Below are 121896 nucleotides of genomic sequence, written 5' to 3'. Positions count from 1 at the left end.
TGGAATATTATCGACTTCCAAAAGTTATTAAAAACCAGGGAGAGGAATGCCAGAAGTAGCTCAACCAGGATCTACGAGGGAAAAATCTGTCTTGTTCGGTCTTTGAAATGAAAAAACAAAACAAGTGATTCACTTGGCTACACCTTGAGTATCGCAATGATCTCATACAGTTAAGGTTAGGTTGATTAAAGACGTTATTGCATTACTTACTCAGGCCTTCACAACATAACGGTCGTTAATGACTTGGTACTGCGTCTCCCTCACCCATCACACACCATCTGGTTATAAGCCTCCAAACTTTTGTAGGATTTAAGGTCTTCCGCTGTCTATGGGCTCGACGAGAAAACCAGGTAGTTGACTATATCGGGATATGCAACTGAAGGAAGAATCACCAGGTCGCCATGGATCCAAGAAGAGGGAGCCAACTTGTAGGAATCTGCACCGCCAGTAAACTGTAATTTCTCAAAATATCACGCCTTTTTTTGTGGTCCAAGTCCTTCCCTATATGCCTTTGCATCTTGGACACGTTTTGATGAGCTTTTCTGTTGTTTAGGCATAAAGTATTAAAGTATCCAAAGTGCACAATACTCCATTACTCCATTCAGTTGTTTACACCGAGTGCCTCCAATATGGCTGCGCATCCAGTTTACCGCCCAGAACGTGACGTCGGTGAAAACCCTCTATATTCATACCGCATATTTTCACAGTATATGTAAATAGCCTGTGTTGAAAGGCTGTAACTTAGAGACGCTGTGGCCACTAGAGGTCAGTGTTTTTCTGGTGTTTTTCAAATCAGAGCCTTACATACAGAAGGACTTTACAGAGCAACAACATGTGTGTGTGGTTTGTGGGGACCAAGTTTTCCAATTTGACAGCTCAAGTAAATCCAAAAAATAGAAACAAAAACAAAAGATCAGTATTAAAAGGCATCTATTACTAACAACATATCAACATAATAAAAAACACGTTTAATTAAGAGATGTCAGTTTGTCCTTCTCCCAATAAAAGTCCTTTTGTCAAGGTTTTCTTGTATTTCCTTTGATCACTGCAGCAGAACGAGCTGTTAACAAAACGTCTGACAATATTCCTGCAGACACAGACCAATATAATAATCGTCCAATTTGGTTGGTATTTGTGTCCACCTGATGAATGAAAAAGTTCATTATTCACTCTCCTTTCAGGTCTCGTTTGGTCTCCGCTAACTCCTGTGAGATGTTCCGCTTTCTTCACCAGTTAGTGTGATGGTAGTCTCGTGTTGCCAGACCTTCCTCCACAGCGCTGCAGACGAGGGTCTGGTTAGTCCACACAGCATTCCAGGATGGGTGAAAAACGTGCTCTGGTTTATTGGCATTTCTTTAAACCAATCACAAACGTCTTGGGCGGCGCTAAGCGCCATACAGAGCAACGGTGCCTCTGCAAAATAGCCTCGGGAAGGAACTTGTTTTGGTGGAACATGTGTACGTTCAAAAGTTGTTTTAGTCGTGCAACAGAAAACTCAGATTGGACAGACAGTCTAGCTAGCTGTCTGGATTTACCCTGCAGAGATCTGAGGAGCAGTTAACCATAGTCCTCAGAAATCAGTTTAAAATTACAATGACGGACGGACAGGTGACGGACATCCGGCCGAAATGAGAAACATACACCGGAATTCCCGGCAGCACCTGAACAATCCCGGAAATGTAGCGTCGTCGATATAGACTAGTTGGATGGAAACACGGACACTCAACCATACAGGAAATGTGCCGCAAAACCAAACACTAGGAGCTAAAAGAGGCTAAAAATCTCTGTAGAACTGCAGAGATGGTGATAATTGTCTGTGGATTCATTACCACAAGTGACAACATTCACATTGTATGTAATCATTTGACAGTAGAGAGCCTTCAGTTCAACTTTAACTTTCTCTGTGCCACCAGCCTCCTTGGAGGCCTTTAAACAACACATTCTCATGAACAGGTGTGTATGATATCCTACGAAATTACGGGTCACATGACGGTTAAGTTCAGCGGTCTTTATAGTTACATTTAGCCGACAAAAGACTGTGAGCCAGGTGAGCACTGTGAGGTTACCGTCGTTTCAGCGGCCGTTGCAGTTGAGTTTAGCTGACAAAAGGTTAACTGTCATGCGGTGACAATAGTTAAGTTTAGGCACCAAAACAACTAGTGAAGTTTAGGAAAACGATTGTGGTATGTAGGGCTGGGTCAAAATAATCGACTCTCCAAGTAATTCGATCTTTGTTCGAGTGATCTGTTATCGATTAACAAAATCCAGATATCTATCCTTTATTATATGCCTTTTCACTATGAATGTATATGTAAAAAGTCCTTTAAACAAACTATTTAGGGGTGAATTATTAATGTAAACATGAACCTGGTGCATTAAAAAAATATTTAAGGATTCCTTCTTACTTGTATAATTTACAGCAGAAGTTCTCTGAGAATCTCTTTTATAGCCAAGCAAAGCAAAATTGGTATTGTAAATTTCCCCAACCTAATTCATATGAAATCAAATCGGAAATGAAATCCAATCGGGACTTTGTGAATCGGAATCGAATCGATTCAGGAAATCATTTCCGATTACCAAGCCCTAGTGGTTTGGATTAAATCACTCCCGTTACACAAACGCACGTTTCCTGGGTGAGACTGAGTCTTGTGTTTTCCCAGGGACACAAACTGCACTCCCCTACCTGAAAGCGCTGTATTTTATGACCCACCCATCCGCCCCGACCTCCTCCCTAGGCGGACCAGAGCGTTCTTATACAGCGTAGTCAATGTGGGGCATACAGCAATAAATACGTGGTATACATATGAATCAAAGTGCAACCTACAACCTGCTTTAAAAAGTCCCTGAGCCTCACATTAAGATCCATGCCTAGGCACCCATCATCACGGTGCAGTGGAGTTGAACTCGGGGAGGAGTGGCGCCCAGTCAGGGTACGTATCCAGGGAGAATAACGGCACTCCCCATGTCGTCACGGCCAACAGGGTGGCAAGGACGCCGATCACATTGACGCCAAGCCCCGCCTTCACCTGCAGCAGCAATCAGACATGGAAGTTACAGCTTAACATTTGCGTAATTAAATTTCATACAGATTTTTTTGTGCATTGCAGCCAGTGTAGAATTCATGGAGTAAATTATATCTGCTTTTCGTTTCTGTGTTTGTACCATACCATGTCCATGATGGTGATGTGTCCGTAGCCGAACACGATGGCGTTGGGCGGGTTGGACACCGGCAGCAGGAAGGAGTAGGATGTGCAGAGGGTGGTGGGGATCAGGACGTACAGCGGGTTGACATGGATGGCCTCAGCCTAAAGAGAGACAGATGATACAAACACAAATATCAGTCTGAATATTGACTGCTGCTTCAATATTCAACAACGACAGTGATCGAATTGGGATTGTCATTCGTCCGCCTTGTTTGTTCTGTCTTTCAAACATAATAGTTTGAACACTGCTCATCGTTCATTCATTCTTTACACTTAATACAAACAAACAAAAATGCGAGTTATACGAGAAGATAGCTGACACAGGGTGATAGACTCAGGGTGGGCGCGCTAAGAAGTTTTGGTTTGGGTTGGTTGGGATTAATAACATATCAAACTTTGTTAGGAATAGACAGACTAACTTCAAATCACTCCTGCAACATAATGCTATTTACCTGTTTGTTCAATGTATTTCAAACACTCATAGTTCCTCTACAACAGAACAGCTAAATACAATTCAATTTTATTTATAGTGCCAAATCATAATAGACGCTATCTCACGACACTTTACAGATAGAGTAGGTCTAGACCCCTCTTTATAATTTACAGAGACCCAACAATTCCCCCCAAGATCAAGCATTTGGTGCAACAGCGGCAAGAAACAACTTCCTTTCAACAGGCAGAAACTTCAGACAGAACGTGACTATTGGTGGGCGGCCATCTGCCGCGATTGGTTTGTACAGAAATATGACTCGTAATAATTATAGCATTGGGTAAAATTGAATGACATGATGAACAGTGGCTGATATAGTAACAGTAACGATAGTAGAACTATGACTAATAATAATAGTAGTAGTAGCAGTGGGCGTGGAGCAGGACCACAGCAGCAGCTGCAACCACAATCCAGGTGCCACCACAATCCAAGAAAATCAGCATTACAACACTTGTTTGTCGTGCTATTGTCTCCTGATAGCTCAACTGGAAGTAGCTTGTTTAGCAATTCATTGGCAGAGTGATGATTTTTTAGACCACAGTGAACACTGACTGAAATGTTTTTTTATGGACGCATGGATATTTATTTTTTATTTGTGTCACCATTTTAAACCATTTCAGGCTATAACTGCTAGTACAGTTGCCGTCCTGCACAAAGGAGCAAGCTACAAACCTTTCAGAGCCGTCTGACATGCCCACGGGTTAATATTTGATACGAAGGAAAGTAGGGAGTGTTCCTTTGAACGCATGAATTTTAGGGACAAGGAGTTTAAGGGGCTGCAGCAGAATGTGGCATGTTGTTCTTGGCAGAGTAAATGTGTGAACCTGTGTGTGAACCCGAATGAATAACAAGATGTTCAGCCAACTAGCTGATGTATCAATGAGTTACTGCTACTGAAAAAAACAACTTAGAGCTGATCAACGTGAATATTATTGGCCAAACAGTGAGCTGAATTTTGAACTCATAGGACAATTGTTGGCACTTAAGGAACTGAAAAAGAAGTGCACCCAAAAAGATAAAGTATATGTTTTTACAACTCTTGTAGCTGTTTGTCTGAGCACCTTGCACTAATAAAGTAATTTTAATATATTAATGTAATAATAATATAATAACATAACCACACTTTGACTTTTGCTGTCAGAGTGTAGATACGTACATTATGTCTGCTGCCAGCTGTGTGCTATCTAAAGATCAGTGTCTGTGCTCCTTCGGACTGGATGTGTTCAGGGGCTTGATGGCCACTATGGCAGGTGGATTTTAAAATCCACTAGCCACACAGGCTTTTTACCAGCCAATTTTTTTTTTTGCCTCATAAAGATGAAATACAGGAAATGCACGAGCATTGCTTAGAATTGACTAATCGACCGCAGCCACTGTGTCCAGCAGAGTGTATGTGCAGTGTAAACCACAGTGAACCTACCAGAGGAGAGAGGATGGGGAGGAAGATGGTGATGGTGGCGGCGTTGCTGGCGAACTCTGTTACTGTGGTGACGATGATGCAGGCGATCGCGATCGTGGCCAAGACTGGCAGATCACCCAGAGGTGTCAGAAGCTCGGCCACCCACAAAGACAGGCCCGACTCCTGCACACGTACACACACACAAAATTATATTTTGAACCATGTTCATGTCTGGTTTCAGCTGATTAAAGGGTTATTTCACCCAAATTACAAGAAGCCATATCCCCTTTCTTCCCTCTTGTGGAATCTAATCTATTCATGCAGATAGTTTGTTTTTGGTTTTTCCAGGTTTTGATATAAGTGTCAATGAGATTTCTGCCACTAACCAAATACAATCAAGGTAACTGGAATTTAGTTTGTTCTGCTGCCAGCTTTAAAATCTAACACAAATATAACTTAATTTTCATTAATTTCTTTTCTGAATCGCCTTGCAGAAACATGTTGTCATGTGATTGTGACCAGAGACGACTGAAAACCGGTTTGGTGCGTTCAAGGAAGCAGGTACCGGTAAATTAAAGTTCCTTCTATTCCCAATGAGTCATATCAAGAGGCATATCTTTGCTTTGTGTTTCTTAGCCAAATACTAAAGGCCAGAACAGAATAGAACAGACCTACATAACAACTTCACTGGTATCTTTAAAGTATCTAGTGAAAACTCTTCTTACAGACTGGCATTGAAATAAACTGGTGCCCTTTAGTGTCTCTTCAGTCTGTAAACAGGGACATGTATGCAGGGCTGTAGCCAGGGTTTAGAAATTGGTGAGGTCAAGGGCTGCAACTAACATTTAATTGACACTTAGTTACTTTTTACATAAAAAACAACATATGCTTGAATACATTTTTGCAGTACTATATTACTAATCTGTGTTTGGTGTGTGTGTGTGTGTGTGTGTGTGTGTGTGCTTGCTGCAGCTTTGTGAAAGTGCTTTTGATCTCTTTATCTAACTCTCAAGAAGAAAGAAAAATAAGCCGAGAAGAAACTAAGCACATTTCCCAAGATGTTGAATTATTCATCATCAAGAGTAAACCCGTTTTAGTTTCTGAAGAACATCAGATGGAAGTATAAAGTTTATGTTACACAGACACACTTAGCGGCTTACCTTTGTGCCTTCAGCGAGTGCAAAGCCTCCGCCGACCAGCAGCGCCACTTTCCACGGCATTAAGGCCTGGAAATTATCCCAGGAGATCATGGCCTCTGGATGGAGAGAGATAGAAAAAAAAATATCCTGCTCACATCTTGGAATGGAACAAGATGGCGCCGCAGAATGACGACACGGTGTGTTGGAGCGTTCTGTTTTGTTTTGTTTTGTGTTTTAACTTTGTTTCTTGCGATGGTACCCGTATCTCATTCACAAGTGAAGAGCTCGTGAACTTCAGGGGAACAACACCATCAGACTTATTCCTCACTTTTCTTCTCCCTTCACTGGAAACTTTGAACATTCTGGTCAAAGGTGCGCTCACCTTTGCTCACGCAGCGAAACGCCGGAGGAGAGGGAAACGGGCCGGTGCGCTGGTGCGTCTCCGCCAGCGAGGATCACGCACACCGTTACCTGGAATATTCCTCTCTAACGTGCGCTCTCTGCCCAACAAAGTGGAGGAATTACAACTGCTGTTGGGGGGAAACAGGGACTTTTCTTCATCTGCTGTTTTGTGCTTCACGGAGACGTGGCTCTGTGGAATAATACCGGACTCTGCGCTGCAGCTGGCAGGCTTCCAGCTTTTCAGAGCGGACAGAGACACGGACCTCTCCGGCAAAACTAAAGGTGGAGGAATCTGTTTCTACATCAACAGCGGTTGGTGCAACGACGTGACAGTGATCCAGCAGCATTGTTCTCCTGACCTGGAGTATTTCATCATAAACTGTAAGCCTTTTTATTCACCCCGTGAGTTCCATTCATTCATTCTGGTCGGTGTTTACATCTCACCGCAGGCCAACGTGCAGGACGCGCAGCGCATGCTCGCCGACCAGATACTGTGTGTGGAGCGGACCAACCCGGACTCCCTAGTTATTGTCCTTGGTGACTTTAATAAAGGGAACCTCACTCACGTACTACTTAAATACAGACAGCATATTAAATGCCCGACCAGAGAGGAGAACATTCTGGATCACTGTTACACCACAGTCAGGGATGCTTATCACGCCGTCCCCCGTGCTGCACTGGGACACTCTGACCACGTCATGGTCCACCTGATCCCCGCCTACAGGCAGAAACTAAAGCTCTGCAAACCTGTAGTGAGGACATCAAGGAAGTGGACCAGTGAGGCTGTGGAGGATCTCCAGTCGTGTTTGGATTGTACTGACTGGGATGTGTTCAGGACTGCTACCAACAGTCTGGATGAGTACACAGAGGCTGTGACGTCATACATCAGCTTCTGTGAGGACTGCTGTGTTCCATCAAGCACCAGGGTGAGTTTCAACAATGACATGGAGACGAGTCCGCCTACAGGTGGGAGGCTGACCACCTGGTGACCTGGTGCAAGCTAAACAACCTAGAGCTCAACACTCTAAAGACAGTGGAGATGGTTGTGGACTTCAGAAAGAACCCAGCCTCACCTGCCCCCATCACCCTCTGTGGCTCCACAATCGACACTGTGGAGTCTTTCCGCTTCCTGGGAACTACCATCTCCCAGGACCTCAAGTGGGAGCTGAACATCAGCTCCCTAGTCAAGAAAGCACAACAGAGGATGTACTTCCTGCGGCAGCTGAAGAAATTCAACCTGCCAAAGACAATGATGGTGCACTTCTACACAGCCATCACTGAGTCCATCCTCACATCCTCCATCACCATCTGGTACGCTGCTGCCACTGCCAAGGACAAGGGCAGGATGCAGCGTGTCATTCGGTCAGCTGAGAAGGTGATTGGCTGCAATCTGCCGCCGCTCCAGGACCTATACGCCACCAGGACTCTGAAGCGTGCTGGAAAGATTGTGGCTGACCCCTCCCACCCCGGACACAAGCTCTTTGAGCCACTCCCCTCTGGCAGGAGGCTGAGGTCCATCAGGACCAAAACCTCACGCCACATAAACAGTTTTTTCCCCTCCGCCACTAGCCTTCTAAACAAGGCCCGGAACCCCCCGACTCTCTCCACACCCCACCTCTGGCTCCTCATGCCACTGTACCTACTCTGCTGTAGCGTCCCTTTTCACTACTGTTTAACTTATTTTACTATTTATTTAAATTTATTTTATCGTTATTAATACGTACTGTGTGTATATGTTTATACTCATATTGTTTATATCTTTTTATCCTTCTTATATTTGTATGTGTGACATGTTCCAACAACACCATGACAAATTCCTCGTATGTGCAACGTACTTGGCAATAAAGCCCTTTCTGATTCTGATTCTGATCTTTACAGACAGACAGAAGCTCTCTTTCTACAGATTACCAGCCTTGAAAAACAGATAACATGTTCAGAATATTCTCTATGATATGTTTTTATTAAGTGAAGGTAGTACTTGAGTAAATGTACTTAGTTACATTCCACATCTGGTTACCGTCTGTGGATGTTGTAGTTGACTAACCTACCAATCACAGCTAAATTGTAACATTGTGTGTGTATTCACCATATTTTCTGGAAGGTCCGTAGGCGGGTATGATGAAGAGGAGGAGGCCCAGCAGCAGAGCCACAGTCGCGTCAGTGATGTAACCCATGTGACTGCTCAAGACAAGGACAGAAAAACATGAATTCAATGAAAAGACCAAAACCAATAATGTGTTAGTCCATGTACTTTCTAGTACTGGCTCACACGCTCTCTGTGTGTTGCCATTCTAAAAAATCCCTTCGCTACAGGAAACAACAACAACAACAACAACCTTGGAGCTAGTCAGCTACACTGAAAATAGCACGTTTTGAAGAACATTTGGATCGTGCAACAAGGCAGGCCTGCTTGGTTCTTCCGGGGAATGATTGTAAAGAGTTACAATGAATATGTTTACGGCATTTACTCTTTAAGGGACGACTGTTCATTATTTAATTAAGGGGCCACCGGAGGAGTTTTGTGGCCTCTAAACTATAAAGACTTGACCCTCCCCTCATCAGTAATTATATTCGTATGACCCTCCACCATGATATGAAAAAGAGGAATGACCCTCCCTTCGCGTACAAGTTTCCACTTAGCAAAGAAGTACAGATACCTTTTGATTTTTACAGCCATGACATACATGAGTTAACCTCTGCATTCTCATCTTACACATCCCACTCCTCTGTTATGGTGTGGTGGCCATGTCAGTAGATTTACTCACTAACATTGTTGTGGAAACACAATAAGCATGGAAACTAAATGCACACTTCATGCATTACTGCATTACTTCAAATACTAAGTTACTCCTCTAGTAAACTAGTATTCATATGAAATAAAACAATAAAATATTGAGACCATTCAGCAAAGGACACTGGGAAATAACAAATTCAACACTGGTTGCTATGGACTCGTCACTAGGCTTCGTCATTGTATATTTTAGCACATAGGTAAAGCTACTGAAGCTGAACATTATATTCCAAAACACATATGTTTATTTTTAAAGCAGATTTTAAGTTACATTGTAACAATTTAACAATTCGCCCTTATGAAAACCAATCGCGGCACGGCTGTTTTGGAACGCAATAGACAGACGCTTAAATTCAACTAAAATGTAACAGTGAAGAATCAGTGTTGGACCTCCAGTCTGTTGAGATGCCTCTCCAAACTCACCATAAAACGTTAAGACACGTTAAGGAAAAAGATCCGTATTTTGCCGTAATCCAATGACACGGAAAAAAAGTAATCCACAGCGATCAGTAGATCCACAAACAGAGTCACGGTGTATCCAGCAAGGCCGATACGAGCGTCACATTCACCAGCCAGCTCCAAACAGGTGAACGAGTTCTCTCCACTTCGCCGTTTAAACAAAGTGGAATAAAAGTCCAAATCTACACAAAACCCGCAATCAATTAGTAAGCTGACATCACATGTATATACATGGCATTTAGGAAACCTTTATTGCAAGGTTGGCACAGCAAGATGTCCAGACTAGTGCAACAGTAACTTTCGTTTTTTGCGTCCTGCTGCTCCCATAGTCAGCCAGGTAATATTTTTTTTACTAAAGCAGTATATGAAATCAGATGTATTACCTACCACCATTTAGTTGTTTGTGTTATTTAAAATATTTATAAAATATCTGGTCGTAATTATTCCACTCATTTTTTAAACAATGCAATTACCCGTTTGATCCACCAGGGGGGCAGACTCCTCCTGCCCCCCCAGCAAACTCCTCGTATGCGGTCAGACCATCTGCTAGGGGGCCGAGACTGAGAGCTACATGGATAAATATGCACCAAACAAGCCACTTTGAAATTTTACTCTTTTCATGAATAAAAAAGTTGGGTGACCCCCCCCCGTCCAGACAAAAAAATGTTGGATGACCCTCCCCACAACAAAAAATAAAAAGACATGACTCTCCCCTATTTTTCTCCGGTGGTCCATTCCATAAATACCGAACGGTGCCTAACTGGGACGTTTTGGGACTGATTGGCGGAGATTGCTGTGAACGAGGTACACACGGCGATACACTGGTAAGAGCAAATTACTTTTAACCATGTATCCAGCTTATTTAAATAACTCACATTACAGTATTACAGTTTGCCATTTTGCAGAGCCACCATCGCTGCGTCCAAAGCTTAGCGACAACTGTGATTGGTTTAAAGAAATGCAAACAACCCAGAGAGTTTTTTTCTCCTATCCCAGGATGTATCTGTGGTGTAGCCGCAGCGCTGTGGAGACATAGGTCTGGCAATGCGAGACTTTATACTTTCTGACTTCCCTACCCAAGCCCATTGCTTCCTACTGAAGATGTAAATATTTAAAAAAAAAAAACCAAATATATAATTTCATCTTTAAAAAACGTCTCAGTGATTTCCTAAAACAGCTGCTCACTGTAGTTTTTTATATAACAAACAGGAGGAAATAGTGCATTTGTTGGGGACTATTTTCAGCGGCGGATTAGTCCACAATTGGTGCTGTAGTGAGTATTTGTGGCAGCAGCAGGACGTTGTGTGTGGAATTGGGTCAGTAAAAAAAAGAAAAGAAGTAATGTGACTCACTGAGGGAAGAGAGAAGCCCAACCTGGCATGAAACCTGGAGCTCTGGTCAACCACAACAACACCATGGTCACGAAAACCACCGCAGTGACGATCTCCTGAGAGCTGGAGGGAGGGATTAAAAAGGAGCAATGAATGAATGAGTAATGAAAGGGTGGATGGAAAAATGTTGGGTGCGTGGATTGATAACGAGAGATTAGAGAATCAATGTGAATGATGATTGAACAGATAACTAAATGAATGTAGAACTATATGCTATAACTAAATGAATGGATGGGTGGGTGAATGCATGACTGGACATATAGCCCAACTAAAAGAATGAAGGAATGAATGAATGGATGCATGGATGAATGAAGGTATAATTACAAAAATGAATCAATGAACGTATGACAGATTGAGTTAAAGAATAAATAAACACAAACTTAACTGACTGACAGAATGAATGAATAAGTAAATAAACAAATTAATGACTGAATTAATTAAAATATTAACTGAATGTATAAATGAATGAATGGACATATAACTGACAGATTGTAGGAATGATCCATGGAAGTATGAGTGAAGAAAACTGTCACTGAATGAACATATGAAAGTTGAATGAACTTTTAACTGACTTCTAACTAAATGAGCGAATTAATTAATAACGGTAGGATTGAATGAATTAAAAAGCATATGTATGACGGAATGAATAAATAAATGATTGAACATATAACTGAATAAATAAGGAATGACTAAATAATTGAACATATAACTGATAGGTTGTATGAATAAATCCATTAATTTAATCCTCCACAGATTAAAGAACACATGTATTCACATGCTCTGGTTTATTGGCATTTCTTTAAACCAATCACAGTGGTCTTGGTCGGTGCTAAACGCCGAGCGGAGCCACGGTGCCTCTGCTAAATAGCCTCAGGAAGGAACTTGTTTTGGTGGAACGTGTACATTCAAAAGTTGTTTTAGTCGTGCAACAGAAAACTCAGATTGGACAGATAGTCTAGTTAGCTGTCTGGATTTACCCTGCAGAGATCTGAGGAGCAGTTAACAGCTGTTAGTCCTCAGAAATCCACCGGAGTTTAGAATGCCAACACGCCGGAATTTCCGGCGGCACCAGAGCAATCCTAGAAGTGGAACGTCGTGTATATAGACTACTACGGACAAAGGTCCGCAGTTTTGGTGTTTTAAGCCCCCAAAGCCCCCAACATCGTCTTCCAGGCAGCGCTGCATGGAAGGCATTAGGGTTAGGCAAGGGTTAGGGTTAGGGTTAGGTGCCTTGAAGTCGACGGTCGCAGTACTGCCTTGAAATCGATGGTGGGGGCTTAAAACACCATCGAGCCAGTTTCACTTATCAAAACTCATCAACCGCGGCAGTGGCAACTTTTGCTGAGTTTTCTCCATTCTGCATTAGACTTGCAGTAACTCTGGCAGCGCCAATGACGCGCATTGAGCTCAGGCTCGTACACGGGAGGGGTAGAGTACGCGCAGCGGGGAAAGGAGGCATTTCATTGGCTCTTTCCAAGCAGACCGCGAGGCAGTGATTAGTGGCCATTTTAACAGGATTTACAGCAGCTACACATGTTGGATCTTTTTTAGCCCAGAAGTTACTTATTGCTGTCAGGATGTAAAGAACATTTCAAACAATATATAAAAAAGTCTATATTGTAAATAGTTACCAACCCTGCCGTTAAAACGTGAATGTAAATGAATAAATGAATGAACATATGAATGATTGAATGTATGAAGGTATGAATTAAGTAATATATACATGAACTAATAAATTATGGAACATATAACTGAATAAATGAATAAATGAATGAATGAATGATCACCTCATGGGTCCCAGCGACCTGTACTCTTCTTCAATCACTTTTCTTGCTGCTGCCTCTTTCTGAGACTGCTCTCCTCCACGTTGACACAGGAACCTGAAGCTGTGTGTGTGTGTGTGTGTGTGTGTGTGCACAGACAGATTATATTATTGATAGGCGACAGACAAATGCTCACAGTGAACGAAATGATTGACTGTGATTGGTTGAAAGCCCACAGAGAGCACACGGCGCCGACTGGCTAATGAAGAGATTGCTGAGCAAGTGTGGAGTTTAGCGGCGCTCACAATTAACCTGTCCAACACCTTCACACTGCTAATGCTAACATTAGCATTGCACTCATGCCTCAGCCTCAGGTTGGGTCGATATAAAATCACGGACTTCTGGGCTGATATCTTAAACATTTATCAAATGTAAACTGAATTATTTACATATTCAGTTTCTTTGAAAGGATCCCTTCAGAGATAGACCTTTTTGTTAAAGAGTAAAGTCATTTTTGTTAAACAGAGGACTTAACCAGAGTTTACAAATTAAACCTGTTTATTTTAATATTTGTGGTATAAAGTTTGGGAGCAATTCAGCCACGTGTGTGTGTGTTATGCTATCTCTATTTATGACATTCCTCAATAAGATAAACATAAGATAAATAAAAGATAAATGATTAATAGTTCATTAAAGTGGCCTAGGACACACTGTATTTGCACAACGATAAAACAGAAGCGATAAAAATGTGATGAATGTCTATGGCTGTTGGTATGAAAACACATTTAGGAGTTGATTAGCTGAACAGATGGTGTGTTGACACTCACTCTGAGCCAAAGAAGAGCCAGTAAAGCCATATCCATGTCAGCAGCAGCATGATGACACTGATGGGCAGGCACAACACCAGCCAGTTCGCAAAGTTAATGCAGTTGCAGTTCGGGTAAACCCTGAAAAACACAGTGTTTGAGGATGGATTTAATTACTTTTTTTTTTTTTTTTTTTTTAATCCACACAGAAGCTTTGAATCCTTTTGTTTTTTCTTCTTCTTTAATTTATTGCTAACCAGCAGACTGAATTAAGCAAAACATTATTCACAGGGGAATTTTAAATTGCAGTTTTATATTTAGCAAATACCAACCCTGACACAGATTGAGTTTTATTTATTTTATGTGTTGCTTCAAATGCCTTTCACAGGATTTCCTTCTTCTTTTTTTTAATCATTATTTCACGTCCCCTTTTCTCACTCAGCATGTCTGGTGCACCACTCACTGGTTGAGGTACTCGGAGAAGATGAGGTTGGGCGAGGTGCCGGGCAGTGTGGAGATGCCTCCGATGTTGGAGGAGTAGGCGATGCCGAGGCACATGGCTTTACACATCATCAGGTCCCGTTTACACCTGCTGAGAGCTCCCGGCTGAGGCACAGCAACATGCAAAACAACACTGGTGTAAAACATTACCCAGCACAGGAACTAGTAGAAGAACTAATCACATAAGTTGTAATAGTAGTAGTGTAGTAGCAGTGGCATTAGACGGGAATAAGAAAATAGGATTAGTTAGCAGTAGCTTTAGTAGAATAAATAAGTTGACAATCTGCTGTACTGTCAGGTTAATATTACATCCTTGACTTCCAGCTTGCTTGTACTTGTAACATTCAATCTTGCATTCTCGCCGCTTCAATTCAATTTGATTGTCATTGACACGGTTTCCAATAAACAGTGCACATACACAGTAGATTAAAAAAGACACATTATTAACATGATCAACATTATTTACAGGCTCAGAATTATTGTGAATTATATCATAAGCTTCAGCTACTACTGCTACATTATTTCTTCTAATACTGCTTAGATCTGATACTACTAGTGTACTACCAGGGCCTGAATGTTAACTTTTTTAGCCACCAGCAACGCAGGCTTTTTATCAGCCAATTTTTGATGACTCGTGGTCCTTAAATGCTTCTGATTTTAAGTTTTTAGTCCCTATTGCAAAAGGATTTCACTTTGCTTTCCCTGAGCAGTGTTCAACGTTAAAGGCTATTTTGTATTTTTACTGGCCCCTATACAAATTATTTTGTACTGCCTTGGGCTCGAACTTGCGGCAAACTATGCAATTTGCGTGATCATTATTATCATTTTGGTGCTGGAGATTTTCCTTTGGGGCTGGTTAAAATCTCTTTGTCGGGGCGGCAAAAAATCCTCTATGCAGGAAAAACCCTGAATTCTTGCCAAAGTGGCAGGTAGATTCATCCACATTTGGCGCGTGGTATGGTGTTAATTTCAGGCCCTGAGTAGTAGTAATAGTAGTAGTAACAGCAGCTGCAGAATCAGAAGTATCAGCCGTAATAACAGTAATATTATAGAAACAAACTGTATTGTTTTATCTACCCGGTAGTTTTTGTACCTGCGCTGCAACAGACTGCGACGGCGTCTGTATCTGAACACGAGTGTCTTCAGGAACATCTGGATGCTTCTGGTCACTGAGAGACAGAGACATATAATTATATTAATTGTATATGGGATGAACTGCAATGACAAGAACCTAGAACGCTGCATACACCAGAGGGACAGTGAAGGCAACAGATACGTGATCAATGAGCCACAGTGAACAGTAAAAAAACACAATCCTTCACATACCTCGCAGCTTCTTTCATCTTTTCAAAATGGCCATCAGTTTCTGCAAAAACAACAGACTGTGGTGTTAGGGTGTTCCTTCTTATTGTTCTGTGTTGCTGGTATTCTAAGAGGTTATTTTTATGGCAATTAACAGAAAATGTGCTCCCGTGATGCTTCTCTCTCAAACATTCAAGATTAGACGGAGAATTCTTTACTTTTCTCTCACTCTTCATGACTTTATGTGACTTTGACTGAATGTTGGCTCGTGTTAATTGGGGGAGGGGGGGCGTGAAAGTGGTTCAGAACACAAGACAAAACAAGAGTTTTCTTGCAAAATAAATGTTTTTCTCAATGACATTGTTTTTGTTTTGTGGGGAGCCGAAATCTAAATTGCGATCAAAATTAGATTCATTTTACAGCCCTAGTTTGTTATGAACTTTATGTCTCTCTGCCTGTTGCTTTTTTGGCCAGGCCTCTCTTAATTATCTTAACTGCAATCTACTTTCCTTTGAAATGTTCTTTTAAGGCATTTCTTTCTCTGTCTTGCTTATTTAAAGCACTCTGAACTGCTTTTGTGTTTAAATGGAAATAAACCAGCCCAGTATCCTGGATTATATTCATATTGGATGAATCTGCAGCGCACACGTGCATCTTCACTTTTTTAAGTACTGTATGTATAACCACGTGTTTAATCTTATACTTATATAATAGATATTATAGTTGCCCAAACCTAACCATAGTTTACTTGCCATCAGTGTTGGACAAGCTGAAAAACGTTATGTATGTTACTCATTAAAAAGGTAATTGTATAACTAATTACTCAACAGCAAACGTACTACAGTGTATATAGTTGACATTTTACCTGTTGTATGTTCTAGAACTTCTTGTTGGAGTAGCAGGGTGTTTCAGTACTGATACCGTGTGTTTATAAATGGTTAATAAATAATTTGCCCATGCTTTTTAGATCAGTTTCAAGCCATAGATAAGAACACATTTCAGGTTGCCAGGTTATGAGATGTCTCCATGGGCCATTGTTTATCTTTTCTATTTGATAAAAAAGCAGTTTTAAATGTTACTAATGTATGTTCACAAGGTAAGCGGTAATACCGTAGAAAAAAAAACAAATAGTGGTTGTACAAATAATCTCAGAGAGTGTGTCTATAAAGACATTCCTCTGTGTAAAAAAACAGAATAAAATGTAAGTCCAGGTACCGTCCAGCTGCAGGCCGGGGTTGTCTTCGCCGACACATCCCTCCTCCTTGGCCTTCAGGATCTGCTGGAGAACAGCCTCCACGATGGGCATCACCATGGCAACAGCCGAGGTGTTTTGGACCCACATGGAGATGAATGCGCAGCCGGACATGAAGCCCAACATCAACCTGAAGAGAAGACAGCATGGCAGGTCAGAGCAGGAGCGTTGACAAACACCTCAATCTGCACGTCTACTTCTACTTTCTAACTAGAGCTGCACGATACGAGGAAAATATACGATATGCAATAATGTTGTTGAATATTGCGATAAAGATATTAAAGTGCCCATATTATGAAAAAATCACTTTTTCTGGGATTTGGGGTGTTATGTTGTGTCTCTGGTGCTTCCACACACATACAAACTTTGAAAAAAATCCACCCATGCTGTTTAGAGTGAGATACAGTTTCTGAATGTGTCCTGCCTTCAGTCTCTGGGTGAGCTGTTCAAAATCGGCATGGCTTGTGACGTCACAAGCCGAAACGAGCAGGCTAACCGCAACCATTAGCTCGTAGCGTTAGCATGCTAACGCTAGCATGCTAACGCTAGCATGCTACCTCGTTCTCAGTAGCAAAGCACTGCTACAACACACACAAGTTCACCATAATCTACAAAAGAACTACTTACATGTGCGCCCTCATTTAGAAGTCTCCCAGCTAATCCTGCCTTGTAACTGACCGAAGTTGTAGAAACAGCCTTTCTTTTACTGTCTATGGAGCTAGCTAGCTGACATGATCTACATCTGAGCTACTGGGCATGTGCAGTACAATCAAAGATAGTACAGAAGAAGAAGAAGAAAAGAGGTCTCACTCTGTAGCTAAAACAGAGACCAGCTGAAAAGAGGATCTGCAGCAGTGAGAGAGAGCACTGCAGTACAACAAAAATATGGTGTTTTTTGAAAATTAAACCATGTAAACCTATTCTGGTACAACCTTAAAATACAATTATGAACCTGAAAATGAGCATAATATGGCTGCTTTAAAGTGTACTCAGTTCTGCATTTCTGCTGCTAAATACAATACATTGCTTGTTAAATTTAACAGAAAGGAAATTATTATTAATATAACATTCTTGTATTGAGTTGAATATAAAATGCACCACAAAAAAAGAATGACAGTAACATTTTAAAGTGCAGTTTCTGCTGATATTTTCTTTCAATTAACACAAAAAATCTCGGAGTATCTTTCGTGATGTGATAGCAGCCTTTCGCGAAATGTTTATTGCGCCAGTTGATATCGCGATGACGATAAAAAAACGATATATTGTGCAGCTCTATTTCTAACCCACAGTTACCATCTGGTCGACTGCATCTCATCCATTCATTCATTCATTCATTCAACCTTTATTTATACTCCAGAGATCATTGAGGGACGGCCCTCATTTACAATGACACCGAGTCAATTACAAAGACACAGAAAGGAAAAACAAAAACGAGGAAAACAGACAAAAAAGCTACTTAAACTTTCTGAATTGGAAAAATCAATTGAGAAATGAATTTGGATAATTAGGATGTAAAAGAAAATACAATTACGTAAAGCAAATACAAGTAAAGGTTTGGAGGTTTAAAATCTGATTCCTGAAATGTCTAAAAAGGCACAAGTGAGTTGATGTGCTGTATTTTGTTCCAGGAGTCAGGTGCACCAAATTAAAAGCCAACAAGTCCTACAAACCATACGACGATATGGCTTGTTTGTTCCTACCCTATTTGAGAAAGTAGCGCCCCTAGCAGTGGCGGAAATAAAACCTAATTTCTAAACCAGAGAATGTCGGTCTCGGTTTTAAACGTATAGGATGCAATTTAAACACACCTTTAACGTTGTGAAATAGTTGTAGTTTGGTTGTGTTTAGGCACCAAAACTACTTTGTCAAGTTTAGAAAAAGATTGTGGTTTGCGTTCAAATCAGATGCTACATTACTTCCTGAAGGTTACGCATGTGACGCTGAACGTGACGTTCGTTGGGTTAAAAAGAACTCGCTGTTTACTTGTATTTTGAAACAGGACTCAAACCCTGCACTAACCCATTGACCCATCCACCATCCCCATCCTCGCTCCTTTCACTGAAATTTGGCATTCTTGCATTTCGTCACCTTACTTTCTGCTTTGCTCTTGTCGTAATTATTACAGCCACTAGAGGGCGCCGTCACTAGAAACTAAAATATAGGTCGTAATTGCGGCTTGCACAACTTCCTCTGGGAGGGGAGGACAGTCTCTTGAAAGCAGTTCAATCACTAACGCACACTAAAATGCCTCTAAAATGTATCCTCTGTGGAAAATGTTTGAGAGAAGGGAGGCGCTCACCATGCAGGGTTGACTCCCACCATGGTGACGAGCCTCAGGGCGATTCGGCGGTGGAGACCCCATTTCTCGATGGACGTGGCGAGGCAGATGACGCCCACCAGCAAGAAGTGGAAGTCTTTAAAGTACTCCTTCGCCACCTGGAGGAGAAACACAGGGAGAGAAATAAGAGAGTAACACTGAACAAGTAATAAAGGGAGAACAATAGTTTCAATCGTAGCAGGTTGAGGTAGCTATAGCACCTCAACCTGCTTTATAATAAAAAAAGACATGGAATATCACTTTTTACAATATGGGACCTTTAAAGGAACACATTTATCTATATATTTGTCAAGATAACGTGAAGAAAAATAGGTGCGCTGGGACAGAAGTGGGATATTCACAGTACCAGACATTTCAGCTAACGTAGTTGCCAAATGTTAGTGAGCATGTTGTTTCTTTCGTTAGTCTCCTTTAGTTAAATCAGTCAAAAGGAGGTTTAGAGATTTTAAACAGCATCGTTTTTTTAATATAGTAATAGCTTGGCCTGCTAAAAGACAGTTTGACTCACATGTGAGGACTTAATGATTCCAAAGGCGGGGAAGAGGATGGCGGGAAGCATGGCGGTCATGGGCAGAGGAATCACCTCTGTCATCCAGTATGTCGCCATCAGCAGCAACACAAAGGCACATTCTGCCTCCTGCAGGGACAGAACACACACACACACACACACACACACGAAAACATCAGATTTGTGCAGAGTGATTGTATCTTCCTCTGGTTTAATGGAACCCGACTGAGGGATTAACACCACCAACCGTTTATCTCGATAAACCAACTCCTATGGATGGAAACGTGCATTCATTCTCATTTTCTTTTACAGGTTTTCTGAAAATTCTGTTAACATTTTCGCTACAGTTGGATGGAAACCTGGTTACTGTGTGCTATTTAAAGTTTGTTTTGCTGAAACACTGAGACTGAGCCACAAAGTAAATGTGCTGTAAAAAAAAAAGCCAAGAGAGAAGGTTCTAGAAGCCAAAAACCTCCTCTCAGACTTCTCTGTGGGTTCGTCACTATGAGCGACACCTTTCATATTACTCCTTTGATTCTGGAAATATTTTTTTTTAATTCATAGTTAATCATTTTAAAACATTTATTAGTGCAGCTTTACTGTTACCAGAGAAATTACAACATTGATTTATTCATGGTAATAATTTAAAAAAACATTGATTGGTGCAGCTTTACTGTTACCAAAGAAATGACAACATATTTCATTGTATTACAGAACAGAGCAGTTTACTTTGAATCATTCATTTCAGAGGAAATGCTTTTTCAATCATAATCATTGCTGATCTTTGCACTAGTCTGGTTGCCGACGTGTAAAGGAGACTCACCTTCGTCCCGATGACTAGAGGGAGAGGAAGCAGCAGCAGCGGTGCAAGGACAATCAGGGCGATGCTGCGATAGTTCCACAGTCCCCTTCTCAACCCCATTAGCATTTTCATTTTCTTATTGTGTTTTCTTCTCTTCTGTTCTGCAGGTTTTCTCTTGGTACCCTGTTGCCGTTAAGCTCAAAGCGGCTCACAATGTCGTTGAGCTATCAGGAACACTGTGTTGGGGTTGGCCTGAAAGTGTCGGCGGTCGCAGGTTATGTGTCCATATCTGCTGGGAATTTTATGAGTAAGATTCCAAAGCTGCTTAGCGATCGCCGGTTATCTCTGTACCAACACAAAGGTGAGACAATAATGTGACACACAGACAGAGCCTTTTGTTTATGACACTTTAAAGGAGCTATATTAGTGGATATTGCACTTTAATCTACAGTCTAGCCATCTCTGGAAGCATAAATGTGTTATTATTTGAGTGGGAGTTTCAGATGAACTCCAGGAAGCAACATCACAGCTGAAAACTTAGATTTTGAGTTGTTGGGAGGAAGAATTTCTTTACTGGAGCTATGCTAGCAGTTCCTCCCCTGCTTCCAGTCTTTGTGTTAAGCTAGGCTACGTTAAAACATGTCCCGGACCCTGATATGTAACTGATATTCATGTTCTCATCTGACTGGACAGTATGGCTAAAAAGAGTATTTCACTACATTTTGGAGGTCCCTTTAAAGTTATAAAAAATATGTCAAAATGTTTTTAAATAGATGTAAATTTGTATTACTTTTGATACCGTATTGACCAGAAGACACTCATATTAAGAACAAGTTGTAGACAGTTTGTGATGATGTGATGTTTGCACATAAGCAATAACAAATCTGCCCAATTTGTAAAGAGTTTTGTAAGTGAATACTGAGAAATGCTGCTTCAGAGGCTTATGTTTAAGGAAACTGGTTTTTCATTTACATTCATTTTTGACCTTAGTTCTCTGTGTTGAAAACAAGCAAATCAGGGGTTGCTGTTCAATGGAGGTGGATGGTTACATGTTAACACAAATAACTAATGTCTGTGATGGTTTATAAAAAAACCTATTTTATATTTACGCAAAGCAAGGGCAAGGTTAAAACTGACAGTGTTTTTGAACAGAGTTGTGTTACTGTCTCCCTGTATGAAAGTGTACATACGTTTGTAAAGGGAGAAATATATAGTATATATACTTTTTGTGTGAAGAAAGTAACAAATCCAAAATCCATATTAATGATTACAGTATGAGCTGTAAAAACAATGACAGACGCCTGTCAAATGCCAGAAGACATTAAGAATTAAGAATAGGTTGTTCTCAATTTATCACAATGATATGATATGATATTTGCCAAAAGCCAGAACAAATATGAAACTGACTGTTTTTAAAAGACGTTTTGTGACTTTTACCCTGTACGAGAAAGAAGGAAATCAGACTTTAATTTTTGCTGGATATGACAACTTTACAAGTTGTAAAGGCATAAATTAATCAAATATACAGCCTGGTTTGCCTTCTTCAATATATATATATTTAAATGTATATCCATAACCTTACATTAGCTTGAACATTTAAAAACATTTCGCTTAAAAGTCAGCTTTACATATTTGCAGATATATACAGTCATGTGAATAAATTAGGACACCCATGCTAAAGTTGACTAAAAAGAGGAATAAAAAAATCATCTTTAAGAAATTGATCTTAATGCCTTCATTAAAAAAATGAGGAAAAATCCAATCTTTAAGGACACCAATTTTCTTTGTGAATGAATAATGTATCGTAAATAAATAAATGTTCTTCCTTAAAATACAGGGGGCATAACTAAGTACACCCCTATGTTAAATTCCCATAGAGGCAGGCAGATTTTTATTTTTAAAGGCCAGTTATTTCATGGATCCAGGATACTATGCATCCTGATAAAGTTCCCTTGGCCTTTGGAATTAAAATAGCCCCACATCATCACATACCCTTCACCATACCTAGAGACTGGCATGGTTTTATGTCAGTTAGCCTAATAGCTGGTTTGATTTGCATTGAGAGATGATTTTATGGAAAGTACCCCATGCCAATCTCTAGATATGGTGAAGGGTATGTGATGATGTGGGGATATTTTAATTCCAAAGGCCAAGGGAACTTTATCAGGATGCATAGTATCCTGGATCCATGAAATAACTGGCCTTTAAAAATAAAAATCTGCCTGCCTCTATGGGAATTTAACATAGGGGTGTACTGACTTATGCCCCCTGTATTTTAAGGAAGAACATTTATTTATTTACGATACATTATTCATTCACAAAGAAAATTGGTGTCCTTAAAGATTGGATTTTTCCTCATTTTTTAAATTAAGGCATTAAGATCAATTTCCTAAAGATGATCTTTTTATTCCTCTTTTTAGTCAACTTTAGCATGGGTGTCCAAATTTTTTCACGATATATATATATATATATATTTTCTTTTTTTTTTTTACAGTTTTCAGCATTGATCCAGAATGAAAATCTGCGGAATATGCATGTGTTAACATTCGGAGTTTTATTTTACTTAAAGTTTCAATTTTGCAGAAAATTCTGCTGAAGAGTCTGCGAAATTCTACATCCACAGATTCCGTGTGGCCCTGCATATTTGGGATGTTCACTGGAATTTAAAAAGTGGGTTCAGTGGGTTGAGATAAATAAGACCTGGGAGCATTACTTTACTTAATTACTGACAGGTATTCAGACACCCTTTGACCGTGACAAAAACAAAGAACAGAGTGAGGAAACACAACACATTAGTCCTTAAAGCCAAATAACAATCTTAATCCTGCATCAATGAGACCAAATCTAAATGATTTGCCCAGAACATGCATGAGCATGCCATGAGGACAATGTCAACAGAGAGAAAAATGAAAATGACCCTGATAATGAGAGTGACCTTACCTCACTGTCCCCTCAGGCTCTCTGTGGGTGTGAAAGCATCTGCATACATCACTGCTGTTGAAACCTCTTTTAACGAGCCTCTCGTTGAACCTGAGCCTAACTCCACACTAGTTTGTTTAAATAGAGCAGAGATTTTGCTACGTTTATGCCACGCATCTGTCCACACGACTCTGGGAGAGATACAAAGCACAGAGTGATCGGGTGTATCTAGACTCCTTATCTTAAAGCCCTGAGAGGTGTCATCAAACAGTTGCTAACTCTAATCATGACCATTGACCCTTGGCTAATGAATACATGTTCACTGAAACTTACCAGAAGGGGTCAGACGGTCAAGGTTCCTACAAGAAGACGAATGTACTCAGGCTTCAGAGAATTGTAGGTGTTTGTAGCTTTTCATTTTAATCAATTACCAATACCACGAGATGGAGTTAATGGTCTATGGTTGCCAACCATAACACACAATCAGTGTCTTATCTTGTCTGTAGTGTGCGTTCCAGGATATTTGTTTTATCCCTGCTCTGATTTGCTCCTCTACAAATGGAGGGGAGGAGGGGGGAGGGGGGTTATCAAGTTCATTCTTAATGTCAGGCCTTTACTGTGTAGGCTGCCGTCTGTTGAGTTGTCTGGGGAAGTCCATGAGATATTACAAATGAATGTGCAGACCATTACATTAAAGTGTTTTCAATCTATTGCCTTGTTTTCCATTACAACAGTTTCTCACACACACACACACACACACACACACACACACACACACACACACACACACACACACACACACACACACACACACACACACAACCCCACTTGTCAGACTGACTGCTAGTTTCTGTGTTGTCATTACCCCCTGCGATTTCCATGTGTGCAGGCCTTCTGGTTCACACCTGTCAGCTATACAGAATCCCTTTAATTCCTACCCAGGTCTTTTCCTAGAATCTACATAATTATTGACTCAAGGAATCCAAATGTTAAGGATCACAGCCAAATATTTCTGAATTCCTGCCCTGGTCTCTTCCCAGAAAAGCAGGAACATTCATATTCCAGAATTTGTCTTACCCAGAAGAAGACATTTCTGAAATGAAGTTCCCCAGTTCGTATTCTTCTCAGGAAGGGTGCAGTGTAGTTGACAACGCCCTCAGGTTCCTGCTTCTCTACCCTTTTTGTAGAGGAGGCTTCAGGAGTAGCAGAGATGGTTACTCTGTCTTCCCAATGGCACTGAGGCCACTGTCACCCCACGTTGACCATCCTGCCGACGACGCCAAATTGCACTGGAAGTTTTCTGTCAAATAACTGCTCACAAACAAGAGAATGCCTTTAAAGTTTTATTGTCACACTTGCAAGCGGGCAACAGTCAACCTTCAGTCAAGTCTCAGGCTGATTGTGCAAAGAACTTTTGGTTATTTAAGCCCGATGAGTTATAAAACAGCAATGACAAATTTTTATTTCTATGTTCTTGCCCATTTAAGAGCTACAATGCTGTTGGAAAACATCCCCAAAAGATAGAAAAGTTTGTAAAATGTATTTTAGTACTTTCTTATTCTAATTATTTCTGGAAGCTGGGTCCTGAGCAAAGGTAACTACTGTACATCCACTTTCAAAATAAAAGCACTTGAACTGAAATGAATTTACATAACCAGGAGGAAAAACCATCATGAACTTTATTTTAGATTTCAGACAATGTTTTTTTGAAAGTGACAGATAATATGAACGTGAAAGGAAACGGTGACAGAAGAAAGAAAACCACAGGGTGTTTTTTTAATGAGCTGAGGCCGGTGGAGTGTCGATGGTGCGCTTGCCTGTCGCCATGGTGACAGGCTTGGAGACAAGATGGTTGCCCAGGGCAGCGGAAAGCTGAGGGTCCAGGTACTCGGCCATGACGGCCATCTGGCTGAAGTGGCGGCGAGCCAGCGTGTGTTTGTGTTCGATCCTGCGGATGAAGGTGGCGTCATACGCCTGAACAACACACAGGAGGGAAGACTCAGTTTGTGCAACAGCTGGAGTCAAAACTTTAACTGCTGCTTTTTTTTACTGTTTGACTAACAAATAGAAAGAGGATCAAAGTGCCAGAGTGACATGGGAAGTTCACATGGTATCTTTTAAAGGTTAACTATATGATCTGCCTTTTTGAAGACCAACAGAATCTTTACTTGAAGGTATCTACATAAGAGTGACATGACACTGTCATGACACATGAACCCTAACTCTAACCCTTTTATGTATGAACACATGACACAGTCATGACACATGAACCCTAACCCTAACCCTAACCCTAACTTGTCACGACAAAAACCGAATGACACTTACTAAAAGAAGCGTTATGTCATAAACTTTTATGACTTGTTTATAGTGTTTATGACACGTTCATGACAGTGTCATGTCACTCTGATAGGAAAGCTGAGATATGAAAGGGGAGAGAGAGGGGGGAAGACATGCAGGAAAACCGTCACAGGTCAGATTCGAACCCTGGACCTTCTGCGTAGAGTAATAAACCTTTGCACATGTGTGCCTGCTCTACCAACTGAGCTAACCGGCCACGATCCTTTCCTTTTTTAACCTGAAAATGCCCCTTTGCACAAACCTTTATAGACCCTGGCATAAAGGAATCAACACTTGACTGCTCATGTTTCTAAAATGTAGGGATGTCAAAGAAGTGTGATCAGATCTCAGCATTTAACAGCGAAATAGAGGAGAAAACTACCAGTAAAACCCAACCTGTACTAAACCAAAAAGCCTGATTAGGAAGAAAAGTGGGTAGAAAATGTTGTTTCTGTTCCGCTGATGAACAAAGTGAAGTTATTCTTACTTTAATAAAGCTTTGAATGTTTAAAATAGTTCATACGTTAACAGGAGCTGGGAGGAAATTATTTATTATAACGCAGGATTTTTTTCCATGGGAACCATTTCAGAAACTTTACCTTTGTTTCAACCAGAGGAACCAGGGACTAATGGCCCTTTTCCACCAAATATTAGCTAAACCCAGGAAATATTTAAGGAACTATTGATATACTGTTGAGTACGAGTTGTTGCAGCCTGAGGTTTGTTTGTCATTCCATCACGATAGCGCCTAACACCTGCTCTGGGGGTAGAACTTTCTGGACTGTGGCCTAGGAACTACATCTGATACAGGTAGAACTTCCCGAGTTCCTTAAAAGGTTCCTGGGTTCTTGGAAAAGCTCCGCATGTAGTAAAGTGCTAGTTCTTTTAGATGTTGGGAGGTACAACTAAATCTGGGAGCGTATCTTTAAAGGGCTTTTCACACGGGGAGCGACACTTTACCTGCGTAGTTGTGTGAATCCGCGGGATCTCCGGCGCTCCTCGTGTGAATAGACAGGCGGACAGCGCTCCGTGAGTAAACGCCAGGCGATCAATGTGTGGTAACCATGGGGATTCTCTGCACTACTGTATCCCCGCCGTGAACTGAATGAATGAGATTAGCTGACTGTGGTATCATATATCCCTAATCACAGGTTGATTTATAATAAATAGTGGCAATTCTAAAAAAAAAGTCTATCCTAACCACAGACTGATATTGTTGATTGCTAAATCAGCATAGTCACAATTACGGTAAATTCGTAAACTCAGAAACAGCAATAATCAGTCTCTTGTTTTTTGATTTGCACGGCGCGTCACTCTGGGTGTAGGGAAATGTTCAAGACGATTCAACTCTTGCAGCGGATGTGTGTGTGACGAGCATGAACGCGACAGTTTCACGGGATTGCGCCCGCTTGTCGCGTCGCCTGTCCGATTGCCCGCACCCCCCCTACCTGCCCACTCACCTCATATTGAAAATGAATGACAAGGCGCGACAATTGCTCCCCGTGTGAAAAGACCTTAAGGTGACAATGCCTAATTTGCCGATAGTTTAAAAGTGACTGCGACACTTTTCATCCCATCAATGCTGTCAGAATGGAGCTAACGAGAACATCTATTAACACCAGGCGGAAATGTGTAGACTTGAAAGCAAATGTCTAGATGTCCAGATATAGACTGCATTTTCAAAATCAGGTGGAGATGAGGTCCACGTGCAGTGTTCAAAATTTACATTTTCGTCCGCCAGCCAAAAGGCTAGTGAATGTTCAAATTCTACCAGCCACTTAATAGATTACCAGTTTTATTTGGCTGGTGAGTTAAGCAAATCTACCAGCCACTTGCATTTTTTTCCAGCATTTGGCTGGTGTATGGTGCTAATTTTGGACCCTGTCCAAATGTGTGCTGTGAGTGTAAATGTTGACATGGACAGACCTTGTGGACGTCTTCCACCTCCAGATGAGCTGAAGTCTCTTCTTTGGAAAGAAGGATGCAGTTCCAGGGGCTCCAGTCTTTCCGACGCTCCCAGCGGACAAACACCAGGTTGTAGAGGTCTCTGCTGGCGTGGAGGGCCGAGCGGGACGCCCAGACCACATCCACCAGGTACCGCAAATCCTCCACCTGAGAGGATACACATGTAGACGTCAGGGTCAGGGTAGACCTTCCTCCACAGTGCTGCGGAGGAAGGTCTGGCTAGTCCACACAACATTCCGGGATGGGAGTAAAACGTGCAATCAAACTGCAATCAAACTGACAGACACAGAAAGTGAAAAGCACCTGCAGCAGGAAGGGAATCTTGGCTTCCTGGTTGAGCCGCTGCTCGTCAGCTCTCAGCCTCCTCAGGATGTTTTTGTAGCAGGAGAAGTCATCTCGGGATCTGGCTATGTTGTCGAGTCTGGTGCAGTCTCGGCACCGAGAATGGCGTTCAGCGCTGGCAGACGGCTTGAAGTCGGCAGAGTGTAGGTAGCGGTGACAGCCGCGGCAGAGGAACATGTTGTTCTTCAGCTGAGAGGGATTCTGGGGAACCTGGGATAGATTTTGGATTATTTGGAGGTAGTTATTTCCATTTCATCTTTCAAAAACACCATCTCATCCTGGTTCAATGACATATGCATTTGCTTTTCTACATCCTAATTTCCCAGTTAAACATTTGTATGGGTTCCCCCTTTCTTATTGACCCATGTACCTGTGCACTTCTCTCGTCATACGTGTTGACTGCTGTCTGTGTTGTACTGTATTTTAAATTGTATTTTATGTCATTTTAAACTGTATGCATGTCTAATGTATTTTATTTCCCAGCCCTTCTTCCCTTCGCCCAAGTGGCTTTGTCACTTGTAAGGCCGCCACTGTACATAAGAAACCTGTCCTTAATGACTAGCCTGTAAAATAAAGGTTGAAAAAAAAATGCAATTTCTATCTGAGAGAGTCCAAAGTTTATGATCTCAGCAGGGCTCTTTGCTCACCTTCAGCAGCTTGGCCACCTCCGGGTTAAACGCTGGTGTTTTGATGTACTGGAGGAACAGAGTGGATATCCTCTTCCTCAGCCCCTCCAGACTGGCTGCCTTAACCCCCCGAGTCATCAGGTCCACCTCCCTGTCAATCAAGTCCACCATGTCCCGGGTCAGCTGACACTTGTGCTCCTGTCCAATAAGGATACAAACAATCATGCTACCAACAAAAACAGATAGAACACACAAACAGATGTGAAAAAAAACGAGGGGTGTTTTTTGATCATGCACAACAAAACAAAACATCCAAAAAAAATCCCCCTTTCAATACCATGGGTAGTGCCACTCGGCAAGGCATGCCAAAACACTTATGAGTGGAGTTCACTTCCCAGCGAAAACAAATTACCCAGGAAACACTATTTTGTGTCTCTGGAATGTTTTAATCCAAACCACGATCTTTTTCCTAAACTTAACCATCGTTTTTGTGCCTAAACTTAACTGTCGTCACCGCATGGATCACTTTTTCTGGCTAAACTCCACCACCACGGCCCCTGAAAGATCTGTCATCTGGCGGTGCCTGTAGCCGGCTCATAGTCACCTATTGGCAGCTAAACAACTGCTGCTGGTAGCCGGCATTCTGTAGCAGCTAAACAAAACTAGCAACTGCAGATCGGATTTTATCGTTCTATCGATATGTGTTTATGTTACAGCGCTTAACTTAGTTTAAAATACTTCTATTTTAGGTATATATGTTCTATTGGTGAAGTAGCATTGATCCCTTTGAGGGGGGGATACATTTTGACCCCACCGGGGATACAAATAATTCAGCAGAGGCAGGGATATGTAGACCAGAAAGGGGGAAATCCCACGCATCCGCCATATACAGTCATGTGAAAAAATTAGGACACCCGTGCTAAAGTTGACTAAAAAAAGGAATAAAAAAATCATCTTTAGGAAATTGATCTTAATGCCTTAATTAAAAAAATGAGGAAAAACCCAATCTTTAAGGACACCAATTTTCATCATTTATCGTAAATAAATAAATGTTCTTCCTTAAAATACAGGGGGCATAATTAAGTACACCCCTATGTTAAATTCCCATAGAGGCAGGCAGATTTTTATTTTTAAAGGCCAGTTATTTCATGGATCCAGGATACTATGCATCCTGATAAAGATCCCTTGGCCTTTGGAATTAAAATATCCCCACATCATCACATACCCTTCACCATACCTAGAGATTGGCATGGGGTACTTTCCATAAGATCATCTCTCAATGCAAATCAAACCAGCTATTAGGCTAACTGACATAAAACCATGCCAGTCTCTAGGTATGGTGAAGGGTATGTGATGATGTGGGTCTATTTTATCATTATTCATTCACAAAGAAAATTGGTGTCCTTAAAGATTGGATTTTTCCTCATTTTTTTAATTAAGGCATTAAGATCAATTTCCTAAAAATTATTTTTTTATTCCTCTTTTTAGTCAACTTTAGCATGGGTGCCCTAATTTGTTCACATGACTGTATATATATATATATATATATATATATATATATATATATATATATATATATATGCATACTACTAACCCTGTATTGATGTGATATGATTGCTATCATTGTTGTATGGCCTGCCTCCGGTTAAACCCTTTGTAAAACATTAACAAATACCGAGAATTATTGCCATAAAACTTTCTTTATTATCTAGTTTGCTAGTCAGTCATAAAGAAAGAAACATGAATAAACTACTTCAAAGTAGATTTCTTTCGGGGCTAAATTACGTGGTATTGGATCGGTGTATACGCTCGCGTACTCGCCCATATACTGGTATCGATATCGGAACAACTCTGCAAACAGGACATTATAAATTTCAGTAAAAACCAATGTGTACAAAGCAGAAGCTTTTATTTTGAAGGGTACTGTCAACACTATTGGTGTTATATTTCCTACTTTTGCTTTGTTTTCTGAAATGTTGTTAATAAAATATGTCTTCATGTAGAATTTGTTCACTTTAATTTTTTTAAGATAAGTTTTGGGCTTTATTTTATTAGATAGGCAGAGGAAGGGGGGGGGCACTTTACCAGGTGAGCTAGAGGTCGCCCCAAATTTGTACACTTTACTATAAAAGGGAATATTTTGTGCTTTAACAGGAAGTTCAGCGATTATTTCATTTTACAAACTGTACACGTTTTACTCTTACTAGCTTCAAATCCCCTTTCCCCTTCTCGTTCAGGACTTTTCTCTCAGAAGGCATTTTATGCAAAAGCCAGTAAAGGTCGCTGTGAAATCTTTGTGTCTCTTAAACTGTAGGGAGGTTATGATGGTGGCTAACTGGTGCAATAAAGGGCTGAAAGACAGTCCAGGTAAGTGCCGTCCTACTTCACAATACAACACAGAGTTAGACCTAATACATAAAACACGGAACCTGTGAGTGTGTGTATTTTTCTCTTAGTGAGTGAGTGTGTGTGTGTGTGTGTGTGGTACCTTGACAGTGTGTTTGAGCGTCATGAGGACGTGGAGTCTCTGCTCCTGGCTGACAGTGGACAGGCTGTTGTACAGATCCCGCAGCTCTCTGGCTCTGATGGTGTGTGGACTGTCCATCTCGATCAGTCGACCGTCTGCTGCTCGCCACTGATGAGGAGCGGCAGACTGAAACACACCACTGCACTGTTAGTACTACTGCCGATGGTACTACCAACACTGCGGCTAATAATACTGCTGTTGTTCAAAATCAGAATCAAAAGATAATTCTGATTAAGGTGGTCTGCTAACTCCAGTGTTTCCCCCAGTGTATTGCACCACCGGGCCTAAGTTGCCCCCCACCAGGCCTATGCCGCTGGGCCATTTTAAGACGTTTTTTAAACTAGTTACAGTGGGGTGGCTCGGTTGGAAACTTAGATGTAGTCATATTTTCAAATCTCCAGTTAGCTTTTAGCTCTGATTTAATGTATGGCCCTATGGAATCTGTCTTATAGCATTTTTAAATTCTCAATTTCTCGATTCTTTTAATGATTCTGTGATCACAGAAACTATTGGGCTCTACATTAAAGCTGCCATCAGTCTGTGACTGGCACCAGCTGGGCCATCGTTGAAAAAAAAGACACTTGCCACCGGGCTAAACAACGTTTTTAGGCGAAACCCTGAACTCTTCTTGTACTTACTTGAATGAATGAATAGTTTATTTCGAACAACATACAAAAGAATAAACAAAAAACTTAAGATACAAGACACAATAGTAGTTCACTATGAAAAAAGATAAAGCCAGAAAAATCTAAATAAAGAAATACTATGCTTTTCGGGTCTTACCCTTTTTGAAACGTCCATACCTTTACATCTTTAATTACAAAATAATCCTTATCAAAGTGTTTCCAATCTATCGTATTTCAATAAACAACCTAAACTTGACTTTGAATATACAAACTCACGTGCTACTCTTTTTTTCTGTCTTCGATTGACCATGAGTTTGTGAAAATATGTTTTTATTGTAACCCATCGAGATGATTTAAAAGTGGATATTTAACCGCACATTAGAACTGCTTTCTAACCGTTTTCTTTTATAACCGTTTCTCTGACCTTGTCCAGGAAGTTCCTGACAGTTTTGTCGTAGTTGTTGTCCTGGACGGCGATGCGATGGCGTCCAATGGCGGCGATGAGCTGTGTCTCCTGCTCCAGCAGCGAGCAGAGAGCTGCCTTCCTCTCAGCTCCTCTCAGGGAAGAGTTGATCTGCTCCTCCTCCTCACACCGCCACTCTGAAACACACACACACACACACACACACACACACACACACACACACACACACACACACACACACACACACACACAAATGTTACTTATCACCAGTGGTGGATTGTAACTAAGTACATTTACATAAGTACTGTACTTAAGTACAAATTTGAGGTACTGTACTTTAGTATTTTCTTTTCATGCCACTTTCTACTTCTACTAGGCTACATTTCAGAGAGAAATATTGTACTTTTTACTCCACTATGGTACATTAATCTGACAGCTTTAGTTACTAGTTACTTTACAAGTTAAGATTTTTGCAAACAAATCATGTAGTTTATAAAATATGATGTTTTATTTAAAACTAAACTACCCAACAATATAACGGCCTACAAGTCCAGCTGAAATGAGAGAAGGTTAAACCCTTAGTTGACTGACAGAACTGTTTGGATTGTTTCCAGTTTCTAAAATGTGAGGATTTTTCTGCATTGAGTACTTCTACTTTTAATACTTTAAGTAAATTTTCCTGATGATACTTACTTACTTTTACTTAAGTAACATTATCAATACAGGGCTTTTACATCTAACAGAGTATTTTCACGGTGTGGTATTAGTACTTTTACTTAAGTAAAGGATCTGAATACTTCTTCCACTACTGCTTATCACCACACTAGGCATGGGCCAGTTACCGATTTCAAGGTATACCTCGATTTAAAAAAAGTCACGGTTTCAAAACCACTCAAATTTTCCGTCATACCGTTCCGGTGGTATGAGCTGTTTTTTATGAGTCGTCAAGGGCAGAAAGTGCAGTTTAGAAATCCCTCTCCCTGCCAGTGTGCAGTGTGTTTAAAATATAAAATACATTGTGTTCATTGTGTTACCCAAACATTTCCAAATAATACATTTTAAAGCTGTAATAGCAATACCGTGAAACCGTGATATTTTTGCTGAAGGTTATCATACCGTCAGAATGTTATACTGGCCCAAGCCTAACACCACACAGCTTTACAACAGAGTGAGACCTCCTAAAAACACACAGCGCCTACTCTCTAATGCGTGGTACAGCAGGTTGAAGTCCTCCCTTCTCTGCGGGCTCATCCAGCGTTGGCGGCGGTCTCTCAGCTGCTCCTCCTTCTCCTCCCTCCTCCTGGTCTCCTGAAGCTCCAGCCAGGCCAGCCGCTGGTCCCGATCCCTCCTCAGCCGGTTCACCTCCTGCTGGGCCAGCCAGCGCCGGGCAAACGACTGCAGAAAGATCACCTGCGTGGGTGACAAGAGGTCGCAGAACTAGTTCACCACAGCAGAAGAGAGCAACAAAAAAAGGCTGCATATCAACCTTTGTTAAAGTAAACCTTGTCCTAGAGCTGCAAAGATTAATCAATTAATAGATCAGTTGTCAAATATTATATTAATTGCCAACTATTTTGATAATCTATTAATTGGTTTGGGTCATTTTTTTATGGAAAAAAGTCTAAATTCTCTGATTCTCCAGCTTCTTAAATGTGAATATGTTCTAGTTTCTAAACTAAACTGAATATCTTTGAGTTGTGGCCAAAAACAAGACATTTGAGGACGTCATCTTGGGATTTGGGAAACACTGATCCACATTTTTCACAATTTTTTGACATTTTATAAACAACTAATCGATTAATAAATAATCAACGGATTAATCGACAATGAAGATGATCGTTAGTTGCAGCCCTACTTTTTTAACTATTTTTTTTATACTTTATCACAATATTCTATTCAATTTCTATTTGTTTACATTGACTTTTTGTTTTTGCTTCAGTAGGCAAGGCTTTGTCCATTTCAACAAAACTTTGGTCTGGAGCAAAATATTTCAAATTTTCGGGCAAAATTAGTTGATGACCAACTGGCCTTTGCTCCAGTGCCACAATTAGGACACATGTTCCAACTTGTATGCAAGATGACATTGCCAACTTGATAATTTCTACATTAACTGGAATATAAAAGACCGGAAATTATTCATAAAAACAAATGCAATATAATCACATAAACTCAGTTTTCACCCACAGCGTTCAGCCTTGTGTTGTGATGCTTGTCAGCAGTGATGTAGCCGCTGGGGGAAACCAGCTTGTCGTTCATACAGGAGACGTAGCAGCCGATCCCGGTCATCTGGCTGGAAGCGTTGACTGGACACTGCTGGGCCTGAGACTTCAGCTTCACTGTCTGACAGAGACAGAGACACAGAAAAAAAAAGAATTTAAAGAAGCTAATTTGTTAAAACAGGGAAACTTTTCTATAACTATGAACACAATAATACATTAAAAGTTAAAAAAGAGAACTATAAAGACACATCTTCATGTATCTGATAAAATCCTTTAGACAGAGGGATCTGAGATGGCTAGGTTTTTCCCTGGTTCAGAAATCAGAATCAGAATAGGATGTATTGCCAAGTAATAGGGGTGGGAAAAATTATCGATTGTTAGATGCATCGCGATTCTCTCTAGAACGATTTGATTATCGATTCTGATAAGTGTAAATAGCTGTGTGCTACCAGCCGGTTAGCTAACATTACCCTGTGTCTTGCTGCATGCTACCAGCGGGTAAGCTAATGTTACCCTGTGTCTATAGAATAGAATAGAATAGAATCAAATCGAATAGAATAGAATAAATCTTTATTGTCCACCAGAGTGGAAATTTTTCTTTGGCTCACCAGACATACAAGACAGATAAACATACAGACAACATCTCAGACATAACAGTTGAGTATAAAAAATAATATGAAAATATATATATATATATATATATATATATATATATATATATATATATATATATATATATATATATCAGGATAAAACAGAATAAATATGCTTACCAGCATAGCTGCATGCTACCAGATGGTAAGCTAACGTTACCCTGTGTCTTTAGCTGCATACTACCAGCCAGTAAGCTAACGTTACCCTGTGTCTTTAGCTGCATACTACCAGCGGGTAAGCTAACGTTACCCTGTGTCTTTAGCTGCATGCTACCAGATGGTAAGCTAATGTTACCCTGTGTCTTTAGCTGCAAACTACCAGCCAGTAAGCTAACGTTCCCCTTTGTCTTGCTGCATGCTACCAGTGGGTAAGCTACGGTTGTTGTTTTTTCTTCGGATGTGTGCAAGTAGGCCGGTGGTGGAGAGAGAAAAAATACTGGGGGAATCGCAGATCCTGCTTCTGATTTCGATTGTCGAAACAGAAAGCTCATTTCGATCAATTATTTTATTTTAAATTGGGCAGCAGCCTGAAGCTATGAAGGTTTAACTACCTCACTGCCTTTCACATCACAGTGGAAAGCAACTTTGCTCAGCTACTTCTGAGCTCTTTCTCTGCAGTCCTGCAGAACTTCCCGCCCGGCTTCTGTTTCTGTCTTCAGAAGTGGATGTGGAGCTGCTGCTTCCTCAGAAACCTGTGGAGCCTTGAAGTTTTCTCCACATCATTTTGAGTGAAGGAGTGAAACATGTATGCTGTTACCGCTGTTGACCTTGTGGACTCACATAGCTCAGCAGCTTCTCGTGAATATTTCAATCTGTGCTGCAGCCTTGAGGCGTTTCTGATTTAAAATGTATTTAAATGTGTAATTTTGATAAAGTGGTCAGAGTCAAGTAGCAAATAATGGAAATGAGGGAATATTGATGCATTTATTTCTGTATTCATTTGTGCTTTTTAGGTGGGAAAAATAATCGATTCTTAGATGCATCACGATTTTCTCTAGAACGATTCGATTATCGATTCTGATAAGTTAATAATCGATTTTTGTGTTGATTTTTATTTAAAGGTCTCCAGACAAGTACAAATCAGAAAACAGACGGACTGAAAGAGGATGGGATAATGGACAACAACTTTGAGTTTAGGCAAGAGTGCAGAAAAAAAACACACAAAAAAGGCCAAAAGGAGAAAGAAAATTAAATTTTGTATATATACACATGATCTAATAAGACATACATAAAATAATTAGGCAAAACACATATAGGCTGTTCATCTACTTTATCACATTACATCTGACCACCTCATGTTTAATGTTCTAAGAAGCCAATGATCCACCTTTAAACATGACTGAGCCTCTGATATGGAAGATTACTGAGAGAGAAGGTGACTTCCACAAGCATGTTTAAGGCTTAAGCATGGAACGACTACCAAACAAAAACCTCAGTAGACAAAACATTTCATTAAAACTTGTGTGTGACAAATACTGTATATGTCACAATCTAAGCTTTGTCTAGCTGCTTTGTCTAGGAAGTGATCAGCAAACTCTGAGTAGCAAACTCTGATTTATATGTATATTTTTAAAAAACACGCATGGAAATGTACATAAAAAAATTGTTGCATCGAGATGCATCGATAATCGGTTTAGAATCGAATCGTTGGCCTCTGAATCTGAATCGAATCGAATCGTGAGGTGCCAAGAGATTCCCACCCCTACCAAGTAAGTAGCATTTACGAGGAATTTGCCTTGGTTGTTGGTGCATACACAAACATATTAAACATTAATATGAAATAAACAAACAATAAATACAGAAACAAATAACACATATGTACATATAACTACTGTATTCAACAATAAGAAAAAAAGAGGCTGCATGGATTAGTGCAGTATGTGCAAATGTCAAAGGGATGTGCAAAAGTTCAGGATATATAGAATAGGATCAAGAGTCAATGTCACTGGGGGTCTGGGGCCTTATTGATGAGGCTGACTTTTTTTTTGGCACGAGGTATGGTCCTGATGGACTGCAGTTGATCTCTGTAAGGAATGTGTTGACCTTACACCTACAGTAATACAGGTAACCAATTCAAATTGTTTTGGGCTAAAACTGGAAACAATTAGTACGTTTTGTGATTCTGCCTGAGGGGGGATCAGCTTCCTGCCTGCAGACAGACCCTGTCGGCTGATATGGATGAGCTGTGTAATGGAGGGAAGCAGGGCGGTTAGGAACACCTCAGGGCCACAGCTGAGGTCACAGGCTGTTAATTGAGGTTCACCGGAGGCAAGATGACCTGGTGAGTAACATTTTACATTTTTTTAACACTACTGACACAGATTGATGATGCTCAAGTACCCTAAATGTCTCAGTCAAACCTTTAATTATTGATGACCTTTTTTAAGTCTGGAACCATCTCAGAGTCCAAAGGGACAGTACACACAGTTTACATGCATGTAGCTGGTACACTTATTGTATAAGTGCAACTGTATAATATACTTCAGTTCCAAAGACGATAGACATGACGAGCAACCAAAAGATTAACATTAAAACCCTCTGCGGTCTGAGGGCATTTTCCAGATTTTTACATATCTTCTTTAATTTGTTCACCTTTTAGGGGAATTAAATATAACTAATTGTCATGTGTTTCATATCAAAATGTTCAGAACGAACACAGCTTTTGGTAGAGTGGGGCCCATATGTGTCCTGGAGCAATGTGTAAAGAGATAATTTGGCCCTGAAGCTGTAAAGTTGATGTTCGCTTTTTGGAATTCCTGAAAAAAAACCTTGTCGATTATTTGTTTTGGTGCATGTAATGAGTTTACCAAAGTCTTAGCTTAACAAAAGCAGTGTAACATATGAATAAAATAGAATTCTGTAATATCGCTTTTTAGTAGGAGCATTGTCTGTTATCTGTTGCCGACGCGTCCTTCGTCCTCAGAGGGTTAATTTCCCTGTAAAGAGTGTCAGCTGACCTATCATTTTCACACTGTGATGGGCATGAAGCGTTCCTGGTAAAATCAATGAGAAACTGAGATTAAAGAAATTAGTTTGACCTTTTGTATTAATGTCACCAGCTCTTTCTACCTGTGCTTTCCAAATTATTTGTGACCTTCTTCTTCTTCTTCTTCTTCTTTCTTTTTCATTTTTGTTACTACAGTAACAAGTTTGAGGAATATTTTAGTGGAATTGATTAGAGGGGAAAAAATGTGTCCTGATTTCCAAATAAATAAAGCATTTAAAAAGACTTCCTACTTCCAACCACAGATGATACATGAAGTGCTGTAAACAGTCTTAAGTGTGGGGCAGCAGGTCATCTTATCACTGTGCTGACGATAGAGATCACAGAGCATCACACACACCCACACACACACACACACACACACACACACACACACACACACACACACACACACACACACACACACACACACACACAGATCTTGATGTTCTCAAATCCACAAAGAACATTCCTTTCTGATTAAGGGTGAAGGATTTCCTGGTATTTTGAAATAATTACGTACTTCCCAGGAAAGTATCACACATCTACTGAGTGTACTGTATGTGGTAGCAGAATCTTTGAGGTGGAAAAAACAACACCATCATCTGATCTCCTGCAATATAAAAAATATTGACTGACAGCACCAATGGAGCTCAGGACTCATCATGAGGACAGTTACAAATATTACAATTTATTAACTTACTGAACATTATTTCTATAGTCGTATTAAAGTTCATTTTGTTTTGTAGTAAGGCAGCAAAACAAGTTGCAAACATGAATTTTAACTAACAAAATGTAAGAGATAAAGGTCGGTGAACATTGACTGTCATGGAATATCTCTCTGATGAAAGTTTCAAGCCTCTGCAAGTTGATTATCACAGAAATAGGGATGCATGGAAGTAAAGAAATCAATCTGAAGAATGATGTAAAAAACATGTATGTTTATTTTAAGTTAACAGGGTTAACCATGCAAAACCCCCAGTATGCAATTCCTAAGTGATTTCTGAACTAAATAGTGTGTATGTTTCTTTTATTTTATTGATATTCTCCTTTATATGGATACATTAATGCAGAACACAGACAGAATCAAAGTAATTTAATCCAACTCTGATCGGAGAGGTCTTACTGTGACCATTCGCCTTCTGTCTTCTGGTTCAAGAAGCTCATTTACATGTTCTCACCGTCTGTAATAAGATTGATTAATTTGCACATGAAAGCCATGTTCTGTCTCACGCCTGAACGAGAACGCTGTTTTGCAATAATGAGTGACCTTTTAATGCACCACACACATCCAGCTGTGTGGTTCCATGAGTTTAAATTAGCTTTAATCATAATTGCTTTTTTCCTGTAAATTCTGTTCGCAATTTTTTTTTTTATCTGTATCACCCCCTGAAAAACCAAAGTCCGTCACTGATATTTTGGTTTTGAAGCTCTGTTCTGTACCTGTGTGTTGCGGCTGAAGACCTCCACTCCTCTGTCAGGTCTCCTCTTGGGCAGGGTCTGGACTGCAGCGTGGTGGTACTGCACCCCAGTCAGCCGGTGTCTGTAGCCGCCCAGGTAGGCCTTCTGCTGGGGGGGACGCTCAATCTCCACCACCACCTCCTGGAACACGTCCTCATCTGGAAGTCAGAGAGTCATTTTGCAGTAAAGAGTGCTTTCTTTCTCAATCTCACCCACCCTAAAAGTGATTTTGGGTTTGTACAAAAACAACAACAAAAGCTGTACTATGTTCTGAAATGAAATGCTCACATCACCTTTGCAAATCATTTCAACCATTATTCACAACTTGAAATCATTTCAGCTACTCTGTATGAACGGAGAAAGGGTTTGGAGAAAAAAAGGGTCTGGAGTGCTCAGAAGTTCAAACTAATTATAAAGGCATGGGAGTTTACTTAAAGCTACATTGTGTAAGAATTTCTCCCATCTAGCGGTGAAATATATATGACAACCAACTGAATATTACTTTCTAGCCCTTCCCATCCCGAGCGCGTTTTAACTCCTACGGTAGCCGGACCCGAAATTAACTCTAAGTATCTCCATCGTTTACACGCAGCTGTTCTAGCCACTCCAATATTAACTTTGGTCTTGTTGCTTTGCCTGTCGCGTTGTCGTTTTAATTCTCTTTTTAACTTCCTTGGCGACTCCGTTACATGTCCTCGAGAATAGGTGTGATCCTCCATCTTCAACAGGCTTTCAAATCTGCCAACAGTCGCGAGTAATCTCCCTCCCTGGCATTCGTCACAGTGCCACTGAGTGTAAAAGCGTGAAAGCATAGGTATGTCCCTCTTTGGCTAATGTATTTTAAAGATGGAGGCGCTACATGGCGGCCGCCATTCGTTTAATGTAATTAAATGTAATGTAATGTAATGCCATCATTAGTTTAATGTATGTATTTGTACTTTCTTTTTCTCATTTACTTTTTGTGTAATTTTGTACAATGGAGTCTGAATTGACACCAGAATAATTACTGAATTTTACAGTGTTTATTTATTTTTTTAAATGTGGATTATTAAATATATTTGTATATTATAATTATGGGTTACAATTTATTTTAATTATTCCGGATTGCAGGGACCCAGGTTCCATTCAGCCCAAGATTATTTGTTCTGGGAGATGGATCAATCCTAAACGGGATGGATAAGCACATAAGAAGCTGGGTCCAGACTCGTTTAATGATCGCCAGACAGATTCTTTTAAGAGGATGGAAGAATGAAGGAGTGCCGTCAATCCAGGAGTGGGCTTGTAAAATGGCTAGGGTGGCGGTGTTAAAAATATGTCATATAAACGGTTTGCCAGATTGGATGTCGATACTAGAAAATGGGGAAAAGTACCTTTCTGGAGGGATCTTGAGAAGCGGGGGGAGAGACGTGTATGATGGGCTTATGGTGTTGTCATTTATACATATGTTTATTTGGTTTATTTTCTATTTTGTTACTATTTTGTTGAATGGTCTTGAATACTGTAGTGACGGTGTCATCTTTTCTTGATTTTGACTGGGTGGGTGGTGATGACGAAGTGAAGTGAAAGTAAAATGAATAACTGATTTAAAGCTGCATCGAGGATTCTGAGAGACAAACACTTACTGTATAAACCATCAGTTTAAGTTATTATGGCAAACAACTGCTTCCACATCCAGCAGTCACACACACAGTTTGTAGACAGAACAGAGAGCGCCATGATCACACCTGTTTGGACTCGGACAGTGATGACGTCCGGCATGTTGTCGTGCTCGGGGGGGCGAAGTGGGCGGAGTGGATGGGTGGTCGGGTCGGTGGAGCTCATCTCCATCCTGATGGAGCCGTGAGGCTGGACGCCGAGCTCCATCAGGCTCTGCTGCTCCTCCACCACTCTGCCTAAAATAAACAACAGACCGACCGCTCAGAGACCGCTGACCCTGAGAGCTGAACAAAAAATCTCACAGTCTACATGCTAGGGATATAACGATACATCGATCTGGATCGATATATCGATTCCATCCTCAACGATCCAATGTGAAAACATCAATGCATATCGTCATCTATTTTTTTTTTTGCCATTTAGGCCTTTATTGTGACAGCTCAGACATGAAAGGGAAGAGAGGGGGAATGACATGCAGGAAACTGCTGCAGGCCGGAATCAAAACCTGCTGCCTCTGCACTGGGGACTGAGCCTCTATATATTGGCGCACGCTCAACCGCTTCAAACACCCTCTTCAAACAGGGGCGATTCCAGGATTTTTCAAGTGGGTTGGCACAGGGGGGACCAATACTCAGTCAGAGGGGGGGCAATACACATTTTCTATAGGCTCAGTCAGCCACACAAAAATTATAGTGCTGGTTCCATGGTATCATGGATAGTCATTATGGAAACATTAATTGGTCATTTGACAAGGGCTGGGAAGATTGGCAGAACAGGCAGGCAAGTGACAGAACTCTGATCCAATGGAAATAACAATTGTCAGATTGACAGCACTCTAGCCCAATGGATTGTGGGGGAGGGGTGGGAGAGAAGAAACCAACATACCGTCCAGAGAGATCTGCAGCACCTCAGCAGGAACTCTGAGCTCGGCGGCGAGGTGAACCTTCAGCTCCTGAATGCTGAGACCGATGGCGAAGGCCGCAGTCATCACATGGCCCTCCGGCACCAGCACCACTTTCACTGCAACCACACACAGAGACGTTAACTCTCAAATCTGTCATTTTGTTAATGTTGTGGGATTTTTTTCATCATGACAGTGTTTTTTCACGACTGAAATTCTATTATATGAATGTGAATGAATGTTGTTGTTTGTCTTATGTTATACGTGGATGTGTGCAATATAGTTTTATTTTAAGCACAGCTGGGGGGGAAGGAGGGGGGGGGGGGGGGCACTCGTAATTTCGTTGCATTCATTGTAATATAATGACAATAAAGGCTTCCTAACTCTTAACTCTCAACAATTAGGCTTGCTCGATTATAGAAAAAAAATCATAATCATGATTATTTTTGGTCAATATTAAAATCACGATTATTTAACACGATTACTCACTGACTTTTGGAAAGATGTTGCATTTATTGAACAGTAAAAAAAAAGTTTCAACAGTGAAAACAACTTGAAATTTACCTTAATACTTTTCCCATTTGAATTGTTTTCTTCCATTCAGAACACAAGACAAAATAATAGTTACTTGCAATGTGTAATGTGCAAAATAATATATATTTTTTTGAGACACAGCCAGTAAAGTGATCCTGACTGGTCCTGGCTAACGTTGCCATGCTAACCCTGCTAACTGCTAGCTAACGTTAGCGGAGGACCAGGCAAGCGGGCCACGGCTGTTTACAACATGTAGCCTGTTCAGCGGCCGTAGCCGACAACGGTGAGTTATCTTAAGCCAAGAGAGGGGGGCTGTAAAACGGGAAGGGAGGACCGTGAGTTTGCAGTGTGTTTAGCGATTGTTGCCGTAATTCTAAGCCAATAAAGTGTGTTCAGTCGGGTGGAGAGGATGGCAAGGCAGTGTTATGTTTAGCGGTTCCTACCGTAATTCTAAGCCGAAAAAGGGTGTCTGTCAGTTGGGTACAGAGCTCCGTGTGAGCACAGGCTTCTATGACTGTCAATATAGCCAGCATCTAACGTTAGCTACGCTACTGTGCTGTGAAGTGATGATGTGAAGTGTCTGGCTATGTGAGACAAGCGTCTAGCAACATTGTTGTGGATGCTCCGGTCTCAGCCTGGCAACCTCCGTGAACTTCGAGTCTGGGAGGAGGGGGTGGGGGAGACGACTCTCTCCTGTATTTTGAATTTGTACTGCAGTAACTATTTTAAACACTAGCTGTCAGTATTACATATTGCACCTTTAAATTCTCAAAAAAACAAGTGACTTATCATTTATTTCACATCATAATTCTCCACAGTGTCCTTAGAATGGGGGGGTTTATTAAATGCCACTGCTCTTTTGGTCGCTGCTAATAGAACTTAATATTAATCCTCATGTTGTGTACTTCATGTGTCAGGTTACCTAGAAACAGCACAGCACGTCTTAGGTACTTCACTTCACTATCTACACTTCATCCTCAAATCTTTCCATTATTTACCAAATCAGAATACATGAATATATGATCTGCATTCATTTGTCATGGTTAAATATTCTCCCTCCTTTCTGGCATCAACCAAAGGTAACTCTCAGCAGCTCGGCTTCTCACTGGTTTTAACAGACGACATCACATCACCCCAGTCCTGGCTTTGCCCCATTGGCTCCCTGTTTTAGAAATAATTTTTAGATTTTACTGATCACTTTTAAAGCTTGTCTGGGTCTGGCTCCACGCTACATAGCAGAGATGTTGACCCCATATGAGTCAGTTTGTAGCCTTGGGCAGGGCCCTTCTGGCGGTTACAAAGTTGGAATTTGGGCCCCCTCAACTTTGGAATGGCCTGCCCGAGGAGATAAGGCTTTTCTTTATTGTCTTTTTTATTGTCTCTTTTGATCTTTTCGATCCTTTATTGCTCTTGATTTTTTGCTCTCTTAGATTTATTGTTTTACTTATATTTATATTGATATACTTATTTTGTCTTCTCACTACTATGTTTTGCGTCTTTTGTCTTCTTGTTTTTATTTACCCAATTTTGTCTTGCTAATGTTTGGCCCAACTGCTTAGCTGTCTGTGGTTTTACTGACCTCCGGATATCCTGCATTTGCCTCGCTGTGTCTGTCAAAGCACTTTGTAAACTCTGTTTTTAAAGGTGCTATGTTTATAAAGTTATTATAATTGTATTCTTATTATACTGTGCCTCTGTATTTATCATACTAACATCATATCATATCTAAAACTGAAATGAAAATAAAATGGAATGATCTGTGTCGAATGGATTTGGGAAATGTGTCACACTGTCAACAGATCAGTCTCAGTGAGCCAAACTCTGATAAACTATCATGGAGAAATCAACAGAATTTCACTTGAAATATAAACTAAATATCAAACACAATGAAAAAACATATGATATACAAGACAGTAAATGAAAAACTGACAGTCAAACATTTTAAAAATCTATTAAATCTATGTTCTTTGTTTGGAAAAGAAATGAGTCTTACCTGTTGCCGTAGAGTTTCCGACATTTTCTCTTCCCCGAGGCTCTCTCAGACGCTCGGCATCATCGGGCAGATCATCCTGAGTTTCAGCTTCTTCCACAGTCTCCAGCACATCTGTAGCGTCCAGAAAGTCAGGATTATCACATAAAACGAAATTGCTTTAAAAATGACACTAAGCAATCACTAGATTCAGAAAACCCTGGGGCTTTAACTAGTGATGCCAGATGCGGGGTCTTTGACGCTGTTTGCATGAGAGTCTCACCAGTTGCTATTGAGTTTCTAACATCACCTGTTTTTTTTTATCACAGGTCGGTGTCGAGGCATAAACCTCTAAGTATATGTGCGCCTGCTCTACCCACTGAGCCAACCCGGCCACATCTCCTGTTTTTTTAAGGTTCTCTGAGCTGCTCGGTGTCATCATGTAGATCAGAGTTTTAGCCATTGTAATACCTCGACAAATACTTAAATCAAACAATTAGGATGTCTACAACTGTAATGCCATTTTAAGAAACTGTAATCTGTTATCTCAGATTTAGAAGTCTTTAAAGGAAAGCCTTTTTTTGTGAATTTAATTTCCTTTTTTCAATTTAAATTTGAGATCAGATAAGATGAGATAGATAGATATTAGACTGCTGTGCAGCAGTTGCAATACAAAGTGGGAAGAGTGCTAGAGTGCAAAAAAAACAAAAAAACTATTATGTGCAAATAAGTTGTAAATCCAAAAAAATATAACCTATGATAACTGGAACATTTAAATCAGTCTGAAGAGGTCTAACTGCACTGTTCATACGCATTTTAACCAATACTTTTCCATGACTTTTTGGCAAATTTCCATGACTATGTATTCCTGAAAATGTCAGTCCACATTATACAATAAGAATAGAAATCCTTTTTCCCTTTTTCCCCTTAGAGGTTTAACAATAAAATGAATGACAATGTATGTTGTTCATGGTGGGATTGGTAATATCGCGCCCCAAATAGAACGTTGAGGTTAAGACGACGTGAAATACATTTATTAATCACATATTATTATGCTGTGTTAAAAAAAATCCATGACTTTTCCAAAACTTTCTGCAGGGGCGGATCTACCGGGGTGGCAAGAAAGAAAGCCTTGCCACCCCCAGTTGGCAGCAACGAATTAAAAGTTATGGCTGATTTGACAATTTATGAGCGTGAATCTCCAATGTCCGACTGCAGTGAATGCAGCACGAGATGACGCCAGAGCGGCAAGAGCCTGATTTGTTTGGAAAACTGAGCGGCGCGAAGCGAGGGAGCCAGGAGTCGTGAGGAAGGGAGACACAGGAGGAAAGAGGTCAAAACGGATTAACTATCTATCAAGAAATGAAATTATATCAAAAGCACAGTGCTAGCATAGTTGCGATGCTGATTTTGAGATGATAAAATCAGGTTGAAGAACGTTATTTTGCTACCCATAGCCTACATATAATGTTACTTAGGTCTGACGTTTGTTCTGTGTAAAGTAGGCTACAAAATGTATATATGAGTAATATGAGGTGGAAGGAGAGAGAAAAGAGGTGGAAGGAGAGAGAAAAGAGGTGGAAGGAGAGAGAGAAGAGGTGGAAGGAGAGAGAGAAGACGAAGACAAGGTGGAGACAAAAGGGCAACAGAAACGTGACAGAGATAGAATACAAGGCCAAGGAGACCAGGGACAGGAGGAGGTGGAGAACACCACAGCGGTGAAGATATGGAGGGAGAGCATCACCAAGATGAGGAGGGAGAAAGCGAGAGACAAGATAACGTGCTCAGACAGTGAAAGGGAAAGGAGAGTGCCTGGGGCATCACCAACGATCTCCAGTCCAGCTGGTCCACATGGTATGGAAACTGTTGCTGCATATATACTAAGTTACATATGAATAAGAACAACAAATGACAAAGACGGACATTTTTATAAAATTTAAGAGACATTGCTTAGACATTAAATAAATATAAAAATTCATGTTTGCTTAAATATGAATAATTAGGGAAAGTTGTCAGTGTGAAAGTGTGAGCTGGGGAGATGAGTTTTTATATTTTGTGTAGAATGTATTTTAGATCTATTGCTCAGATTAAATTAAACAAATTAAACAAATGAACCTAAAAATACTCTCCCAGGCTAAAATGTTAGTGTGTTAACACAGTCTGATGGTTATAACTAATCAATGACAATTCCTAATCTTGTACAAATGCTGCCTGCAGCGCTGCCTCTCTCACACAGTCCAAAACTGTTTGCTTCCCCTCTCACACATCTGCCACTCATCACCTGTGTCTTACCTTAATGCCTTTCCTGTGATAATGCCCCTTACTTCTATCATACATCTATCTCCTATTAAGTGAGATCACATTGTATGGTCACTTATTCCTAATATGAACTGTTCCACATGAAACCTCAAATGCAAGATATTGATTGGATGAGATTAAGTTTGTCTGTATGAGTTGGTAAATGGCAGCCTGTGCCCTTTTGTAGTGTGTACATACTATTTCTCATCAAACCGTGATAAAATTCAGTATATATACGTCTGCCATATGTTGCCACCCCTCAAAAATTCCTGCCCACCTCTCGCCACCCCATAAATATTTTTCTAGATCCGCCCCTGACTTTCTGGGTCTTTTTATGTTTTCAAAACCTTTCTAGGCCTGGAATTTGCATTTTCAAATTCCAAAACTTTTCTAGTTTTTTTCAAAACGTATGAACCCTGAAACTGGACTCACCTGGGGAACAAACTGGACTCACCTATGGTCGACCTGCCAGCCTGCAGCTCCTCTCCATTTCTCCCCGGCTCTCTGTCGTCCTCTGGCGGCTGTTCTTCAGCATCTCCACCTGGTTGTAGGTTTGTGTCCGTGTCTTCCTCTTCATCTTCTTTCACCTGCTGCTCTTCATTTTCTCTTTGCTCCTCCGACATAGCGGCTTTGGGTTAGCTAGTCAACTGAAAGACTAACGCTAGGCTAGGTTAGCTTGTTAGCTTTCTCACTTTAAGTCAACTGAAGTTAACAAACGCGCTCCATATCCGCCAAAACGCTGAGTCAGTGTGAACGAGGGGTGACACGGTGAGAAACTGACCCACTGTCACTCGTTTAAAGTTCTTCTTTAATCCCGTGTCTGTTTTAATGTCCTTTTTTTTCAAAACGAGAGTTTGAGTTAGCAAAGCGGAGCTAACGCTGTCTTTCTTAATGTTAGCTTGGTTCCCAGGCAACGCAAGACACGTTGCTATAGCAACCATAAACGTCACTCGCCCTTCATGCGTTCAAGACTTTTTAATTGCTTTTCTTTGTTGTTTTTTTTTAATACGTTTTTATGTGGAATCTTTCATACTAGGAAGGAAGATGACATACAATTTCATGTGATTATTTTTGTTCATCTGTAGTTTTTGAAATAACAAATAAAAACGTACGTTTTATTTTAGCTTTAGGAACGTTTACATGCCAAGAGACAAACACATTGGAATGTGTTGGCCTAAAAAATGCATTGTATTTAGCTTGACTGGTAATACCATAATAATAATAATAATAATAATAATAATAATAATAATAATAATAATAATGCTTCACAATGGGCAGTTGGAGCATTCAAATCCTTGTAGTTATTTTTCAAGGACTTGAATTAAAACATTTCCAACCTTTCCATAAAGACAAGATGTGCAAGGACTGACCTGTTGGTGGCAGGTTTAGCAGATTTAGGAGGATAAAGAAATATTCACTCCAAACTGTAAGCTATACATCAAAACTACAAGCTTCCACAGACAGATGAAGCTTTAGCTGCTTGGCCTCGTCAAAGTAAAAGACCTGAAATGTCACTGTCACAGCTAACTTATGTTTCTATTTATTCAAAAGCAAAGATATAGTTCAAACTGCAGTAGTAAAACTAGTCATGGTAGCAGAAGTAGAAAAAGTGGAGTCAAACCAACAGTTGAATCCCATTTGATGAGACAAGTAATACGCGTAAAACAAGCAATCGCAGTAGAAATTAGTAGCCTATTAAAAGTATATAGTTGTAATTTTGACTGTACTGAGGATGCAGAGACTAAGCCTATTCAGTCATACAGCGCACATTCCCTCAAACAGCTTCAAATGCATGCACCCTTTTAAGTTTGGACAGACGGAAACTTTAAAAGCTGGCTGTGTCAGTGTTAGGATGAGAACCAGTCTTATTTTAGTAGTTTTATAGCCTCCCTCTCTGTATAGTGACAGTATGGGGGCTTTATGTTGAGCTGTATACCGCTGCTATTTTAGTCTGTTAGCCATAGGAGGCGACATGGTGGCCCCTGTAAAGCTCCACTAATCTGCAGCTGGACATCAGCTGGCTCCCTGGAGAAAACAGAGCCAGCAGCAGAGCCGGAGGACTCGGCCCTGGTGTAAACCTGTCACACACACAGGTAGTCATTATCCAGGGGGAAGGGGGCTGCTCGTCCTGTTAGCACTTTTTCCCACTGAGACACTTAAACACACACTGGGGACATTACCAGCTAATAGATTCAGACAGTATTTTGATCCTTGAGTGAATGTGGTGCACACGAAAATATGATACAATATGATATGATAAATGATGCAAAATGCGGGGCACCTGGATAGCTCTCCTGGTTGAGCGTGCACCCCATGTATAAAGACTCAGTCCTTGCCGCAGCGGCCGCCGGTTCAATTCTGACCTGCGGCACCTTGCTGCATGTCATTTCCCCTCTCTCTCCCCTTTCACATCTTCAGCTGTCCTGTGTAATGGAGGCCTAAAATGCTCCCTCAAAATGATGCAAAATGATCAGTGTTAAAAAGTAATTAGTGGCAAATACTCAATGGTGAAATGCAACTAAGTACTACTTAAGTACAGTTTTAAGATACTGGTATTTTACTTGAATGACTTCACTTGAATATTTCCATTTTAAGGTACTTTATACTTCGACTTCACTACATTTCAGATACATACACAAATATTGTACTTTTTACTCCACTATTCATTTGCGAGCTTAAGTTACTTTGCAGACTACACATATATACAAAGATATAAATATAAAACCAACGAATAGATTTATTATTACAGGTCAAGCTAGCAGTAGGCTATTTAAAGTAATTAAAGGTAGCCACACTTATCAGCTGCAACAAGTCATGTACACATTATATATATATATATATATATATTAATATTATTAATGTATATTGTTCTAAAATGGGCAGTTCCGTGTAATGACTACTTTTACCACTTCTGTGATTTTGAATGCAGGACTTAACAGGAATAGGAAATATTTGAGTACTTTTTCACCATTGCACTCTATGTTTTACTCCACTGCATTTATTAAACAACTAATTCATTTTATTTTTAGCTGCTTTTTATGTGCCCCTTTTTTTTTAGATGCTAAACCGGCCATGAGGAACAACTTTGTCAAGTTTCGGGGCAATCGGAATACTTGTTGCCAAGATAACGCAACTATCAAAATTCTTTGGATAACTTTTCGTCATGAGGGTAAACAGATTTTACCTGCAAAAATTCAAGAAGTTTGAAATCACGGCATAGGACAAGTTCGAAAGAATGTAAAACACATGAAAAATGCATAAATTAAAAATGGCCACCATCCAGTTGGGCGGAGCTAATGAAGGTAAATGGGAAATATGTCCGCAATGATTAGCGCAATATGTGTATTAAATCTGGTGAAAATCGGAGCAACTATGTCCAAGTTAAGGCCTTCCACGCATTAGGGGGCGCTATGGAGCCCACTTACAGGTATGGGCCAAATCGCTGTACAGTCTCGCAAAGCTCCCAGGTGTTTATGTGGGCGCCAGAATGAGTTTTTGTATTGAGGCCGTCAAAAATGTGCCCAAGGGCTAAAACCAATAAGGGGGCGCTATAGAGCAACCATACCACTCCCAAGCCTAAATGTGAATTCAGATTAAAGAGTTTACTATTCTGCACATGGCTGCAACATTTAGAGAGTTTTCTTGCATCCTAAAGTCCTTAAACAAGTGTTCGTAAAATGAAGATTTTTGCACGAAAACCAAGATTTCGGAAATTTTTGAATTTTGTAATTTTTTCTAAAAATAGCTTCAATAGCTTGAAGATGAGACCTATGTTCCCTCAAAATTTGGTATATTAAGTTATTATTTTTTTCCGAATTAAGGCGCACGTTAGGGGGCGCTATGGAGACCCCTGGCAACGCCCCAGTCCAGTCACTACAGAACTTTGCAATTGACACCAGTTCTGACATGTGTGCAAATTTTTTTGAGTTTTCGTGCAGTCTAACTCGATCAAAAATGCGACAAAGGACTCGGAAAAATAATAATCCTTACAAAAACAATAGGTCCTTGCACTTTCAGTGCTCGGACCCTAACAATGATGGGTGTTGAAACAGAGAGATTCATCATTTCAGTGATGTTTCCCTCGTTAAATAAAGCTTGATAATGTCATCTTAACAAAAGGAAGACAGTAAAACAGAAGTGATACAATCTGAGAAAAGCAGAGATACGTCAAAAACAACTTAAATCAAGCCGATGAAAAGTCCTTAAAAGTCAATGAAACCAGAGTCACAAACAGCAGAAAACAAAACCAGAGCATTAAAAATCACAACAGGAAACATTTACACAACAGTTTCCTCATAAAAGGAAATTTAAAGCCTGGATTGAAGAGACAGTCAGAGCTCCACTGTTTCCCTGCAGCTCTTGCTTGAACACAGCCAACAGTTTTTACGAGACATCCATCAGCGGAGGAGAAAAAATAGACCCGATTGATTTTGCTTTCCAAGAAGAACAATAGACGGTGAAGTTGTTGGCTGCGGGAGTCCACAGTCTAAACCCCAGAGGCTTGTGGGATCTTGAATGTGGGATTCCCGCCAAACACGACAAAGACCCGGCTTAGCCCACACAATAGCACGCTGACCCGGCTATATTTAAGACCAGCAGGCCAGGTGCCGACCACACCAGCCCCTCACACTGCGTTTCTGCAGGCAGCATCAGTCTGGTGTCTCTGAAGCATCTGAACGCAGGTCATACCTAAATATAAAAACTATCTGTGCTGTTGGAGTGGAGAGGGACCGGTCAGCGTGAGCCGCCAACACAGCTCACAGGTGAGAATCTTCACTTGCAAGTGTCATCTGTGATGTTTTTTTTTATTTTGCATTGGCATTTGTTTTTTTGTCATGTTTTTAGTGAATGGGGATCCTTAAATACCCCAACAAAAGTTACATTTATAATTTACCTCTACTAGGTAATGCTTTATTTTACAAGTCGGTAATTTCAGTATAATTTCCTAGAAAGTTCCACGCAAAGAGCTATGTCATTTGGTAAATCTGTGAAAAATAGGAAACTCAAAGGCAAGAAAATATGCATTCTTTACTCATTTAAAATTGGAAACTTTATTCTTCATATATGTTGAATTGTTTGCTTGCCTATGGACAGATTTCAAATATTTGCATGCTCAGAAGACCTGCTGTACTCTGACTAAAAGGATCTCTAGGTTACACTGGCAACTACTTGAATTCATTATTTGGAAGTTCATCAAATTGACACCGTCGCTCTATTATTAGCAACAATTTCCAGGAAAGTTCCTGGCAAACGATTAGGAGGAAATTGCAGATGTGTAAAATGAAGCGTTACCTTTTGGGTTTTTTTGTTGACACTTTGCCAAAAGATGTGTTGCTTCAACTCCATTGTCATTTTTAAGACAATAATTTATCATTTAATAATTAAAATATCATTTAATATACATCATTTGTTGTTTTTTTTTGCCTTGGATTGTTGTGTTTCTGTTATTTTGTCCACCCTCTTGCATTTTCTGGTACTTCAACTGCATGCAGTTACATTACATTACATTACATGTCATTTAGCTGACTCTTTTATCCAAAGCGACTTACAATTGCTATATATCAGAGGTTGCACACTTCTGGAGCAAATAGGGGTTAAGTGTCTTGCTCAGGGACACATTGGTTGATGTATCGCAGTGGGAGTTCTAGAAAATCTGTGACAAAGACAGGGAATATTTTAATTTAAACTTGACATGGCACATAATCAACTTGTTTGAACATCTTCAACTTTTTTAAAAAGACGTTAAATAGAACATTGTGCGGTATCAGAGCTTTTGGACAGTAAAGTCAAAACCAACAAACAGACAGCTGAAGAAAATCAAGACTGAATCAATGTCGTTGCTTGGAGGGAAGTCAATCTAAACTGAGTAACTTTTTTGGAATCTTTTATAGCTCCTAGCTTATTAACGGCACATTTACTGTTCAATCTTAGTGTTTTAGGTTTTAAACATAGACTTTAAACAGCAGAAAGACACAGTTAGAGACTGGCTGGGGAAGAAAGCGGAGCATTTAGCAGCTAAAGAACCAGGTATTTTTCTCAGGAGTCTATTGGGACAAAATCAGAGCTAAAAGTAGAGTGAATACTCAAATTAATCATGTGGACACAAAACCTGACTCCAGTGGGATGATCATGTTGCCCTGTGTCTGCTGGATGTGGAATTTGGCAGCTGTTGTAAACATGTTAGCCACACCTACTTTATAAGTCTATAATATGTCAGATGTTTTGTTTTTAGCTTGTTCTGCTGCCCCCAGGTGGCCAAAATATCAATTAATGTAACTTTAAGTAGGTGATCTGTAATTTATGTGCTCCAAACCATGAGTTTGGTCCTTGAAACGCTGTTTATCAATCAATGTTTTATCGTCACTGCAGAGTGATGAACACTTATGAAGAATACGGTGAAGAGGAGCTCAGTGACTACATCATCCAGCTCGGTATTCAAGACTCTTGCCAAGATGCTTTTCTGAAATCTGCAGCAAGGTATACGGAAGCCACACCTAAACTTCACCCTCCCACCAAATCCTTTTTGTTGATAATTTGATGAAAGCCAGCTGACTGCCCTGTGCTTCCTCTGCTCCTGGCTGTTAGTTTAGAAACAGCGACGGATGAAAATTTGAGAGTCCTGGCCGCCATCGAGCAAGGTGGGTTGGACATACCTTTCAACATTACACAGCTTTGTCTTTTTTGTTCTATTCTGTGGCCGGCAGCCAGAGTCACAAGGCCGGCCGGCAGCTGTACGTGAGGACTGCCAGGGATCAGGAGGCTGGCCGACTGACAGGGAGAGGCAGATATATAAACAGAAGAGATACAGTATGAGAGGAAAAAAGTAGGAGAGGAAAGAAGCTTGATTTGCAGAAAAGGGGAAAAGTACCTCAGCTCCAGTGAGTCCTGGGCGTTTCTCATAGTTTTTAAAAGCCTTTCCTCTTTTCATTCTTGTAACCCGGGGCTGTTGCCTTGTTGCCTTGTCGACCAGGTGAGGTCTTGATGCTCAGGGGGATGCTGAGGCACACCTTCGCCTTCAGGGAGTCGGACAGCCGCGGCTGGCTTCCCATCCATCGAGCCGCATCCCAGCCAGTCCTGGAGGTTCTGCAGACTGTCTTGAGATGTAAGTACATTTGTTCAGTAGGTCGTTTTAATGGAACTATTAATAATGAAAACAATTAAAATAAATGGTGTGATCTTATGAAGGCGCTTATTATCTGGAGGTCCCTTCATAGCAACAACGTTTTAATGAATGCAGTAGCAAATACAAGGGAGGGAAGCAGAACGTGTACAGATACAGAGCAACATGATCATCCCACTGGAGTCGAGTTTGTGTTCACATTCGCATTCATTTAAGTCCAATATTCATTCTCTTTTTAGCTCTGACTTGGTCTCCACCGACTCCTGAGAAAAATACCTGGTTCTTTAGCTGCTAAATGCTCCAATTTCTCCACCAGCTAGTCTCTAACATGTCTGTCTGCTGAAACACTGAGGCTGAACTACATGGTAGACAGTAAATGTGCAGTAAAACCAAAACTGCAGGGCAGAAAAGAACACACACAAAAGAAAAACTGCTAAAAAGTTCTGTACAGCAGCAGAGTTGGTAAGATGTCTGTGGTTTCAGAAATACCTGGGACACTTTCACATCATCATTTCATCTACATAATTGATAATTGCAGCTTTAATTACCATTTTCTAATGTAAAGCATTACTGCCCGGCATTGATACGGAATGTAACTTCATCATACATCCGGTTTTGCTGCTGTTCAGCTGGTTAGATTTAGCACATGGATGCTGAAAGTTTGTGTTTAGCGGCTATTCAGATGCTAAGTGACACAACAACAGACTGTGGAAAAAATATAACCTCCAAAATATAACGGGTGGAGTTTACACCAATAAATAAATAAAGATGACAAGCGAAGATGAAGGTCACACATTAGGTTGAATGCATCGGAGCCAACATCATCACAATAACGGCTGCCTGAAATAATATTAATGCACAGAATACTCCACTGGGAAATGATGCTGCCTTCCAGCTTTATGACAGCATGATGTCTAGGTCTAAAATAACTTGTGATGGCTCCCCACACATTCAGCCTGGAGGTCAGCCAGCAGCGGCAGCGAGGTATCACCTGCAAGGTCACACAGCATAGCTGGCAATGCGATGTGAACTCTAGGAACGGACATTTTGACCTGTTTGTGTTTGTGTCAGTGGCAGCTCAGGGGCTCAGCCTGGAAGAGAGGACGGCCATGGGAGGAGAGACGCCGCTGACGCTGGCAGTGAAAGCCGGACTGGTGCAGAATGTGAAGAGCCTGCTGGAGTACGGAGCCTCGCCTCACAACACTAACAGCAAAAATGAGTCGCCGCTTCTGCTCGGTAACAATGTAGAGGGTGAAGTGATTACCAACACTAATGGTCCCATGGGGCAGTGATGATGAACATTAACAGAACAGATCTTTATCATATCATGAAGGAGGAAATTAGCTATAGAGACCAAAAGCGTTTTTTTGTACCTGGCTGTAAACATGTTTAATTCTGCTGTACGTTGGCGATTTTAACATGGGGGTCAATGGGGATTCGAATTTGCATTTCCTAGCATGGCAAAGGAATGTCCCGCCCTACTCTGCCTCTGGTTGCCCTACCCTGGTATTCTTACCCTAACCAATCTCACTCCTCATGCCTAAACCTAACCAACTAAAGGTAACCTGTACTAGCCAATCAGAGGCAGTAGGGCGGGACATTCCTTCGCCATCCTAGGCTGGCTAGTCCACACAGCATTCCGGGATGGGAGAAAAACAAGCTCTGATTATCGGCGGCTGCTCGGTAAAACTGTAGAGCAGTGGTTCTCAAACTTTTTTCAACAATATACCCTCTTCGAAAGCACAAACATTTTGGGTAGAAATAACAATGCCTAGCTTTATAAAGAGGCACAATACAGTTTTCATTTACACAACAATTTTGTAACTAAAAACACTCAAATGCTACATTTCAAATGTTCCGAATCACTAAGTTCATTCATTATAGTGTATAATTATTTTCGGAATTATGCTATGACTATTTTTTTAATTAACATTTTTTTTTCTTTTTTTTTTTTTTAAATCTAACGTACCCCCTGCAGTACTCCAAAGTACCCCTAAGGGTATGCATACCTGATCATTACACCTTAATGGATGGATAAAAAAATAGAGAGATATCTCCTGGGGTCAATTTGGAAAGTCTGTCCTTAAGGTATCGCCAGAGTAACAGCCATGTTCATGTAAAAAAATGTGCTGTAAAACCTCAGAAAAACTAGTAGCTAAAAGAGGCTGAAAAGCTCCACATCTGTGTGTGTTCACACCAGTGACACCTTTTACATTACACATCAGATTAATTAATTAAAAAAAATATTGTGCAGCTTAAAGACAGTCAGCAAAGCCTTGTTGTATAAATTGAAAAAGCCCATCCTAGGAAATGCAAATTTGCTATTGGGATTGACTCCCTTCTAGAGCCAGCCTCAAGTGGCCACTTGATGAACTGCAGTTTTTTTGGCACTTCTGCATTGGCAGATTGTTTCTTAGTTCAGCTTCACAGAACCACAGAACTGCTCTCAAGGCTGTTGTTTTTGTCCTTTCTTCCCTCCAGTAACATCCGCGTATACAGATCATTTTGGCATTATCTGCCCAAGTTTTAAATCTTGAGTCTTAAATCATATTTATTTGCTTATCGTATTTATGATATTATGATAGGTACCATTTAAACATTTTCTTTCATTAAAATAGCAATGAATAAACAGATATTCTGCATTACTAGACTCAGCTTTCAGTAATGTTGGGACATTTGGTGTGAAACATTTCCTGTGCCCATGTAAAAAGGCCAGGGCCAGGACAGGCTTTACACTTCCTGCCTCAAGGAGGAAAGCTACAGTACATAATGCTTTCTTTGTGTGGTTTGTTTTGCATCCATAATTCATTGCCGATTAAGACAGACTTTTTCCTCACCTCGCAGCGGTGAAGGCCGGCTCTTACGAGATGACGTACGCTCTGGTTGCTCACAACGCCTGGGTGGATCAAGTGTGCCGGAGGAAGTGGACGGCGATGCACGAGGCGGCCAAGGTTGGCAAAGTGGACATCCTGATGCTGCTGCTGAGGAACGGCGGCCGGGTAAACCAGAAGGACGTGACGGGGGTGACGCCGCTCGCAGTGGCTGCAGAGCATGGGCACTTCCACATTGCTGAGATTCTGCTGAACTGTGGTCAGTCTCGATATAAAAGTGCAGGTTTAGAGACCGTGTAGAGACAGTTACAACTTACAAGGGGAGAAACTATGTAAAGTCTGAGGAATTTGTCAGATATCACAACAGCATAAGGAAAAATATTACAATACTTTAAAATTAAATCATTTGCCCAGTTCTGACAGTATGAGGGATTTATTTGTCTAATTTGTATTTCCCCTCTATTTTAAAGCGTACAAGTCCAATCTCCACTTGTTTCTTCCCTCTCCTCCCTGCCCAGGTAGCAGCGTTAACTCTCAGGCCTGTAATGGTGAAAGTGTCCTGCTCGATGCGGTCGGATCAGGAAACACGGACTGCATTCAGCTGCTGCTGGACAATGGAGCCAACCCCAACCTGCCCAGCCTCACGGGACACCTGCCCATCCACAAGGCAGCGTATGCCGGACACTACGAGTGAGCTCCTTCTGTTCGACACTGTGGCAGCTTGTAGACGCCAGTCACCCCAGAAAGTGAAATTTGTCCACATGTCTTTGTAAAATAAAGGGTGCTAAGGGCTTGGAGACATTACCTGCTTGCAGGGCTGCAGGGCTGCAGGGCTAATGGTTAACAAACTAACAAACTAAGATAGCTTCCTCCATTTTGGACTCTCCAGCTCTCTTGTTCCCTCAAAGGTCAGCACTGTCAAGACAGCTTGCTATTGGTCAGAAGCGTAACTTTACATGTGATATACAAGTTCATCAATATTGAATAGAGAAATCAATCAACAATGAAAATAATCGTATTATTACTTTCATTGTTGATTTTTTTCTTGATTAATCGGTTAGTTGTTTGGTCGAAAAAATGTCAGAAATCAATCAATCAATCAAAATGTATTTATATAGCACTTTACAGCAACCAGCAGGTATCCAAAGTGCTTTACATCAGGAATCAAGTATACAACAACATATCATACAATAAAAAGAATGAAACATATAACACAGTAAAATCAGAAAAGGTTACAAAGAAACAGGAGAGTGAAATTGTCACACCACTTCTACGTATTAAAAGCCAGTCTAAACAAATAGGTTTTGAGTTTGGACCTAAAAAGAGCTACATCCGTAATAGTACGAATATCAGGGGGTAACTTGTTCCAGAGTCTCGGGGCAGCAACTGCAAAAGCCTGATCACCCCACCGTTTATACCTTGACCTTGGCACTTCTAAAACCAGCTGATTTGAAGACCGCAATGACCGGTTGTGCTCATGCAAAGTTAAAAAAAATGTTTCAGGCAATTTAAGGCCTTGAAAACAAACAATAATATCTTAAAATATATTCTAAAACACACACAGCCAATGTAGGGTGTAAAGAACAGGAGTGATGTGTGCACGTCTAGATGCATTTGTTAAAAAGTGAGCAGCAGCATTTTGAACAAGTTGAAGGCTTGAGATGGAGGTCTGATTCAGACCAACATAAAGAGCATTACAGTAATCCAACCTTGAACTAATAAAGGCATGAATAGCCTTTTCTAGGTCGTGCCTGCTCAGGAAAGGCTTAACTTTAGCCAGGAGACGAAGCTGGAAAAAGCTCATTGTAACAACATTACTGATCTGCTCCCAAACTCAAAGCTGGACCATTTTGCGTGCCTCAGTTTTATCTTCGTTCAAATTAAGAAAGTTTTGTGAAAGCCACAACTTAATATCATTAATACAACTAAGCAGGGAGTTTAGTCCGACACTGTCATTTGCTTTCATAGGCAAATAAATTTGCAAATCATCTGCATAACAATTAAAATGATGGTTGTGCTTGCCTATAATAGCCCCTAAAGGCAACATATATAAAGAAAACAGAATGGGGCCAAGAATGGAACCCTGGGGTACCCCACAAGAGAGAGGCGCAGCTGATGAGGAGAGGTCACCAATCATGACAGAAAAAAAATGGTGAAAAATGTGCATTAGCGTTTCCCAAAGCCCAAGATGACGTCCTCAAATGTCTTGTTTTTGTCAACAACTCAAAGATATTCATTTTACGGTCACAGAGGAGTGAAGAAACTATTGGATACTGTGGCAGCTTGTAGGCAATACCAGTCACACCAGAAAGTGAAATATGTCCACGTCTTTGTAAAATAAAGGGTGCTAAAGGCTCAGAGACATTACATGCTTGAAGGGCTAATGGCTAACAAATGTCTTGTTTTGTCCACAACTCAAAAATATTCAGTTTACTGTCACAGAGGAGTGAAGAAACCAGAACATATCCACATTTAAGAAGATGGAATCAGAGAATCTTAACTTTTTTTCATTAAAAATGGCTCAAACCGATTAATCAATTATACAAAATAGTTGGCGGTTAATTTAATAGTTGACAACTAATGGATTAATGAATTAATCTCTGCAGCTCCAAATGTCACCGTTGTAAATGCTGGTGTGCCCCGAAACGTTAGACTCAAAGGCTGTTTGAACTCTTGGTTCTTATTATTATTATCTTATTGGACCCTTGTTCTTTCCCCACAGTGCTCTGAAGATGCTGATACCTCTGTCCACCAAGAAGGCCATCAAAGAGGCGGGTCAGAGCCCGGTCCACTCTGCGGCGGAGGGCGGCCAGATCCGCTGCCTGAAGCTCCTGTTGGCCTGCGGCTATGACGTCAACTACCGCATGAACACCAGAAACTCCGAAAACTACCGGGATATGAGGAAAAGCGCCTTGTACTTTGCCGTCTCCAACGGGGACGTGCACTGCACCAAAATCCTGCTGGCGGCCGGGGCGAAGACGGACCTGGACCCGCTGTGCTGCCTCCTGGTGGCGGTCAGGTCGGGGTGCTACGACATCGTGAAGCTGCTGCTGGCGGCCAAAGCAGACGTGAACTGTTACTTCACGGTGGTGAACGACACGGTGTTCCCCACGGCGCTGCAGTACTGCCTGAAGGACGAGGTGATGATGAGGCTGCTGCTCAACAACGGCTACAAGGTGGAGAGGTGCTTCCAGTGTCAACACGACAACGCTTTTGAAGCTGCGAATGAGAGGACAATCCCAGTGAGTGACAGCTGTTACTTGTTTTCCTTAAAGCAATGGATTGACATTTTAGGAAATACACTCACATGCTTTCTGGCGGAGAGTTAAAGCTGTTTCATGCTTCTTGTGTTCAGCGTGGTCAGCGTGGTGCAGACGGTGATATGACAAACTGCGGCCTGGGCGACTGTGTGCCGAGGGTCTGTGGAGGGTCGCCGAGCAAGATTTTGTAACAATGCAGACGCGGTCGCATGGACCACGTTGCAATGATTGGCTACAGGAGAGAAGAAGTCCCTTCTTTGAGCCGCTCTGACCGCAATCAGTATGAAAGACTACACAGTTTGCGGCGACCATGCGCGCCGTCTGCAGCACGCCGTCTGCAGCACCCTGACCGCGCTGAACGCAAGAAGCATGCAACAGCTTCAAGATGAGAAGATTTGTATTACTCTGATATCTGTCGCTTAAATATAAGAAGTAGCTTAGCTTAGCACAAAGACTGTAACAGCTAGCCTGGCTCTTTCGGTTGTGGCTAGAAGGGATACAGCTAGGGCCAGAAGTTACACAAAATCTCGCAAAATTTAATATAATAATATTAATACTTTCACCAATGAATCCAAAGGAAACCAATCGTTTTGGTGCCTAAACTTAACTGTCATAGACAGTTTTTTTTTTCGGCTAAACGCTGTGGCTCTATGTATCCCTTCTAGCCACAACGGTCTCTTTCCAACGTTGACAAAATTTCATGTCATTCATTAGTTACCATTTGCACATTTATTTAGCCGTCATTATAAATGTGTTTACTTTTTATACGCGCATATAAAGAAAACATTGACGACCGTTTGAATGTCTGTCCTCTCTCTCCAGTTCTGTGAGATCATGAGCCTCAACTGCGTCATGCATCTGTCCGGGAGCGTGGTCCGGACGCTGCTGGACTACGTCAGCCACGTCCACATCTGCTCCAAACTCAGACTCCTCCTGGAGAAGCAGAGAGAGTGGCCCGAAATATGTGACATCCTCAGTGAGTTCATTTATCAACAGCCGCGACAGCGATCCTGGTGTGCTGTGTGAATGTGTGTTTATACTCACCCAAGTACTGGCGGTATACATTACAGTGGTATAATTATACTTATTCATACCAATAGTTTTTAAATCTGTTTGTGTATCTGTAAAACCTTCCTGACTACCATAACTATGGGTGCTGTCAGGTTGTCTCTGAGAATGTATGTGCATATCATATACTGTAAAAGAGAATTTCTAAATAAACACAGCGGTGCTGTTAGCTGAATGCACATCTTAGTTTTCTTTTCAAAATCACAAATGTGAACCTCATGGTGGCACTAGATGCCAGAAGAAGATCATCTAATGCTTCATTTCAACTAATATCAGCAAAAAAAAGGAAATGGGAATTGAGTTGAACCATACAGGGAAAATGAGGCATTGGTCATTCGCCGTTGGGGACCATGAACGTCTATACAAAATATCATGGCAAATCATACATGTCATCATACAGGTCGTGTCACTAAAACATCAAAATGTCGACCTTCTCGTGGCGCGAGAGGAAAAGTCAGTAAGTCACCAAAGTCTGTAGGATTTATCTACATATCTATTTTCTATATGTATGTGTGTGTGTGTCTGTGTGTGTGTGTCTGTCTGTCTGTCTGTCTGTCTGTCTGTCTGTCTGTGTGTGTGTGTGTGTGTGTGTGTGTGTGTGTGTGCGTGTGTCTCTGTGTGTGTGTGTGTGTCTGTAATGAAGCCTGTAAAACCAGGAAAAGACAACTCTTGTGCCATATTACAATATTACGATATTCAAAATCTAAGAAGATAGATAGATAGATAGATAGATAGATAGATAGATAGATAGATTTTAGGAAAAAAAAAGAGAAATTAAGGTGTTTTAACAGCTAGGTACCTTAAAAACAGTCACAACACAATACAATACTATTATAGCCCTAGCAGAAACTAATTATAAAGCTCCGTAAAGTTGAGCTATTCAGCTGATAAGATTTTAATGACTCCCTGATCTGTGCTCTAGTGCTAACCACAGGACAATTTGTTTTATTTAGCTAGTTTTTTTTGTCTTCTTCCTGCACAAAGTCTGCAGATTGTTTTTCCCTCTCACGTCTCTCCTTTATATCGTCTTTAGTCATCTCAGTTGTGTGTTTTATTACAGTTTGGATCAATAACATAATAACAGTTTTGTGGACCTTGCTCTCCAGACAGTCCTCGCTCCCTAAAGCACCTCTGCAGACTGAACATCAGGAGACGCCTGACCCTGAAGAAACTCAACAACCCTGAGGTCATGAACTCGCACGTTTTCCCTCCCAGACTGAAGAGCTACATACTGTACCAGGAGCTCGACCTTTACAGCCAGGACTCTGAATGCATCATGTGAACATCTCCTGCTCGTTCTGAAAGGATGCAACTATTTTTTAAATCTTTGTAACTTCTGGTTTTTATAAGCACAATACTGTATATTTTCTTCTCTCTCTCTCCACATTTTAGCCCATTTACTTTAAGCTAAATGTACTTTACATTTTTCCAGATCACATTCCTTTTTTTCTCACCACATTGTAGCACTTTTTGGCCCGTTACAGGCTTAAATGGGAGGTGTTGAAGATCAGTCCACCTGTCTGCAAAATATCTCAAACTGCTTAACCAACCCAATCTCACTCCCAACTCGTAAAATACTGACGTTTGGTCGTCAGATACCGACGCAAAAATCACCCTGCGTCTGTATGGCACGCATCGGGCAGAGCAGCAGCTGGACCCGCTGTAAAATGATGCAGTATTAGGAGTAGTCTATATACACGACGCTCCACTTCCGGGATTGCTCAGGTGCTGTCAGACATTCTGCGGAATGTCCCTCATTTCGGCCGCATGTCCGTTACCTTGGGCTTTCTTTGTGTTGTAATTTTAAACTCCGGTGGATTTATGAGGACTATGGTTAACTGCTCCTCAGATCTTTGCAGGGTAAATCCAGACAGCTAGCTAGATCTTTCCAATCAGAGTTTTCTATTGCATGACTAAAGGGAGAGTCGGGACTTTTCCTGGTGGGCCGGTAGTGTTTCGAGGCCGCGAGGGCCGGTCTGATAATAGTTATAAGTTGCAAGTTCTTAGCAACACCATCTGGCGGCCTGGTGTGGGCCGCTGCCCTGCCGCTGCCCTGCCGCTGCCCTGCCGCTGCCCGGCCGCTGGTCAAACTGTGCAGCCTCTGCTCAACCCGTACAGTGGGCCGCAGCAGCTTGTTATTTCAATACAAACACAGGCTATTCAGAAAGCACTAACGGTCACTACCATGTCTAGGTAGTCAAAAAGAAAAGGGAAAAAAGGGATCGTGTTGCTGTGCTGTGTGTTGTTCATTCATTCGCCCCTCGAGGGCCGGTGGTCTACGAAATTTCCCGGTAGATCTTTTGGTCCCACTCCGCCGCTGAACATACACATGTTCCACCAAAACAAGTTCCTTCCCGAGACTATTTTGCAGAGGCACCGTGGCACCGTATGGCCGCCCAAGACGATTGTGATTGGTTTATAGAAATGCCAATAAACCAGAGCACGTTTTTCTCCCATCCAGGAATGCTGTGTGAACTTGCCAGACCCTCCTTCGCAGCGCTGTGGAGGAAGGTCTGGCAAAGCGAGACTATATCCGAGTAAGGAGGTTGGTTGGGGGGGTGGATGGGTCAAACAACACAGGACTTTCACCCAGGAGACCGGGGTTCGTGTCCCATTCTTGTCCCACGTGTCACTGAAACGTACATTTTGTAACCCCACCCACGATCTATTCCTATACCTAACTGTCCCGTTCTTGTGCCGCATGTCAGTTTAACGTACGTCCAGACCCAAAGCATCAAAGTCCCGACCAAGTGCGTCTAAATATGAAGCCAAAGGGCTAGACGCGAGTCCCGAAAGCATCAAATAGTGAGGCTCAGAGACCAGACCAAGCGCGTCTGAATATGATGCTAAAGGAGACTTTTTGCGTCGATAACAAACGCCAAAGACACCTGACCAAGCGTCGCTTTTTGATGCGATGGGAGTGAGAATGTGACTTGACAGATTTGAAATATTATAAATCTAATGCAAGAACTTAAGAAATATTATAAATTTTTCTTTTCAGCCTCAAACCAACAATGGATTGATCTACTAGCATGTGTTGTGTGTGTATCAAACATCCAGTCTCTGTATTTGAAGTGTCAGCTGCATTCTTTAAATCGTCACAGTGATTGTTGATCACCTGTAATTCACAGCATATTGATGATGGAAGTTCAATTGCTTGTGCGATAACGTCATTTGCAATAATTTATGATTTTGAAAGAAAATTAAAGATTCAGTCACCGGTTCTGTAATGTTATTTCTCGCCAATAAAGAAGTATTACTTAGTAATCTGTGTTTTTTCCTGTAGCACTGTGATTATAAGTATCAAATTTACAGCATGTCCTTAATTTTGAACTAAATTGTTTTTACAATTCCTCCATATTAAAAGGTGGAGCCCGTGATTCTGGAGGAAGAACGCCCAAACAAATACACCCCTCCCATCAGAGCGTTAGCCAGATTTACCATCCCTCTCTCTCGCTCCCACTGCCTCTTTCTTCATACATCCATGGTTCCCCCCCCGTCCTGTCCTGTGCCCTAGCCCGAGCGGAATACTGTTATGTGACTCGGTCCGAGCAACTTTGTTTGTTTCCCATTAAGGTTTAGAGCTCAACAGTGACCGCCCACTTTTTTTAATTTATTTTTTAAAGATTACTTTTTGGGCATTTTAGGCCTTTACTTTTATAGGACAGCTGAAGACACGAAAAGGGAGAAAAAGGGGAAATGACATGGAGCAAAGGGCCGCAGGTCAGAGTCGAACCCGCTGCCGCCGCGCCGAGGAGTGAACCTCTACACATGAGCGCACTCCACCAGGTGAGCCACTCAGGCGCCCAACCGCCCACTTTTTTTAACGGCTCCAGTTACGGAGGTGATTTTCCCCCTTCAATATCTCCAATGATTAGGGGTGTCCCAGAATAGTCTAATATTCGATGCTTCAATCGGAAAAAGCCTGATTCGATATCCAGGCTCACAGTCGAATCCTCGCAGCGCTGTAAAGTCCAGTTCAGACCAAAGATTATGGATGAGGGAAGTGTAAACTTGCAGTTATTGCAACCCGCCGGTCTGCAACGTTGTGAAACTTGCCAGTTTACACCAATGCGACGAGATGAGACGGTGTATCATCTTCATAGTACAACTCTTTGTACTTCCATCCTAACTTCCGACTTTCAGGTTTCTTTGTACCTGGATGTCAGTTGTTGCGTCTAAATATGAATGTGGATAACGTTCATGACAGTGAGATACTTGCTACAGCGGTCACAACGCACCCCTCCACCCACATGATTTGATGATCAGCGACTATAGCCAAGACTTGACAATTCTGATTGGCTATGAAACTTCTTAGGCGGGGACACCCCTGCTAATGATGTTTCATTAAATGATTATGTAAAGAGTTTTAAGCCTGGAACCAATCCAACCAGCTACAAGATGATTTGTGACCATAAGACATTTAATTCAGCGCAAAAAAACATGGCAAAGGTACAAGCTTGTATACAGAAACATCTTAGACTTCAATGGAAGCAGTTCGCGGGTGCGGTAAACATTTCCATGGTAACAGCAAACTTTACCAATCAAAAGACGCCACTCTTATGCTTAGGATTGTTGGTAGTTTAGTACTTCTCCATGACATCGTGAATAAAACAGGTTTTTCTTAAAACTTTAACTTATGATGTGTTGTACGAATTGTTTCGGTGCTTGAAATGAGTTTACCAGAGTCTTAGGTTGTATATGATTAAAGGTGCAGTAGGTAAGCCTTATAAAACTAACTTTCTGTCATATTTGCTGAAACTGACCCTATGTTCCAGTAGAACTACATGAAGCAGGTCATTTTAAAAAAAATCCAGCTCCTCTGGCTCCACCTACAGCCTGTAGTGAGATTTGCAAAAATCCACAGCTCCCTGTTCAGATGCACCAATCAGGGCCAGGGGGGTTGTCTAACTGTTCAGATGCACCAATCAGGGCCAAGGGGGTGTCTAACTGTTCAGATGCACCAATCAGGGCCAGGGGGGGTGTCTAACTACGTGTCAATCACTGCTCAGGCACACTATTCATTCTCCCTTGTGGGGGGAGGGGCTTAGGAGACCGTTTTGGGCTTTAGCAGAAAGGGGGGAGGGACTGAGAAGTTGTTGATATTCAGATTTTTTGGCTAAGTCCTGGATCTTCCCAATCCTACCTACAGCACCTTTAAAATAGTAAATAAATGTCTAAATGAAATTTTGTAATATCACTTTTTGAGTAGGAGTTTTGTCAAACATCGCTTGGACCCGCCAATGCGTCTTTCGTCCTCAGAGGGTCAATAGTATGTTGTTGAGCATGAGCGTTTTGTCGTAAATAGACAAAAAACATGGCTGGGTTGGATCAGTGGGTAGAGCAGGCGCACATATACTGAGAGGTTCATGCCTCGATGCAGAGGTCCTAGCTGTCCTGTCAAATAAAGGCAGAAAAGCCCCAAAAAAATCTTTAAAAAAATAAAAATAAAGCTGTTCAGATTGAAGTACAAATTGTAATCTGACAGTAAAGTCTCATTTGAACCAGGGTTATTATAGTAAACAAACAAAAATAAGCATTGCAAAATATATTTAGTGAACTGAAACTAAATTAACTAAAAATAAAGGTTAAAAACCTAATAAAAATGAACATATATCATGTCAGTTTTAGTTTTTGAGCTATAATATTACACTACTGAAAAAAAGATGGCATGAATTTCTTTTAAAAATTAAACGGACTTCACATGAGATGGTGCTGTGCTGTAACTGCTTCACATCGGACACTAAAGTAGGACAACGATTAAACTTTAAACCTCATGGCTATTCTCCAACTATGTGTTTTGTATGTATAAGTAGCTACAGACTTCTGAGACATTATACCTGCAATCCACCCCAAAAACCTATTATTATTATAATTTCCTTTACATACATAAAGACATTTGCACCATAAATTGATGCAGAAAAGGCACAAATTGTTGCAGAAAATTCAGAAGAATGCAGAAAATGAAGTGTTTGACGCTCAAAATTTCAATTTTGCTCAAAAGTGGAGATCTCAACCCCCCCCCCTCCCTTTTTGAAAAACTAAAAACTTAAACTAGCAATCACACTCTGAAAACTATCTAAAACTAAATTTAAATAAAGCGGAGAAGTCAAAGCTAAAATAAAATGAAATCTACTTAAAAAATCATAACCATTATGACCTTGTTTTGAACATCAAAACGCTAATCAAAGAGCACCGAGGTCAAAGGTCAGCAGCAGATGGAGAAAAGGTTACTGTAAGAGTCATATCACTCTTGAAGCCTCTTCATTATTCCAGCAGGTCCTCATTGACTTGTCGCCTAACAGCGTTCGAGCGGACAGATCTCCTCTGTTGCCAAAACATCAGCGCTATCTGATGATTCATAATGACACAATAAATATTCATACAGCAGTCCAGTTCATTATTGTTTGTCATTAGCTGTGGAAAATGTGCACAGAGTGTCGTTACACTCCATTAGGGTGCTGTGGAATGGCCTGCATGTTAAATACACTGGAACAGGTGACACCTATAAATAGCGTGGTAGTGTGTGTGTGTGTGTGTGTGTGAGTGTGAGACGGCGAGCAGTTCAGCCGTGAAACAAACACTGTGCTGCATGCGGCTGCTTCGTCCTATGACTCCAACACGTATACATTTATCAGGTGAGAATGATACAAAACAGGTTTTTTTTTTTTTATCACGTTACAGGTGTGTTTTTCAAGTTCTCCTGCACAGAATGATGTACATTGATACGCTTGTGTACTCGCTGGGGGGGGGGGGGGCGTGGATCACCAACGTTATATCTGCTCGACAGAAAGGAGGTCAGGGGTCAAAGTGTCCTGAAAATAGAACTGACGGCAAAAACATTCAAGAGCTCAAGAAAAGAAAAGAATGTTAATTTAAATGTAAGTGTGGCAGGTTGCTCCAAACTAAAAGTTGGAATGCGCCTCTGTGATTAAACACCAGTCTACTCACTGAAGACTCGAGCGTCTGTCCCAATTCCATACCAATTGCTAAAGGTCCCGTCAGACCAGCATTTATAAACAGCAAAATGTTGGACTAAGATCAGCTCATTCCAGTGGAATCCCTCCTGCATGCAGAGGCAAAGTTAAATAATCGGTAACACTTTACTTGAAGGTATCTACATAAGAGTGACATGACAGTGTCATAAAAACATGACGCTGTCATGACACAGTCATGACACATGAACCCTAACCCTAACTCTAACCCTAACTCTAACCCTAACTCTAACCCTAACTTGTCACGGCAAAAACTGAATGACACTTTGTCATAAACGTTTATGACTAGTTTATAATGTTTCTGACACGTTCATGACACTGTCATGTCACTCTTATGTAGATACCTTCAAGTAAAGTGTAACCAAATCATCAAGCATCAAGTCTAAGAGACAAATATGCCTCTTGACTTAAATAAACTGTCTGAAGTAAGTTGGGTTAGCAATTAACAGATTATTACCCAGAGAGTTTAAGCAAGAGGATTTTTAGTTTAAGGTTTATTTTGGCAGGAACTAATGATTGACTGCTGAAAAGGAATGAACTGAAGTTGTGTGAAGTTGTGACTCTGTGTGTGTGTGTGTGTGTGTGTGTGTGTACCTGTGTGATGCCAGAAGGATGGATGCAGCCGACGACCTGGATGAAGACGAACTTCTGGACTACGACGTTCAGATGAGCATCCAGGAGTCGTGTCAGAGAGAACATCTAAAGGGAACAGGGAGGTACAGGGACATGAAACAACTTCACATTCATATCATTAAGTCTGACATGTCGCATTTATCTAAAAATGTACCTTTGTCTTCCCGTTTGTACGTTTAGGAGTGAAGCTCTGAAGCTTGTGGGGGCCATCAAACAAGGTAAAGAGACAAATCGTGGTGTAGTTAGTAACATAGTAACAAATAGTTAGGATTTGTCAGGACATCTTGAGTTCCTAGTTGAGTAATTTGTATACATATGTATAAGTGGACCCAGATACACTACACAGACTACACTACACAGGCTGGCACGCTGACACAAACAATACAAGATGAACTGGCACAGGACTGAGGAACGGGACAGGTATATGTACGCAGACACAGTGGAGACAATTGGACACAGGTTCAGCACATTAGGGGAGGGGCGGTAATCACACATGGTGGGAAGGCAGACAAAGACCAGGAAGTGAATTGACCTGAAATGACCCAAGACGGTGGGTATCGAAATAAAACAGAAAGTGGCAAAAACATACATAAAAACAGATGAATCAAACATGACCTTATGAGTGGGAGCTAGACATGACACATCTAAGGCCGGCGACAGACTGGCTGCGTGGCGTGAGCATGTCAGCTGCGTGGCGTGTCCGTTTTTATGTTGGCTCCCATGTTAACAGGTTAGAGCTTGCACACTGCCTGCGTGACACGCACGTCTCACGCGCCGAAAACGCGTGCCTGCTAGAAATAGAGCCGACGCCTATTTTTCACGCGACACGCAAACGTGTTGGAAGCGTTTCCAGGCAAAATAGAATAGGAAAATATGTTTAATATGTCATTTTGACACAAATACATATTAATAAATGACATTTTGATGTTTGAAAGTATCTAGGTTTTGATATAAATGCAGATATAAATGTCATTTAAAAAAAAAAAAAAAACGATTTTCTAATATTAACGAAAATATTCTGTAGCCTATTTTGCCGTCAATACTGCCGACGTTGTCTTTGCTGTAATCAAATCAGTATATATTTATCTTTAACATGGTATTTCATTTTATCAATGGGAAACATGTACAGACAAGGCTAGCAGCAGCAGCGGCGCCGCGTCAGACACGTTTCTGGTGTGTAAAGACATAGAAAACACCACACAGGCAGTCTGTTGCCAGCCTTATTGTTTTCTGTCCAGCAAAACACTAATTTCAAAATACCTAAAAGTAATAAATACGTATTTTAAATATATTTAATTGAAATACTGCCCATTCCTGCTAAGGCACTATGAGTTGGGCTGTATTGTACTATCAGCTAGTGATGGTCAAATGAAGTTTCGCGAACCACTGTCTTTATTTCCTGAGCTCACTAGATGGCGCTCTCTGTTCAAAGAAAAAGGTTAAAGGAATGGTAATTCAGAGTGTTTTCAACCCTTTGTTGAACAGAGAGCGCCATCTAGTGAGCTCAGAAAATAAAGACAGTGGTTCGCGAAGCGTCATTTGACCATCACTACTATCAGCGTTTGGTCCCATTTCAGGGAAATCTGCAGGATTGCTTCACTGAATTCTACTGAAACTGTCCCTCCAGGCGACATGTTGGCACTGCAGAAGCTCTGTGATTTCCCAGCAGCCTTCAGTCAGGTGGATGAGCACGGCTGGTATCCTCTGCACAGGGCGGCGGTCCAGCCTCTGGTTCTGGTCCTGGAGACGGTGCTGTACGGTGGGTAAGAGGTCCACACTTTCATTCCACTTGACAGTGTGGAGTTCTGAAAAAGGGATTCAGCACCATGTTTATCTCTGCACATGACTCAGTGGAGAAACATTAGGGCAATGGATGACAGACAAATCAATTCAATTCAATTTTATTTCTTTTTTTGTGTCAAATCATAACAGACGTTATCTCAGGACACTTTACAGATAGACTACACCACAACAATTCCCCCAAGAGCAAGCATTTGGTGCGACAGCGGCAAGGAAGAACTTCCTTTTAACATCCTAAATCCTAACCTGTAACAATAAATGTAAACATATTAGCATTTCTTAACAATTTAATTAAAGGGCCTGACTTAACTTTGGACTCAAACCAGAGACGATTCGGATTAAGTGCATCGTCTCCCTCAGTGTTCGACTTCTTTATCAGACTTCAAACAACTGTTGTTTTACTGACTATCTCATAAAAGTGGCAGGAGTGATGATGCTTTTTGACTGTCCTTTTACAGCCGAAATCATGTAGAACCTTTGTTGTGTGCTTCAGCATCTTTCAGTCTGACTCTGGAGGAAAAGACTTCGGAGGGGGAGACCTTCCTGACTTTAGCAGTGAAAGCTGGATTGGTGGAAAACGTGAAGATGCTGTTGAACCATGGAGCTTCTCCTCACACGACCAACAGCAAGAACGAATCCCCTCTGCTTTTAGGTCAGAACTCAGCCTCTCCAACATATTCCCATTTGATTTTATTCTTCAAAGCAGACATATAAAGAGAAACCCTTTGGAGAAGTTTTGTCTTTCCTCACCATCAGTTCCTCCCCCCCTGCAGCAGTCAGAGCCGGATCTTATCAGATGGTTTCCAGTCTAATAGCTGGAGGAGCTCGGGTGGAGCAGGTGTGTTTGAAGAAGTGGACGGCCATGCACGAGGCCTCCAGGGCCGGCTGCGTTGGTGTCATGGAGCTCCTGTTGCAGCACGGGGGTCAGGTGTCAGAGGCAGACCAGTATGGAGTGACTCCTCTGGGCATCGCTGCGGAGTACAGCCACTCTGAAGTCCTGGAGCTCCTTATCAAACACGGTGAACCCATGATGCCACACTGATTTAATTTATGTTTTAAAATCGTCTTTGTGTTACTGTTGATGATTTTGTTTGTGGTTTATACGTTAAAAAGGTGCCGATGTAAACGCCCAGGCGCCAAATGGCGACAGCGTCCTGTACGACGCTGCAGGGTCGGGGAATCCAGACTGCATCGACATCCTGCTGCAGCACGGAGCAAATCCCAACATCCACAACCTGAGCTCCCAGCTGCCCATCCACCACGCCGCGTACGAAGGACACTACCTGTGAGTGGGCCGATGTTGTACAACTGTTGACACTGTAATCAGCAAGGCTCGTTTGTTAAGATTAAAGAAAAGTTGGCCTGAGCCAAAAAAGTCTCTGAACATCTCTGATTGGTCAAAACACAGGCGCTGTGGAAACTACAACAGCTTCACTCAAAAAAGGAATTACTTGAGGTCACTAGTATAAACATTAGGAGTAAGGGTGGACATTTCTTGTTGCTATATTCACGTTAAAAACTACTTTTTATTGTCAGCTTTAGGTCAGTTTAAAATGTATGACCTAAAGAGAGAGGTGATTGAGTAAGCTAGGGAATAAACAAGAAAAATTTGCTGATAGTTTATTGAAGGAGGACAAAAGTAGACATACATAACCACGAGACACTAACAAGACAAACGGGTCAGGTTTGATCCATAACCTCCAAGTATCTCCTACCGAGTAGGCCTACTAGAAGTTAAAGAGACCTCAACAGTCCCGCCCACAGCCGACTCCGGAAGTAAAAATCCCACTGATTTTCTCCATAAGGATTTAGAATATCAGTCATAATGTCTAAACCATCCGAGGTAGACTGACCCCGAGCTACGTGGTTGTGAAACGAAGGTTTCTGCTCCTGTAGAAGCTAGAAGTCCGTATGAAATCAACCTTGTTTTAAGAATAACATGTTTTATCTGCGATCTTATGGAGAAAAACTACACTACCCACAATCCTAAGCGTAACAGCAACATCTCTGATTGGTCCAACTCGCTGTTACCATAGAAACATTTACCGTACTCGCGAAACCGCGAACGGCTAGAGAGAGCTTCTACCATTGGAGTCTATGATAGTTTCTGTACACGGTCTTGTACCGTTTCCTCTTTTGCCGTTTTCAAAATGTTTTTTTGCGCCGAATCAAATGCATTATGCTCACTATTCATCTCGTAGCTGGTTGGCTTGGTTCCAGACTTAAAATAAAATATATAAGCAATTTTCGAAACGTCACTAAAACAATTGAATGGGGAAAAACACTTCCGGAGTCAAAGCCGTAAAAAAGTGGGCAGTCACTGTTGAGCTCTATGTTCAGGCTTTCCAGCTTTGATGTAGGTTAGTTTCTGATGCTTTTAGACTGATCTACTCTTTTTCTCCATCAGAGCTTTGAGGATTTTGATCCCGATCACCACTAGACGGGCCCTGCGGCTGTCCGGCCACAGCCCCGTCCACTCGGCCGCTGACGGAGGCCACACTCACTGTCTGGAGCTCCTGCTGCAGAAAGGGTTCGACGTCAACGCGCTGTTAGCCCCTCACATCTCGGACAACTATGGAGACATGAGGAGAAGCCCGCTGTACTATGCCGTCTCCAACGGGGACGCCACCTGTACTGAGCTTCTGCTGAAGTTGGGAGCCAAACCCGACCTGGACCCGCTGCGCTGCCTCCTGGTGGCGGTCAGGTCGGGGCGCTACGAGATCGTGAGGCTGCTGCTGGAGGCCAAAGCAGACGTGAACTGTTACTTCACGGTGGTGAACGACACAGTGTTTCCCACCGCGCTGCAGTACTGCCTGAAGGACGAGGTGATGATGAGGCTGCTGCTCAACAACGGCTACGATGCCGAAAAGTGTTTCTGTTGTAGCCATGGCGATGACTGGGATGACCTGAGCGAGTCTGGTTACACAGAAGACCAGGAGGAAAAAGTTGCTGTGAGTTCTTTTCTTTGCCGTAGAAGTAAAACAACTTTACCTAGCGCAATGGGTTGTTAAGATCGATTTTTATTTTACTATTGACCATGAATAGTTGCAAAAAAGGACTTCACAATTGTATATATACAGTGAAAATACATTTTGTGAATGTACCAAATGTACAGTGCTGGGATGAAGCCTGACACCCAGTACGTCTCACACACGCTGGATGTCTCTCCCATCTCGCTACCTCAGTCATCTATCTTGCAAGGGCAATGTTGCTGCAACTGGGGCTGAGCAACGCTCAGGACAGTTATGATTGGTTTAAAGAAATACAAGCAAATTGGAGTGTTTTTTTTACATAGATAGGCCTATAGAACATGTACTGTAGTTCTGTATCTATGGTTTTTTACCCCTCCTTTTAACCCAGAATAAATAAGCGGTGTAGCCATGCAATACGCCAGCACTGAAAGAGCACCACGGAGATATACATAGACATAACTGATCATTTAAAAAAAATCGAAAAGACAAATAAAGTGTTACCTTCTCTCAAGTTGTGTCTAAACAGTGTAAGTACCTGTCTGAGTCAAATGGATGTCGTTTTGTCGTCCAGTTTTGTGATTTCATCAGGGTCTCCTGGCTGGTGAACCTGGCGGGCCGAGTGGTGTCGATCCTCCTCGAATACGTCGGTCAGGTTTCCCTCTGCGGCAAACTGACAAAGATCCTGGAGAACCACAGGGAGTGGCCTCACATTCACAGGACAACACGTGAGTTAACGATGTGGTGACAACCGAGCTCTAGCTAGGTTAGCCATTGTTCGCAGTACCAGTTGATTCCAACGCTGTATTTTGTGCATACAAACACTATAGCAACATGTCCACAGATAGAAGTTGGACAGGACTGTGTGTACGACAGAAGTATGAGACAGAAGTGCTAATAAACTGTATGATACTACAGTTTTCACAACTGTTGATGCACAGGGGAGCCTTGTTGGATTTTGAGCTCGGGGTACTGCGAGGTTGCTCCAGTTCTGAGCAAAAATCCGAGGTCTGGGGGCGTGTTTCTGACTTTGACCTCGGAAAATCGGACTTCCGAGTACAAATGGAACGCACTATGGGACAACTTCCGAGTACCCCGAGCTCAAAATCAAACATGGCTGCACCGTGTGTCAACAGTAGTGAAAGCTGTAGTAACATACAGTTTATTAGCTCTTCTGTAATTTTCGTGTCTCACTAAATCAGTCGTACACAGTCCTGTCCATCTTCTACCTATGGACATGTTGTTACGCTGTTTGTCTGTTCGAGTTCCGAGCTCAGAATACAAATGGAACGCATTCAACATGGGTGTGATGTCATTCCCTAGCCTAGAAATCTAGACGCACCCTAGCGGCAGCAAATGTAATTTTCAGCCAGGGTTGTTCTAGCAACTCTCCATTGGCTTGCAAGCTGGAAAAACCAAACTCTGGTCAGGCCAATCACAACGCGTATAGAGTCGGTGGGTGGACTTAACATAATGATGGCATAGTTCCGCGTGAATTCCCTGCTACTTGAAAACAAGAAGATGGCTGCTGCTGCTGGAGAACAGCGGTCTTTGGCTTCGGCTTTTCTTAAAAAAGGAAGATGTGTTCGGAGTTTTGCCGACCGGATACGGCAAAAGTTTAATCTATCAACTAGCGTTGCTCTGGTTGGTTGTAGCACTATCCTATTGCGTGCCAAGGGAATTTGAAAGACAACCGTTTATCCCGCCCCTCAGATTGAGCCCTGCCAACGGTGAGTTCCCAGACCCAACATCTTGATGTGGTTCTGGCTTGTCAGGCTAGTCATTCCCAGCTCCGGCTTCCGAGTTCCGAGGTAAATGGAAAGCACTATAATTAAAAAGCTGCCATTACACATGAGAACCAGGAGGCGTACATGCTCTTCCTGTAGGACACAACATGTTTCCTCTCACTTTTTGGTTCAAACTGCTGTTCTCTGTGTGATCTACAGGTAACCCTCGCTCTCTGTTTCACCTGAGCAGAGTGGTGATCAGGAAACACCTAAGCTGCAGCATGCTGATGTCCGCCCAGCTGCCCAACAGGCTGAAGGACTACCTGCTGTTCAAAGAGAACGATCTGTATTCCAAAATCATCTGCAAGGAGGACTGAGGGGAACGAGGATATCTGTCTTATATCTACGGAGTCTTAAATGTCAGTAATGAGGTGTGGTTTTTGTAACGAGGCCTGGATTTATCAAACATCTACATGAATACACTTAAGAATGCTGGAGTCAACTTAGGAGTAAAAAAGTGGGAGCAATAAGCTACATTACACATTGTTTCAAAGAGGCATTAACTAATATTGTTATTGTCTCAGGTGTTGCAAAAAATAACCATGAATCTTTTGTTATTGATCATTCATTTCATCACTGTGTGAGGTGACTCAGATTTCTGGGACTCAAGTGTTGGAGGAAGAAGCCTCTTAACTGTGACTTTTTTTGTGAACGTTTGTGGAAATTATGTTCAGACCATGACATAACCAAAAGCAGGTTGGGCTGTTAAAGAATTCTCAAATAATGTTAGAGGATCAAATACCAGCTCCTAGAGTTGCTTCTACTATGCTGTTTTTTGAGCGCTATTTAGTTACTGTCAGTAAAACTTATTTTTTCTGCAAAGATGTTTCACATTAAAAGCCTTCCAGTGGCTCAAAGGGAATACTCTTTCCCGTTTCTGGTTGACTTGCACTTCTTGGTTAAAGAGTACTCTACTAATTTAGCAATGTGCCCCTGTAAATTTCTAGTAGCCTAAGGACAGTTTTAAAAAAGAAAGAAATTGATTCGGCAGAGCAAAATTGTCTTTTTTATTCCATGCATTCTTCTTCCTGTCTTAACCTACAATATAGTCTATGTCGATGACATTCCATTTCCGGGATTGCTCCGGTGCTGCCGGGAATTCCGCCAGATGTCCCTCTTTTTGGCCGGATGTCCATTACGGTCAGTGTAATGCTTATCAGTTCAATTTTCTAAGCACAAATGGACATTTGGAAAAACAGAAAAATGGGTTCAAATATCCAATTTTTAATTTTTTTCCACCTTGACAAATTAAAAAGTTGGATCTTTAACCTGTTTTTCCAATTTTCTGTTTTTTATTCAGGGGATTCAGAAATTGAGAAAATTACAAAATTGCGTCTGAGCTCCAGTTAATCAATACTGCGATGGTATTCTCTCCCTCTACTTTGCGGAATATGCAGGTCATTAACTGCATATGGACCAAAATGAAAAACTGATAGACTTTGGGGTCAGAGGTACTTGCAGAGGGTTGTAGCTAGGCGGGATGAGGGAGAGAATACCATCGCAGTATTGAATAATTGGAGCCCAGATGCAATTTTGTAATTTTCTAAATTTCTGATCCTCTGAATAAAAACAGGAAATTGGAAAAACAGGTTAAAGATCCAATTTTTTAATTTGTCAAGGCAGAAAAAAAAGAAAAAAATTGGATATTGGAACCCATTTTTCTGTTTTTCCAAATGTCCGTTTGTGCTTAGAAAATTGAACTGATAAGCGTTACACTGACCCATTACCTTCCGTTTTCTTTGTGTTGGCGTTCTAACCTCCGGTGGATTTCTGAGGACTATGGTTAACTGCTCCTCAGATCTCTGCAGGGTAAATCCAGACAGCTAACTAGACTATCTGTCCAATCTGAGTTTTCTTTTGCACGAGTAAAACTTCTTTTGAACTAACACGTGTTCCACCAAAACAAGTATTATTTTACTAGTACTATTTTGCAGAGGCACCGTGGCTCCGTCCGACGTTAGCGCCGCCCAAGACGATTGTGATTGGTTTAAAGAAATGCCAATAAACCAGAGCACGTTTTTCTCCCATCCCGGGAATGCTATGTGGACTAGCCAGACCCTCCTCCACAGCACTGTGGAGGAAGGTCTGGCAATGCGAGACTACCTACAATTTAACTAAAGATGTGATAGAAGTTTCAGAAATTCGGCTGTGTTATGCGGCTAATGTCTCAATGTGAGGTAATGCCTCAAGTTGCTAGCCTGCAGCAGAGATGAGGACTGGGATGCAGAGGATTGGTAAGCCCACTTTCTCCAGTCTAACTCCACCTCCATTATACTGAAATGATCAAGATAAACACAGAGGAAGTGTTGCATTTGGAAATTAAAACAGAAGCATATCAGAAAGCCTTCCTACTAAAATGTAATCACGTATACCTATTTAACATTTGAATTTAAAAAAATAAAGGCCTGTCTCTAATATAAGCCTGTCTGTTTTAAAGGTGCAATATGTAACACTGACAGCTAGTGTTTAAAATAGTTACTGCAGTACAAATTAAAAATACAGGAGAGAGTCGTCTCCCCCACCCCCTCCTCCCAGACTCGAAGTTCACGGAGGTTGCCAGGCTGACACCGGAGCATCCACAACAATGTTGCTAGATGCTTGTCTCATATAACCAGACACTTCACATCATCACTTCACAGCACAGCGGAGTAGCTAATGTTAGATGCTGGCTATATTGACAGTCATAAAAGCCCGTGTTCACGTGGAGCTCTGTACCCAACTGACAGACACACTTCCTCGGGTTAGAATTACGATAGGAACCACTAAAAATAACGCTACCTTGCCGTCCTCTCCACCCGACTGAACGCACTTTATTGGCTTAGAATTACGGCAACAATCGCTAAACACACTGCAAACTCACGGTCCTCCCTTCCCGTTTTACAGCCCCCCTCTCTTGGCTTCAAATAACTCACCGTTGTCGGCTAGGGCCTCTGAACAGGCTACATGTTGTAAACAGCCGTGGCCCGCTTGCCTGGTCCTGGTAACGTTAGCAGTTAGCAGGGTTAGCATGGCGGCGTTAGCCAGGACCAGTCGGGATCACTTCACTGGCTGTGTCTCAGTTGTTTTTGCGAGTAACCAACTCGGGTACTCTAGCTATATAACTCAATGTGAGTAGCTACACAAATGTTGAAATGACATAAAATGCCTGTCCCTAGTAGCTGTGATAAATTAGCCTGAAGCTAATGCTTACCTGTTCAGGAGGAAATTAGCCAACTCTGCGTCCTTTTGGGCTCTAAGCTGTCTCCATCTTTCAAATACATCTCCAATATTTACCCAGACGGGTTTGTTACGTCTCTGGTCACACAACTATTAGAAACATGCCGTTTTTTTGTCGGGTAAAATCAATCTCCGTTGATCCTGTTCGTTTGTTTGCTGCTTTCATGGCTGTACTAACGTTACAGCTGTAGCGCGCTGGGTTTACGTTTTTACAGGTATATCTGACAACCCGGCCTGGCTGACAAACTGGGCAGTTGATAACAACAAACAGGCCAAAACACAAACAGAAATTCCGTCACGGAACGGAAATTTCAAAAGGAGAAAATACTGACATTAGCATTGTTGTCAGAAAAGATAGTATTTCAACTTAGCATGTTTCCTTAATATCTGATGACGCATTGGGGTCATTTTTGGATTTATTACAGTAACTATATTACATATTGGACCTTTAAATAAAGGTCCCGGCTACGATTTGAATTTTTTTTTGTATTGAGAAGTAAGTTTCTACTCACATTTCAAATTAATTGTGTTATTATGATACATTGCCTGGGAAGTATGAATGTCTGTACAAAGTTTTCGGCCAATCCATGTGTTACATGGTGAAAATGGTGGAGCTGGCGGAGCATCTGGCGGCGCCTGATATTCGGGCGATTACCTGGTAAATGAACTGTTGTTGATACAGACTAGAACAAGTGTGATAATTGAAAAGATAAATAAAAGTCACTGACCGCCAGATGTTCAGCCGGATGTCACTCGCCTTGCAAAACTCTGTTTGTGTTGGGAAACAACAACAAACTTCGAGCTAGCGAGCTACATGCTGAAAATGTTAAATTTTAAAGACAATTTGGATCGTGCAACAATGCAGGCTTGCTCGGTTATTCCGGGGAATGATTGTATGAATTTTCTTTCTGCAAGCTGATTTTATAGAAATGAAATGAAGCCACCTTATGAGATGTCAAAAAGCTTGTTTCATCTAAAATACAACTTAAAACAACCCTTTTTCACTTAACAAGATATTCAAGATGTATTGTCTAAAACAAGTCTCTATATCTTGCTGACATATTACTTGTTAGGTGATTGTGTCTTGTATTACGTGTTATGAGATATTTTGACTAGAAATTAGACAAATATACTTGGTAAGATTTTGCTTTGTTTGAAGTGCAACGGCTTCCTGGAAGGGAGGAAATGAATTGGTTACACTTTACTTGAAGGTATCTACATAAGAGTGACATGACATTGTCATGAACGTGTCATAAACATTATAAACAAGTCATAAACGTTTATGACATAATGCTTCTTTTAGTAAGTGTCATTCGGTTTTTGTCATGACAAGTTATGGTTAGGGTTAGGGTTAGGGTTGTGTTCATGTTCATGACAGTGTCATGTCACTCTTATGTAGATACCTTCAAGTGTTACCAATTAATCTACAGTTAGCCTGAAAGAATATCCAGTTTTGCATTTAATGGGATTAAAGATGCAGAAACCCCAAGCTTGGTCCTTTGTTTTGTAACTGAACGTGTTTCCATTCTCTGTCTGGACTGCACCGCTGGATGACTGAGGCTAATCAGCAATAATCCAGGTCAAAGGTCAGATTTACAGCAGATTTAGGATGAGAGTGGTGTTATGTCACTCAGAGTCTTTTCACTTCAGACATGTAATGTGAGACGACTTCCAATCAGCTTGTTAAACATGCTCAGCGATGAATGCATGTTGGCACTGTGCTCCGATTGTTGCCTTGGAAACAAAACAACTAATCATCATCCCTCTAAAAAAAACAACTCAAGACTGAAGGTCAGTCCTACACACCCACAACAGTGTTACTCAAGAGACAAAGCAGTAAATAAACATGAAGTTTAGCTTGTGTTTACGCTGTGATTCAACTGTAGTTTTTGCTGTTTTTCTATTAGACTGCAGTTGTTTTAATTGTGTCCAGCTCCTGTATTCATTCTGTATTCATTTGCAAAATAATCTGCAGATTTTTCAAATTCAAGATTTGGCCCTAGGTCCCAACAGCGATCTAAATTCAACTCACACAGACAGACCTCTGGCCCAAAACTGCTAAAGTGCTGCTAAATGGAGCCGATTATCAAAAGAACCAAAAGATTTTTGTAACCGTTAGTAACAATAGCATTGTTCTCATCAAGTTAATATCTTACTTAAGGTTGCCATAACTGCTTGGCCCAACAGCGATCTGAATTCAAGTCAGACCTCTGGGTGGTATTGCTAAATGGAGCTGATTATCAAAAGAAAATCATGGTTACAAAGAACTTAAGTCTTATTTTTGTAGTTTTTACCATTATTTTACCATCAGTAATAATAACATTGTTCTCACCAAGTTAATATCTGTGATCTGGTAACACAGTGACGTCACCGGACATCACTAAAACGCATCCAGATGGTTCTGCCGCCTTGAATGCTGTATCCAGATTTGTTTTAATATATCCATGGCTTGTGTCTGAAACTAATACAGCCATGGTCTGAACTACTAGCGAACCAAACTAATCAGCGTCTGGTGAGAAGATACTGGCGTGGTTCAGGTGTACGTGACGGCCGCGACTGTTCAAAACAACAATGGTGGACGTGATAGACAGATGGCTCACCCAATCACCTGCCAGGTATTTTTTTTTTGAACGTGCCTGCCCTTTTCCACACAGTTTTCAATGATGGTTCAGGTTAGGCTCCCTGTGCTGCTAAGCATCTGGACATTGCTATATTGTGAATAGATTATATTTGTCTATTGTGTCGTTGAGTTCATTCTTGACCTTGAAAACAGCAGGTTGATCATGACAGTGTCATGAACACATGACACTGTCATGACACATGAACCCTAACCCTAACCCTAACCCTAACTTGTCATGACAAAATCCGAATGACACTTACTAAAAGAAGCGTTATGTCATAAACGTTTATGACTTGTTTATAATGTTTATGACACGTTCATGACAGCGTCATGTCACTCTTATGTAGATACCTTCAAGTAAAGTGTAACCGTTTATTCTACATGAGCAGCGACTAAACAGATTTTGAGATGGAATCGCTTTCTTTCTTGTGCTTCGGATTTCATCAGAGTTGCACTGAGACAAATTATTTTACCCGTCGTTAACATTTCTTGATCGAAATAATACATTTAATACATCGGCAATACAGTTTGAACTTGATACGCAGATTGAGGAGATGAAAGCCAGTCACTGCTTTGTTTTTGGTCCACCATCGGTCCTCCTCAGTGCCAGCAGGAGCTGTACTGTACAGATCCCACCATCCTCGGGGAGAACAAGTGTTTCCCGGACAACACCACAACCATGGCGTGTTTCTGTGTGCTGACACGTTACGTAACTCCGCAGAGCTTCATCTCCAATGTCTCCCCACGGCGTTTTATGCCCTTCGTTTCTTTTCGAGGCACGAGTCGGCCACTCAGAGGGCTCACATTCCTGCAGTAAGCCTATCTTATTGACCCCCCAACCCAACACCCTAAAAAAAGACAGGACCATCAGCGGCATGGCGTCCCTCCCCTTTTCTCCCTGTCAGACTCCTCTGGCAGCTGGAACCAGTAGATGAACAAGGACTCTCGGAATCGCCAGCAGTCTTCTTCAGCATTTCTTATCTGAAGGAACCTGATGGAGGACAAGTCAACGAGGCGATCCAAGCAGGAAACTTAGCGAAGATACGGGACGATTCAATCAAGTACAGAAGGAGATTAAAGTGCATGAAGAAAAGTTAAGAGATTTAAGTGTTTGGAGAGTCGTAAAACAAGAGCAAAACTATGAGTACCTTTGGGTACCGCAGGGAGCTGAAGAAGTACGAGGAGGTGGACGAAGACGAGCTGCTGGCCACTCTGTCCTCCGAGGAGCTCCAGGAGCTGGAGAGGGAGCTGGCCGACCTCGACGACAACGTCCCCATCGGCCTGAGGCAGAAAGACCAGACCGCCAAAACCCCAACGGGGAGCTTCGACAGGGACGCTCTGCTGAAATACTGGGAGGATGAGAACAAGAAGCTGGTGGAGGACGAGAGGATGGAGTCCAACGGCGGACAGGTGAGAGGGGACATCAATACTCTGTCTCTAAATTTAACACATTAAAGGATCATAACTGTATGTTTTAACCACCAACAGAGTATTACACCTCACAACCCTGCTGATCATTTCCCAAATTATCTATCAGTTCTTTTTTTTAAAATAAGTGTGCCTAACTTTTTTTTTTATTAGTAATAGTTTTGTTAACGTCCTGATTTAATACAGTTGAGGGCAGCGAGTCTTTTCAAAACTCGACTTTGTGGAGTATTTTTATATTAGTGTATATATATATATATATATATTTTTTTTTGTATGCAGTCGGGACAATCATTTTAAACATTGTTCAATAGTAATATATACATATATACATATATGAGAATCAAATAAAGATTCCTTTTCCAGGCCCATACTGTCACCAATCCCATACCTCCCACCCCCCAAGATAGGTCTTACATGTCGCACATACATAAACGCACAATCCTACAAACAATAACTGAGAAACCAAATTAAGTGAACATAAAAAAATAAAGAAAATAATAAAGAAAGAAATATAAAAATAAAAAAATGATTATATAAACAACAAAGAAGGGGAAAACAAACAAACAATGGAGGCAAAAGTAGTTGTGGGTGAATGCACACCCTAATCGGGGAAGTGTTTGTAGCTCATTGAAATAAGTAATAAAAGAGTTCCAGCATTTGAAAAAGTTTTCAGTATTCCCTCTGAGAGTGAATTTCACCTTCTCTAGTTTTAGAAAGAAAATAAGGTCTTTCAGCCACAGGGACACAGAGGGGGACTGTGAGGATTTCCAAGAGAATAGGATCCTTTGCCTTGCCAGCAGAGTAGCAAAGGCAACAGCATCTGACTGTCTTCTATTAAGAAGCTGTGGGACCGGTGTAACACCAAAGATATGTGGAGTGTTAAAGGATGTTACAACATCAGAGACTCTAGAAACTACCGAATTCACATGATCCTTTTCACAACACTCATGTTTGTTTATTATCTTCTGGGTTTGATTTTGAAATACGAACCCTATCTGCAGCTGACGTTCAGTTCATGGAAGTAACAGCAAGGAGAGTTTCAAAAATGGCATCAGCTTGCACCTGCATCACCACACGATGATCTGTAACTTTGAAAGAAAAAATGTTGACTAAATGTTGAATTTGATGGATTATCTCTTTGCAGCAACTTTCAAGTCTCTGCAGGTTCATTTGAACATAAATGAACTGACGCTGCCTGGGAGGAAGGAAATGAATCTAAAAACTTTTAGAAACGTGTGGGAATACGTTATAATAATATAAGTAAAAATCCTGTGTTCAAAAGTTTACTTAAGTCAAAGCACAATAACATAAGCATTGAAAAGTACTAAGAGTACTTGTTGTGCAGAACGGCTCATTTCAGAATTGGATTATAATTACTGATGCATTAATGTGTAAAACAATTTGTTGTTCAATGTTGCAGCTGGTAAAGGGTGGAGCTCATTTGAATAACTTTATATACTGCTGGGTAGCTGTGACCGATTTGAGTGACGAGACTTAAACAATCTCAGCCTGACAAAATAAGACTCAGACATGACGACCAACACCCTGACAGCACTTCTGGAAGAAAAAACAACAACATAGATTCAGTTTCAGTTTGGGATTAAAGGAGCACTCCAACTATTTTTCACATGAAGATCAGCTTACTCCTATTCATCCTGTGAAAACAACAATGTCTTCTGTGGCTCTACAGGTGGAAATAACCCTGATTATCATAGTGCATAGTACATCATAGTGATGTCATAATATATATATATATATATATATATATATATATGTGTGTGTGTGTATTTGTGTGTACACATGTATATAATGATGTAGAAAGTGTCACATGTAGCCAGGTAAAGTGTTGTTCTAAAGTCTAACAGTCTAAAAATATAGGCTGTCAGAGAAATGCCAGCTTTAATGACTGTCTTGGAGACGGTTCTTAATTAAAAGTCAGAGGCTGGAGAATGTCAGGGTTCAACCTAATTTTCTGTCCTGTTATCGTGTGCAGGAGGGACGCCCAGATAAGAGCAGAGGGGAGCGAGTGACAGTGACCCCCAGTGACGCCAGCAAGACTCTGGAAAGCGACAGGAAGAAGATTTCACAAAAGGCCAAGAAAGTGCAGAGCAAAAATGATGCAAAGAAAGATCAGGCAGAAAAGAAAGACGAGTGTAAGAAGGAGGCTCTGATCAGGAGTAAATGCCCTCAGAAGAATGGTCTGTCAAAAGTCTCGAGGAGTGAATCTAGGAAGACTGAAACCACAGACCAAAACCTGAACGCCACCTCCGACAGAGCGAGCGGAAACCCGATCGTCATCGACGAAACTCTGGAGCAGATCCTGTGCGACGACCCCGCCATTAGCGAAGTCAACCTCAACAACATCGAAGACATTTCCCAGGAAACCTTGCTTCGTTTCGCCGAGGCCTTGTGTGCAAACACTCACGTCCACGTTTTCAGCCTCGCCAACACGCACGCCGACGACCGGGTTGCCTTCGCTGTCTCCAAGATGCTCCGCGAGAACCGCTTCATAAGAAACCTGAACATTGAGTCCAACTTCGTGTCTGGTCAGGGCATCCTGGCTCTTCTGGCGGCGCTGCAGCACAACAGCTCCCTAGTGGAGCTTCGCTTCCACAACCAGAGGCACATATGTGGGGGGAAGGTGGAGATGGAGATGGTCCAGCTGCTGAGGGAAAACACCACTCTGCTCAAGCTCGGTTACCAGTTCGACCTCCCGGGCCCAAGGATGACGGCGACCAGCATCCTGACGCGCAATCAGGACCAACAGCGACAGAGGAGGCTCCAACAGAAGAAAGAACAGAGTCCTCCAGAGGGGTCCGGACAAAGTCCTGCTTCACCTGCAGAAAACAGAGCACCAAAGAAGCCGTCACAATCTTCTAAGACTGTTGGAAATCAGAACAGAAATCCTCCTCCTCCTCCTCCTCCTCCTCCTCTTCCGTCTTTAGAGCCGCCAACGAGGAAGATCTCCGAAATGGTCAAACAACACGAAGGCTCGAACACCACGAAGGCTCAGTCAAACCAAAGGAAGCCAAAGTCAAAGAAGCTCAAGAACGGCGCCAATGAAAAGGAGAGCGCAGACATTCTCAAAGACCTAAAGAAGGCGTTAAAGCCATCCATGCAGAAGAGACAAGACGGACCGTCGCATCTGCCGACGCAGACATCAAGCCGCGACGACCTGATGGCGGCGATTCGTGGGAGCAGCATCGGGTCGTTAAAAAGGGTAAGACTTCTTGTGAGGCCGTCACTGACTCATCTATGTTTGAAGAAATTTTGTTCTGCTTGAGTGAAAGCATCACAGGCATAATTCAGCCTCCAAAAAGCTATTAGACCCCCCTCAGAGTGAACGCCTGCTGTCACCAGACGACAGCCTCTGTCATTCCTCGACTCTCTGTCGGTTTATAAATAGTTTGACTTCTTCACTGCTGTTTGATAAGAACGATGGCTGCTGGGAAGAGAGCAGATAGATTTCCAAAGGGGGTTTAGAGAACCCTAAACACAATGTAGTTGGTCCAAAGAGATTTAAAGGACCAAAGTGAGGGACAAACATGACAAATATGATATTGCTAACAAAAGGAGTTTCATGAGTAGCTTTCATGACGTTAATTTGGACACAACAAACAACAGGGTCATTGTGATGGTATGATCAGATGTTATTTGAATTCTGTTTACACTTGGTTTTAAAATGCGTCTTGGGCGATTGGATCACAAGTGGACAGAGCTAAATACAAGTGTAAACGACCACCAAGACGCATTGTGATCCGATCACTCAAACGACTTGTCGAGGTAGTCTGGGAAGCGTTCGACCACATATCTTTTGTCAACGCATTCTAATGAACGAGTTCGCATGACACTGAAGGAAAACTTAGGCGCAACAATTCGTATGACATTCTATCAAATTACGGCGACCGCCAACTGGTCCCGTAACCACCGGTCACATGACCATTAAGTTTAGCGGTCTTTACAGTCAAATTTAGCCGAGAAAAGGTGACTGTGAGCCGGGTACAGTGCACCGTGAGGGGATGGTTGTTTCAGTGGCTGTTACAGTTAGGTTTAGCCGACAAAAGGTGACCGTCATGCGCGATGACATTTAAGTTTTGACACAAAAAACGACTAGTTAAGATTAGAATAAAGATTGTGGTTTGAGGATAAAACACAGGTCCCCTTAAGTAGTACTCCCGGGACATGAACACCATTTTCCTGGGTGAATGTCTTGTGTTTTCCCCTTTACTTCTTTCAGGACACGAACTCCACTCCCCCGCTTGAAACACCTGTTTTGTGACCTATATATAATATGCTATAATAAGCTATAATATGGTAAAAAAAAATATATGTAGTACACACAAATTACAGTGCATTTCTTTTCTTAGCTACTTCTTAGGGAAAAATTATGATACATACTTTTTCTCTGATTATTATTAAAGCTGTTTGCATTATAACAAGACAAAACACTGTTGCTGCTGTTGCCATCTGGTATCTGGGAGCCACTGTCTTGTCCTTGTCTGGAGCACGGTGTGATGCTGAGGAAAGAACAGGCGCTCCCTGACTAGATAAGGGAGAAGTCATCGACTCTGACAAGATAATAATTGACGACATCAACTCTGTATCGTGATTTATTGCATTTCACTTGGTATTATAAAAAGCGGCTGTAGAAAGCTTATTCGTTAGGTCACTTCTGTACTCATGCTGTGAGTACTGTAACTGCCTCCTTGTTGGGTTCTCAAGTAAAATGAACTTTGATATAACTTCAGTGGTCCTGTCTATTATTTGATAATGAAAATTATTCTAATACTACTGTACAAATGGTTCATGAGAACAGCCTGAAACCGGGCCAGTATGATAACAGGAAGGTGCAAAAGTCAGGAAGGAAAACAATGCATAGATAGATCGATGCACAGATAATAAAGTCAGGCCATTCAAAAGCAACCAGATTAAGTGTTTTTTAAGACATCGGTAGAGACAGGAAGTCCCTATTTGATGTTTTCTTTGATCGAAAAACAGACAAAAGACAAAAGCCAGGTGTCCTCAGTCCAATCCAGTTTTAAAATGTATCTTTTTGTCTTAAATATCTGTCAGTCTCAAATGTGCTGTAACCTAACGTGTGTGATGTTTGTCGTTTCAGGTGGATCTGTCACAGGCCTGAACTCACCTTCTCATCACACCTGAACACTTCTCACTTTGTATTGAAATATTTCAATTTTTTTCACACTAAAATGTCACTTGTCACGCAGCAGCAGACTGCATTTCTGTATGTTTCAGACGTTATTGTTGTATTTTGTTACTGTGTGAAACCGACTGTGAATTCTGATGTGTAGAGAAATAAAATGTATCTTCTGACTCAGTCTACATGTTCGTCAAAACTAAACTCAGGAAAGGTTTTTCAGCAGCTCATTTCTCTTCTCTTTTACATAACCGTCATTCTTCAGATTTCGTCTGACTCAGAATCAAAAAGATGTTGTACAGATAAATGTACTTTGGTTCAAATTCAGGTCCTCTTGTACGTTGATACCACAAGTGGCGTGGTAGTTTTGCTCTTTTCTGTCCATTTCCTTCAAAACTGCTGGTTAGATTTTAGTTTTTATGTCGAAGCATCACACTTTGAAAGGCCATTTCCTCCAATGTGATGAAAAAAAAAAAGATCCTGTAAGTCATAACTAGTTAGGTTCTCAAAATATTGAAAAACATCTCACAATAATGAGAAAGCTTGTAATTATTTTAAGAAACTAAGTCATTATTTTGAGAAAGTTCCTTACTATGATGACTTACAGGACTCTTTTTAAAATCACATTGGCAGAAATGGGCTTCCATACTCCAACAAAGTTGACCAAGACGAGTAATGATGATAAGTTGTTTATGGCTTTCCACAGTTTTTTATCAAAAGTGATGATCACATACAGTATATAGCGTTTTTTTGTTTTCTTTTGTCCAAAAGGCTTCTTTCTTGGGATTCATTTTTGGATTCAATTGTCTGGGTCTAATACTCTGGTGGGAGTCCACACAGTATGCTCTGTTTCATAGATTCATGACATTCATTTATGTAAAAACTTCCGGTGAAATTTGTATTTAAATGAGGAAGACCTGCAGGATAGAGGGTGTTTTTTTCTTTGCTGCCTTTAATGGAACTTGTGAGGCCAGATTTCTTTTACTTGTGTAAACCAGGCTATCAGGAAAAAAAGTAAAGTTTCTTTAGGGAATTGCAAATTGGAAATCTTGCATCAGCGAGTTGTTCAAACAGACCCTTCTTGTAACACACGACACCTCTTAAAGACATCATTACAGTTCATGCAAAAGCTTGACATGTTGGTGACTTGACAGAACTGTCTGTGTTCTGTAATAAAGGGCGCTCACAGAAGGATTAAACTCCACTACATACTGTTACATGAGCTGACTGCAGCAGCTGCAGCTTACTGTCCAACAGAACACACACACACACACACACACACACACACACACACACACACACACACACACACACACACACACACACACACACACACACACACACACACACACACACACACAAAACGCAAGTCAAGTTTCTATTGTATAGGGTCTTAAGCAAACACACTTCACATGCAAAGTTGTGTTTATTGAAAAGCAGAATATATTGACACATAACCTTAATATTCAATTATTCATTACCATCATTGTTGAAATTGTGGAAAAAACAACCATTTGAAATAAGTTTGATTTCATTGATAGCATGTTTAACAGTGTATATATACCATTGATACTTTATACTACCATTAGTATTTCTGTAATATAATTCTTTATACATTGTTTTATATAAGGTATGAGAGAAAATAAAGAGAAAAAAAACTTAAAGAGGCCATAACCAAAATGATATAACATTGTTAAACACCCTATTTTCAACCATATTTGACTATGTTTTTGTGTCTGAGTGACTGATGGTAACAATAATCTTTTAAATTGGTCCAGTCGGAAGTGGCAAACAGGCAGCAATATAACATTAATGGGCAATTGCGCACATTCAATTTACGTTAACTAAAAGTCTTTGTTTTGCCACTGAAAGGATCCCTACAGAGGTCGACCTTTTGTTAAAGAGGAAGATCCACCAGACTACATTTAAATTAACAGTAATTTTACCATCATAAAACATGTCATTCAAAGTCGACAGAAACACATACATAACTAACGAAAGCCGTCTTTGTTCGTCTTTCCATTGTTCCAATAATCACCAATCCGGTTTGGTTGACATAAACCCTTAATTCACCCATTTGCATGTGAAAATATGCTGGCTCTATACACGCTACATGTACTGTTTATTTAAATAAAGTATGGTAGGTTTAGCAATATCGATCACAGAGCTGTTTCTGGTTAAACAGAGGATTTTACTCTTTAACAAAATGGTCTATCTCTGTAGAGATCCTTTCATAATGTTGTCAGACACTTAGAATAATAATCTGAGTCTGTCAGTGGCAAAAACAGCCACAGCAGGAAACTGATGATGCACCCTTGCCCCATATGATTACATTGCAGCCCAGTTCACGGCTGCCGGTTACACCGGTTATACAATACTGGACCAATTTCAAAGATTTTTGTTTACCTTAATCACTTATAAACCAATGCATGGGAGGATTTGAAAAAACCCGAAATAACCCTTTAAGAATTCTGCTTCCATGAAGCATGCTTTCACATTTTTGCATACATACTCAATGCAGCCTTTAGTGCCATCGTTTAGATTTCTTTTGATAACATTAACACCGGCCTTCTCATACGCTTCGACAGCAGCTGTGTTGAAAAGTAGGGTGATGCTTTAGCGTTTTTTTGCATTTTGCCTCTTTCGTGGACCACAGGTACACTGGGTTACTTCCGGTCGCCTCGTTGACGTTAACACTCACTGACTGCTGCAGGGCCTGATACTCCTCATCATTGGTGGAGATTTGCAGATCACTGACGGCATGCTTGGAGTCGCTGGTCTGACGGTACCAGAAAAACCCAGCGGTCCCTTCGCTCAGATCAACATCGATTTTCTCGAAGCCTTGCGATTGGAGCTTTCGCTCGTCAGCTTCATCAAGGGACACATCAAGTTGTGAGATGTAGGTCGTCATGGTGGGTCTCAGCCATGACACCGAGCTGGTTTAAAATCGGCAAAGTATCCCTTTAAGTGTACTCTATATTTAGAATATTTTCACTGCTTTTCCTTGCTGTCCGACAGCCCTATACGACGGGGAAATGAAGCAGTTATCTCTCTGTGCTCTCTTCAAAGCCACCAAACTCCCTTGACAAAAACAGTGATTTTAACTCGCATAAAACAGGAGTTGCTGTACTACCGCTGCCTTGATTGGTTAGTTTATTTGTGTTATTGTGCGTCTTTCTTTAGCGTTAAGCAAAATAAATAGTTTGTGCTAGCTGCTAGTCTAGGCTAACATTACCTACGCTGCGTTCCATAGCAACCACATCGGTCAGCCAGCCCAGGAGAGTGTATTTTATTGGGAACATGATTGATTATTGATAAAAAATCTATTTGAATTGGAATGTGACTATAGCTTTCATATTGCCATACTTGAGCCCTCCACTTCGCGTTGGGCCGAACAACGCTCCTTGGATGTGATATGATCAAAACATACAACTTCCTCTTGTGAACTATTGCATAATTATATTTTAACTATATCTTTTTTTCTGAAATAGAAAAAATGTATGTTCCACAGCAAGTAAAATAATAAATTCTTGAACACTTAGGGACCGTTCGGTATTTATGGAATGGACCACCGGAGGAAAATAGGGGAGGGTCATGTCTTTTTATTTTTTGCTGAGGGGAGGGTCATCCAACACATTTTTATTCATGAAAAGAGCAAAATTTCAAAGTGGCTTGTTTGGTGCATATTTATCCATGTAGCTCTCAGTCTCTGCCCCCTAGCAGATGGTCTGACCGCATACGAGGAGTTTGCTGGGGGGGCAGGAGGAGTCTGCCCCCCTGGTGGCTCAAACAGGTAATTGCATTGTTTGAAAAATTTGTGGAATAATTACATCTGGCATGACCAGATATTTTATAAATATCTTAAATAACACAAAACAACTAAATGGTGGTAGGTAATACATCTGATTTCATATACTGCTTTAGTAAAAAAAATATTACTGGCTGACGATGGGAGCAGCAGGACGCAAAAAACGAAAGTTACTGTTGCACTAGTCTGGACATCTTACCGTGCCAACCTTGCAATAAAGGTTTCCTAAATGCCATGTATATAAATGTGATGTCAGCTTACTAATTGATTGCGGGTTTTGTGTAGATTTGGACTTTTATACGTTTATTCCACTTTGTTTAAACGGTGAAGTGGAGAGGCCTCGTATGTGACACTCATATCGGCCTTGCTGGATACACCGTATCATTTACCTTTTTGTGGATCTACTGATCGCTGTGGATTACTTTTTTTCCGTGTCATTGGATTACGGCAAAATGCGGATCTTTTTTCTCAACGTGTCTTAACGTTTTATGGTGTGACTGCGCTTGGTTTCTGCGTTTGGAGAGGCATCTCAACAGACTGTAGGTCCAACACTGATTGTTCACTGTTACATTTTAGTTGAATTTAAGCGTCTGTCTATTGCGTTCCAAAACAGCCGTGCCGCGATTGGATTTCATAAGGGTGAATTGTTAAATTGTTACAATGTAACTTAAAAACTTTAAAAAATAAACATATGTGTTTTGGAATATAATGTTCAGCTTTGGCAGCTTTACCTATGTGCTAAAATATACAATGACGATAGTGACAAGTCCATAGCAACCAGTGTTGAATTGGTTATATCCCAGCGTCCTTTGCTGAATGGTCTCAATGTTTTATTTCATATGAATACTAGTTTACTAGAGGAGTAACTTAGTATTTGAAGTAATGCAGTAATGCATGAAGTGTGCATTTAGTTTCCATGCTTATTGTGTTTCCACAACAATGTTAGTGAGTAAATCTACTGAAATGGCCACCACACCATAACAGAGGAGTGGGATGTGTAAGATGAGAATGCAGAGGTTAACTCCTGTACTTCATGGCTGTAAAAATCAAATGGTATCTGTACTTCTTTGCTAAGTGCAAACTTGCACGCGAGGGGAGGGTCATGCTTTTTTTTCAAATCGTTTTGGAGGATCATAGGAAAATTATTACTGACGAGGGGAGGGTCAAGTCTTTTTAGGTTAGAGGCCACAAAACTCCTCCGGTGGCCCCTTAATTAAATAACGAACAGTCCCTCACGTGTCTGCTGACAGTGAATGATCGACAGTGAGAAGTCAACTGATCTACTGAGTTCTGTTGTTCCTACAACTACTCAGCTGCCTTTCTATTGTAAGTATTGTGTATTGTACAATCACTACATGTGAGGTGTCTGAATTCCAAAGTATTTAGATTTTTAAAGATGTTTATTCAGGTCCTGCTTTTTTTCTTTTTATTCATACTAAATAACACGGTTATCTATTTTACTCAAAGCAGGTGTGACTTCCACAGAACTGAACTTAACACTTCATGGGAATAGGAGTCATATTACAGAGAATTTATGTACATCTTTCCATATACCTTGGCAAACAAGACAAATGTCTTGGTGACCTTTGATAAAATGTTATCGCACTAAACCTCTAAAGTACGGTCAAAACAAGCACGGAAGCTATCTCGGCCCACGGCCCATGTGTGTATATTATGTCCATAACTAATTTACAGTTATCATGTGCTCCTGAGTTAAAAAGAAGTCAGAAGGGCCTTTCTATCTCTGGAAAAACCTCCCTGCTGATATCGGACCATTGAGACCTTTAAAACTTAAAACTCTTCGTCTTAACTTTCCTTTGAAAAAAAGGGGGGAGGGAGGGGGTTAGGATTTGGATTGCACAACTTTGTTCCTATCAAATTTTATTACAATAAATTCATGCTTTGCACATATTGTATTTGTGAATGGGAATAGATGGGGGGAGGAATTGTTTTAGTAATCCTTTAAGCAGGACAAATGTATGTAAAATGGACTGTCCTTTTAACACACATGGTCCTGGTTGAAGGAATACTTCACCCTTAAAATGATCATTTCGCAAAATGAGCGTTCGCCTAGACCGGCGGGGGAGGGTGAATAGCTACAGACACGGCACCCCTTCTCTTCTCTGCTTTTCTTCATAGTCGTCAGATTCATCTAGCAACCCTTATAGAGCTGCCTCAGGTTTGCCTTGGAACAGCTCATAGTTATGCTGTTATAGGTCTAGACTGCCGGGGGACTTCCTTTGACACACTGAGCTCCTCTCTCTTTCCATCTGTGTGCATTCATGTCCCAGTAATGCTTGTTACTAACTTAGCTCCGGGGAGCCTATTCCCCAAAGTCCTTATGTTTTCTCGCCTCGCAGTCCTGCTCAGCGCCCTGCTACGCCCTGAACGGCTACAACTATCATTTCTAGTCATAGTTCCATTATCTTTATTGTTACAATAATTGCCACTGTTCATCATACCCCCAACCGGCAAAGGCAGATGGCCGCCCACAAAGAGCCTGGGTCTGTCCGAGGATTCTGCCCAAAAGGGAGTTTTTCCTCACCACTGTCGCACTAAATGCTTGCTCTTGGGAGAATTACTGGAATTGTTGGGTCTTTGTAAATTATAGTGTGGTCTAGACCTACTCTATCTGTAAAGTGTATTGAGAGGACTCTACTATAAATAAAAATTAACTGAATCATTTGTATATCAATTACTCATCTAGTGTTGCCTTGAATTCTTGAAGAAAAATGTTTTCTTGCATACCTCCACAGTGAACGAAGAATCCGAAAATGAAGAACATTTGTTTTGAATTTGGTAAAGTATTCCTTTAAGTACTGCGTCTGCTGAGGAATAGTTTTTCTTCTTCATAAAATAAATAAAAAGGATACTCAGGTTTCTCTCTGAATTCTTGATAAAGACTAGGGGCATTTTCACACATGCACTTTTAGTCCGTTTATTTCATAGTATTGTATTGTTTAGGCTAGTTTATTTGCTCACTATCTTTGATTTTTTTTACTTGCTCTAAGCTGCTGTAACAATAACCTTTTCCACTGTGATTAATATAGTACTCCATCTGTCTCTGTTCATAAACTAAAGTGTCGGACAAATTCAAACTTTGCCACGATGATGGCGCTAGATGAGAAATTAATATTAGAGACCTTTTTGAGCTTCATCCTCTGGGGACTACGAATGTCTGTTCACTGCAATCCACGTACAGACCAACCAGCCGACAGAGATCACCAAACCTAGAAACAAATACTCAAAACATGTCAAACAAAAATATAGTTTAAAGTGTTATTCTAAACCCTGACAACCACATGGTGCCAGAGCAGGGCGATTTTAAAACTCTACGGAGCTTTAAATATTAAAAACATCACTTAACTGCTTTCACCTGCTACCTCAAACTTACCTGCTACCTTCCAAATAACAAATATAGTTATGAATCAGTTCTATTGGTGTTTTTCTTCTTACCTTCAATAATAACTATTTTAAGAGATAAAAACAGTATAATTCAGACACCAAATGTTTATTTACAAATAGTTTGGGCCCCAAAAGAAGAATTACATGATTAAAACTTCCATTTAGTCTGTCACCACAGTGTTGCATGATGGGAGAATACAGTTTTAACTTGGATTTTGAATTAGTTATTCAGTGCAGAAAAGTGTTAGTAATCATTGATTATTATTGAAGCCCAACCGCGGCTTTTCCCGGTGACTGGCGCCGCCCAAGACGATTGTGATTGGTTTAAAGAAAGGCTAATAAACCATCCTGGAATGCTAAGTGGACTGGCAAAGCGAGACTAACCCCAGACTAACCTTCTGTTATTTATGAGAAGTTTGAAGAGCTTTGCTAAATGTTAATTCCAGCTTGTTATAGGCTGCATTATTGTACGCTTGACACAGATATAGGAAGCTGTTTTTATTTAAATCTGCACACACTGATGCTAAGCTTCCAGTTTCTTTTACCAATGACTGTTGATTTTTTTCTCTTTGTCTCTTTCTGCCCTTTTAAATGTCAGTCTGGTTGAACCATTGTTCTCCAGGGGTCAGCCCTATGTCCAATGGTCCCACATTTCTAAGAATTTGTTTTTCACTGAAAATTAGGCCCTATGTTCCCACAGCCCTATGTTCCCACATTTCTAGGACATTTTCAAAATTAGGTCTTGTGTTCCTACATTTCCCTTTAATTTAAGCCCTATCCTCCCACAATATTTTTTTAGGGTTAGGGGGATAAAATCTGATACAAATTTATGAAAAAGGAAATGTGGGAACATAGGGCCTAATTTTGGACAAAAACCTTAGAAATGTGGGAACTGTGAGATCATAGGGCCTACTTTTGAAAAGATTCTTAGAAATGTGGGAACATAGTTCTCCATGTACAAAACAAGAATTCGTAAAGAGGACTTTCTAAAACAAAAGCATCAAAAAGCATTCAGACAAAGATTAGTTCTCTCAGACATCTGACTGTAATCAAGATTGTGACACTAATTGCCAACGTTTGAACTGTAGCTTCACTACAGGTAGTTTGCAAAAACAACCAAGTGCTAGATCCCCGTTACCTTGAGTTCAGCATCCTCTCTGAAGCACCTGAACTACTTTGACAAAGAACAAGAGACAATTTTCTCTGTAAATATTAACATTTATTTAAGTATACAATTTAGTATTCTCATTGCCCCTCCCCCCACCCCTCCCAACCCTTTTTCACAGGTTCACTGTCAGTATCTCGGCTTCTCGATGCAGCATTAAGCCTCGCTGGAGGACGGTAAAAACTCTTAACACGAACAGTTAAAACAAGCGGTCGGTTATTTCTTTTTTCTCCGTTTACGATCACAGGCATCGCCAAACCCACAAGCTGCTTGCAAATGCCACATTTGGTTTAATATTATTTGCTTCTTTTTTTATCATTCTCCGTGAGGAGGCATTTACAGTCGCATTGCATAAAATTATAGTTTGTTAAGTGAAGGGTGGAAGAGGACGAATGACTTTTTATCTTTTAGTGTCTTTGCATGATGTGATATTTGTTTGAAATACCGAACCGGAGCGCTGCGGATGTTTCCTTCTGCAGGAAATAACGGAATGATGTCACAGCAAAAAAAACAAAAACAACCAACTAGACATTAAGAACTAAACTTCCATCATTTCACAAATGCCACAGTGTGTGTGTGCGGGTTAATGTGTATTTGTAGAAAGCCAAAGAAAGAAAGAAACCTTGTCAGTCATATTTGTAGTCCCATTTAAAAGGTCGAAATATCGCAAAACCTTCTAAAAAAGTGTCTATCGTCACCGTAACCTGCTTGAAACTAAAATAAAAATGACTCGACAAACGCACACCCGAAAAACACAAAACTGAACTATCGTATAAACTGTGTGCAAATAAACGGCTTTTACTTCATAAAAAATAAAAGTTGAAAATCCACGTGAGGCGACTGAGCCGCCGCCGTCGCATTTTGGTCAAAGGATTTATGAAAAAAAAAAAAAAAAAAAAAGAACACGACTAAACTACAATTTATTAGGAAACTCGGAGGTACGAAAAGAAGCACAGTAAGAAAATAGTGTTATCTCGCATTTAAACCGACCGCTGTCAAACACAAAGAGGATCCTGCCTGTTTGGTCGCACGTACGTCTCCCTTTTCACTTTCTTTCGAGGAATGAAAACATGAAGAAATGAACGCAAAAAAAATTATTTTTTATAGCACATGAAGACTCCGGGTCAGACTCCTCTCGGTGGAGCAGCTAGTGTTTTATATGATTGATTATTAATAATGAAATGCTGCGTCTCCACATTGTGCTGATGGCGGTGTTAAGTGCTTTCTAATGACAGGACGTCTTTAACGATGAGGATGTGTGACGAACGTTGCAGATTTAACAAGATGAGGTATTGCACAGATTATTTATAATAATAATAATCTTTAAAATTAAAAAGCAAAAATAAATATGCAGCTAATTCATACAACATTTACAATTTTAGTTGGATGCTGGAAGATTTTTAGAAGATATTTAAGTGTCCGCGGGAGGTGCAGAGAGGGGGCGGGGGTGGGGTGGACCTGGGTAAAGAAATCTTCACTAGTCGTCCCACTCGTCATCGTCTTCAAAGTCCTCGTCTTCGTCATCATCCTCGTCTTCGTCTGGGAAAAGAAAACACAAAAGACATTAAAGAGCGTCCAGAGAATAAAAACCTTTATAAAAATCAACTCAACAACTCAACACAAGAAAGATAAGAAGAATAACACCGAGGGATATAGTTCTGCCGTAAAGGAAAAGTTAGACTTTTGGGAAATGCTCCTATATGCTTTCCTGCCGAGAGTTAGAAGAGAAGACTGATACCAACCTCATGTCCGTAAGAGTTAAGTAAATCTGTGCAAAACCTGAAATATAAGAATCAATATTTCAACGACTATTGGGGAGTCTCCGCTGGTTGCCTGGAATTATGTACCGTATATAACCTTTACGTTAGTCTGTGGGGGCAGCTTGTTTTGATATTGATACTTGTTAAAGTCATTTTTTAAAAGGAAAGACTCTTTAATTCCTGCTTCTAAAATATGAAGATTTGATGCTTTACATTGGAATTAGAGGATGGATACCCGAACCGAGCCCAATGGTCCGGGCCGGGTTCAGACAGATATTTAGAAATGATGTTCGGGTTCGGGTCGGGCTCGGTCACATCAGCGCGATAAGGCATTGAACATTTTAAATTTAAAACTTATGTAGGTGCGCGCCGGTGATAACGTGCGCTTGTTGCCCCGTGTGCGCTGATGAGCTCATCTGTTGACATTTCTGAATGCCTTCCTACAGTTGCTTAATGAAAGCTTTCCACACAAACAAATGTATGGGTCATTAGTCTGAGAAAAAAGGAGATTTTAACTGCATCGGGCTCGGACATAAATATCTTAATGCCTGTCGGGTTGGGGCCGGGTTCGGTTACTGCTCTGTCAGATGCGGGCCGGGCTCGAACAGAAAAATTCACTTCAGCTTTGCACGAGGATGGACGGTCCATTGAGCTGAGGTGGACGTGGACACATTAACGTTAAAGCGTAACTCTCGCCAAAATTCAACCTAGGGTCTTTTTATGAATGCACCCGAGTCAAACTTTCGTTTAAAAGCATATTTAGGATGGAATCGCCACTTTTAAGATTTACCGTATTCTCGTTTTTCGGTCAAATGGCCTTTTGAATGGGAGAGCTAGGGGTACTTTTATGCTAGCCTCAAAATAGCTATTTTTTAAAACACTAAGAAGGCTCGACACAACATGAAACTTTGCTCCAAGTATCACCAGGGGCTCTACACCTTAATGAAAGCATTGACAACATTGTTTGTGTACCCAGAGTTTACTAAAAAAGGTTTTTAACAACTCACCGTAGCTCGTTGTTTCTGCTCGAGTCGATATCCGAATGTGAATGAACGGACTCCATATGAGGCTCCTTTTTCAACTACGAGGTCAATATTGTTTTTCAATAACGACAAAACAAGAAATAATCCGTGCATTTTCATGGAACTAAGCTTTAGGAGCTTTCCATCTTTACTCTCCTCCCTGTTACGTTGCATTCGGAAATTGATTGTTTTTGACTGATAAAATGGCTGCAGCCGGAAACAACAAGAGCTACGGTGAGTTCCTCAAAACCTTTTTTAGTAAACTCTGTGTACACAAACAATGTTGTCAATGCTTTCATTAAGGTGTAGAGCCCCTGGTCATACTGGGAGCAAAGTTTCATGTTGTGTCGAACCTTCTTAGTGTTTTAAAAATAGCTATTTTGAGGCTAGCATAAAAGTGCCCCTAGCACTCCCATTCAAAAGGCCTTTTGACCGAAAAACGAAAATACGGTAAATCTTAAAAGTGGCGCTTCCGTCCTAAATATGCTTTTAAACGAAAGACTCGGGTATATTCATAAAAAGACCCTAGGTTGCATTTTGCCGAGAGTTTCGCTTTAACGCTGCAGTGTTTACCATTGCACATTAGCCTAGCAGCTAGCGGAGTTTCCTTCTGCTTATAGCTTAATCCCGACAAAACCGCACGGTTGAGTTTCAGTCTGCATGCACGTTTTGTAGCCTAAACAGAGCAGCTTATATTGGTTATATTAGAGAGAGCTACAAGTTAGCGGACTGCCGAGTCGCCTTCTCTGTCTGCTCAGCTGCTAAGACCGTTGTACTGTGAAGCGTCTGCCCTTGGCATTGTCGGCAAACATTTTTTTTTTCTTTTTACTTTATTGACAATAGAGCTTTCTGAACTGTCAGTGGAATAGATCAACGGAGAGGAGAGAAAGCAGAGTGGCCGTAAATGACAGCAAAACACAGCAAAGACTCTCACATTGAGCTGAAATGGAAAGGGCTGAGGGTTAAGCTGATGTTTTTCGGGGGTAACCCCATTCACTTTACCGGCAGTATTGACAACAGATAAAGCCACTGTGTCTTGAGCTCTAGCTTGTTGTTTTATTGTTCACTTTTAACTCACTTTACATCATCTTTGCTATCTCTTTTTCCTCTCTCTCTTTTCCTCACAGCGACACTCATCTGCTACTCTCCGTTACCGCTTGCTCTCCTTGCGCGACCACATGGGCACTGACGTCACTCACTTAAGGCACCCTGCCATTCTCGCTCTAACTTACGCTTGTCTCGTAAGGGGGTTGCGGTATACCGCGGGAATTTCTTGCTTTTCAACCGCGGTAAGAAAAAATCCATACCGTCCCAGCCCTACCCATCTTCAAACTATTCACTTAAGTACCAGTGTATCTTGGGAAAAGGTCCACATAAGAACCATGGACGTTGTGGTCAAATAGTACGTGCGTCGTAGCCTGGCAGCAGTTACCTGAGGAATGGATGGCTTTGCTCCTCTTCTGCATCACTTCCATGAGAGCGCCGACGATGCCGGCGGTGGGAGCCGACGTCGGCGGGCCGGACTCTGGCTGATCCGGCACCTGAAGAGACACACAAACCCATCCAGTCCTGGTTGTTACAGCTGCAACTAGATGTTTCTTTGACCAAATAAACCACAGGTATATTCACGAAAAGATGAATGATGTGATGGTGGCATCAGACGCTGTGATGGTCTTACGGTCTTGAGCTGGATTCCCTGTCGGATCTGGTCCAGCAGGGCGTCTCGTCCCACGCCGGAGGCCGGCGCCCGGTTGTTCTGCTCCACCTTCTTCAGCTGAGCTCCGACTCTGATCTGCTCCAGCAGCGCCGACTTCCCGCCAGGGCTCGGCGAATGAGGAGAGTCTCCGCCTCCGTCCAGCTCCGGAGGTGGAGGGGGGCCGGGAGGGGGAGGTGGAGGAGGAGGCGGAGGAGGGGGAGCAGGGGCGGAGCCGCCACCGCCACCGCCACCTACCGAGGACTGCAGGGCCATTGGGGGAGGCGGAGGAGGCGGGGCTTGGGGGGCGATGGAGGAGTGCAGAGATGACGGAGCAGGAGGAGGGGGGGGCTGGTGGTGGTGGTGGTGATGATGATGGTGGGGAGGAGGAGGGGGCTGGTGACCTCCCCGGGTGGGAGGGGGTGGAGGAGGAGGGGCACCCAGAGTTCCTGGTCTGGAGGGAGGCGGAGGAGGAGGAGCTGAGGCGGGGGCTCTGGACGGAGGAGGGGGGGGAGGAGGGGGAGGGGCTCCCCGGCCCCCTCTGGATGGTGGCGGAGGAGGAGGGGGTGGAGCAGAGTTGTGCGCAGGCGGAGGTGGAGGAGGGGGGCCGCCACGAGAAGGGGGTGGAGGGGGTGCTGCAGGGGGGAGATGAAAGACAAGATCAGGGTGTACCAGTACACTTTAAGATGACATCACACACCTTTAAAAAGGTCCCATATCACGGCCATTTCTTAGTTCATATTTGAATTTTGTGTTTCTACTAGAACTTGTTTACATGCGCTTTAATGTTTAAAAAACTAATTTTTTTCTCATACTGTGTTTGAATAGACCTGTATCACCCTCGGTCTGAAACGCTCCATTTTAGCGCCTGTCTCTTTGAACCCCCTCCCAAAAAAGCCCAGTCTGCTCTGATTGGTCAGCGTTTCCGGGTCTTCTGCATTTGCACTCTCAGAGTCTATGCACCGCCAGGGAATGACCGTAACGGCACTTTCCACCTAGATATAGTATAGATTTGTGACATCACACCCGTACAGAATTCCTGACGACTCGTTTAAAAAGGGCAAAGTTTGTAAATACGGTTGTGTGCATTTCTCGTTCGATTGAGCGTTTTGAGTACTGTTTAGTCAGCGGATCAATTTGAAATTTGCGAGGAGGAGAAGTGAACCACTGTAAGCTGTTGGATGAAGAGCTCTTTTTTTTCTTTTTTGAGAACCAACCTGTCTTCAGGGCTTTAACTGTAATAATAAACGTTATATAAATGGTAATAACACATTAGAAGACCTAATCGCAGTTAATCACAGCGTGGCTGAGCATCAGCCTCCCTGCCCTACAGAAAATGCCATGTGATACAATTATTACTTACTGCAACTTGCACCCTTATAAGCATGGCATACTTTGATGTTAGTAATTGTGTTTGATTTGTGTTTTTTCACCATTCTACCTACTGAGTGGTGTTTGTGTGTTGCTGCGCTGACATTTAAACCTCTGTCTTTCTGACAACATTGTTCAGTGGAGGACTAACTTTACACAGGCTCAGACGCAAATGCAGGTTCATGTGCAAGTATTTCTTTCAATTCATTTAAGAATAAAATTGATTATAGATAATTTATCTAAGGGCAAATGTATTTTTTCCCCCATTAGTTTGTGGGGGCAGCTTGTTTTGATATTGATACTTGTTAAAGTCATTTTTTAAAGGAAAGACTCTTTAATTCCTGCTTCTAAAATATGAAGATTTGATGCTTTATATTGGAATTAGAGGATTGATACCCGAACCGAGCCCGACGGTACCCGACGGGTTCAGACAGATATTTAGAAATGATGTTTGGGTTCGGGTCGGGCTCGGTCACATCAGCGCGATAAGGTATTGAACATTTTAAATTTAAAACAGCTTATTATGTCGGTGTGCGCGCCTGTGTTAACGTGCGCTTGGTGCCCCGTGTGCGCTGATGACCTCATCTGTTGACATTTTCGAATGCCTTCTTACAGTTGCTTAGTAAAAGCTTTCCACACAAACAAACGTACATGTGTCATTAGTATAAGAAAAAAAATTTGATTTTAACTGCGTCGGGCTCGGACAGAAATATTTTAATGCCTGTCGGGCTCAGGCCGGGTTCGGTTACTGCTCTGTCGGACACGGGCCGGGCTTGGACAGAAAAATGCGGCCCGATCCGCACTCTAGGCATATATGATAGCAAACTGAATACATTTGGTCTTTTAAAAGGTTGGTTAGAAAAAAAGAAGCAGTTTGAATATGTTAACGTGGACTTTAGGGGATTGCGATGGACATTTTGCACTACTTCCTGACATTTTTTATTTATTTTTTTTAGACAAAGCAGATTAATGGATAATAAATTAATTTTAAGTTGCATCTCTAAACTGCATGTATGAATATAAAGCCACAACATTTTGTTACTAGAAAAACTTCCTCATTGTAGCCATCAAAATTAAGTCAGTTCATCGCCAATAAAAAATTAAGAACACCCTCAAAACAACCACTTATAAACAATTAGATTTCAATTGTGATTTTTGATATCCGATTGATTTTTAAAATCATTGGGACAACATGAAAATATCCAACAAAGTCTTTCATATTCAGATCACACCACACATTTCTCTCCTGCTTTCAAACCTGCACAGGTTAACATGAATAATGAATGAAGAAGAGTCTGTCACAAAGAATAAAAACATTTGACAGAGAATCTCGTTTCATGTGCACGCCTCAAGTCTACTGTCTGATAGAAAAATTACAGGAGAAAGGAAGGAAACTGTGAGGGGATTTTAAATGTGTTCATAAGAAAGTCATTTTGTTTTTATCTGAAATGATGGTGAATGAATAACGAGAAAAGTACACAATTCATTCAGTAAAATGGTAAAAGCTGCAGTCATAACAGCACTGTTACATTTTTTTTTGTGATGTTGCTGTATTTGTATATTATTGTTTCAGATACCCATGAACATTTTAAATTAGCATCCAAGGCTTATAAATCCCAGACTTCCGATTTGATGCTACACTTCCCCTTTCACGTTCTATGCTTATATTAGATGTTTTGTCATCAAACGCTGTAAAAACAAGATGCCATATTTGGTTGATTCTTTATTGGTTGTAAGATGGAATCACTCCTTCACAGTTTATCTGATGTTGTCAGAAATGTAAAAACATCAGAAAGAAAAAACAGGGACAATGCGTTGGAGCCATTTCATTGGCAACCACGTGTGTGACGCTGGGTTAGCCAAAGTTTACTTAAGTGTGGACTAAATGTGTTGCCAGTTCTTTTTTTTTTACCGTGGAAATGTGAGAACATGACATGGTGTTTGACTTATTTTATTTTGATTAGAGTTCTGTTATAATGTACACATTAACAGATTGACTAACTTGGTCTAACTTAAAGATGCAGATTTTGGACAGTTATTTGAGTGACAATAGGAGTTATTGAGTTATTATTGAAGCACTGGACCCACACGTGCATTACCGACTTAAATACAAATGTGCGCCAACACAACGTCTACATTAGAGACGCCTATAAAAAATTCTGTTGTTTTGCAGTAAAATCCTGGTGAAACATAATTAAATGCTGCATCGCTTTATTTTTATTTAAGATCAGTTTGACACATCAAAAGGTACCTCGAGTGTGTGTGAGCGTGTGTGTGTGTAGGTTCTCACCCTGCCTCCTCAGCTCGTTCTTGACGGCCTCCACACCTCCCTTCTTCTCGATGAAGTCGTAGATGACCTTAGACGTCTCTCGGTCCTTCAGCTGAGCCTCAGAGATGCCGCACATGTCGAACAGGTTCTTGAGTTCAGGGTCCAGGTTGTTCAGCTGCAACACACACACACACACACACACACACACACAGACAGAAATTATGCATCTGAATTTTACTTATTTTCACATTTATTTTTCAATGTTCACAAATTCAGAATCAAAAATTCAATGTTAAAAAATCCAACATACCAAATTCAGATGCAAAATACAATGTATAAAACTCAACTAATACACTTTTTAGACTTACTTTTTTCAAAGCAAATTCTAATAATAATAATAATAATAATAATAATAATAATAATAATAATAATAATACTTTTGGACTTTTACTCAACTGAAATGTTGAATGCAAGTCTTTTACGTGTAATTGAGTGTTTTTCAGTGGTGGAAGGAAACTTAGGAAGGAAAGTACAGTTACTCACATATGAGAATATTGCCATGGCCACTTAATGTACTACAATTACACCAAGACTCCTCCCAAAAACACGACGTGTTCATCGAGGCTTATTAAATTAAAACTACTTCCGGCTCCTCTTTCCTGAGTTCTGTTTTAATGTGTCTTCATTTTGCCCACAGTACAAAAGCAGTGAGGTTGTGCTTCCTCTGCAGTGAAGATGAACTACACAGTGTCAGTGTGGCACCTGGTGGCCAACAGGCAGAATTACAAGCTGCCTGAAACCTGACAACAAACGACACCAACCACTCAGCTGCTTTCCATCAAATCAAAAACGTGCAGCTCTGCACGGTCTCTTCCCAAGGACACATTCACACCTCTTGTTCCTGTCACACTGCAGTGCATTCTGGGACCGTCTGGTGTGTGACTGACGTGTTTTCAGGATCGTTCAGTGTGCTCGGTCAGTCGGGTAAACGGAGACAATAACGAGGCGGTGAACGGAACGCAGCGGTCACCTTCTCGCTCGGTGATCCCGTCAGTCTGAACTCAACGCCAGCTCCGGTTGCTACGAGAAACCACTCCGGGTTCCCTAAACAGCCTCCGTTTTACAACTACAAACATTTATCAAATCTTAAATGACAACACTAATGAGACAACCGGTTTACAATTCCAGTTATTTTCCTCAGGATGCACATATTACATTATTTTTTTTTTTTAACTTTTATTACATTATTGTTTTATTATGTTAAAGACTGTATTTAGAAACATGTTGTCCTTCATTGTTACTTCACTTTGATGTATGTGCAGTTTGTCATGAGGTGTTTTCACAAATACCTCGGTGGAGCTAGCATAGATATTTACAAAAATACTTTTTGTGCTGCAACATCATCGATAATGATGAATACAAAGAGGAGCTTTTTGACAGCTTACCCTGTGACAGATTTGCACTGGTTGTGCAGACACGCCATAGTCAGTGCGTTTGTGAGTTTAAAAGCCAGTTTCATGAGGTGCCTAATGACTAATAAATATCAGGTCAACACAACTTTATTAATATGACATAAGGGCAGAAGCACGTTTTTGGGACATGACATTGCAGCCTTCTATTTAGTGCCACAATTACTCATTACTCATCAAGGCTTTTTGTGATTGTGCAAAAAGAAGAGACAGGTGCTTTGAATGCATTAGTATTTCAATCTGTGTAAGTATTAATTCCTACAGTGTGCAGTGAACTGTTTAATGAGTTAACAAGGCTGCAGCCTGGTTCTCTCTGGAACATTCTGTGTCTTCTGAGACGCAGCGAGATGTTTGTGAATATGAACAGGAAGCAAAAAGAGCCTATTGTGTGATTTCATCATGCAGCCACCACACAGGTCACTATTGTGCTTGTGTGTGTGTGTGTGTGTGTGTGTGTGTGTGTGAAGGGGGTACTCACATCAAAACCTGTGTTTGGATCCCAGCCCACGTGACCGATGTGCCTGAAGAAGACGGGACAGATATGTGGTGAGATCACACACGCATTAATATACAGAATTACAGCAAACTATTTAGCATGTGCACGTGGGCAACCATGTGCACATGCTAAATAGTGAGCCCACACACACACACACACACACACACACACACACACACACTCACTCACATCAGAGAGAGTGACATCAGTCAGAGACAGTGTGGTCATTGAACGCTCTCAGACCTCAACATGTTTACTGTTGCCATGAAGCGGAGTGTTATGGCTGGATCAGATTCATCAGATTTGCTGCTGTATTTTATATCGTTCTAATAAACAGAAAATCTTTGGGTTTTGGACTGTTGGTCCAACAAAACTAAACATTTAAAGGGACTCACTGGAAGTTGCTGGGCGTGCCGATGTCGGCCTTGGTCAGCTTCTTCTTCTTGCCTTTGGTCTTCTTGTCCTTCTTGCTCAAGCCGCTGTGGCTCAGCATGTTGTTGAGGTGGTATGGCTGCTGGTGGCTGTGGGAGTTGTGGAATCTGACGTTGTTGATCTCCGGGTTCTTGATGTCCACCGTGGCCATGTGCAGAGCTGGACCTGCACGCAGGGATGGGAGGGAGGGAGAGAGGGAGACATGTTCATGAGCCGTGGTCCATTTTAGACAACAGAAATGCCACTTGTCCACCACAAATATTAAAATGTAATCAGAAGATTATACTGATCCCATTGCTGCTCATCAGAGGATGGACCTTTCACATTTTAACAATCCCATAATCTTCCCTCTTGCACCAGGCTATTCAGGGTTTCTGAATAGGGTTCAACAAGTTAAACGGAAAATGCTTAATAGAACAGAATGTAATGTAAGGGCTTTTTCATTCTTATTCATATATGCAAAACTCTGAATAAAAACCAGTAGGAATAAAGGTAATTAATAATTAACTAATACAAATGTTAAATAGTGCTGGGGATGTTCCAATCAGTTTTGGCAAAAAAAAAAAATCCACACTTGAATAATTTGATTTATCTATTCAATCTATTTGTGAGAGTCATCTTAAAGCTAATTTTCATCTGCAGTCCCCTGGCAAGTCACAGTTAAAACATATCAGCACGCTCATCCACCCACCCCCACCCCCACACAAGTGAAATGTTTTAAATTGCTTTGTAATTGTGTTTGCTCCAAGTCTGACAGCAGCACTGACAGACTTCTCACTAAAGGATTGAACAGCCTCACAGCACGTACAATCCACGATCTATCGCTCTTGTAGTTTATTATGAATAAAGAATACGTCACAATGGCCTGAACACATTTTATTACTAAAGTTATTGTCATGGCAGGCAAGGGAAAAAAATTCTCTGATTACCGCTTATTAAATGAATGAATTAAATTCTTCTTTTTAATTAATGATTAAAAAATGAATATCTTCTAGTGTCTTCTTTCCTTTGTGACAGTAAACTGAATATCTTTGAGTTGTGGACAAAACAAGACATTTGAGGACGTCATCTTGGGCTTTTTGGGAAACACTGATCCACATTTTTCACCATGTTCTGACATTTTATAGACCCAATAACTACTCGACCAATTGAGAAAACTGACAGATTAGTCGAATGAGATAAAGGTTAGTTGCAGCCCTAAACCAATGGCAATGCTGTAAGGATGTAAGACCTGTGGATACCCAGATATTGTAGCTGTAATGAAGACTGCATCTTAAGGCCCTGACACACCAACCAGACGGGCAGACGGCAGAAAAGCCAGTCGGACTGATCAGTCGGGTCCCGAGGTCCAAAAAATGCCTCAGAACACACTGAGGCGACGCCGACTTGAGCGTACGCTCTGCACGTGCGCGAAACGTAATACGTCTCCATAGCAGCAGGCGGCGCTGCTCTGTATTGTTTCCATTAACAGTCTGATTATTTCCCAGAAAATGAGAACCGGCAGCTGATTGGACGAACGCGTCACGTGGTTCTTTTTTCTCCGGAAATTCAGTCATGGCGGCTTGTTCAGAATACGATCTCATATTGTACTAAAATAGTTCACCGAAACGTGTTTCTGAAAACATTTTAAGCGAGAAACAGGCCATACAGTTGCTGAATCTGTCTTCATTTCAGATTGACAAAGGTCAGTTTAAAAGATTTTCGTCAGATTTTGAGCAGCTCATCCGCTCCCCATTTCCGGGTGAGTCCCGACTGCCCTGTCTCCGACTGAACATGTCAGGTCGGCCCAAATGAAGGCCGACGGCTCCTCGGACGGCCGACGGCACGGGACACACCGAACAGACTCGAGTCACGGACCTCGCCAGACGGCCCGACGCCCGATTATCGGGCTGGTGTGTCTTCTCTATTATAGGGGATGCTGGCAGCGTTTTACTGTAGTAATGTAACTGACCCCCCCCCTGCTGACTCTGACACACTGTCTTTAATATGCCTTTCGTAATCTCTGGTACCTGAGGGATCAATATAGCAACGGTTGTAAACTCTCTCACTGAGCTATTATGATCCATCTTCTCTAATAAAAAAGGTCGAGCGGCTGTCCCTCTCCTCATGTCCGTCCAAACCATCCAGTCCTCGAATTCCTCGTAATCTCCACAAACCGCAGCAGCATCTGACATAAACCACTAATCCACTGCTAATCTCAGTCCAAATCCCTGGACTACCCATGAATGCTGGATGTCCATGACCAGGACCAACAGGCTCGCCTCAAATCTGCCGTCCCCTGAGGACCGGGACGGACAGGGCGGCTGTTTCCTCACTTCCAAGCAGAGCTTCGTGGGAAGGTTCTGTGTAGGCCTGGGTACTAAAGAGGAGTAGTTTTACAGTACGGACAGAAAGTCTTCGGTATTTCAAATAATGAAAAGTCATTTGGTACAAAGTTTCGATACCTATGTGAAAAGTAAAAATCTAATTTCTTGAGACTGAATTTCTTTCAGACAAAGTTGTTGTACGACTGCTAACAACATTTAACATTTGAGAACTTCAATGAAAAACATGTTAAAACTTAGGCATCATATCACATCAGCAAATTACTTTCACAAAATGCTGTTCTCCTGATCCGTTTGCCAAGAAAAACCCGCATCCTGCCAAGAACACCAGGGTGCAGAACGTTCAAACTCCAAATAACTCAAGATTCAAACCTTTGGGACTCTACTGACTAAAGGTTGTGAGCAGGGAAGGAAAGCTGCTGGACCCGCTTCAACTCTCGGGGTTATTTCCCAAAACAAACCTCACCACCGACAACTTCACTTTCTACTTGGCAGAAAGCAGCAAAAATCATCCACTCAATTCACTTCCCCTCGTGGGACAATAAAGGTCTGAACCGAAGCCCACTGGATTCAGCTCGTCATAAACAGCGTATGTTTAAGAGCTTCAGCTTTAGAGTTCACATCAGGTAACGAGAGAGACTGAGGCGAGCCTTCAACATTCCCAACACAATCTGGGTTATTCCTGAACTGCCAACATGAGCAGCTTCTTCATTACAAAAGTCTTACAATGGGGGCAAGGCAAGGCAGCTTTATTTGTATAGCACATTTCAGCAACAGGGCAATTCAAAGTGCTTTACATAAAACATTAAAGAGCAGTTAAAAACGATTAAAAAATGAAAAACGGATAAAATACGAGAATAAAGTTTACAGTGCAGTATAAGAAATTGACAATTATTTAAAGAAAGGCAGCATCAAAAAGAAAGGTCTTCAGCCTTGATTTAAAAGAACTGAGAGTTGCAGCAGACCTGCAGTTTTCTGGGAGTTTGTTCCAGATATGTGGAGCAGAGAAACTGAACGCTGCTTCCCCCTGTTTAGTTCTGACTCTGGGGACAACAAAGCAGACCTGTCCCAGACGACCTGAGAGGTCTGGGTGGTTCATAGTGTACTAGCAGACCAGAAATGTATTTTGGCCCTAAACCGTTTAGTGATTTATAAACCAGCAAAAGTATTTCGAAATCAATTCTTTGATGCACTGGAAGTAGGGATGCACCGATGCATCGGCTGAACATCGGTAACGGGCGATATTTGCCTCGTTAACTGCCATCGGGGAATAAAAATGACATTCGCCGATGATTATATGTGTCATGAACGCTGTGCTCAGGAGAAACTTTTTTTCTCTCTTTTTATTTGGGCGTGGGGAGAGACCGAGACGGAAGAGGGCACCCGCGCACTCTCCTCAGTAACTTAGATTAAACAAAGAAGATGGCGGTCGTGTGGCAATATTTTACAGTTTCAGAGAAAGATCAGAGTTTTGCAGTTTGCAATACGTATTCCATTGAAATTTCAAGAGGGGGGGCTGTTAGAAAGTCATTTAACACAACAAATCTCATTGGACATTTGAGAAGCAGGCACGAGGCGGTGTATGGCGATTACCTGCAAGCTGACCAAAAACGGAAAAATGAAGCCGCCAAGAAAGCGCAAACCTCAGACTTCAATTGACACGGCGTTTGAGAAAGCCAAACAGCTGCCTCCAGACAGTGCCAAAGCGAAACAAATTAATAACATTATTTATTTATTTCACTTGTTTTTGCATTTACACTTGAAAAAAAAAAATATGAAAATGAAAATAATCTCATTGAGTAAGTTTTTGTTTATCAGGCTAAAACCACTCAAATAATTTTGTTGGCCAATGTACTGAAACAATCTTTTCATTGATTAGTTAGCAGTCAAAGGTTTTTGAATGTTATTTTTCAGAAAAGAACTTGTCATAAATAAGGTTATAACTAATGTCAACCAGAAAGTGACATTAAAGGTTGTTTTTGTTTCATAAATTGGTCTGATTGAATTTGTGCTCATTCTAGGATAGTGTGATCAAGAGCCGAAAGACTTGTATGTTTCCGTGGCACAAAAGAAGGAATAAATAACAAAAAGAAAAAACATCGGCATCGGGCCATCGGCCAAGTTGTTATGTTAAACATCGGTATCGGCCCAGAATTTCCCAATCGGTGCATCCCTAACTGGAAGCCAGTGTAAAGACTTCAGAACTGGAGTGATGTGATCCACTTTCTTGGTCTTAGTGAGGACTCGAGCAGCAGCGTTCTGAATCAGCTGCAGCTGTCTGATTGATTTTTTAGGGAGACCTGTAAAGACTCCGTTACAGTAGTCAAGTCTACTGAAGATAAAAGCATGGACAACTTTTTCCAAATCCTGCTGACACATAAGTCCACAACAACAATACATGTGAGGAGGAGTGGGGAGGCAAACATGTGAGACACACATTCATCTCCCAGAGCAACAATGTCCCTCTGTTAGTCTCATGTTTCACAGCTGAAATGTCAGAATGCCACTGGGGAAAAAAACGTCAACGAAAGAACGATCTCAGGCACAAATCCACGGAGTTGATTGAAGAGACAACTTGTTCATTATATGTTAATCCTGCTCTTTGCGGCCAACAGTCAGCCAAAAATGTTTGCCAACTGCCTTAATGAAAGTAAACTGTCCGTTGGGAAGACAGCTGCAGAGGAGCAGACCTAAATTAAAGCTCTGATGCACTGGGACGATTACTCACAACTTTGTTTGCCTGCACCTGAACACCATCATGAACAAAGGCAGTAAAATAGCATTTACAATTTTGAAAAAGCTCTAAGGAGAGAGATGCCTGCTGCTCACGAGCTGTCATATTGTCATGTTTACTTCTCAGCTTGAAGTACCAAAATCTGCTTTTACCACAATGCATTCAGAAGCTATAACATTCCCAAAGTTTGGACCAACTGTCATCTCACTTACTTTAGGCAACGTCCACATTAAGCCGGCTAAATCTGAAAACATCTCTTCGCTCTCTGTTCTGGCCTTCCGTCCACAAGGTGGCGTCAAAAACACCCACAAGCTACTGGTGTGCTTTTTACAAACCTCCAGCCTCCAGACCAGGGGTTGATGCATAGACTGTATAACTGAAGCCAAAACATCTGGATCGCCCCCTTGTGGCTGGCTGCAGATAAGGTCATAAACCCTGCAGCCTCTATGTTAGTGGATGGGACATGGACCAAACTCATATCTAAGTATACGTCAAACACACTTTCACCAAAGATTGTGTCTGTTATCTTAGGTAGATCTTATTACGCTGATGTTTGTTTAAGTGGAGACGCCATCTTCATATACAGTCTATGCTCTAGTGTGAATACATCGAAAACAGCCAGCCAAGATGCTGAACCTTCTCTGTGGTCTCTTATTTCAAGAATATGTTCACATTAAACTAAACTCAATCTGAAAAATTCTTCCAACTATACAACCACCATTTTTCTCACTTTAAATCTGGCTGAAATCAAATCACTATTTTGTACTCTTTCAAATGTTGTGAGAGACTGAGCAGAAATAGAACAGAGGTTCACCCTCTGAGGTCTATGCCAATTTTCCCCCCCATCTTTGTTTCGCCTGGTCTCCTTGTGTAATAATGCTTGTATAACCTATAAGCACAATCAAGTTATCTACATCATTTCTTTCAGGAGAACCTGGGCTATCAGGATATGCATGCTGCAGGGATCACACACACACACACACACACACACACACACTTGATCTAGCCAGCTGTCAGTCAAGACGTCACTATCCAAGTTGGCGCCCAGCCAACACGAATACATCGTTTTTTTAGTACAAAAAGATGACTAAATACGGTAAATAGCTGTTCAATTGTGGATTTATTGCTCTGGAATTATTGTGCAAAAGTCTCCGAAAAGTCACTGTCTGCCTGGCCGGATTACTAAGCTTCGGTTAGAAAGGTCTAGCTGTCGCTAACAAACTACAGCTACGCTGAGACAAGGGGTCCACAGGTCGCGAAGCAAAGGGAACATACGCAAGTTGATTTTTGGATTCCTAATTATTTATGTTACAAAGACACTGTTGTTCCATGATGGATTAAAAAAGCTTCTGGATGGCCTACACGTGTCAAGATCACCCCGTTGAAACGGCGCATTTCTCTGCTTTTAAACAAAACAAAGTCTCTACACTATATTGATCTGGAGATATTAAATAAGACCTATAAAGTGTGTATTCTCCTGTCGTGGGCGACAGCGCCGACTTAAGAGGGTTAGACCTTATATTGTAATATATAAAATGGTCATGGTTTAAAAATTCATAGTTATAATTGACGCCGTTTGCAATTTTAGGTGTCATGTCAAACTTTTCTACGGAAGTCTATTATGGAGGTCGATAGGGAAAATGCTTTTTTGTTGCAGTACCGTGACTGACCATCTGGGTAAATTGGCAGAAAGAGTGAGTGGCTGTGCTGTATCCAGCTCTCGATATATCCATGGTCCCCTGCGCAGGACATGTTGGAGACCTTTTATCTTTCTCTCGCTTTTATTTTGTTAGAAGACTTTGCAAAAACACAACAGTAATGTGTCAGTACTGTTAAGATAATCCTGGCACATTTACACGGATATCTTTAACATGCTCATGCCGATTCAGGTGCACTTTCTTCTAATAATAAAAACATAAAATTGAGGAGCTATAAAATGACCAAAACAAATGTTCAGCAGCAGTAACTGTGGGGATTATAGATTAGGCCTAATGTGCATCGCAACAGGGTTTAAAGGGAACAACAACAAAGACCATGTGGTCTACATATGGCACAGATGGGCGTCCTGCTGACAAGATTAACCTGCGGCAGACTCCACTCTGTGACAGTGTGTGAGTCACGGCGTCTGTGAAACAACACCGCTAACGTGTCAGGAAACACCACAACTCAACCCTCCAGTCTCCTGGCATTTATCATCCAGCCACGCAAACAACATCTATTTCTGTAGGAGACAACAGATGAGCATGAACAATGTTTTTAAATCAGCCTCCCGCTTCTACTTTCATACAAGCTGCTTTGTACAACCAGTCTGTTGTATCTGGATACGTACACTACTGTTGAAAAAGTTTGTATCTCCTGCCACAAAAGCTTGATTACAGTCAGATACCTGAGACTACCCTTTATGTATGAATGGTCTTGGATACTTTTAGGTTGTTGAAAGTCCTTTTTACGAATAGATCTTATTTATTTATTTTTGTTATGGAGAACAAAAACGCTGTACAATGGTTCAACCAGACTGACAACTGAAAGGGCAGAAATAGACAAAGATCCCTCTGAGAAACAGTGGAATAAAAAGAGAAGAAAATAGCAGTCATTGGTCAAATAAATTGGAGGCTTAGCATCAAAATATGTGCAGAGCTTCCTGTTTCAGTGTCGAGCGCACAATAATGCAGCCTAAATTCCCCCAGGCGCGGCCACTCGAGATAATGCTTGCTCTTCAATCTAACCACTGAGTAGACCGCAGAGGGCCCAGTCAAACACGCAGCAACTCAATATTTAGAGCCACATTGCACCGATGGGCTTCAATAATGATGGAGGCTCACGGACACTTATCTGGACTGGAAAACCTATTCAACATCCAAGTTCCAACAGTATTATCCCATCATGCAACACTGTAAAGGGTATCCACTTTTTGGAATCATTCCATTCTTCTTCTTCTTTTGGGACAATTTCAAATGTATACAGTATAATACATTTGTGTCTGAATGATACTATTGGTAAAGAAGAAAAACATCAATAGGACAGGTGATTCCAAACTTTAACAGTAGTGTATACCGTAGGGTCACAACGTTTTCTAATCTGGACTATGTTTTAGTCACTGAACACCATGCAGCACAACGAGAGTCCAAACAGACCCCAGACATCTGTTTTTTTTGTCAATCCAGGTCAGGATGCCCAAGCACACTGGAGGGCCACAGAGTAGAGGAAGCAGAATCTGCATTATCAATATTAAGAGTTCAACGTACCATTTTTAGGGTCACCTCTCTTCTCTGCAAAAGACAAAATTTACAAAATTATAGTTTCAGAACAAAATCAACACAAAATGGAAGATATTTAGGAGTTTTCAAGAAGCGACAGAAGACGACTGTTTTAAAGCCTGCAGGTGTCAAAGCCGAAGGAGAAAACATGCTGCGTGGTGCCTTCGACGCCTTGGGCAAAACAGTCAGAAAGAGAGTTCAGGAAGTCTCTGAAAGGAAAGCGGAAGAGGAGAAGCAAAAGCTCTGAAAGCTCGGTTGTGTCTCAAAAAAAGCGTTTGTGTCCCAGCTCTGAGAGCCTTTGCTTTGATCTCTGATCACAGTCATCATCATCACAGTTTGAGTGGCGCACTTCAAAAAGGCCGGCATGCTGAGAGGAGCTGGAGGGAAGGCAAAGAGGAGCCGCACTCCAGAGAAGTTAACAAGACAGACTGACAGTTTTACTACAGCCGAGAGGAACCCAACGAGCTCAGAGCAGCAGAGAAGAGAAGAAAACCGTCCCAAACCAAAACCTTAACTCGTATCCTCATCTGGTAAAACACCTTTACAGATTTCACATTCTGGGTGTTAGGACTTAGAACGCTCAAATTAATTTGAGCTCAACCCATATAGCCTAACACCCCCCCCTTTGTGTTGTCAGACAGCTGCACTGTGTATTGAGATTGTGCTGCAACTTGGAATTTTATATCTTGGCTCCAGTTCTGTCATTATCCTGAAAACCTTCTCCTGAAGCACTGGCAACGCAACGCGTATCTTTGCATATATATCTTGTGGTTTTATCGGCGATGGCCTTTTTACGAGCTTGTGGCAAGAGTGCTGAGGATGTGGCAAAAAGTAGGCAGTCTGACAAGGTTGTGCAGTTGATTTGTTTTCGGTGCGTCCGCTTCCTCACTTGGGAGGCAAGCCAGCAGCTGAGTCGTCCGATTTGTTGTGGTTTTCGTGTAAAGCAGCTGCTTTTTACAAAGTCGGCAAACAGTCTTATCTTTGATGGTAATGTTTAGAGCTGCAAAGATGAATCGATTAATTGTCAACAATTAAATGAATCGCCAACTATTCTGATAATCGGGTTGAGTCATTTTTTTTATGTAAAAAAGGTAGAATGATTACAGCTTCTTATAAGTGAATATCTTCTAGTTTCTTCTCTCCTCTGTGACACTAAACTGAATATCTTTGAGTTGTGGACAAAACAAGACATCTGAGGACATCATCTTGGGCTTTGCGAAACTCTGATCAACATTTTTGACCATTTTCTGACATTTTAGAGACCACACAACTCATCGAGAAAATCTACAGATTAGTCGACAATGAAAATAAACTTTAGTTGCATTTTTAAATCCACACTGTGCTTCTGAGATGCTTCGGTGTCACGATTATGCAATGAGCATGGCTTTGCCGTGTTCTCCATATATTACTTTGGTTTACTGATCGTTCAAGTAATCAAGCTGATTTCAATAATCAAGCTGATTTCAATAATCAAGCTGATTCCAATAATCAAGCTGATTTCAAGAACATCCTCTGCTGGACCACGAGGCAGTGTAGTTCACAAACTTAAAAAAAACATTCATATACTTAAAAAAGACAAATACACTGAATTATAGGGGTGTAAGACAAAATTGAGACACTTGAGTATCGCAATATTTTATTTAGCAATACTATATCGATTTTCAAAAACGCAATATAGATTTGTTTTTATTTTTTTTTTTGTTGACGTGCAAAAATATTCATGTAAGACAGTGGTTCACGTTTATGTTGTGTTTAAACCCCCTACCGCTAGATGGCTATACCGAGACACACCACTAGTGTCCTTGCCTAACAGTGCCTAACAGTGCCTAACAGTGCCTAACAGTGCCTAACAGTGCCTAGCAGTGCCTAACAGTGCCTAACAGTGCCTAACAGTGCCTAACAGTGCCTAGCAGTGCCTGACTTTTTGCTAGAGGCTAACAACGTAGCTACGGCTGATCTTTGGCCTACTTTAGCATATAAACATTAGCTCACTAAGAACCTGTGAACCACAATCCCAAACTGGCAGTTTGATTTTCTGTGTACTGAATTGTTTACCTAAAGTAAACTTCTTTGACTTTTATGCACATCATGTCTTTTTTTAAATATTAGTTTTTAAAATTATACTTAAAAAAAATCCCAATATATCGCCTTACGCACAGTATCAAAATATATTGCAATATATTGAATCGTGACCCACGTATCGTGATACATATCGTATCACCAGATTCTTGCCAATACACAGCCCTACTGAATTACATCCAAAAATAAAAAACCAAACAGAAGTCGAGTTCGAGCAGTGTTTCCTCTATGTTGATTTGGAAATGATGTTGTTCGGACAGACCTGCCCCCACTGCCAAAAAAAATCCTAAAAAAGGAAACGCTGTCGAGTACCTCACCTTTAGCTGAAATGGCTTGTTTTGGTGACGTACATTTTCTACAACCTCAATTGAAGGCTTCAATCAAAAAGGAACTCCACAATAATTGGTGTTTAGGATAAAGAATTCCTGACTGAGAAGAGACCAAAGAATGTTAATCACTTGTGCTTAATTTATTAACAGTCTGAAGACAAAACGTCCGACAGCGTGTGGGATTCTTTTTTTGGTTTCTTCTAAATCCTCCTTTCTACCTCCATACATCTATTTCCAATTCCAAAGGCCATTCAAATATCAAAGTGGCAGCAAAACCATGATCCTCCTTGTTTACGGTTCTCGAGCCGCAGATACAGAAATGAACTCTCCCCGAGCTTAGTCTCTGGGATGATTCGATTTTACACAGCTGGACATGAGCGAGGCGGACAGGTTTGGGACGGAGGTTGAGGTCTTGTTAGCAGAAGAGGTGGTGAGTGTTCTTCAGTCTGAGCCCAGGTGTGAAAGGTCACAGAGGTGGAGGAGGCAGAGAAAGAAGATAAAACTGAAGCGGTAAGACGTACCGGTTTTGCGTTGTCGTCGGTTGAGCAGGTCGTTGATGGCGGCTCGGAATCTTTTGGCCTCTTCTTCGCTGGCGAAGTTCAGACCCATCTGACAGGTCTGAGAGTAGAAGGATGTGTGGATCAGAATTGAAGCACTGTTAACTTCTAAACCTCACATTACACATACATTTAGAAAACTGGTAAAATAAAAACACTGATCACTGTCATTGTATTAGTCTTCATCAGGCCCTGTCTAGATTTATTTATACTGCTGATTCACTCACAGGTGAATCCATTTACTTCTGGTCCCCTCATGAATTACAAACATTCTGGCTTCTCTTTAAGACTTACACTTAGAATCACACTTGTGAGACGAGATGTGTCATGTCTCTTATAGGCTACATTTACATCGCTACGTTTTGGTTTTTAAGCAGAGTTTTGAGCCAAAAGCGAACTCCGTGCTGCATTTTTAGCTCCAGTAGAATAACTAATCTCAGTTTAACCTAACACGCCGAAACCACATATCTCATCAACATTCTCGTACAGTGGGCATGCGCGTGCCTGGGTAAACAGGAGGCCGCATGTATACTCCACCCGTTGCTGGTAGTTGCCATGGGAACGTTAGTAGCTTAGTCTCAGAGAACGACACGTCATGACCCAATCAGGCTGCGAAACGCTGGCGTCAGTGTAGGTGTTGCCAAGGGTCTCCGTTTGCGGCTGTTCAGACCGCAACACAACCCCGCAGATTCCAAACCAAAACGGGTCAGAAGTGTTTTCAAATGTCTCCGGTTTAGAGGCTCGGACACGCCAGAAAAAGTGTGAGTGCGAGGTGTAAACGTAACAAAACATACTGGTTTTAAACCAAAAACGTAGCAATGTAAATGTAGCTTTTCTCCATTGTGATACGAGTGTCAGTTTAAGACGATCATTTTGCCGTTTATGTTGATAACAAAAAGAAATCAGATTCAGAAGGGTGAAAAAAAAAAAGATCCTCTATAATGGTCCGATTAGGCACACAATTGCATTTTAAATTCATTTTAGTTGGATAAAAAGCCTTCAGAAGCCCTCTGCTCAGAAACTGCAGCACCTTTTTAAAGAGCAGACATGTCCTGAAGGCCTGTGGCTGCAACACATTTCTGTCTGTGTGTAATGACAGACTCGGTGTGAGCAGACCCCCGACGTGAATATTTGCCTGTGTTTAAAACACATTCAGTGATTATCACACCTTATCAAACAGTAGGAGTAGGGGCCTGATCAGTGAGACTAGCTGTGGTTTTGAGCTGCACACTTACATCGCCTGTAAATGAGATGAAGTAGGATCTGGAGCTGCTGATGGAGAAGTTGTGGTAAAGCTCCTGTTCAAACATGGTTTTCCCTTCCTGCAAAACAGAGAGAGAAATGTCAGAGGAGATTCTCCTTGATGTTTAGAAGGACCACATGTGTGACTCAGCAGATGTCCATCCACTGAATACAAATCAGAGACACATTTAAGTCTTGCTATTCATTTAAAAAGCAAACCAGGAGTTTTTAGATTTGATTTCCTTCCGTCCAGACGGTCACAACTGCTCTCAGTTCATTTCTATTGAGACAAATCAATGTTGAGATATTTGAGGTTTAAAGAGAAACAACCAAATCGTTGGCCTCTCTTTATTGGATTTTCTGACAACAGAGCTCATTAATAGAGATCAATTTGGTAGAAGACTCAATTATTAAACGTCAAGTGTGTTTGAATGTACCACCAAGGAGGGTTTTCAAATAATCCGTGCTCTCCGCTGCATTTTAAACCACCTGCAGAATCATGCAACAGAAAATATGATAAATCTGCAGCATGTTTTGAGTCTCTGCAGGTTTGTTTTTAAATGAAATCAATGTTTTTTTGGTCCAGAAACTATGATATCCATATGGATTTAAACACACATCAGTGGCTGGTCATTCACTTTGATCCATAAGGGCGTCACAATTGATTCCACATCATTTTTAAAAGCGCCGTATTTATTTCTTCAATGATTACTGACAGTGTATGGAGGCAGTGCAAAAGACCAGAGTGAAGAGGGAAGGGAAGAATGTGTCAGGATGTTTCCTAAGTGTAAGTGCTTGAAGTAATTTTGTGTGAGTACTGAGTACATTTCCCAGGCAAATAACTCTAAATAAGCTTATGGTCTTTCTAGCAAAAGATTGATACCAGTTTCATATCGGTGCATTTGTAATATATTTTACACTTCAGTTTTTGGACGGATTAAATAAACAAGATACAACGTGTTTCTACAAGATACATGTTACGGAAAGATATGACCGGTATCAATCCTCTCAAACTATTCCCTTGAAGCTATAGTGCGTAGTTTCTGTCCCCATGAGGAATTCTAAGTAATGACAACAAAGAGCTGTCGGCGCGTCCTCATGCTAATTATCTTCACTCACGTTTCTGCACGAGAAAGTCAGACGCCACAATCTTCTAAACACAGCCATGCTGAGAAATACAGAGAGAGTTGTGTGGAGCTGATAGCCTTAGTTAGCTTTGTATCAGCTTGAATGTAACGGACGTTCGTTAATAATCAAAAAGTTACGCGCTAAAGCTTTAGGATGCTTCATTCAACTACCGCTGTTGGGGTTTCGTTACAGCTTGACAGGCGTTTCCTCCACAGCACGGCCTCGCTCACCTTGATGTCAAACACTCTGATGAAGTAGGATCTCTGTGGGTTGTCTTTGACCAGACAGGCCACGCCACAGCACCTCTTCACCCAGCAGCAGCTCCGGTCTGCGCCGTACACCTGGACCACCGCCGAACACAGCGTCTGAACACACAGGGGACAAAGCACAGGGCGGTGAATACCAGCAGCTGCACGATTCGTTAAAAATAAAAACAATTTTAGTTACTGTGACATCTTTTCTTGATTTTGGTTTGGTTGGGTGTTGATGAGGGGGGTCATGTCATTTGGTCATGTTGCGGGTTGTATGTTTAGTATTTTGTAAAAACAAAAAAATTGTTAATCACAAAAAAATAAAAACACATTTAATATTCTAAAAACACATTGCAGGTATATTGATTCCGGCAGAAAGTGAAACTGCTCAGTGAAAAGCCTCCTAGCTGCATGTGTCCTGGAGCAGCCAACGAGGAAGAGGAAATCGACATGATGCAAAAACATTTCAAACGGCGATAAGGACTACGTACAGCACACATCGGCTTCACCGGGTGAGAAACACAGAGACAGAGACCTTTTGCTATCAGTTTACATATGCAAATATCTTCACAATGGATTGTCAGATGTGCAGAGTAAAATAAATAAACTAACGGGTCAACTAGGTTGATATTATGCCTGTGCATTTATTTGTGATTTGTGTGTCTTGGCTTTGCACTCGATACTCAAGAGGCAATTCGGTCGGTGAATAAAAAGGTATTGAATTAGGTGATCCTAGATGAATAGTTAGTCAGGGGCTCACCAAAGGGATTTACCATGAATGTCTGTATAAAATTGCATGGCAATCCATCCAATAGTTGTTGAGATATTTCAGTCTGGACCAAAGTGACTAACTTTTAGGGGCACTGCTTACAAAGTTACAAAGTATTGTAAAAATTGAAATGTGTGATGATCTGTCCGGCCTGGACTGCAGACAACTTCACTTCTTAAAAACATCTTAGAGATACCCCTTGTCTGTTAATCTTCTCGAGGTTTCTTCCATTTCACCCGTTTTTGGGGTGTGTTACATGCTGTCCAGATTGTAAAGCCTGTTGAGGCAAATTTGGGATTTGGGGCTATATAAATAATTGACTTGACGATTTCGGTTTGACTTCAGTCTGGTCTTCAGAAGTAAAACACACGATCAGTCAAAAGACTCCACTGTTTAGCCCTAATAAGGATCACTGTCCTGCTGTGTTGGAGGACTGCGTATTTAAAGTCCTAAACTCTCCGCCAA

General features: G+C 41.3%; 6 protein-coding genes across 9 annotated transcripts in view; 3 read left to right on the top strand and 3 right to left on the bottom strand.

Annotated features, from left to right (window-relative positions):
- Positions 1-2836: 2836 nt before the first annotated feature.
- Positions 2837-35162, bottom strand: slc13a1 (solute carrier family 13 member 1). Its single transcript, XM_031279742.1, has 18 exons — positions 35149-35162; positions 31285-31287; positions 23487-23564; positions 20568-20891; positions 19745-19873; positions 19198-19334; positions 16862-17028; positions 15671-15710; positions 15438-15513; positions 14307-14449; positions 13865-13984; positions 13062-13160; positions 11236-11337; positions 8720-8811; positions 6253-6347; positions 5114-5275; positions 3168-3305; positions 2837-3026 (listed from the first exon to the last, which is right to left on the bottom strand). Exons 4-18 carry the CDS (start codon positions 20676-20678, stop codon positions 2883-2885), a joined length of 1755 nt encoding a protein of 584 aa, XP_031135602.1. The 5' UTR covers positions 20679-20891; positions 23487-23564; positions 31285-31287; positions 35149-35162; the 3' UTR covers positions 2837-2882.
- On the bottom strand, positions 24804-47929 carry iqub (IQ motif and ubiquitin domain containing). The gene is made up of 13 exons (XM_031279736.2): positions 47441-47929; positions 44713-44823; positions 42170-42304; positions 41353-41520; positions 39611-39786; positions 34497-34652; positions 33512-33722; positions 32313-32488; positions 31224-31388; positions 28757-28933; positions 28071-28319; positions 27729-27914; positions 24804-25439 (listed from the first exon to the last, which is right to left on the bottom strand). Exons 1-13 carry the CDS (start codon positions 47607-47609, stop codon positions 25242-25244), a joined length of 2277 nt encoding a protein of 758 aa, XP_031135596.1. The 5' UTR covers positions 47610-47929; the 3' UTR covers positions 24804-25241.
- Positions 47930-51390: 3461 nt separating this feature from the next.
- Positions 51391-62623, top strand: LOC116036236 (ankyrin repeat and SOCS box protein 15-like). The gene is made up of 10 exons (XM_036003640.1): positions 51391-51749; positions 53356-53463; positions 53572-53624; positions 53957-54088; positions 55178-55342; positions 56951-57196; positions 57456-57627; positions 59660-60179; positions 61020-61173; positions 62372-62623. Exons 2-10 carry the CDS (start codon positions 53360-53362, stop codon positions 62545-62547), a joined length of 1722 nt encoding a protein of 573 aa, XP_035859533.1. The 5' UTR covers positions 51391-51749; positions 53356-53359; the 3' UTR covers positions 62548-62623.
- A 5172-nt stretch (positions 62624-67795) lies between these two features.
- asb15a (ankyrin repeat and SOCS box containing 15a) lies at positions 67796-76001 on the top strand. Of its 3 annotated transcripts, none has more exons than XM_031279744.1 (10): positions 67796-67903; positions 68869-68976; positions 69074-69111; positions 70521-70652; positions 71187-71345; positions 71467-71712; positions 71807-71978; positions 73101-73644; positions 74237-74390; positions 75609-76001. In XM_031279744.1, exons 2-10 carry the CDS (start codon positions 68873-68875, stop codon positions 75764-75766), a joined length of 1707 nt encoding a protein of 568 aa, XP_031135604.1. In that variant the 5' UTR covers positions 67796-67903; positions 68869-68872; the 3' UTR covers positions 75767-76001. The 3 variants fall into 3 exon arrangements, with proteins under 3 accessions (XP_031135604.1, XP_031135605.1, XP_031135606.1); XM_031279745.2 differs by having other exon boundaries at positions 67801-67903; positions 68872-68976; XM_031279746.2 differs by lacking the exon at positions 67796-67903 and having other exon boundaries at positions 68890-68976; positions 70521-70656.
- Positions 76002-81863: 5862 nt separating this feature from the next.
- On the top strand, positions 81864-88047 carry lmod2a (leiomodin 2 (cardiac) a). The gene is made up of 3 exons (XM_031279764.2): positions 81864-82695; positions 84707-85933; positions 87833-88047. The coding sequence occupies exons 1-3, from the start codon at positions 82426-82428 to the stop codon at positions 87851-87853; spliced, it is 1518 nt and encodes a 505-aa protein (XP_031135624.1). The 5' UTR covers positions 81864-82425; the 3' UTR covers positions 87854-88047.
- Positions 88048-96557: 8510 nt separating this feature from the next.
- The window catches only part of wasla (WASP like actin nucleation promoting factor a), a 31692-nt gene continuing 6353 nt past the window's right edge, over positions 96558-121896 (bottom strand). The window contains exons 2-11 of one of the 2 annotated variants that reach the window (XM_036003641.1): positions 120642-120776; positions 119277-119363; positions 118006-118102; positions 115065-115088; positions 106725-106926; positions 106312-106354; positions 104386-104539; positions 100710-101359; positions 100464-100572; positions 96558-97788 (exon numbers count right to left, since the gene is read on the bottom strand). In XM_036003641.1, the coding sequence (XP_035859534.1) occupies positions 97727-97788; positions 100464-100572; positions 100710-101359; positions 104386-104539; positions 106312-106354; positions 106725-106926; positions 115065-115088; positions 118006-118102; positions 119277-119363; positions 120642-120776 (1563 nt within the window). In that variant the 3' untranslated portion in view covers positions 96558-97726. The remainder of the gene's footprint in view (positions 97789-100463; positions 100573-100709; positions 101360-104385; positions 104540-106311; positions 106355-106724; positions 106927-115064; positions 115089-118005; positions 118103-119276; positions 119364-120641; positions 120777-121896) is intronic. The other variant, XM_031279750.2, reaches the window with a different exon arrangement.

Source organism: Sander lucioperca, chromosome 7 (genome assembly GCF_008315115.2).
Source record: "Sander lucioperca isolate FBNREF2018 chromosome 7, SLUC_FBN_1.2, whole genome shotgun sequence".
Classification (NCBI taxonomy): domain Eukaryota; kingdom Metazoa; phylum Chordata; class Actinopteri; order Perciformes; family Percidae; genus Sander; species Sander lucioperca.
Note: the sequence above shows the minus strand (reverse complement) of the source record. Positions and strands in the feature narration are given on the sequence as shown.

Bases quoted from the DNA above. Each gene is read 5' to 3' on its own strand.
- lmod2a (XM_031279764.2), top strand. From the start codon at position 82,426: ATGAGTACCTTTGGGTACCGCAGGGAGCTGAAGAAGTACGAGGAGGTG. The intron at 82,696-84,706 runs GTGAGAGGGGAC...TATCGTGTGCAG, and splicing joins TGGAGTCCAACGGCGGACAG to GAGGGACGCCCAGATAAGAG. The intron at 85,934-87,832 runs GTAAGACTTCTT...TTGTCGTTTCAG, and splicing joins GCATCGGGTCGTTAAAAAGG to GTGGATCTGTCACAGGCCTG.
- slc13a1 (XM_031279742.1), bottom strand. From the start codon at position 20,678: ATGAAAATGCTAATGGGGTTGAGAAGGGGACTGTGGAACTATCGCAGC. The intron at 19,874-20,567 runs GTGAGTCTCCTT...CTGTCCCTGCAG, and splicing joins CTCTAGTCATCGGGACGAAG to GAGGCAGAATGTGCCTTTGT. The intron at 6,348-8,719 runs GTGAATACACAC...CTCTCCATCCAG, and splicing joins CGGACCTTCCAGAAAATATG to AGGCCATGATCTCCTGGGAT.
- asb15a (XM_031279744.1), top strand. From the start codon at position 68,873: ATGGATGCAGCCGACGACCTGGATGAAGACGAACTTCTGGACTACGAC. The intron at 71,346-71,466 runs GTCAGAACTCAG...CCCCCCCTGCAG, and splicing joins CGAATCCCCTCTGCTTTTAG to CAGTCAGAGCCGGATCTTAT. The intron at 74,391-75,608 runs GTGAGTTAACGA...TGTGATCTACAG, and splicing joins TCACATTCACAGGACAACAC to GTAACCCTCGCTCTCTGTTT.
- LOC116036236 (XM_036003640.1), top strand. From the start codon at position 53,360: ATGAACACTTATGAAGAATACGGTGAAGAGGAGCTCAGTGACTACATC. The intron at 57,628-59,659 runs GTGAGCTCCTTC...CTTTCCCCACAG, and splicing joins GCGTATGCCGGACACTACGA to TGCTCTGAAGATGCTGATAC. The intron at 60,180-61,019 runs GTGAGTGACAGC...CTCTCTCTCCAG, and splicing joins CGAATGAGAGGACAATCCCA to TTCTGTGAGATCATGAGCCT.
- iqub (XM_031279736.2), bottom strand. From the start codon at position 47,609: ATGTCGGAGGAGCAAAGAGAAAATGAAGAGCAGCAGGTGAAAGAAGAT. The intron at 34,653-39,610 runs GTACAGAACAGA...TGTCTCTGTCAG, and splicing joins TCTTCAGCCGCAACACACAG to ACAGTGAAGCTGAAGTCTCA. The intron at 32,489-33,511 runs GTAGGCGCTGTG...TGTGTGTTTCAG, and splicing joins GCTGTACCACGCATTAGAGA to AGTGGCGGTGTGAGGAGGAG.